The sequence below is a fragment of the Bubalus kerabau genome, chromosome 10 (genome assembly GCF_029407905.1).
Source record: "Bubalus kerabau isolate K-KA32 ecotype Philippines breed swamp buffalo chromosome 10, PCC_UOA_SB_1v2, whole genome shotgun sequence".
Lineage (NCBI taxonomy): Eukaryota > Metazoa > Chordata > Mammalia > Artiodactyla > Bovidae > Bubalus > Bubalus kerabau.
In genome coordinates this window covers 21,202,068-21,344,054 of record NC_073633.1, presented here as the reverse complement: position 1 = coordinate 21,344,054, position 141,987 = coordinate 21,202,068, and the positions used below count along the sequence as shown (strand labels likewise).

Here is a 141,987-nt window from a genome sequence, read left to right as displayed (position 1 = left end):
CATTTCCTGCCTTTCCCGCCTGGGGCTCCCCTGATGGCTCAGTTGTGAAGAATCCACCTGCCAATGTAGGAGACAGAAGGGGGGAGGTTTCAGTCCCTGGATTGGGAAGACCCCCTGGTGCAGGAAATGGCAACCCACTCCAGTATTCTTACCTGGAGAATCCCATGGACAAAGGAGCCTGGAGGGCTACAGTCCATGGGGTTGCAAAGAGTCAGACATGACTGAGGGTGCAGGCATGCATTGCTGTTATCAAGTGACTCCTAATCACATGGAATGCTGAGGGCCTGAGGGACCTTAGAGACCTGCTCTGGTTCAAGCCCCTAATTCCTCATTTCTTACTGACCTTGAGGCAGGTTGGGTTTCCCTGGCAGCTCAGCTGGTAAAGAATCTACCTGCAATGCAGGAGACCTAGGTTCAATCCCTGGGCTGGGAAGATCCCTGGAGAAGGGATAGGCTACCCACTCCAGTATTCTGGCCTGGAGAATTCCATGGGCAGAGAGAGGAGCCTGGCAAGCTACAGTCCACGGGGTTGCAAAGAGGTGGACACGTCTGAGAGACTTTCACTTTCAATCTTTCAATTGAGGCAGGTAACAATTTAACCCCTGCCCCTTTTGCAGATGGGAAAGGCAAAGCCCAGAGAGGGTGTGGAACTTCCTACATGTCGCACAGTGACAAAGAGAGGACAGTGCCTACCTGCACCTACTCCCTGTCTGCCTTTGGCTTTAGACAGAGGCCCCCTCCCTGCCCCCTCCTCCCCCAAGTCTGAGTAGTCCAGGCCATAGTCACAAGGTGGGAGTATCCTCATAGCTCTGTGCACTTGGTCTCACAGGAAACCAGAGACCCTGGGCAGTGTTCCAGCTCAGGAATAGGGGAAGAAACTCCAGCATCAGGAAGGGATGTATGTTTTGGAATGCACAGAACTTAGACATTTCTTCAGGAAGCGAGGTCAATGGAAGGCCCTGCAGGGACTAGGATAGAGAATGTGGTGCAAAAGAACAGGGACTGGCCCCCTGGCGACCAGGCCCTGACCCTCTGAATCCCTATAGGGCCTGGTGCCAGGGGCTGGGGTTCTTGACCGCTCCGGGCCTCCTTCCCATGACCAGGGGGATCCCTTGTGTTTCTTTGTTATTGTTCAGTCATTCAGTCATGTCCAACTCTTTCCAACCCCAAGGACCTCAGTACTCCAGACTTCCCTGTCCTTCACTAACTCCCAGAGTTTTCTCAGATTCATGGGCATTGAGTTGATAATGCCATCCAACCATTTCATCTTCTGTTGTTCCCTTCTCTTCCTGCCTTCGATCTTTCCCAGCATCAGGGTCTTTTCCAGTGAGTTGGCTCTTTGCATCAGTTGGCCAAAGTATTTTGTCCTCACTCTGATCCCTGCCTCTAGGCTTCAGTGGCTTTCTCCTCTCTTGTAAGGATACTAGTCAGTGAATTTAGGGCCCACCCAATTAACCTCTTCATCTCAAAATCCTTTATAACATTTGCAAAGACCTTTTTTTACCATATAAGGAAATCCCCAGTTTCTGGAAATTAGGCTGTAAATATCTCTTTGGGGGCAAGGGGCACCATCCAACCCACTCTAGCAGGATCTTGGCTCCATAATCACTGGCTCTAGGCATCTAAGAGGCTCTGGCAGCTCAGCTCAGCTGGATGTGGAGTCCTAAGTGAGGGGCAACCTGCTTCCTGCCTGCCTGCTTGGCCCACCCTGAGGCAGAAGGCTGAGGGCAGAGATACTCCCAGGAGGGAGGGAGGTTTTTCTGCAAAGGTGGCTCCAGCTCTGGGAGACAGTAGCTCCTGCAAGCCTGTCTTCCAGCTCAGAGACAAATGAGCAGGCTAATACAACTTGGAAACATCAAAGGAGCATTCCACCCAAAGATGGGAACAATAAAGAAGGAAAATGGTAGAGACCTAGTAGATGCTGAAGAGATCAAAAAGAGATGGAAAGAATACATGGAAGAACTGTATAAAAAAGATCTTAATGAACCAGATTACTTCAATAGTGTGGTTAGTCACCCAGAGCCAGACATTCTGGAGTCAAGTGGGCCTTAAGAAGCATTGCTGTTAATAAAGCTAGTGGATGAGATGAAATTCCAGCAGAACTATTCCCTAAATCCCTAAAGGATGATGCCATCAAGGTTTTGCATTCATTATGTCAGCAAATCTGGAAGACCCAGCCATGCCCACAGGATGGGAAAAGGTAACTCCTCATCCCAATTCTCAAGAAGGGTAGTACCAAAGAATGAACTCTCAGACAATTGCACTCATCTCCCATGCTAGTAAGGTCATGCTTAAAATCTTGCATGCTAGGCTTCAGCATTATGTGAATCAAAAACTTCCAGATGTCCAAGTTAGGTTTAGAAAAGGAAGAGGAACTAGAGATCAAATTGCCAACATCTGCTGGAATGTAGAGAAAGCAAGGAAATTTCAGAAAAGCATCTATTTCTGTTTCATCAACTATGCTGAAGCCTTTGCATGGATCATGACAAACCGTGGGGAGCTCTTAGAGAGACGGGAGCACCAGACCCTCTCCCCTGCCTCCTGAGAAGCCTGTATGCAGGGCAAGAAGCAACAGGTAGAACCTTGTATGGAACAACTGACTGGTTCAAGATTGAGAAAGGAGTATGACAAGGCTGTTTATTGTCATCCTGTTTATTTAACTTATATGCAGAGTTCATTATGCAAAATTCCAGACTGGATGAATTACAAGCTGGAATCAAGATTGCTGGGAGAAATACAGCAACCTCAGATATATGGATGATACCACTTTAATGGCAGAAAGTGAAGAGGAACTAAAGAGCCTCTTGATGAGGGTGAAAGAAGAGCTTGAAAAAGCCAGTTTAAAACTCAATATTAAAAAAACTAAGATCATGGCATCCAATCCCATCACTTCATGTCAGATGGAAGAGGAAAAGGTGAAAGTAGTTACAGACTTCCTCTTCTTGGGCTTCAAAATCACTGCAGACTGTGACTGCAGCCAGAAATCAGAAGATAAATGCTTCTTGGCAGTAAAGCAACGACAAACCCAAACAGTGTGCTGAAAAGCAGAGACATTACTCTACCAACAAAGGTCTGTACAGTCAAGGCTATGGTCTTCCCAGTGGCTATGTATAGTTGTGAGAGCTGGACCATAAAGAAGGCAGAATGCCAAGGAACTGATGCCTTCAAACTGTGGTCCTGGAGAAGACTCCTGAAAGTCCCTTGGACAGCAAGGAGATCAAACCAGTCAAGCTTAAGGGAGATCAACCCTGAATATTCACTGGAAGGACTGATGCTAAAGCTGAAGCTCCAGTATTTTGGTCATCTGATGCAAACAGATGACTCATTGGAAAAGTCCCTGATGTTGGGAAAGACTGAGGACAGAAGGAAAAGAGGGAGTCAGAGGATGAAATGGCTGGACAGAATCACCAGTGCAACAAACATGAACTTGGACAAACTCCAGGAGATGGTGAGGAACAGGGAGGCCTGGTGTGCTGCAGACGACTGGGCAACTGAACAACAATACAACTCCATTAGTTGGAATGGCCATGTCTGAAAGGAATTGAGGACAATCAAACCAATTTCTTCTGCACCTAAGGACAGAGAAAGAAGGGCAGAGTGAATCAGGATTCAGAAGCAGCATCAGGAGACATGGCAGAACCTCCCAGTGCAGCTCAAACACAGTCCAGGATCACCATCTTTCCTTCCCAGCCCGAGCACGGGCCCCAGAGTCCAGGTTTGGCAGATCTGCCCCACTTCAGGACATGTTATATCATCAGAGTTCTTGCCAAGCATGCCTTCAGATCTGGGGTCTTGGGAATACCTCAGTGAATACATAAGACCGTTCTCACTCCAGACCATTGGCGGTGAGGCCTTGGCTAGTCAGCTAGTTTACTGAGTGCTTTGGCCTGGCTCTGAAAGGGACGGTGTGGGGAAAGACAGGCCTGGGACATTGCTTCAGTGGTCGGGGGCTATAGACTGAGTAGAAACTGTGAGACGTAGAAAGTTTGGCCTGGAGGGCGGAGATCAGGGGACAATGACGTGGGCAAGAAAGCATTCTGGGGGCATGGGGACAACTGGAAGGAGGTTTATGTAGAGAGACTGGCTTCAGAAGATAAGGCTGGAATCATGTATTCTAGGGTCCCGGGAACCCCCCCAGTCTTGGAACTTGGGGATGACAATATTGGGCTGGATTCCAGGAAGATTAATTTAGGGACCACTTGTAACATAGATTTGGGGGCAAGAGAAAACAGGGCAAAGTGACTAGTTGGGAGGCTGTTGTGCGTACCCTAGAAGGGTAATGAGAGCTTGAACAAGAGTGGTGGTTCTGAGGCTGGAAAGAAAAGGATGTAAGAGGGAGGGGTGGACGGGGAAAAGGACTCTTTGAACATCCATCCTGGGCTGAACACTGGACCTACTAAGTCTCATTCTACATCTCGTCTCATCTTCTCAACTGCCGACACCATGGGACAACCAGCTTCCTAAGAAACATCATGTGGGTCGATAGGAAAGGAGAGATTGCAGGATGAACAAAAGGGACTCACAAAGTCATTTTCTCTGCAGTGATTCCAATAATTACAATGTCCTATAGCCAAACCTGCAGGCTGTGATTGCGAGCCAAAAGTAAGGAACAGCATGTGTCCTGTGTGGGAGGTGCAACTGATAGCAAGTCCAGTAACAAGCATCATGTCCCCTAATGGAAGGGCTGTGCCGCTTCCACCTCAAGCTATTGGAATGTGCCCGTGAAACTGCATCTGTGTTCATCGTCCCCATTTTACAGACTCCCCAACTCCCAGGAAGAGGAGCGGCTAGGATGACTCAATGACTGATACCTGCTGACAGCCCCAGAGGAAGGGCAGGCGCCCGTGGGGCTCCAGCCGGGATGTCAGCCAGCTCCCGGAGGCCCGAGCCTTGTGAACGGGCAGCCAAGAGAAGGCAATCCCTCTCCCGCTCAGCCAGGCTGTCCCTCCCACCCCCAGGAAGTGCTGATTGAGCGTGGCACTTTCAGAGCAGTGAAGGATGAAAATGGGGAAGGAGGAGAAGGAGCAGCCAGGGAAGGAGGGAGCATCGTGCCCAGGGGGAAGACAGCACCCTATTTAGGCCAGACGGAGGGCAGCTCTGCCCAGCTATCGCTGCACTGCCTTTTAGCACTTTAATCAAATGCCTTACGAATGGGTTCACCCGGATGTCAAAAATCCAATCGGATACATTTATTGGCCTGACAACCAATTTTCTGCGATGTATCATCAGGGACTGATGGTCCATTCGCGCAGCAGGGGAGTTGGCGATAATGGAGCCGAGAGAGCCATGCTGTGCTCTCAATATTGTCTCAGGCTGTCATGGGGAAGGAAAGGAGCCTGGGCCCACAGAGGCAGATGGACAGATGGACAGACAAGGCGTGCCTGGAGCCTTGGATTCTACACAGCGAGGGATGTGCCGGATGCAGGAGAGTGATCAGGGCATCTCAGGCAGACCATTCAGAAGCCACACTGCCCGAGGCACTGCCCCTGCCTCACGTGGGGTCCTTGGGGCCTCACCAGCCACTTCGGAAGAATGGGAGAGCGTGAACCTGGCAGGGCTGATGCGAGGCCCACAAGGACTCGTTCTCCTCCACGTGCAGAAAGGGAGCCAACTAAGACATGGCTCTAGGCCTTGGGGAGCCCCAAAAGAGTGGGGGAGGCCAAGTGAAGAGGTCAGAGGGGACCACAGATGCCCTCCCCTCTCATGCCTGCCCTAGAGTCTCCAGGAGCGCCCCTTTGCCCGCGAGTTGCCAAAGTGAGGACCAGGCCTCTGGCTCCCACTCCTTTACAGCTCCACTTATATCTCCTCATGCCTTTTCTTTGTTGTTGGTCTTCTGTATAAGATCACCTTTGAGCAAAAGGCTGCATTCCTTTAAAAAGAAAACTGAAAAGCACAGGTTTAGTCCAATCCTCTCATTCTACTAGCAGGGAAAGTGAAGCCCAGAGTGGTGAAGGGACTCCTAGGCAGGCTCCTTGGAGGAGGTGACATGTGCCCTTGGAGGATGCGCAGAATTTCCCATGTGGACAGGCAACAGGAGCGGGAAGGAATCGCTGCGCTGCCCTGGGCTAGTTCCCACCTCTGGGCCTCTGCTCAGGACCTTGTGACCCTTTGTCCTGCGCCCCACTTGCTCACGTTTCTCCTCCTCTAATAACCAGCTATGCCACTTCCTCCAAGAAGCCTCCTCATCCAGAATGAATGGTCCCAGCACCCTCGTTCCCGTGACAAATTATTTACAGGACATTTTAGCCCTTCCACAATTCTACCTGCCCTGTGTCCAAGGTCAATGGTGCTATCGCTATCCAGCCAAAGATCACGAAGAACACACCTGTATTTGAACAAAAGTGGATGTGTTACCTGTTGCAACAGGCTGAACCATGGGGTATGGCGGGTTATCAATGAGAGGGTACAAGAAATGAGTTCTACAACTGGGGCTGATGATGTACAATTTGGAGGAATTTGAGGAAGCAGAGTCCTGTTCTGGTTTGAATGCCGTCAGGAAGTGAGCAGGGGGGCAGGCAGTAATTCTATGCCTGAGTAACTTAATGAATCTTATCTTGGAGGGAAGGAGAGAGCACAGCAAAGGCTGTAATTGCTTAAAAAGCAGTAGTCCTTGATATTAGCCAGAGTAGGGGAATGCTTAGTGATTTTTGTGGTTTGGAAAATGTTCTTGTTTTTGTCTGTGTTCAGACACGATTATGGAGTGGTCTTGTTTTTGTCTTGCTCATGGCCTTGTCTGATGTTTATATTCTGGGAAATTGTTTATGTTCTGCAGGGGAGAAGGGCAGTCGGGCTGGGGTGCCAGGCAGCTCCGGCTCTCAGGGGCTATCTGCCTCCTCCAGGGAAGGGCCCGTCTCTTGCCCTTTCCTTTCCTGCCTCTCCAGCACCGAGCCCAGTGCCTGGCACCCAGGAATTGTGTCCTGATCCTACGAGAGGTTAGGCGCACAGCAGGGCAGGTTTGAGGACTTAGCATGGCTGAAACCAAGGACAGAGCGGGGAGCATACAGCCGGAGGTCAGGAGCACGCTTTGAATGCCAACTAATCAAATGAGATAACTGAGGTGGCTGCTTTCTGGAAGGTATAAAGTACAGGCGGATGGTGAAGGATTAGTCTTATCTCCTGCTCCTTCCTCCCTGGACATTGGCCTGGAGACTTGCAAGCTGTTCGGCAACCTCGCCAGCCTCCAGAGACAGGAAGGGAGGGAATCACAGCTCAGCAGAAGCCGGAGCAGCCCATCCCGATGGGCGGGCTAGCCGAGAAGGGCTATTTATCCCGAGGATGGCCCTGACCTTTCCCTGCGCAACAGGGACAGACGCACGGAGCCCGGCTGCATCCTTCTCCTTTAAAACAAGGAATGGAAGCATTACTCACCACCCCGGCCATTTATCATGGTCTGGGGACATTAATTTGACAGTGTGTCATTTTCCATTTGGTTTGGGCCTGGTGGAGGCTGCCCTCGAAACACCTTCAATTAAATGCAGCTAATAACACAGAGCTATTTTGAGCGAGCAGAGCCCTCTGCCTACCCCCAGAGCTCTGATGTGAGGAGGGGAGCGGGTGCTGCGGGGAGGCTGCGGTTCACGGTGATCTCAGCGAAGTGATATTGCCCACAAATCTGGGTCCTGCACCATTGCAGGCAAGAGAAGGGCAGACAGGACAGGGAGGATGGGGAGAAGGACTGCCTCCACCCCTGGATGAGAAGATTCCAGCAACCGGCTATGTTGTAGCCCTTTCCTCAGGACATGGGAAGTCATGGCTCTCACCCGACATACAGAAAGCAAAGGTTTTGGAGTCTGGAAGACTTGGAGGTGGATCTTGGCTATTCTTTCTGCTGTGTGACTTTAGGCAAATCCTATAACCCCTCTGAGCCTGTTTTCTTATTTGTAAATGGAAACAAGAGTTCCTCTTTTGTGGAATGAATGATGTTTCATGTTATTTTATTAATTCAAACAAAACATTATACGCATGAAGCTTGTCAATTCATTGAAGATAATTCATAATAGCCTCTTTATTTTCCTAGTTTCCATTTTAGGGAAAGACCATTAAGTGCCCAACACTCAGGACTTCTTCAGTAAGACTTGGAAAGTGGCAAAAGCACATGATCTCCAGTTAAAACTCTCTGGGCTTCAGTGTCACTTTAGCCACCAACTGGCCATGCAATTTATTAACCTCCCTGTGCCTCAGTTTCTCATGTGGAGGGAGATAGCCATGGCAACCCTCCCTAGGACTGCTGAGAGGATTAAATGATATGATGTATGTGCTGCTGCTGCTAAGTCGCTTCAGTCGTGTCCAACTGTGTGTGACCCCATAGACAGCAGCCCACCAGGCTCCCAGTACCTAGTAAATGGTACATGTTAACCCACGTTAGCTCACTTCTTCCTTGCCTAGGCCTTGAGCCTAGAAAAAAAGCACTAGTCTCGATGGTTATTACATTTCAGAGGTGTTACAAGCGTTGCGTATGAATAATCTCATTTTCATCCTCAAAATGTTATGTTAGATACTATTAGCAGATTGAGCCAGATGAAATTTGTTGGTTTCATAGTTCAAACTGGTTGAAGATCAGTAATTTTGTATGTTCAGCCTAACATCTTCCATTCTGTTGATGAGGCAGTCAGGCTCAGGATGCTGATGTGCTCAGATCAGGCACATGGACCAGTGGTGGAGATGAGATAGGCTCCTGGCAGATGACACCAGAGCTGGTCAGCTTAGCCCGGCCTTGGGAATAAAGGACAATAGCCACTTGTCTTGCTTTGATAGCAGGATCCCTAATTCAAGCCTAGTGGCTGTAGAAACACTTGGTCAGACCCAGTTAAAAGTCTGGAAAGACTCAGTATAAGGGTCAAAGCAAGGCTTTGTATGTAGAGAGGGCCCAGTGGGGGCATTCAGGACTCTGCACAGCAGGTTCTGAGGGTTGGTAGGCTCCTTGGGGACCCCAGGACTCAAACTTCACACTCTGATGTTTATCCAGCCCCTCAGATGGCTACCCTCCCCACTGGAAGGCCCTGGACAGCCAAGAGCCACAATTCACCCCAAGTCCAGCCACCCACAGCTCCTGCAAAGAGTGATATTGATTTGGCTGCTACTTCCATGGTTCCTCCAGAGCTGCACTGAAGGGAAGCCCATGGACCACCTTGTGCAACCACGGAGATCCTATTTGTCAGACAAGACACTGACAATCCCAGCCATGATTTAGGCATGCCCAATTCAGAGGAGGGCTTCCCTGGTGGCTCGGAGGTTAAAGCGTCTGCCTGGAATGCAGGAGACCCAGGTTCGATCCCTGGATCGGGAAGATCCCCTGGAGAAGGAAATGGCAACCCACTCCAATACTCTTGCCTGGAGAATCCCATAGAGGGAGGAACCTGGTAGGCTACAGTCCATGGGGTCGCAAAGAGTCGGACACGACTGAGCAACTTCACTAATTCAGAGGAAATGGCTTAGTCTGCATAGCCCTAAGCTCTTTTCCCAGCTTTGCTAGTGGCTTGTTCTGTGCTCATGAACCAGCCCCTTTCCCTCTCTGGGCCCTGTCTCCTCTGTAAAACAGGACCCTGAATTAAGGACCTTGCCAGTTCCTCCATCCCCGAAGGTCCACAGGTCTGTATAAGCAGATTTCAGAAGGTGACTCAACTGGTTTACTCAAACACCTTTGCTCCAGAAGAAATGAGGTGAAGTAGTGAGATTCTCAATTTACAGTTACTAACCATCCTGGCTGATTTCAATTCATGCTATTTTTTAAATAGCTTTTGAAACATGTATTTTTTCTTTTCCTGTACTTTCCCTCCCTTCCTCAGAAGAAAGACTAAGGAAAAAAAATAAAGGAATCTACATTCTTTTCTTCCCTCACCAGCACTGTTTTGGTTTTTCTTTAGTTGGTTGAAACAAGCAAGTGTACATTTCCTAGCAAGAATGAATGCCTTTGTCAGCTTATACAGATTCGCTGGAACTTGGTGTTGGGGAAACCTGTGGAGACCTGAGTTTCAATATGATGCTCACAGCCGTAGAAGACTAGCTGGGCAGTTACAGCAGCCTGCCTCCCTCTCTTGACCACAGGTAAACCAGGAACAAACCAAGAGCCAAAAGAACAGAATTGGAAGGTTTGACAAAATTAATCTGGATTTTTTAAGATGTGTATATTTTAGAATATATCCTAAAGAAATAATCCCAAGTATAGAAAGAACCAAAGGCATATTCATGATGTGAAAAAGCAAATTCAGGACTTTCCTGGTGGTCCAGCGGGTAAGACTCTGCACTCAATGCAGGGGCCCCGGGTTTGATCCCTTGTCAAAGAACTGGATTCCACGTGCCACAGCTAAGACTATTGCAGACAGATAAATAAATAAATATTAGAAAGAAATAAAAAGTAAAGCAAATTAAACACCCAGCAGTAAGGGGTGAGTTAAGTAAACCATCTCACATCTTCTTGATGGGATACAACATACTATACAGCAATTACAAAACAAGTGCATAACACTTAGGGTAACATGGAAAAGTAAGTATGTTCTAACTACGGGGGTGGGGAATCAAGATTTGAATCTGATTGAACATGGTGGATTAAATGCACTTGCTCTTCTCTCACACTCAGCATCTCATTAAACTGACATAGAGGGGGAGGCGTATAAAATCCTAAGCCCAAAGCGGTCTGTGACATCAGGAGATAAGAGATTTCAGCAAATGTCTGGCTCTGGAAAGTCATTCTGGGTGGTAATGACGCTGCAGAGTGGAGAAAGCTAAGACAGAAAGCACTTGCAGAAGGAGACCAACGAGCAGCAGATGGATTTGTCCTGAATTCCTGAGAGGCTCAGCGCTTGCCAGTCCAAGTCTGTGAAAGGCCGCGGTGGTTCTGGAGCCATTGTGCTCCCAGACCCCTCTCCACGCTCCACGGCACCCTCCTGGTATCAGACCTCAGCCGGAACTCGAGAAAGGAAAGGCAATGGAAACACATGTCTGCAGAAAGAAGAGAGGGACACCATTTCTGACACTATTCAATATGTAGCCTGATTATAATTCAAATGTGACGATGAATACATACCCTTCAGACACGCAAAAACTAACCTCCTTTGCACCTTCTCTTAGGAAGTTACTAAGCATGCACTTCAGCCAAACAAGAGAATAAGCCAACAAATAGTAACACATGGGATATAGGAAAGAGGGGATCTCACCCAAGAAACTAGTACAATTTCCAGTAACTACCAAGCACAGGGCCCAGAACCCCCAGAGAGGTCCAGACAGCAGCCAGTCCAAATGAGGGGTAAGAGGGGGAGGAGCATGGAGATTAAATAGTTTCAATTTTTTTTTTTAATAATTTCATTTATTTTGGCTGTGCCAGGCCTTCACTGCTGCTTGGGCTTTTCCCTAGTTGCAAGGAGCAGGGGGTTACTCTCTAGTTTCAGTGGTCAGGCTTCTCATTGCAGCTTCTCTTGTTGTGCAACACAAGATCTGGGGTGAGCAGGCTCAGTACTCATGGTTCCTGGGCTCTAGAGCACTGGTTCAACAGCTGTACCACAAGGGGTTCGCTGCTCCAAGGCATGTGGGATCTTCCTGGACCAGGGATTGAACACATGTCTCCTATATCAGCAGGTGGATTCTTTATCACGGAGCCACCAGGGAAGCCCCATTTCAAATTTTTAGGAAGCAATAGAGATAGACGTTTGATAGCTCCCTTGAAGCACAGAGAACTGAGCCAATGAAAAAACAAAGGCATTAATACCAAGAAAAATAAAACGTTATACAAAAAGGGAAATATGATCATAATGCCTGACTTGAGTCATGGCGAACAGTATTTTGACAGCCATGATAATGTAAGCACAGACCCAAACTGATATAACACAGTGGGGTAAAGAGAGAAGAAGAAAAGGTGGCGGGAAGGTAGGGCTTGTAGAGTAGCTCAATTCTCAACTGCCAGAACAAGAAATTGATAGATAATGGGAAGAAAATGGCAACATAACAAATTATTTAGAAGTACATGGAAATTAATAATAGAAGCATTTCCTCATGGAAGAGGGGGAGGGGTGAGGAACACTTGGGGAAACAGATACTTTTCACATTTAGCCTTTAGTTACTTGGATTTTTAGAGCTATGTCCATATATTACTTTGGGAAAAGTAAAATTAATTTTTCAAAACTGTATCCCCAGGTAGATCACAACTGTTGGCTCTTGAAGCCAAGCTAACCCAGTCCTGTATCATGCCCTCTACAAAACCGTGGGCACTTTCTGGTCATTCCCAAGACTATGGTTACCTGCTTGTTCCCAACCTGATTTTCCCACTTTCGGTCTCTCACCCCAGACCCCCAGCTCCATATAGGATGGCTATTTGCTGGTTTTTTCTTTTTCTTTTTTTGACTATAGGTGGATTTAGAGATGCTCTTGGAGAAGGCAATGGCACCCCACTCCAGTACTCTTGCCTGGAAAATCCCATGGATGGAGGAGCCTGGAACGCTGCAGTCCATGGGGTCGCTGAGGGTTGGGCACGACTGAGCAGCCTGCCTTTCACTTTTCACTTTCATGCATTGGAGAAGGAAATGTCAACCCACTCCAGTGTTCTTGCCTGGAGAATCCCAGGGACGGGGGAGCCTGGTGGGCTGCCGTCTATGGGGTCGCACAGAGTCCGACACGACTGAAATGACTTCGCAGAGATGCTCTTGGTTTGCTGGATTCAGTGCTTCTATTAAGGTTTTTCCTTCCATTTCTTCCCTTGGCTCCCATTGCCTGGGGTGAAGCCCCCAGCGATGCATCTACATCCCTCGAGCCTGCCCACTGGCCGCAGCTGATTGGAGCAAGGGTGACCCCATGACCCGAGCAGAGCCAATCCCATTCTCCCTGGGAAATTTATAATTGAGACAGAGAGCCAGACAGCTGGATGCTCTCCTGAGTAGCAGATGTAAATATAAATGTAGGCGCTGTGGGCTGGAAGGCTTCCAACTCCATGGGCATGAAGGGGAGACAGTCAGTCTGGAGCGGGAAAGACACGCAGGAGGAAGCCAACTCAAGAGAGCATGTATTCTCAAGTAGAAAGACAAGCCAAGAGAGAAGCCAGGTCCTCGAAAGGTCTTCCCTAAGGTCTTAAATTCTTCCTGCTCCTTGGTTTCCTTAGGAGAAAGCTTTCTTTGCTGATTAAGCTAGTTTGAGTTGGTTTCTGTCACTTACAACCAAAAGCATGTTAAGTAAAACCAGCCTATTTTCCTAAATTCTACATGGGGGTGGGGGTTAGTGAGAAGAAGAAATTTGATTTTTTTGACACTCCAGCACCTATTCCCCTCCCTCAGCAGCCCCCAGTTTCCTTTAGGGGGCATTCCTAGCCTCCCTCCCAGCTTACAGAGCACAGCCTCAGTTTACAGGAAACACAGGAGAACTGTGTTTCTCTGGGGTTGGTGGGGAACATGACTCCAGAGGCTCTTTGGCTGGAACCCCTCCCACCGCCTTGGTTCAGCCCGAGGATGGACACTTGACCAGTGAGACTCTCTCCTGGGACTCTGAATCCCCAGCAGAGGCAAGGAATGGGGCCAGGTTGGCATGCCTTCATTCAGCCTGTGCAAGCAGAAACTGGATACCAGGTGCGGACCCCATCAGGCTCCATCGGGTTCCCTCATCTTTGAGGATGGCTGGGGATGACACCTTCGGTTTCAACAATGGGACTCTGGTTTGGGCAGACCACAAAGGCTTTGGAAGCAGAGGAAGAGAATGACTGGCAGGCTGACTCCCAGGCTGAACTCTGCCAGGGGCTGGCATTGGAGGTTTGCCGTGTACTGTGTGACCATGATCCCATTCTTACTGCCAGGCTGGGGCGGCCTGCAAAGCACGGAGTATACAGCAAGGGAGTTGGTTAGAAGAAATCTAGTGAGAAATGTCTTTGTTTTTCTCCTTTTTCTTCTAAGAATTCTCCCAGCCCGTGTGTCTCTATTCCTGCTTTACAAAAAGTTCACCTGTACCATTTTTCTAGATTCCACATATAAGCATTAATACATGATGTTTCTCTCTTTCTGGCTTACTGCACTCTCTATGACACTCTCCACCCACATCTCTATATATGACCTGAGTTTGTTCCTTTTTGTGGCTAAGTAATATTCCTTTGTACATATGTCCCAGGAAACTTCTCCTTTTAGAAGCAGACCAATCTAGGGTTGACTCCTATTTCCTAGCTGAGTTTTGCCAAGTCACTTAACATTTGTGAACTTCAGCTTCCTTATCTAGAAATTGGGGAGAACAAAGCAACTCCATCATAAGATTGTTAAAAGCAAAGTGCTCAGGAAGACATCTGTGCACACTATGTGCCATGGCCTTCTGTTACATAAATGATATCTGCCTCGTGGCATCACTGTGAGATGATGTGAGCCAAGGGGCTTTTCTTGAAACTCTTGCTGAGAATCTACAAATGTGCAGCACAAGCCCTGAGCCAAGTGCCCACTGGGCCCAGCACCCTCCCTGGCTCTCCTGCAGCCCCATGCTCACCGCTGTCCACTGCAGTAGCTTCTGGTTTTGTTTCCTCTCTGCTCTCTAAGGGCCTGGACTGGCTTCACGGGCTTCACTCAGGAAGGCCTGTGCTTGGGGTAACACTCTGCAGTCGCCATCTTGATGTTCTGGAACTCAGGCTCCACATCTGGCGTAGCAGATCCTGCCTAGCACGGCGCCTACATGAAGCAAGCCCTCCATCAATGTGTGTCAAAATGAGGTGAACCAAAAAAGATCTTGCTCTGCCTTCTAAGTGCTTCCCACCTCACTGAGAAGACAGCCTGCAGGGCACTAAAGCCCCATGCGGCACCTGGGGTGGCTTTGACGAGCCCAGCTGGGAGTCCAGCAAACCTGGACCCAGGCCCTGAGTGTGATGCTGGACAAATGACTTCACCTCTGGGAACCTCAGTTTCTTTGCCTGTAAATTGGTGCTAAGACACCCAACTCAGTCAGCTCTGGAAGGCCAGCCCTGAGGTGGACGAATGGGAAGTGTCGCCCTGCCGAGTTGTGGTTGGAAGGTGGGCTTGGGCAACGCAATGGCAGCTCCTGACTCTGGGGTTCAAGAAAGGCCCCGTTCTCCAGGGTCTCTGGGCTCTTCCCATCTGGTCCTGGTGTTCCTCCATCGCCCTTATCAGGGGTACGTGCCTGAGGACTCTGACATGGGGCCCTGCACACTGAAACAGGGGTCTTCCTCAGCAGGGAAATAACCTTTCTCATTGGCCGCAGGGCTTAACCGACATAGGAAGGCCACAGTATACCACACGCCTGGCCCTTGAGGACGACGGGACAGCATCAGCAAACCCAGGGTTCCAGGAAGTCTCCTCAGGCGACACCCAGCCCACTCCTCCCTGCTTGTGTCCCGGCACCTCTCCCAGCCTCCAAGGCCAGCCCTCCCCTATTCCCCATCTACCTCACAGTTCTTCCTCCATCCTGGAGCCGGGCCCTCCCCAGCGTGACTCCGGGGTCATGTGGTACTGGGCCGTGATGGCACAGCACCCACAGCTGCCAATCTGAGTTAAGCCTTGCAGAAAGCAAGGGGTCCCCGAGTGATTTCCAACATTTCCAAACCTCTATTGGGAATCCCACGTTGACCTAAGCTTGACAGCAGGGCTTACTGAACTCCAAGGACTGAACCTTGGCTGAGACCACCTCATTCCTCAGACAACCAAGGATTCGAGACCTGGTCAGATTTTTCTGAGTAGGGGTTTAGAGAGATTTCTCATTGGAAGAAAAAAATAAAAAAGTGGAAAAATGAATTCATTTGGCTGACACAATCTTTCACATCATGTTAAAAATAACAAAATAGTTAAAAATAATAAAAGGAGCTCTTTGCAATAAACAGCTTACAGTAGGTGAGTCTGAACAACTTGGCTAAAAATTAGGATTCAGCCATACTTCTTCCACCTCCCTTCCCACCCCCACCATCATTACCTCCCTTCTTCTCTTCTTAGCACTTTTTCCCCCATGAATCCTGTCCTGGGCTGACCTCCCTTTCCTACCTAGAACCGACCTTCCTAGGCCAGATTGCCCCTGCGGGAGAAGAGAAACATTATGTGAGCTTGGCCCCTAAGTTACCCAGGTTTCACAGGGCCGACCCCTTCCCACCTCCCAGCCCACCCCCACCGTGATTCTTCCCGAAGGGTCGCCCCGAGGACACGCAGCTTGCTAACTCAGGGGAGAGCTGGGAACTCGCAACCCAAGTATCAGTGAAATTTATGAGTCATGGATATCACAGGACCCTGTTTTCATCCGACTTCATTCACCACTTCCTTTCTTCATATTAATTTCTCCCAACAGCCCACTTATCTTTCCTCTTGGAGCCTTGCCCACCATTACATTCTCTGATACGGTGGTATCTCTAACAGGCTACAGCACTCAACGCGGTGATGGGCTTTGGAGCTGGCTCACTCAAGCACTCACAAGTTACTCTCTGTGGCTAATCAAATATCCAAACAACCTCGCCCAGCGATGTGGAGGAGCTTGGTGACAGCAAGACCCAGCCACAGAGCCATCGGAACAGGCCACACTTGTCTGGTGGCAGGCAGTGAGGCCGCTTCTGCTGTGTCACACGCCTAGTGGCCTTCCCCGAGAAGTTGCTCTCTGGTTATTGGAATGGAAATCCTTCTTTTTCTTCTTTTCTTTTGAGATGTTCCACACCAGCGGTCAGTAGGGTGGTGGTTACATTTGTTTTGTTGGCAAAATGAATCACAGTAGCATCAGCAGGGGTTAAAGGGAAAAGACTGTATCTAGGAAACAGGTCTCACTTCTGCCCTGAGGACCCTGGACAAGTCACAGCCACTCTGAACTTCCATTTCCTCTTCTGGAATGTAAGAGAATTGGGTTAAGTGGTCCTTAGGATTCCCAAACCAGAAGGTGACTCAACATTATGTCACACCTTACAGCTTAAACTACACTTCCCTGCTTGTTACTTCATTTGATGTTCACAAGAATCCCATGCGTGAGCCGGGAGAGGGACTATTAGCTCTAGTTTATAGCAGGGAATTGACTTGCCCCCAGTTATGCATCCTGCATGGGACAGAGTTGAGCCTCCTTCATGTCTGGTTTCCTGGCCCAGGCTTGTCCCACCTCCTGATGCAGACAGAGCAGACTCTGTGATGCCAGCCACCCACTCCCTTCATCACCACACAGGAGCTTCCATTCAAGCCAGAACTCAGGGGTCATCCCATCCACTTCATTTTCTGTTGGAAAAACTGAGGGGGGAAGTGAAAGGACCTTCCCAAGAGCACAGTGTGAAGTGCCCCTGTCTCCTGGCACCTCACCCAGGGCCAGCCCACCCCACTCTTCTTCTCATGGGTACCGCGGAAGTGAGAACCCCTGCATCTCAGCCTGGGCTGAGGACAGGTCTGTCAAAAGCTGACACTCGTAACACATTGGGGACATACCATCGTCATCACTGCCCATACCCCCTGCATGGGGCCTGGAGACATTGTCACTAGGGTCCTCTTGGGGGCTGATGTGTTAAGAGAGCTCACGACAGGCTGGTCAGTGCTCTGCCACCCTCAACATCTCCCTGGCCATCCAGGACGGCAGCGGCCCAGCTCATCCTCTGGGCTCCTCCAAGTCCTCCGATTTCTACCGATGCCCAGCCCCACGGAATTCATCCACTTCCAGACCCCCGAAGGAAGCGGTTCATTCCATCTCTCCCCCCACACCCACCCTGCTGGCCAGACGGGCACAGGCCTGCAGTGCCCACCTCTTCCTGTCAGCCTGGCAAGGCCAGCTCTTCTCAGCCCCAATCCCAATTCCACACATGGCCCTGCAGAGGCGAGCGCCTCCCTCCCCACTCCCACGACATGGAATAAACCTCGGGGAGAGCCCCCCCGTGCTCTCACGTGGCCTTGCCCCGTCCACAGAGCTGTCCTTTAAACTGGCAGCTCCATGAGGCTGTATTTCACTCCTCTTGGTATTTTCAGTGCCTGGACCGTGGTGGGGCTCCAGCGACCTTGGAGGGAGGGCAAGCAAACTTCACACACTGCTTGGAGCACAGGTCTGGGCTCCAAACTCCCCCTCACTGCAATCAACGACACAATTCATCAACGTGGGAGCTTCTCCAAGCCTCAGTTTTCTGATCTACAGAATGGGAACAATGACCTCATCAGGATTAGGGGGGCTAACCATGGAACCCACTCCAGTGTTCTTGCCTGGAGAATCCCAGGGACAGGAAGCCTGGTGGGCTACCGTCTATGGGTCACACAGAGTCGGACATGACTGAAGCGACTTAGCAGCATCAGCAGCAGCAAACCATGGAAAGTGCATCACAGTAACTGGGAACTATTATTATTATTAGGGAATTCCCTGGGAGGTTATTCCCTGAGTTCACAAGAAAGCCCCAGGGTCTCCACACTCCTTGCAGGAAGTGCTCAGGAGAGCTGGCAGCCTCCCCTCCCCTCTCTTCTCCTCCAGCCCCAGTCGGAAAACCCCTTTATCAGGTGGCCCCAGACATAGCCAGGCTGTTTTCCTTTCCCTTGTTGACTCGGGGAAGACCTGGCCGCTGAGCTTTGGGCTGGGCCTCCCACTCTTTTAAGTGCAAACACTGAGCTGTGTATTTTGGGCCCCTCTGAAGGGCTGTTTCTGGTGAAATACCAGGTCTTGAAATACTTCACTGCTTGTTTGACTTCGGAAGTCCGTCCATGCTCGGGTCCCCCAAGGCCTGTTTTAGAGAGGCTGGAGGGGCTGTGTGGTCCCACATTCGGGCAGCACAGTGCAGGAGGGCAGCAGGCCCCAGGTCCCAGTGTGGAATGGGGAGCCCTGCCCTCCTGGGGGGGTCCTCGTGCTGCGTGGGGAGAGCAGGCAAAGACACTCAGAGACCAAAGCGTAAATGCAAGGACAGACTAAGGCTAAGGTTCAGAGCAAGACTTGGAGTGAAAAGTGAGCCTCCTGCAGCCCCATCTGCAGAAATACCACTGGTCCGCACCCCCCACCCCACCCATCTAGCTTCCTCCAGCCCCTCCCCCCTTCCATCCCCACATCCCCACCTCTTCACTCACACAAATATATAAACTTCTAGGCTGGCCAAGAGCTAGTTTGAGAGGAATGGACATTTATTTGAGCTGCAAGGCTCTAAGAAGTAGCCATCTCGTCCAGCAGCAGAGGTAGAAGGGGCCAGTGAGAGAGGCAGGGCTGACTTGCTGTGAACGGCATGGGTGGAGCTGGTCCTCTAGGGGGACAGACGAACTACCATATCCTGGGTGGTCACTTGGGCCAAGTGTTTTTACACACCTTGTTTACTTTAAACTGGGTGAGAGGTGGTGTCATCCCCATGTCACAGAAAAGAAGACTGATGCTAAAACAGATTGGGATCCTTGTCTAAGGGCCAGGACCCTGGAAGGGGCTCCGAGGACAGGGCCCGGTGACCTCCCTTACAGGCAGTGGCTCTGGGAAGTGCAGGCTGAAAGGAAGTGGGGGAAAGGCTCACAGAAAAGGGAATGTGGAAGAAGCCCGCCCAAGAAAATCAAGGCAAGATGTTTGGGACGAATTCAGAGGCTGTGAGAAGCCCAGTTTGGCAGGAGAGAAAGGAGACTGGGGAGGCGAGGACAGAACAGAGGCAGGAGTTGACCGAAGAAGGGCCTCCACCTCTCCTGCCAGGGGCCCCTGTCTGAGGAGTAGCTGCTGCTGCTGCTAAGTCGCTTCAGCTGTGTCCGACTCTGTGCGACCCCAGAGACGGCAGCCCACCAGGCTCCCCCGTCCCTGGGATTCTCCAGGCAAGAACACTGGAGTGGGTTGCCATTTCCTTCTCCGATGCATGAAAGTGAAAAGCGAAAGTGAAGTCGCTCAGTTGTATCCGACTCTTAGCGACCCCGTGGACTGCAGCCTACCAGATTCCCCTGTCCATGGGATTTTCCAGGCAAGAGTACTGGAGTGGGTTGCCATTTCCTTCTCCAATGTATGAAAGTGAAAAGTCAAAGTGAAGTCGCTCAGTTGTATTCAACTCTTAGCGACCCCATGGCGTGCAGCCTACCAGGCTCCTCCGTCCATAGGATTTTCCAGGCAAGAGTACTGGAGTGGGGTGCCATTGCCTTCTCCGCTGAGGAGTAGCAAATAGCAGCAAATAATGACTGAGCGCCTTGGGTGTGCCCAGTGCCTGAGTTTCCCCCGATGAGAAAGGCAGAGAAGGGAACTGGTTTATTCATATAGCCATTTCCTGAAAAAGTGAAAGTGTTAGTCGCTCAGCCACGTGCGACTCCTTGTGACCCAATGAACTGAAGCCTGCCAAGCTCCTCTGTCCATGGGGATTCTCCAGGCAAGAATACTGGAGTGGGTTGCCATGCCCTCCTCCAGGGGATCTTCCCAACCCAGGGATCGAACCCAGGTCTCCCGCATCACAGGCGGATTCTTTACTGTCTGAGCCACCAGGGAAGGCTGGATCCCCCACAATGCAGACAATCCAAAGCTGATGTCCTAGGGCTCATATATCTCCCATAGAAAGGGACCTCTTGTCAGGCCTCCACTTGGAGTCAGCTGACCCTGAGTGACCTGGAATCCCATCCCCAGGTGGCCTAGAAATTCTGGTTCAGGTGCGGCAGGGATTAAAGGCAAACATACACACCACGAGAAGGGGCTGCTGAAAACAACCACGAAGAAGCGGCCGGAACCACCAAAGCAAGGTGCACAAACGTGCTCCAGCTGTGAAGCTGGTGAGGGCTGTCTCACAGAGGCCAGCTTTGGCGGAGAGAGAGCTGAGCCTCTGGACTCAGCTGGGAGGGCAGAAAACTTCCTGCTACTCTGAGACTCCGTATCACCATCGAAAAGCAGGCCTAAGGCCACTGACAGGAAGGAAAGGAGGGTATGTGGGTCACCAGCTGAGTGTCTGACACTTGTTTCATGATCACTGTGCTTGATGGCATTTCATTCATTTATTTTGACTGCATGGGTCTCTGTTGCAGCACTCTGACTTTCTCTAGGTGGAGCATGTAGGTTCTCTAGTTGTGGCGCCTGTGCGTAGTTGCCCCAAGGCACGTAGGATCTTAGTTCCCTGACCAGGCATCTAACTAACGTTTTCTATACTGGAAGGTGGATTCTTAACCGCTGGACCACCAGTGAAGTCCTGATGTCATTTTTTTTTTTTTTTAATTATTGGAGGAAACTCAACCCATCCTAGAGCAGTAGTTCTCGAACTTGTCTGCACAGGCTAGAATCATCTGAGGAGCTTTAATAAATACTCATGCCTGGCTTCACCTCCCAGAGACTTGGAATTAAATGGCCTGAGGTTGGACCAAGTGTTAAGCTCTCCAAATGATTCTAATAAAGCTAGGCCTGAGAACCCCTGCTCTGGAGGCAACTGTAACCCAACCCCACCCAGAAATAGGCATTCAGGGTCACATCATCAGAGTTACCAAGTCTGTGAAGTGAAAGTCACTCCATTGTGTCTGACTCTTTGCGACCCCATGGACTCTACAGTCTGTGGAATTCTCCAGGCCAGAATACTGGAGTGGGTAGCCGTTCCCTTCTCCAGAGGGTCTTCCCAACCCAGGGATCGAACCCAGGTCTCTCACATTGCAGGCAGATTCTTTACCAACTGAGTTATCAGGGAAGCCCCAAGAGTTACCAAGAAGGGGCTAAATATCTGGGTACCCAGGGTCTGAAAGCAGAGGGACATATTTTAGAACACTTTCAAAATGGTTAATTTCTTTTAAGCTTTGGCTCTTAAGGGAATAAAGTTCAATTATCTGGAAAACTCACTTATGTGGATCTCCTCACTCCCTAATGACACTGGCTAAATGAGGTGTTACGATTCTATAGATTCTCAAATTAGAGTCTTTATGATTCTTCACCCAGAAAAAAAAAATTAACCAGAGGCTTGGATTTGAAGCACCCCCTAGCTGCCCAGGCTCCTTAGGCAGCAGTTAGGCCCTGCTGAAACCTTGTTTCTATAAGGGAAGGGCTCCCTGGCCTCATGGGAAGATTTTTGCTTCGAGCTCCAGCCAGCCAGAGTGACATGCCCGCCCCCCATTTGTCTCAGCTCCCCGAGGCCTTTTATCCCATTTCCGCATCAAACAGTGAGTATTCTCTTCTCCCACATCCAATGACCACATCCTGATAGGTTGGGAGAATCACTCTTACCACACATCCTGCAGAGCGCATGGCTCCACGTGAATATGTTGAATGGCTTTTTTTATCATGAATAAAAATAAAGGATTTCTTTCATTTGTTCTATTAGCCCATTTTTAACCAGAGGGCAGAGAGGGAAAACAAAAGATGCTTTGATTATTAAAATCTCATTTTTCTCTTAAGGACCCCATGGAAGCAAAACTCAGAGATGGAACATTTATCAGTGAGTTTCCGCGACCTAAATAAGGAGAAGAGCATGAAAAGAAGGATCCCAGGACCCTTTGCACTTTCGTCATTGACTTTTTGTTTATTTAATGCCTGTCTCCCCCACTGGAAAAGAAGTTCAAGGACAGCAAAGTGGGAAGATGAATCCCACTAGGATACACGAGTTACCTACTATATTAGTTGGCTCTGGCTCCTGTAACAAAGTACCACAACCCGATTGGTTTTAAACAACAGAAATGTGTAGTCTCACAAATCTTGAAATCAAGGTGTTAGCAAGGTTGGTTCTTTCTGAGGAAGAATCTGTCCCATATGTAGGGGTCCTCCAAGACAGCCACACCTGGGCTTCATCTGGACAGCTTGGCAGTCACAAAAATAAGCCAAGGCCCCTTCTGAAGGAGCCTGATTGGACTGGGTTGGAGTGGGACTCAGCACTGCTATCTTTTTTGAAACAGTCGTTCTCAAACTTGGCTGCATATCGGAATCACCTGGGCAGCTTCAAAAATTACTGATGGCCAGTGGCACATCTAGACATCCTGATTTAATTCATTGGTTTGGAGAAAGATCTGGGCTTTGGGAGTTTCTGGCACTCCCTAAGGGAGTCTGATTCAGAGTCAGGACTGAGAACCATGGCTTTGTGGGGCAGAGCTGTGACAGGTCCCCGGAGGAGTGCAGGGCAGCTGCGAGAAGGAGCGGGAGACCCTCGCAGCCTCGAGAGCCAGGAAAGGTGTCAGGCACTGCAGGGAGGGTAAGGGGGGTGGTGCTTAGAGGTTGTCAGGCAGTGGTGGGCTGGGGCCAGCTCGGCGGGCTCTGGAGGGCTACTTGTAGGCATCTCTTCCTGACTCTGCTCAGTGCCTCACATTGATTTCAAAATTAGCTGTGGTGAGATGTATACCACAGAAGTGGGCATGCATCAAGATATAAATCAACCCCCACCCCGACCAAAGCCAACCATGCAATGTTTACCAGAATACTGCTGTCTTCTGGTCTGGCTGCCATTTTAGGGCAGAGTTTTCATCCATATGTCTCCTATCCCAGGACAGGCTCTGCTCCAAGGCTCCTTGTGTCCAGGCTGGAGAAGATCTCTGTCCCTTTGCCCTAGACCTTTGTGCTCTCTGTCTATCTGAGTGGCTTTCCTGCCTCCATCACCTGCCACCTATAGCAGCCCGCTCTGGCCAGCCTCTGGTCTCTGGGGCCCTTGAGGGACCACAGGGGCTATAATTCAGGTGTTGGCTCTGGAGGACCCCAGCCCCTGGAGAGAAGCCAGGGGCAGAGAGCTAGGTGACCATGGAAGACAGGGGTGCCCGTGAACAGAAATGAGGGAACCTCAGAGCCCAGGTTGTCCTATGGTGTGCCAGCCACACACACGGGGCTCTGCAGAAGCCAGCGGGTATCAAGCTGCCAGCTGCCAGTCACCCACGGTCATCTCACTAGGGGAGGACTGGGTTCCATATTATGTTATGGCCCTACAGACATTTCTGTGTGGAATTATACTTCTGATCCTCTGGGCCCTTTTTGCATTTCCCTGGAGCCCCAGCCAAATGCCCCTGCTGGGCCTTTGGGGACATTCTTGTGAGAGACCCAGCAGAGAGCCAGCCTCCTCCATGAGCCCTACCAGACACCCCCTCTCTATCTCCCATTCACGTGTAGCTTTGACCAGCAAAGCCTCTTTCCTCACAAATCCCCAGCCAGGCAGCAGTGGATGACCTCCCCAGTCGGCTCTAACCAGCTTCCACTTGGGTCCACTTGCACAGGAGAAAAAAACTAGCCCAATTTTCAGGGGCAGCACGAATAAATTAGAGTAGGTCCAAGAGCAGTGAACCAGCTACACACCAAAGCCAGGCCACAGGATGGAGGGTGAAGGCTTAGGGACTAGGTATCCTTGGGTCTGGTGAGGTTCTGAGCCCAGGAGCATACTCTGGAAGTTGAACAGTCACTACATGGACATGGAATTCATCGTCTATGTGTCAAGGAGAGCAGAACTTAGCCAAACCGAGAGTATCCATGAGGCAGACACAGCTTTGACAAGGTGCCCTGGCTTTTTTAGAGCTGCCCAGGCCATTTGTCCAGGCCTCTGAAGTTGACAAAAACAAGGTCACGCTGGTCAAAGACAGCCATGTTTTTAAATTACCACCACCAACACATGGGCCAGAGCCCCCCATTCCACCCACTACTCTACCCCCACAGGAGCTAAAGGCCCCAGGAAGGAATCAAAAGGTGGCATTTCCTGTGGGTTTATCTCCTCTGATGTTAGAACCCAGCCAAACTTCTTCCTCCTGGCCCTGAGATGCATAGACATCTCTGAAGCATGGTCTCCAAAAAACGCTGGCTGAGATGTAAATAACCAATAACTGTGAGACCCTCTCAGCATCTTAGGCTGGGAAGAGATGTTAATCTAGACTAGTGGCTGAAGCTAAAGAGAAGACTTACAAGATATACTATCAGGCACTGCCAAGGTGGACGTGGGAGCTAGAATTTACAGACCTCAGTGGTGGGTCCTGTGCTGGGGGCTAGACTTCACTAGCTCATTTCATCCTCCTTCTCAGAAGGTCACTAGATATTCCCAATAAACGTACCTGGCATCAGAGAAAGCCTGGGCATGGACGCCAGAGGTGAATATTTGAAAATATACATTTCTGCATTCTCCTCTCCATGGAATAGCATTTTACATTATTCAACAGAAAACCACACCAAAGCAGATCTTCCAGACAGATGAAATAGAGGGTACACTCAGCCTCTTCAAGAGGGATCCCTCAGGTTGCAGGAAGATGGAGGGCCTCTGCAGGTAGCATCCTCTCCAGTGTTTGTTTTCAGATCATTAAATACTTAACAGAGGAGAGACTAAAAGCCGAAGTGTTCCAAGCTACTGCTGATTAAGTATCAATCAGGAATTAAGACAGAGCAAGTCGAAAAATTGTAATGATCCTTTTTAAGGACAGGCCATGTCCACTTGATTTTTTTAACCTGCATGGCAGGAACCTAAGTGGCTAAAGCACGTGATTAAACATGAGACCCCTGGTGCCCTCGCCACTCTGATGGGTATCGCTCTCCTTAGTTTACCAGCAAGGACCTGAAGCTCTCAAAGCCTGTGCCAGTGCCCCGAGGTCACATGGCTACTGAGTATGCATGTCGTGGGGATGGGGGGGCAGGATTTCATCTACATGGTAAACACTGGCCCCACCCCCACTGTCGCATCTCACAAGTGCAGGCAGAGGGATTTAGAGAGACCTGGCCTGTGATCATGCTTGACTTTACTTTCAAATCTCATCCCCTGACATAGATGGCAGAGCCCTGGGCTCTGGGCAAAGCCAAGGCAATTCACACACCCTGAGTGTTTACTGAGTTTACATTGTTCTGATGCATGTAGCTTTCTATTGGCACAACCATCAGTCAAGGAGACACCATGGGATTTCCCTTGTAGTCCAGTGGTTGAGAATATACCTGCCAATGCAGGGGACGTGAGTTTGATCCCTAGTCCAGGAAGATTCCATATGACGTGGGGCAACTAAGCCAGTGCTCCACAACTGCTGAAGCCTGCAAGTTCTAGAGCCTGTGCTCTGCAAAAAGAGAAGCCACTGCAATGAGAAGACCATGCATGACTAGAGAGTAGCCTCCACTCACTGCAGTCAGAGAAAGCCTGAGGGCAGCAACAAAGACCCAGCACAGCCAAAAATAAATTAAAAAATTTTTAAAGTAGATACCATGATGAGATACCATTCTACTGTTGAGAAACTGAGACTGAGGGAGGGCGAGTAATCTGTCCAAGATACCCAGAGGGTGAGCACTGAGCCCCATGTACAGACTCGATCTGTTTGATTTCAGCATCCCCACACTTCACTTCTGTCCCAGGATCCCAGCCTCCCCTCACCTCACACGGGATCCCCATGCATTCTTTGGGTTCCCAGATACCACTCTGAAGATGAGGAGATGACTGGGCTCCAGCCCTAACTGGCTCTGCTGCTGCTGCTGCTGCTAAGTTGCTTTAGTTGTGTCCGACTCTGTGCGAACCCATAGATGGCAGCCCACCAGGCTTTCCCGTCCCTGGGATTCTCCAGGCAAGAACACTGGAGTGGGTTGCCATTTCCTTCTCCAATGCATGAAAATGAAAAGTGACAGTGAAGTCGCTCAGTCGTGTCCAACTCTTAGTGATCCCATGGACTGCAGCCCACCAGGCTCCTCCGTCCATGGAATTTTCCAGGCAAGAGTACTGGACTAAGAGGACTCTATTCCCCTGTGGTTCTGGAGTCAAAGGGTTAACTTTGACCTGACTCCCCTTTCAAAGGAAATGAAACAGAGGCCCTGTGGGAGTGGAGAGGGAGGGGGTATGTCCTATGATTGAGTCACTTTGGCACTTAATTGCTTATTATTTAATTGCCTTATTGGGGAGCACAAAGTGATCGACTGCAAAGTTATTAGCAAACTCCAGTTTTAAGGAAATAATTAGTGAATTCTCCCTCCCTGGGTTGAGTAATTCCTTCCAAGATGCTCAACGACATTAAGCATTTTCACCAGGGCTGCTAGCAGCTCTGTAATATGCAAATAAAGTAACTCTGTAATTACCAATAAAATGCTTACTGAAGTGACAAATTTTTACTCAGCAGTGAGTTGGGGGAAAAAAATGGCGTCATTTGTTTTTTAAGGATCCTTTAACCTTGTTAGTTGGCATGCATTTCTGTGCTGTTTTATGGTCATTTAAAAAGACAGCCGAGCAGACAGGCCTCCCTCAGTGGGGAGAAGGCCCTCCTGGGAGTTCTCTCCTCCACCCCGCCTGGCTCCTTCTGGAGAGGGATGGGTGGTCCACACTGGGTGCTGGAGAAACACAGTCACTCTGCAGACTGGCCCTGGAGGTCTTTTTAAATCAATCAATCAATCAATTAATGAATTTGGCTGCACCAGGTCTTGGTTGCAGCATGTGGATCTTTAGGTGCAGCATGCAAACTCTGAGTTGTGGCATGTGGGATCTAGCTCCCTCACCAGGGATTGAACCCAGGCCCCGCGCACTAGGAGTTCCAAGTTTCAGCCACTGCACCACCAGGGAGGTCCCCGGGGTGTCATGATGGATGCTTGGTGGAGCTGGGTTTTCAATGGGATTCAGGACTGATCTTTCCAGGTGGACAAATAAAGAGTGAGCTCTCAGCCTGGAACAGCTGTCACATGATCCTCTGAAGCCCAAGTATGACGGCTGTGCTTCCTGTTTTCAAACCCTTCCCTCTCACTCCAGAGATAGTAATGTAAAGTCCAGCTGTTTGCCAGGCCCTCTGGGCCTTTCACAGTCAGTCAGTCAGGGCTCTGGGCACAATAAGGGCTCCAGCTACCTCTTCCCCAGGCTCATCCATGCTTCCATATACAAGTTTGATTGCTTCATCTGTGAGACAGTGTCTTAGTCATCATAGGCTAGATTATGCAGCGCTAACAAGCAAGTCCAGTATCTCAATGGCTTAAAACAATCAACATCTACTTTTTGTTCATGCTCCATGCCATCCTGGTTCAGCCAGAGTATCTGCTCTTGTCCTTTCTCAATAAAAAGTAGGCTGATGAAGCCACCACCTTGTTGGCAGGCCCATCACCATGTTGGAAGGAAAATGAAATGTTTTCCAACCTGGAATGAGGGATTCCTTCCTCTCACACGGCATTGGTCAGACTGTTCCCATGGACCCACTCCATCACAAGGGGCTGAGGAAGTGAAATTCTTCTTGGTACTCAGAGGAGAGCCAGAAGTATATAATGACAGGTCTAATGACTACCACGAATATGGATTTGAAACATGGTACAAGAAGACTCTTGAGAGTCCCTTGGACTGCAAGGTGATCAAACAAGTCAATCCTAAAGGAAATCATCCCTGAATATTCATTGAAAGGACTGATGCTGAAGCTGAAGATCCAATCATTTGCCCACCTGATGCAAAGAACCGATTCATTGGCAAAGACCCTGATGCTGGGGAAGATTGAGGGCGAAAGGAGAAGGGAGCAACAGAGGATGAGATAGTTATATAGCATCATGGGCTCAATGGACATGAATCTGAGCAAACTCCAGAAGAGAGTGAAGGGTAGAGGAACCTGGCGTGATAATAGTCCATGGGGTCTCAAAGAGTCGGACATGACTTAGCTACTGACCAATACCAAGAATGATCTCCCTCCTAGTTTGTTGGAAGAGTTAAGTGTGATCCAGCTTGTAGGGAGCTTAGCACAGTGCCTGGCCCGTGGCCAGTGCTCAGCCCATATTAACTACTCAGTAGGTTCTCAGTACATGCTAACTGGAGATTCCAGCAGAACCCTGTGTAGTCACTTACAACTGGATCTCTTTCTGGATCTCTATAAATTGTGGTGACCAGAGAAAGCCTTCAAAGGAAAAACAACAGTCGAACCCAGTTTAGGGGATGCTACAATATCAAGAGATGACACTTGAGAGGAGGAGAGGCATGAACAAAGGAAGTGAGGCTGGGCAGTAAGATGTATATGGAGAAGGCTGAGATGAACTTCATGGGAGTCGAGTTTTGCAGGGAGAGTCCTATATTCAACAGGGGTGTCCCCTCAAAGAATAAGAAAGGGGGCTTCATTCTGAAGCCTGTGTTAACCACAACACTTCGCAAATCAGGAACATTCCTTTGATGTGTCCTGCATCTCATTCTTGGCTTGGAAACTGTCTCGGGGGAATAAGGTTGGGCCTAGATTATCAGAAACCTTGATCTGAAACCCAAATCCCAGCTGAGAACCTAGGCCTCCTAGCTCCTAGTCCAGAGGCCTCTCCACAGCCCCACACAGCGGCTGGCCTGGTTTTTTTTTCTCCTTCTTGTTGCCAAAGGCTCCATTTCTGGGTGATCACATTTGCCCCCAGGGGAAAGTCTTTCTCTTATATTTGCATTGGGAACTGCTCAAAGTCCCACCAAAACCTTGGAACCATGCCACCCACATCCTCTCACACTGGCCCAATTGTTCATGGCAAATGCCTCCCTTTTGAACTCTGGACCTTCTGGAGGAAACCGTTTCAATAGGAATAATTCTGAATTCTCCTAGGCCTTGGCATCTGGGCGTCTGGAATAGAGCTTCCAGGATATATGGCTCTTTTGAAGGAAACAAATTCAATCGGTGATTGTGTTCCCATTAATATGCCTAAGGAGTGATTCTGAACTCTTGCCAGGGCATTTTTTTTTTTTTTTTCATTCGACAAACACGTATTGATCTCCTACTGTGTGTGGGGGCAGAAAGGTGGGGAGAGTGGACACTTTGAAAAATGACTTTGACCCAGTGTCGTAAGGAGCATAAAGGAGAATAATAGAGGAAAGCACAGAAGGCCTTGGGGAACCCTGCAAAGGGGTGGTTAACTGTACCTGCAAGACAGGAAGGCTCAGAAAAGCAAAACCAGGGCTACCAGGCACTGCAGAAAATCGACCTGCAGAAACTTGGGGGGGATCCTACACTTACTCCCCAACATTTCTGGGCAAGTTTGGAATGCACACAATTCAGAAAGATTCCAGTGAACATTTTACCATGGATGGGTTACTTGCCTGGCACAGAGCTAGATGACAGAGGGATCGAGAGAGAAACAAGACAAAGCCCTGCCCCTGGATTGCTGCTGCTCCAACCATGGAGATTCAGTCTTAAAAAAATTGTTTTTAATTAATTGATCTCTTTTTGGCTGAGTCTTCACTGTGGTGGGTAGGCTTTCTCTAGTTGCGGCAAGTGGGATCCGCTCGCTCTCTAGTTGTGGCGCACGGGCTTCCCACTGCGGTGGCCTCTCTTTTGCCGAGCATGGGCCCTAGGGCATATGGGCTTCAGCAGCTGTGGTTCGCAGGACCAGCTGCCTCACAGCATGTGAGATCTTAGTTCCCAGACCAGGGATTGAACCCGTGTCCCCTGTGTTGGCAAGCAGATTCTTAACCACTGGAATGCCAGGGAAGTCCTGGAAATTCAGTTTGGATACAGGTGGCTCTACCACACTACCCAAGGATACAATGCCTTAGAAAACCCTACTACAATCCTTCCAAAGTGGATAGGGCTAATAATCTCAGGGGCTCATAGACACCAGGGCAGGCTTCCTAGAGGAGGTGGCAGGACTGAGGTTTTAGAAAGATGACGTGGTAGGGAAGAAGGAGGAAGGAGGAGAGGCCTGTGGTACAAATAGACAGGGTGACCCCTAAGCCACGTCACAGGCACAAACCACACATGCGTGTCCCAGCTGGAGCAAGGGTCTGCTGACGCAGTGGAGGCAAAGCCAGGGTGAGGTGGGGTGAGGTTTGACATGACCCTGCTGGCCTGACGCCACCAAAGTTATCACCACTGAAGACTTTTTGTTCAGCTTTCTCAAAGGATCCTATCTTTAGGAGGCCTGCCCTGCTGAATACACCCCTGCTATTAAATAGTAACCTACATGTTTTCTCACAGTATAACCAATGTAGGTTCAGTTGAGATTATACAGTGAAAGGAAAAAGAAAAGTTTTCTGAACATCTCACTCTAGAGCTCTAGACTCCTCAATGGCTCCCTATTACTCTCAGGACAAAGTTCAACATGCAAAGTCATTGGCTTCCTGGCCTCTCGCCTCTCTACAGGGTTTTACCAGATGACCCACGGTTCTTCAGACCTGATATTTCCCCCTCAGACTTCTGAGTATGCTGATGCTGTATATGGAAGCCTCTGATTCTTGCCCACTTCCCTATCTTCTGGCTTTTCAAACCTTAATGCTTCCTCCAGGCAGAGTTGTCTGACCCCACATAAAGGTTAGTTGCTGAGTTCCGATCACACTGTGTGGGCATGCTCCGTGGGCTTGTCTGTCTCTCTTGGGAGGCTGTGAACCCCTGGGGGCAGGGATTTCATATCCAAACCCCTTAGTGGCCAGCACCATGGAAGACAGTGGTGCTCATTAGAGGTTGAGTAATGCGCAGGCCATTCAGTGAGTGAATCTGATGTGCCATTTCAGGTTAACCCATAGAGCAACATCGCAGGAAAAAGGACCATTCATACCTATCAAGCTTTTTGAAGGAATGGAAAGTACCTACAGAATACCCACATAACCACCTCCACGACTACAGGGACTCCTGGCGCAGGCCCCGGGGAGCCGGTGGGGATTTCGATCAAGGGAGGGGCGTGCTTTTTCCAGCCACTGTTGTTATCTGTCTGGAAGCCCCTCTGTACTCCCCTGCAACCCCTCCACTATGTCAAGAGGGCTGGGCAGGTGGCAGCAGCATCAGCCAGGTTGTACCAACTTCTCCCATGGGTGTCTTTCTTGGTCCTCTTTCAATATGCTTTCACCCTCTGACCCCAGACAGGAAGCAGGATCAGTGTTTCTGAGTCCTTGTGAAATGATGTCCTTTTGATCCCTCACCTTCCAAACCCCATCTCTTATCATTGTCACCAACAAAGACACTGGGGCCCAGACACACCTCAAATATAGGCCCCACTTTTGTGGGTTTGGAGAGAAGGGAGGAAGGATAAATCCATCATTAAGTAACTTCCATGGGAACCCTTAGTAGGGTGAGCAAGAAGGGGACAGAGGTCCCTGGCACAGAGATGTAGAGGGCACCAGAATGCTAAGAAATGATTTTTCCAGACTGCGCACATCCCTCAGCCCTCCTGTCTCACCCTGTGCACATCCATGGCGAGGATGCAGAGCTGACCAGCTGGCTGGGGCAGCCTCCCTCACTCCCTGTCCCGTTGCGGCCACCACCTGTCGGTGCATTCATGCTTTATACCCCTCGTCCCACACTGTCTATGAGGAGAGAGCTCTGGCCATCACTTACCCTGCACTGAGTTGCTTGGGGCTCACATACAGCCCGTAGAGCCTCACTCAACCGTCCCGAGTGGTAGGGCTGATTTCCCCACTTGAGCTGGAATGATGTGTCCAGCAGAGTGGAGCAGCAGTTTGAGCCCAGGTCTGGGAGACCCTGAAGCCAGGGCTGCGGTACCAGCTGTCTGGTTCGGCCTTCACACTAGCCTGGTTGGGGAGGTCAAGCAGATGGAGGCATCCTCACCTGCTAACTCCTAGGTAGAGCTCTCCATTGCTGTGAATGTCAAAGTCCCCCACTTCTTCTTTGACTAACTTTGTGAGGCCCCATGGGGGTCTTGGCCATAATAGAGCCCTTGGTCATGGGGGTAAGGAAAAGGAGGGGCAAAGGAAGAAAAGGAGCCCCTCCCTCCTATCTAGACCCCCAACTCGGCTCTCTGTACCTCTCATCTTCCCCCACCCCAACCCACCAATAGTCCCATTCATTCATTCATTTACTCTCATAGTGAGCACCACCCTCGCTCAGAGGGATAGCTCACGCAATCCAACAGCTGGCCACAGGCTTTATTATTATCCCCATTTCACAGAGGTGAAAACAAAGGCTTGGAGGCGTTAATGATCCAGGTCTGCTGTTGGTGGGAGCTGGGACTCCAGTTCACCGCTGCCTGGCCCTGAAGCCTCTTGCTCCTGCATTCCTGCGGAGGACTCTGCCCCGGTCCCCACCCTCAGTTACGCTGCTGTCCTAAGAGGGGAGGAGGAGCCCGGGAGCTTGGAATCCAGGAGTAGAAGATTCCAGAAGTCAGGGCTCCTCCTTGTCCTCCTCAGCTGTTTGCTCAGGGAAGTCCCTCAGCCTGCTCTGGGTTTCCCTCCAGGCCCAAGAACACTTCTGTCTGTCACAGGGGCAGGTGGGCAAGAGAGGACTGATTAACAGTCTGCTGGGGGAGAGGGGAGGAGTTGGGGGAAGAGGGGGTGGCTTTGAAGCTGAAAGGTAGCCTTCCAGGAGCAACCTGTTATCCTTAAGCTTCAGAGGTGGCATAAGGAAATTCCAGCTTCCAAATGGAGAGTAAAAATCTTTTAACAAGGTGATAAAGGGAGGCCAGGGTGAGGATGAAGGGCGGGTCCCTCGCACCTCCACTTCGCAGACCCTAGCTGCCTTGAGTTAACAGTGTGTGACCTGGGTCAGCCTCAGGCTGGGAGGCCTTTTTCATCACCGCAGGCAGCTGTCCGTGCCAGCAACCTGAGACGCTGGAGGAAGGGAGAACCAGGCTCCCCCAGGGGCCCCTGGCTTGGGGTAGGGGTGGAGGGCCAGGATCTGCAGATGGTCAGAGTGGCAGGAAGCAGTGCAGGTTTCTGGGCCTTGCTCTGCAGGTCCTGCCCTGAGGTTTGCTTTCTGAATTGACCTGCTCCTGCAGGTCTCCACCCCACCCCACATACCTGGCCCCTGAGGGTGGCTGGCTACGTGAAGCCCGGTTCCCGGCACAGCACAAGTCATCAGTAACTGTTGACTCTAAGGGCCTTTCTGGTGCTGACTTTCTAGGGTTCTCATTTAGGTAGTCTGTGGGTCCCAGGTAACCAGGCTGTGCCCTCCAGTCATTCCCTGACTGGGAAAGCCCTGGGGGCAGCTCTGAAGGAAGCCCCCTCAGAAGCAGGACCTCTCTAGGGGGCTCCCTGAAGGCAGGGGTGGGCCCCACTCTGCTCTGGACCCCCAGTGCCTGCCACAGGGGTGAAGCCACACTCCAACATAAAGTCTTGGTGTTTGCAATCTAGCAACCATGAAATTGAACATGTGGAGTTACTAGATAGAAGAGATTTTGGAGAAGTCTCACCAAAAATTAAAACTTGATCCCATTTCCATATCTGAACCAATCACTTAACCTCTCCTTGCCTCAGTTTCCTCATCTGTAAAACAGGGAAAGTGACAGGATCTACCCCATAAAGTTGTTCTTAAGTGATATGAGTTAATTCCTATAGAGCTGAGAACAGCATCTGACATATAGAAAGTACTTTGTTGTTTATTATGACTTTTATTATTAACTGGCTATTAATTACCATCAGCATTAGTTACACAGTTATTGTTCTCTTCACCTGTTTGCTGCCTCCTAGAATTCCGTTACCTTTCACCACACAAGGCGGGGCAGACTGGGATGGCAGATGAATTTAGACACTGCGACTTAAAAATAAGCCCTGCCAGGGCAACAGCACACTACAGGTGTTCAGAACTCCCCATCAGCTTTACATGTGATCCTTACAACAAAGCTGAAATCCAAAAACACCAGTCCTGTTCCCCGCATTAGCAGATGAGAACACTGAATCACAAAGAACAAGGGAGTTGCCTAGGTGATCCAGCTGGGCAAGGCAGAGCATAGATTTGAACACAGATGAGAAATCATTTGTGCAGTCGAGAAATGTGTGCTGAGCATGGGTGGGCCAGGCCCTAAGGACACGAGAGAGACCTGTTCTTCTAGAGCTAACACCTCTTACACAATGAGCCAGGAAAAGGTGAGTAAATGAATAAAGATCGCAGCTTGTAGTAAAGGCTGTGAAGAAAATAAGCAGGATTCTATGATTAAGAACTAAAGAGGAGGGGGGACTTCCCCGGTGGTCCAATGGCTGACTCTGCACACCCAATGCAGGGGACCTGGGTTTGATCCCTGGGACTAGATCCCATGTGCTACAACTGAGAATTTGTATTCTACAACTAAAGATCCCATAAGTCACAACTAAGACCTGGAGCAGCCAAATAACTAACTAAAAAAAAAAAAAAAAAACCTAAAAACTAAAGAGGAGGTTGCTCTGAGAAGACTTCGCTAAGATCTGGGCTGAGTCCTGAAAGATAGCAGGTGATAGAAAGCCAGTGCCCTTCCATGGCTTCCAGCTGCCTTATGTCTTAATTCTCGCTAAAGTATAATAATTGATTGACTGTGGAACCCAGACTGCAAGCAAGATGTGTAAATAGAAGGGCAGAGGGTATCTGAGGGCAGTGTGGAGGCCCTGGAAGCAGAAAGGAAGAATGATGTAGAGAAGGAGAAGGTTTAGAAAGGCCGAGGGACCTTGCAGAGGTTAGGATGTGAGTTGTAACTTTTAAGGGCTTTGCTAAAACCAGAAAGGCAGGCTTGGGGGCTCTGGGAGAAGCTCTCATTGGTGAGAAGGAAGCCCTCTGAGCCCTTCCAGAGACAGCCGGCAGTTTGAGGCTATCAAGGGAGAAAAATGGAAATGATCTGTCCCTGGGAAGCTGGGTTCAGGAAGAAGACACCATTCCTAAGGAGAGCGGGGTGGTGGGGAGGCGGAGGGGGTGCAGGCTATAATGCAGGTCCTTCCCTTCTCACAGTTGTCCTGACTTGGCTGGTCCCGTGCGCCCCTCCACATCCTTCAAATGTCCCTGCTATGCACCCCACACTCTAGTTGGGAAGCAGAGAGGGCCTCTTCTGGGGAAGTCCCATTTGCACTGAGACCTGAGGTATGAAAGGGGAGGGGAGCTTGTTTCTGGCAAAAGGAGCAGTACGTGTAGTATGTGCTAGAAATTTAATTATTGGCTAATAATAGTAATAGTAATAATAATAACTGGAGGGGGGCTGTTGACTGGCGGTGTTTGCTGATTTTCATGATGTACACATTCTTCTCACAGCAAGATGTGGGTGATCACAAGCAAGGGGGAGCTAGCTGCAGCCCCTGATGGGTGTGTGTGGTCTCAGGCAGGTAGGAAGGTACTTGGCTGGTTGAAAGAAGGGATGCCCAACTGGGGAACCCAAGGAGGATGCTGGCCTCGGAGGGAGGGGGTGTGGGTGTTGGCCAGCAAGTAGTTTGCATACACTGTGACTGCAGGTCTCTGCATCATATTCCTGTCCCCCTCAGAGCTGTGCCTGGGCCCAGAGTCCCTGAAGTTAAAGTAACAAAAAGAGAGGTAATTCATTAGCTCCTCACAGGACCTTTTCATCAGGAAGGAGGGGCCAGCACTCTTTTAGCCATGGGTGGGATGCCCCTGGAAGTGCCTGTCCCCTCCTGTCGCTGACAAGACCCAAATGGTGGGTTCAACATCCCTTCTGCCTGAGGAGGTCCAGCCAGACAGCTATGCTTGAAGGTGGGGGGCACACAAGGTGGAGAGGTGAGATGCCATTTGTGCCTCTCCAAAGGCCTAGTCCCGGGAGCTCTTAGATTACGGAGCATCTCTCCATTCCCATTTTTTTTTCCCAAAAAATATTTATTTATTTGGCTGTGCTGCATTTTAGTTATGCCATGCAAACTCTTACTTGCAGCATGTGGGATCTAGTTCCCTAACTAGGGATCAAACCTGGGCCCCCTGCATTGACAGCACCAAGTCTTAGCCACTGGACCCCCTAGGAAGTCCTTCCACTCCCTTTTTAAAGGCTAGAGCAGGGCAGAGAAGGACCAAGTGATGATGGTAGGTAGAGCGCTGCCGAGGCTTCAGGCACCCAGGGGAATCAACCACTCACAGGAAGGAGGAGGGGGAGGCTTGAAAAGGGCAGGACTAGGTGACGGGGCCTTGAGGTCGGGGGACCTTCACTTCCCACCCAACCCATCACCCCGGACAAGGCGCCTGCACCTAAACCACCTAATTTTCCCAGTTCAAACCTGCCCTAAAAATCATCGGTGCTCCACCTAGTCAAACCACCTCGTCCCTGGCAATCACCGAGCTTTTCACTGTCTCCTTTTTCGCCTTTTCCTAGAATGTCATATAGCTGGAAACATATAGTATGTAGCCTCTTCAGATTGGCCTCTGTTGCTCAGTGATCAGCTGTAAGTTTCCTCTATGTCTTTTCTTGGCTTGACAGCTCATTTCTTTTTAGTGCCGAAAAATATCTCATTGTCTGAATGTATGGGAGTTTCTTTATCCTCTCACTTACTGAAGGCCATCTTGGTTGCTTCCAAGTTTTGGCAATTGTGAATAAGGCTGCTACAAACACCCACATGAAGGTGTTCGTATGGGCATACGTTTTCATCTCGTTTGAGTAAATAACGTAGAGTGCAACTGCTGGGTTGTATGGTAAGAATATGTTTGGTTTTCCAAACTAAATTGTTTTCTACAGTGGCTATGCCATTTTACATTCCCACCAGCAATGAAGGAGAATTCGTGTTCCTCCTTATTCTCACCAGCATTTGGTGTCATCAGCGTTTACAATTTGGCCATTCTTAATAGGTAGACAGTGTTCTTATTGTTGTTTTAATTTGCATTTCCCTATGATGTGGAGTCGAAGAAGACAATGGCACCCCACTCCAGTACTCTTGCCTGGAAAATCCCATGGATGGAGGAGCCTGGTGGGCTGCAGTCCATGGGGTCGCTAGGAGTCAGACACGACTGAGCGATTCACTTTCACTTTTCACTTTCATGCATTGGCGAAGGAAATGGCAACCCACTCCAGTGTTCTTGCCTGGAGAATCCTAGGGACGGGGAGCCTGGTGGGCTGGCATCTATGGGGTTGCACAGAGTCGGACACGACTGAAGCGACTTAGCAGCAGCAGCAGCAGCAGCAGCATGATGTGGAGTATCTATTTATATGCTTACTTGCAATTTGAACATCTTCTTTAGTGAAATGTCTGTTCAGACCTCTTGTCCATTTTTTAATTTGGCTGTTAATTGTCTTATTGTTGACTTTTAAGAATTCTTTGTATATTTTGGATACCATTCCTTTATCAGATATGTCTTTTGTAAATATGTTCTCCCACTCTGTGGCTTGTCTTCTTGTTTTGTTGATGAGTTAATTTTTTCATTATTAAAATAATTACTGTATATGCAGCAAATTGATAATGAAAATCAAGAGAAAAAATATTCTTCATTCCACTCCTCTAAGGATATTATTAATAATGATGATATTGATAAGCGTTCTCATCTTTGGAATACTCCCAGTGTTCCAGGTGCTGACAATCATCTCATGTGATCCCACCCCAGACCTTGCAGAGCCGATATTATTATGCCCATTTTACAGATGCTAAAGAGGAGGCTCAGAGAAATGCAGCGGCTAGATCCACATTGCATACTACTAAGAAGTGGAACCAGTATTCAAACCTAGCGCTGTCTGTGTCAGAGTCCTTGTTCCAAACTGGGCAATTATAGATGGTACTGTTTTCATCTTGAACCTCCCTTAGATGCTTAAGTACAGTTCATGTCTCTCCTACCCCAGATCCTCTTAATTTTTATCACTTATTTTTAACGTTAGGCTCTCCCTGAGAGATAGACATCCTTACTGAAGAACACATTGAAACTGAGAGGTTAAGTGGCTTGCTCCAAGTCACACAGCCAGCCAGTGTGTGCACTTGGACAAGCCACTTTGCGAGGATTCACACCGTGTGCTGTCAGACTCCATAGTCCAACTCTTCCCTCTACTTGGAGTGACCCCAGAAAAATCACCCTGGGGCCGACTTGCTGCTATAACTGTTAGCTTGCTTTCCCCCTACCCCCAGCCATCCTTCTGTGACTTCTAGAGGGATCATCCTGCTTTCTGCCTCTGCAGCCTCGCCCATGACCTTCACACCTGACCTCCCCTGAGCCAGATCACCTGCATCTACTCCTTCTCGAGCCTCCAGGACTTGGTCCACACTACTCTTCTGCCTGGGGCACCTTCCCTCCTCTACCGCCAACTCCACCTGAGCCTGGAAGAGGCAGAGATGACAGTGGAGGGTGTTCTTGGCAGGTGGCACCATCATGATTCCCCAAGGGAGCTGTTCACGGGAAAGATTTGGGGTAGAAGCCCTTTCCCCAGGCCCTGTCTTCAGGGGCAGCTGAGCAAGCAGCCCACAGGAGGTGGGAGATTCCAGGTCTGCCTCTTTCCCAGGTAGGCTGGTGATGCTGGGGCCTCCCCATTAGTGGAAAGCACCCTCATGTCCCCCTCCCCTGGCCTGTATGGGCCCCAGTCCCAGTTCCTCTTGTTGTTACCGTCGGTGGCACAATGATGGTAGCTTCCTACTGCCCGCCCGGAGGCTGACCTCTGGATCACCCAGCCCCAGCATTCCAGTTAAAGAGGAAGGGGGCAGAACGGGAAGTGGGACTTCTGCCCTAGCAACCCCACAGTCTACTGGAAGCAGGCAGGCGTGGGGGTGGGGAGAGACAGCAGAGGAAGGTGTTTCTCTCAGCGTTATTGAAAGCCATTAGATATCTCCAAATGACTCCCTCCTTGATATTTTTGTAAAATCTCTGCCTTGCTGCATTTCATTCAGCATTTAATGAGCTCCTACTATGTGCCTACCCATGGACTAGGTGTCATTAGCATCTAAGATCATAAGTCCAGCCTTTAACGGAAATGGCACTGGCATGCGACCAAGATGATCTGGGTAGCTGAGTCCTGTTCCGTAATTACTAGCCAGCAGTCACAGGCACACCAGGAAAACTTCCAGGCCTCTACTGCATCATCTTTAGAATGGGGACTGTGATATCTAACCAAGGGAGCTGCAAGGGAGCAGGAATGTGAAAATATTGGACATCACTGTACAAAGGTCAGGTGGGATAGAGACCCACATGCTCAGCTAACTGCAAGTCAGGTCATCCTGAGGTGCGGACATCAGACACAACTTAAGGATGCTTTGGAGCCCCAGAGGAATGATTCATTCTGACCAAGGGGGAGGGGGCCTTAAAGAATGATGGAATTCCATGAGCTCAAACACAGAAGAAAGGGCATTTAGGTAGGGGGAACACATGGGCAGAGGCTAGAGGTGTGATCTACACCAGTGGTCCCCAAGCCTTTTGGCACCAGGGGCCGGTTTCATGGAAGATAATTCTTCCACGGATGGAAGTGAGGGGATGGTTTCGGGATGATTCAAGCGCATTGCATTTATTGTGTACTTTATTTCTATTATTATTACATCAGCTCCAACTCAGATCAGCAGATCTTAGATCCCGGAGGTTGGGGACCCCTGATCTACACTGCCTATGGCTATGGGGAGCTATGGGAGGGTTTTGAGCAGGGGAAGGACAGACCAGATTTGTCTTTTAATTTTTATTTGAGGATAATTACAATATTGTGATTTTTTTTTTTTTTTTTGGCCATATATCAGTATGAATCAGCCATAGGCATACTTATGTCCCCTCCATCCAGATACCTCCCCCACCTCCCTCTGTTGTCACAGAGCGCCAGCTTCTGTGCTCTGCATCATATATCAAACTCGCACTGGCTATCTGTCTTAGAGGTCACACCAGCTCCTAGAGAGGGACAGAGTGAAGTCACTGTGGTTCAGTTGAGCGAGTCAGAGGCTTGAGCCAGCCACAATCTCCAGAGGAGAGGGGAAGCCGCCGAGGCTCCCCCGCCAGATGGAAGTGGGAAGCCTGGGCAGGGCTGAGCCAGCTGCCTGGCCCCAGCCCCTCCCCCAAGTCTGCCCCCACCCCCTGGGAGCCTAGAGACCTGTTTGTTTTCCTTGTAAAGAGGGGAGCCCTGCCCTTTGTGAGATTTCTGCTTAGGAAAGAGCAAGCTGTCTACTCGTGCTGCTGCCTGGATTTCCAGCTATTGACACAGACTCTGACAATGAAAGCAAAGGCCAAGAGAGGCAGAGATGGGGTGGCTGATTAAAATGTTCTTCCCGGCTTGTTCAGCTCTGCCCTGGGAAGGCTCGCTGGAAAACCCGGGGAGGAACCATCTCCTCCAGAGCTGCGGACCCAGTGAGAGGTCACCCCAACCCACTCCAGTGGCTCCAACTCCCAAGCCTACTGTTTTTGTGGTTTCACCCTCAGGTAATAACTGGGGTCACATATGTGACTGTAATTCTTTTCAGGCTCAGTTTTGTTTCTAAATTGGGGCAATGGGAGTACCGCTTCACAGGCTTTGTTACAGGTCAGATTCACCCAAGGATGGACTCAGGTGGAGCAGAGTTGTCAGATAAATACAGGATGCTCAGTTAAATTTGATTTTTGGATAAATGAAGGATTTTGTTTAGTGTAAGTATATCCTGTGCAACACTATGGATATACTTAGACTAAAAAGAAATTATTTGTTTAACCAAAATTCAAATTTCAGTGAATATCCTGTGTTTTTACTCACGACCTCCCACAGCTGTAAAGTGGAGAATGTTCGAGGGGTTTACTGAAGGTGATACCTAAGCAAAGGAAGCAAGAAGGGGCAGAGAGAGAAGCCTTAGCACTGGGACAACATCACACAGAGGTCTCAGTTGACCTGCAGGAACGCTTGGGAGCTGGAGCTGCGTGGCCTTCAGAGTTGTCCAAGCTGAGGCTAGGGCACTGGGTTTTATACTCCTATAGCCCACCCACATTGGATTCTGGCTTTCCCTGGCAGGGTGGGGCCCGATGGGGTGTGAGCTTGGGCAAGGGGGTTGTCCTCTGCTGAAGGCAGTTCTGGGAGCTCCCCAAATTCCCCACAGCTAAGGCATGGGGCTTTGGTCCCAGGGGAGTCTGGGCCGCGGCCCACCCTGCAACCATGACCCAGTGGTTACACAGTTTGACGAGATGATTATGAAAACAGCTTAGCATGGACCTGACACCTAGTAGTCAATGATTTTAGCATCTCCCAAATAAAGACCAGGTCACGTGGCCTGGCCGTCAAGGCTATCAATTATCCAGTTGCTAGTTACATGCTCTTCCACTTCCCCTCGGCTCCTTTCTGAGAACCCTTTCCAAAGTCAGTCCTGTTGATTTAGGGAGAGGGAGACTCTATTCACAGTGTCCCCTCTGTGTTGATAACCAGGTCCGCTCTAACCTTCGATTCTGGAGATCTCAACCAATAGCGTAACATTGGTCTCAAGAGTCTGTCTCCTGCTTAGTCTCCTGGTCATAATCATGGGGGCTTCGGTCTTCCTCTGTTTGGCTCTAGCCGCATTCTCATCTTGGTTAGGAGGAGTTATGATGCATGTGCTCAGTCGCTCAGTTATGTCCGATTCTCTGCGGCCCTCTGGAATGTAGCCTGCCAGGCTCCTCTGTCTACGGGGATTCTCCAGGCAACTCCAGGCAAGAATCCTGGAGTGGGTTGCCAGGCTCTCCTCCAAGGGATCTTCCTGACCCAGGGATTGAACCCACTTCTCTTTCATCTCTTGCATTAGCAGGCAGGTTCTTTACCACTAGCACCACCTGGAAAGCCCTAGGAATTATGAGGCTGCCGTTAATTGGGCTGGGATGGTAATACTCCTCATTGGCTAAAGGGGATCCATGAATTGTAATTGTGGGGAACACTTGGCTCTAGTTCCTGGATTTGGTCTTTGTAGGGTAGGAGGCTGCAGGCAGGAGGGCAGGGACTGCATCCATGTCTGGCTCTTGCTAGCTCTGGGTGAGCAAGTCCCCAACCCCATCTCACCCACCCACACGCACACATCCATTACCCACTGAAAACCCACCACCATTGCATTTTCCCTTTGCAAGGACTCCCAGGGCCCTCTGATTAAGACTGCCCTCTAGCATCTGGGCTTCTGAGCCCCCAGCTTCCCCTCTTTCCGGGTCTCCCACTAATGTGAGATATATTTAGGTTCTGGGAGCAGAGAATCTAGATCTAGTAGAAAAGCATCTAAGTTTGGATTTAGATAAAGAGGCTAAGGGGTCTGAACATATTGAGACAAAGCAGTTGACATGCCCTCATTCATTCAGAATCACTAACAGTCACCGAAAGCTTGCTGCCAGCCAACGTTATCCCACTTAATTCTCACAGCCCCCTGTCAGGAAGGTATCATTACTATCCCCGTTCTACAGATGAGGAAGCTGAAGCTTAGCAAAACAAGTCTCTTGCCCAAGGTTCCACAGCAAAAAAGAAAAGCAGCAGCAGAAGAGTCAGAATTCCAACCCACACCTGTCTGCCAATAGCACTTGGGCTCTGAATAGGAGAACGGACCCTCTGATAGGTTGCACAGATTCATCTGTTTCTGTTCAGGCTCGGTGGCCCTGAGTCATTGTTATTTTCAATATCATTATTCTTGTGAACAGGTAAACAGCAAGAAAAGATGAAACAGCCCCAAAGCCCAGGTCAGGCTGTGATTGGCACGTCAGGAGGCTGGCAGAAAGAAGCAGTAGGGTACCCACCAGCAGTCAGGTGCAGGGAACAGAAGCCCCTACAGCACCCAGTGGAAGGAGCTGGTATCTGACACACCACTGAAGGGCTAGAGCGGAGGGCTGGGACTGGCCCTCTGGGAAGCGCACCTCCGCTCCACAGAACGTGTCTGCCAGGTGGCTATCTCTTTCAGCTGTCATAAAAACCACATGAGATTTACCATCTTAATCATTTTTAAGTGTGCAGTTTGAGAGTGTTAACTAAATGCACATGGTTGTGCAATAGATCTCTAGAATTATTTTCATCTTGCAAAACTGAAACTCAGTACCCGCTTCCCCTCCCCCCACCTCCTGGCAACCACCATTCTACTTTCTGTTTCTACGAAATTGACTAGTTTACATACGTCAGTTTAGTGGGATCATACAATATGTGTCTTTACGTGACTGGCTTACTCTGCTTAGCATTAATGTCAAGTTTTATCCATATTGTAGCACATGACAGGATTTCCTTCTTTCTTATAAGTGAGTAATATTCCATTGTGCATATATATCACATTCTGTTTATCCATTCATCCGTAGACAGTCGGGTTGCTTCCACCTCTTGGCTATTGTGAATAATGCTGCAATAAACATAGGTGTGCAAATATCTTTTCAAGATACTGCTTTCAATGGTTTTTAGATATATACCCAGAAGTGGAATTGCTGGATCCTATGGCAATTCTATTTTTAATTTTTTGAAGAGCCTCCACACTATTTCCAATAGTGGCTATACCACTTAACACTCCCAATAGTGTACAAGTGTTCAACTTTTACCACATGATCACTAACATTTGTTGTTGTTGTTGTTTTTAATACAATGGTCATCTTAATGAGGTTGAGATATACCGTTGTGGTTTCGGTTTGCATTTCTCTAAAGACTAATGATGTTGAATATCTTTTCCTGTGCTTGTTGACCTTCTGTATATCTTCTTTGGAGAAATGCCTATTAAGTTCTTTGCCCATTTTTAAATTCAGTTATTTGTTTTGTTGTTGTTGTTTAGTTGTGCAAGTTCCTGGAAAATCTTGATATTATCCCCTCATCAGATAAATGATTTGCAGATATTTTCTGTCACTCCATAGGCTGCCTTTTCACTATGTTGGTTGTTTCCTTTGACACACAGAAGTTTTAAGTTTTATATAGTTCCATTTGTCTATTTTTGTGTTTATTGCCTGTTCTTTTGGTGTCATCTCCAATAAATCATTGCTAAATCCAATGTTATGAAGGTTTTACCCCCATGCTTTCCTCTAGAAGTCTTGTGGGGAGAGCTGCTTGGCACAGTCAGGAGGATGGGGAAATAGACATCCACCTCTAGTATCTTTGACTTGGTGAATACCTGCTGTTACCAAGAGTCAGAGCTCAGAAATCTGTACCCCCACCCCCACCCCACCAACTTACTCTTGACATTTATGAAGCTAGTGATTAGACACTGGAACATGAGTGCAGAAAAAACCACCATCTCCACAAACACATCCCCAGTCAGAGATGACTGGGGTAGCCAGCGATGGGACTCTGCCTTACTGCTGCTTTCCAGTCTTGCTCAAGAGCGTCTAATTGTGGAACTGTATTTTTGTTCACGGCCCTTGCAGTGAAGGAGTCTAGAAGTGTGATGTTTAGCTGTCAGTCTCTGCAGTATAGAAAGGTGGCCAGTAAGGAAGTTGGAATGAATGATGAGCACTGGGCAGGGTGGGGTGGGGTGGGGGGACCAAGGTAATACAGTAGATGATATATTAGTTCAGACCCCAGCTTAGCCAACAGTGGAGCATTAGTTCACTGTGACTGTCCAAGAACAAAAGAATGGTGGGTTGATGAAGCAGGGTGGTCCTGGGTGGAGGAGTTCAGTGTTCATGGACGCTAACTCTGCAGCTGGACAGGGCTGGTGTGCAACCCCAGGTCTTCCATGACTGAGCTGAGTGACTTAAGCAGATCACGGGTCTCTCTGGGTTACCCTTCCATTCTTTGGAAAAGGGCAGATGTGGGTGGTGGGGAAGGAGGTGGCCCAGAATTTCAGCCTCAGAATTTGAGCCATTCAATCTGCTCTGAGGGTGTGAGTGTGGCCCTTAGCCTCCCAGAGTCTCCATGTCCTCTTAGGCCATTTTCCAAGCGCAAATGGGAGGCCAAATTAGCACTAAGGGCTCTCTAGGTGCCTTCTGCTGTGAGGCATTAGCAATGCCCCTCCCAGGCTTCCAGAGCCCTTCCCACTAAGCTGGAAAAAATTCTGTAGTCACAGCTGAGAATGTCTGGAAAGATATCATGTAGTTTAGTGATTCTAAAACTTATTTTTTAGCCTCAGAACCTCTTCTTTATTTCCTCAAAGTATTTTGTAGAACCTAATGTATTAAACAGATAAAAACTGGAGCTCTTCCAATGGAAGTAGGGAAGGGGATCCGTGTCACCACCCTCTCCACTTCCCCATCTTCTTCCCACCTTGGGACTTGCACATATCCCAGGACCACCCTAGAGCACAGTTAAAAACCCTGACTGGTTTATTCCAATGCCAGAAGGCCTAATTCTGAGCAAACTCACATTTATCAACTTGTATGGTAGCAGGCAAGCCACTTTCTCTCTTTGAGCCTCAGTTTTCTCATCTGTCAAATGGGGCTATTTCCCTGCTCTACAAGTTGTGTGTTGCCTACAAGTCCATATATATGACAGTACTGTAAGCTGAAAACACAGCTTTGGTTTTGTTTGTACCTTGCCTCTTCCTACAGATGTTTTGTAGGGGATCAGGAGTCAAACAATGTTGGTCCTCCAGACTTTCAAAATGAGTTTTTTTTACAGTTCTACTCCAACCTCAAAATCTGAAATGGTCTTTCTGCCTTATTTCCTTCTTTCTTACCTCAGGAGCCCCCTCCCTTTTCTCCTGCCCCCATCTCCATGTTTCCAGAATTCTGGGTCTACCAGCAGTCTGGACCTTCAGAGTCTCCAGGTCTCTTTCCTCTGTACCCTTAGTTTTGCCCCAGCCCACCCTTTTTAAGTTGCTCCAGGCTCCCTCCTGCAGGACCTTAATTCCGTGAAGAGAACCTCCAAAGCCAAAGAATACATACATACATCATTACTGGCCCACCCCTCCCTCATTGAACTCCACACAATCTCATCCTATTTAGCCTTTCACTTGGGTTTCTTTCAGAGCTGAGCCATCTACTTTCCTGACTACTTCCCAGTGTAACACAGTTGGCCAGAGGGGCCAGGCTTAATGCCCCCACTTGGAGGAGCTACCAGGAAATCCCAGGACCTTGTTGAGAGCCAGCCCTTCATAGAGAGACTTTATTAGAACTACTACATGATTACTGATTTGTAGGGCAACCTTTAAAATGGCTTAAACTCTACACAAGGGAGGATGCCAGAGCCAGTTGGTTCTAATTACTTTCTGGTAGAGACAGCACTTAGAGAAAAGAGTAGAAAGGGGGTCTAAAGACCTTGATCCAGTGTTTGAAGATAGAGGGTCTGAGTTCAACAACTGCTTCTTCATGTCCTACACACGTGATACCTTTGTGTATCTCTGTTTGCTCATCTGCCAAAGAGGAGCAGAGAGCGCTCCCTTGCTTGTTAAAGTTAGATGAGACAGGTTTGCAGGGCTCCTCGACCTCAGTGTGATGGGCATCTGGGACTCGGTCATTCTTTGCTGTGGGGGCTGTTCTGTACACTGCAGGATGTTTAGAGTCATCCTTGGCCTGTACTCAGTAGATGTCGGTAGCATGACTACTCTCAATTTTGACGACCAAAAGTGTCCCCAGATATTGCCAACATCCTCTTAGGAGCAAAATCCCTCCTGGTTGAGGACCACTGATATACATGAATACACTGTATAAACAAACTCTTCACTGTTATGGCCTGTATGTGACAAGCCCACTTTTATCAATTCATTTACTAAAAGGATAGAAAGTTGAGACCAGATTTGGAAGTGAACATCAAAGCTCTGAGGCAAATACAGACCTCCTCACATCTGCACCCACCATCACAGACCAGGTGGCGACAGTCCCCTCCCTCAATCCTTCAGCCTGACCCAGAGCACTCCCCACTGCTGGCTTTGCTGGCCCATATAATTCTTGCGGCATGAGCCTCACCCTGGTGAAGTTGGATGCATAATACCAGCAAAATATTTCTTAATCTCCTAAGCCTCCACTTTGAATCCTTAAAAAGGAAAGAAAGAAATGGCACAAATCTCTTAATTAGGACGCCCAATCACTTCGATAAATATTTACCCAGTTCCGGCATGAGGCACAGAAACCCTGCCCCCTTAGTCAATGGAGGTCAGCGAAGTGCGCCTTGGGAACAGCAGGATGCGGGGGAACTCGGCTTTGGATGGAATGCTGGGAGAATGTTTCCAGTCTTACACTTCTCCTAAAGAGAGGTAAACAAACACATTCCATGCCTCCTCTGTACAGAGTCCCAGGTGGACACCAGGGGCTCATTAAATTATTGCCTGGCTTCCTTAGGTTTCTGGAGAGATGCGGTGGCCTCCTCTGCCAGTTGCACCATCAAGCAAAGCAAACCATCCCCAGCATTCTCTAGAATGTCTTGGCTGACCACCTTTGTCCCTGTCTGGAACTCTTCCCCTTCCTCTGCACTTAGCCACACTAAGCACCACCCTCTACAGGCAGCTTCCCTGATTTTACTTCTATCCATCCCTTCTACCCAAAACTGCTCCCCTGCATAGACCCTATTTAGTTCTTAGGGCCTACATACAGCCTGGAATTAGAGGCTGTCTGTGCTTGTGTATGTTCCAAAGGTTTCCCTTAGACTTTGGTACCTCCAAAAAGGTCTTAGAGTAGACTTTCTGTAAACTCCTGCCAGGTAAGCAATTAAGGGTCACTATTCCCATTCTACAGATCTGGAAACTGAGACCCTAGTTTCCGGGTCTTCCCCAGAATCTGGCAGCTCCTCAGGCCTCTTGATTCAGGCTGGGGCTGTCATGCAGTACTGAGTGGATTCCTCTCTTCTGACCTTAGGAGACTTTAGAGACATTTCACTGGAGCCCGAACTACAAGTGGGGATGATGGCAGGGGCCTTAGGGAAGGGAGCCAAAGGCCTCTTTCAGGTGGCAAAACACAGAAAGGATTCAGGGAAGCAGAAAGCACCCAGGCGCAGGCTAAGGGGGACGGGACCCTGTCAGCAGCATTTGCTCATCCTGGTCCCCTTTACCCGCTGGAACTTCTGTCCATCCTTCTGGGCTAAGCTCAAGCTCCACCCTCCCAGGCAGCCCTCCCAGGAGCCCCTTTCACAACTCCTGTTCTCCCTCAGAGCCGGACTACTTTATCCTCACATACTTCATTGTTGTGGCTGGTCTTCTCAGAAATGCTACGGACTCCACTGCTGTTTATCAAATTTCTCTGCCTCCAGAATTCCCCACCCACCAACCCCCCAAAGCTTAGCTTTGAATTGCCTTTGGCCCTCCCCCTCCCACACATATCTCAAGGGTCCTTGGGCAGTAGGGATATCCAAGGACATCATAGGACCATGATAAAGAATGGGAATTCCAGAGAGTGAGGGGAAGGCCTGATGACCTCTGTGGGGGATGAGGCGTGGGGCCAGGGTGGGGTGGGGGCGGGTGAGCTTCAGTGAGCTCAATGTTCCCACCTGGGCTTGGCTACTGCCTGAATTATTCCCCTCAAGGGTTGGGGCATTAGACCTCCCTCATCTCTGCAGGCACTCAGGAAATGTGTAAGGAGTTGAAGAATGTGTAAGGATGGTTCTGCATCATCATCATGGCCAACATGGCTATTATTGATCACTTAATGAGCCAGGCTCTGCACTAAGTACATTGCATGCATTATCTCCATCCATCCTTGGAACAACTCTCTGAGGTGGACAGGACTGTTATCTCCACTTTACAGATGAGGAAATGGAGGCTTAGCAAGATTAAATACATCCCTCCAGGTCACATAGCTGGGACCAGCCAGAGAATTGGAAGAGGGGATAAGGAGACCCTGGGAAGTTCCCCGCCCTCCTAGAGCTCAGTTCCCATCCCTGAAATAAGGTGGTTGCAGAATGAGCTCTACAAGGGCTCTGCCTGGGACTTCCTAGGGGCCTTCCTGTTTCCTGTGGTCTGTCCTGTGTCCCTGATCTGCATTCCCAGGAAAGTCAAGCTTTTGGAGACAGTGGAGTGTGGGGGTGAAGACTCTGGAGCCATACTGCCTGGGTTCAAGTCCATCAGCCACTGAAGTGACTTTGGGCAAGTCATTGTACATAGCATGTCAATTGCCCCCCACCCCCAACCCTCTGTATAACAGGGGTGATACTGATAGTACCCACTTCATTCACTGTGAGAGGATTAAGTGTGTTAATATTTGTCAAGTGCTTAGAACAGTGTCTGGGACAGAGTTAAGCACTATGTAAGAGTTTGTTAGATAAATAAAAATTCCCTTTCCTTTTACTTTGTGGTGAGGTGCTCACTTGTGGAGGAAGGCTGGGGATGACTGGTGCATAGGGGTGGTGATGGTGAGGGGACAGAACTGCCCTAGCAATGGAGTCCAGGGCCAACCATCAGAGGAGACTTACAGAAGCAACCAAATGGGAGAGGACAGAGAAAGATTTCTCTTCCCTTTGTGCAGTCCCAATGACAGACCTTGAGAAAATCAAAGCCAGTGGAGGCTGTGGGGGAAGGGATAACACGGAGTGATCTGAAACCCACCCAAGGTACTGAAAGCACAAGTGTAGTCCCTCAGTGGTGTCTGACTCTTTGCGACCCCACGGACTGTAGCCCGCCAGGCTCCTCTGTCTATACGATTTCCCAGCGAGAACACTGGAGTGGGTTACCATTTCCTTCTCCAGAAGATCTTCCTGACTCAGGGATGGATCCCTAGTCTCCTGAATTGCAGGCAGATTCTTTACCATCTAAGCTGCAAGGTACTGAGTTCTTCCTCAAATTGGAGGCCACAGCCCTGTGGCTGACCTGAGTCAAGCCCTTTGATTCCTGGGAAAAGGAGAAACCATTTATTAACACTCCATCTAAAGTGCTTGACAGTTAATTTTTAAAAGCCAGAAAAGCAGCTCTTGGAGCTGGTGAACAACTGCCCACCAACCACCTCTCACCCCCCAGTGAAGGGCTGGGGAACCTCCGCTCTGCAAATCCAGGCCAGGCTTTCTGTCTCACCGGGTGACTTTTGTATGTGTGTGTGTGTGTGTGTGTGTGTGTGTGTGCCAGGAATTCCTCTCCCACGTGGGGTGGACTCTGAGGTACTCAATTAAGCAGCCAATGAAAAGTCAGCTCTCCAGTAGCAAATGACCCTGACACTTCTTGTAACATAAACAGTTGAAACGTTTCCAATTAGAACTGGAGACAGAGACGTTTGAACTCTCTCTCCACTCCCCTCCTTCTTGAAAAATAATTGTCAAGCACTTTGGGCGGGGTGTCCTATACATGTTTTTTTTTCTTTTCTACCTCGAGCATAAAAAATTATTTTTCTCCCTGTTTTTCCTACTTTGTGGTGTGGCAAGGTGGGGGTAAAGCAGTGGCCATCTGAAAGGAGAGCTGGGCTAGTTGCTTTTACCTCTCTGCTCCTCTACATGCTGGAGGCCAGACACCCAGCAGACCTGGGAATGATGCTCTGTGAGGAGCCAGTGGAAGCCCAGCGCTGGGGAGCTGGGCCTGTGACCTCATCGCCAGACCCTCAGTATGAATGAATGAATGAAGATGAATGAGTGAATGCCTTTCCTTTAGCACATATTCGCAGGGGTCCAGCTCCTGCTATCAAAGACGACGCTGAAGTTGGCTGTTGAACCGGTTGCCCTGGACTCGAATCCTGACACCTATGCCCAGCCTGGGGCAAATTACTGGACTTTCTAGGTCTTCTCTTTTACTCTATAAAACAAGGCTACCAGTCAGGCCGCTTCCTTCGGGAGTGCCTGGGTAGCAGTGTCCTGCCTTGTACATAGAAAGGGCTTTGGTGCCGCTATTATTTCAGACTAGGTGGTGGGGTCCTCCAGTGGAATCCTGCCGAGAAGGCGACTCTCTGCAAAACCAGGTCGATCACACGAGGGCTCCAAGGTTCCAGGGCTGGCGCTGAGGCTCACAGGTGAACTCGACGTGAGTCTACCAGGCAGGAGGGCACTGGCTCAACGACCAGGAGAGAGGTCGTCCGGCTAGGAGCGACACCAAACCCCAGACCGCTCTTCTGGCCCCGATCCAAGTGGACCCGACCTAGGGGCTAGGTTTGTCGGCCAACTGCGGGCGGACGCCAATGGAGCCAATCTTAAGAGAGAACGGAGAGAGGGAAGGCCGGACCAGGCGCCGCATCCCGGGCATCTTGAAGGCATTGTGTTTAATAAATCCGGGCGAGACGCACACCCACTCTCTCCCCCCACCCCTCACTCCCTCTCAGCTCCCAAATCGAGACCTGCTGCGGGATCCCAAGTTTATGGGGTTTTAAAACCCCCCTCCACTTTGATTAGCAGCTTCAAAGAGCTCCCTTTAAAGTTTGCCCCCTTCCTCGCCCCCACCTCCCCTTTTACGGGCCACCCCTCCCCCATCACTCCTCCTAGACCTCTGGACGACAACAGAACACACAATGCAAGTTTGAAAGAGGTGGGGATGGGTGTACTCTTTAGGCTTCCTCCTGAACGTGGGCCGTAGAAATTACCTGTTTAAGGCTTGCACAGGAGTCGGAGAACCGTGGAGTTTGGTTTTTCCCCTTCTTTCTTTCTCCCCAGCCCCCCTTCTTTTTTCCTTTTTTTGGTTTGTGTGTGTGTTTTTACCTTTTATTATTTAAATTGATACGTTTCATTACTAGGGAGAAAAATAAAATATTCCTTTGATACACAAAATCAAATTGATATTTAGCCTCTGCTTACTTTTTTATGCATGGCTCCTTTATACCACATGGTAGTGACAGATTGTTTGAGCTGGAAGGAAAAGCCATTCAAAGCTAATTAAGCAGCCATTCCAAGCACTATTTGCAAGCGGGAGGCTCAGAAGCCTCGGCATTTGTCAGCGCTCCCCCACCCCGCGTGGTTTTGACTGACAGCCTTGGTCGCCGACTGACAGGGCTCGGCAATTTAGCCAATCAGTAACTGAGACTCTCATCAACCGTCTCTGATTGGCCTTCTGAGCCTCGCTAGGGGGCGGGGTCTGCGGCCCCCACGTGGGGGCAGGGGCGAGAAAGGGGCGGGGCGGGTGGGAAGCGGGTGCGCCCACCCGTGACGTAAGGGGGAGGGCAGAGAAGGGGGACGGTGGGCGGGGGGGTGGAAGGAAGCTCCGAAGAGGAGCCATTTTGTGTCTAATGAATGCTGCGGCCAGATGCTCGCATCTGTCGAGCCGGGCTTCTCCCCACCCCCCTCTTCAGTGCGTGGCGCACACGATTTATGTTTTTATTTAGGAAAATAAATAAATGAAGAGAGGAGCGCGGTTCGGGACTGGCGGCCGGAGGGGACGCGGGGAGGCTCAACTCCGAGGCGGGCGCTCACGTGTAACTCCCAGCGCACCGGCCTCCGAGCGCCCGCTCGCTCTCAGCTCCTCATTAAAATGCAAAAGCGAACTCCAGCTCCTAATGAGGGGAAAATATAGATCCCGGGCCCGCCGCCGGCCCCCGGGTGCGTGCGGGTTCGCGGAGATGTTGGGGAGGGGGGCCCAAGTGGGCCCCCCGCCCGGCGGTGCCCCTGCAACCCAGGGCGCGGCCCCCCCCTCAGCCCCCCGACGCTCGAGGGCCGTGTCCCCCCGGCCCGTCTGCCCTGACGTAACCCCGAGCGCAGTAGATGGAGGCTATGGGTTTGCGGGCAAACTGGCCCCCGGAGTCGAGTGGCCTGTGCTACCGCGCGGGGAGTCCCGGAGGCGCGGAGGTGGGGGTGGGAGAGGAGCGAACGGGGGCGGGTGAGCGTCTGCGCCTCCCGGGGCGTCGAGGCTGGCGGCCGAGACGCCCACAGGCTCGCACGCGCGCCCCTCTGCAGGCTTCCGCCGACGCCGTGACACTGCCGGGGGCAGGCTGAGAAAACCGGGTCGGAACTCGAAGCTCCCGGGCTGGTGGGGTAAGGCCGCCACCACATTCCCGACTCCGCTTCCCTGGCCCCGGCGCTTACTGGGCAGCTGCGGCGAAGGCGTAGCGGTCTACACCGGGAAAGAGTCCCCGAGTGGGGACAGCGCGGACTGTGCAGGGTGTCCGCGGACAGACGGGCCCTTCTATCTGCGCAGCCCGCCAAGCAAGAGTTCCTCCGACATGTCCTCGCGGGCAGCCGCCGCACATCAAAGACGCTGTTTATTTGGCTTTCCGTAAAGGACAAATGAACAAAGAAGAAAAGCTGGGGGCCGCGGGGGCGGGGGTGGGGGTGGGTGAGCAGAAGGGGCAAAGAAGGGGACACTCTCAGTTCCCAGCAAAATTAAGGTGGGAGGCAACTTTGGGAGCCATCATTTTATCGGTCCTAAATCTTGTGAAGTGAAAACATTAAAGTGACAAAGTGATTCTGTTTGTTTTATAGTATCTAATTGGGCTGCTTTGCAGACCTAATGAGATTAGAGGGAGGAATCGTTCGCCGCCACTGCAGAATCAACTGATACATTGCTACCAGCCACAGGTTTTGAGGACTGTACAGCTTGTCTCTTTTTCTTTTGTTGTTATTCTGTCTTTCCTCTTTTCCCCTCCCGCCAAATGATTATTTGCTAGTATATCGTGGGAAAAAAAAAAGAGAGGAGGGGGGGAAAAACCCCCAGCAGCCCTGGACTATAATATATATCTATTTATTATATGTCTTTCGGTTAATTCCTGATCTGAGGAGCGCTGTTTTTCACTCCCATGCGAAAGTCACCAGCGGGTAGGGCCTGATTGCTACTTTTCATGCATAGTTTTAGACACAAGAGGGCATTGTGACGTCGCGCCCGGCGGCGCCCAGTCGCAGGCCGAGTCCGGCTGCCCCACGTGGGGGCCCCGAGCTCCCATTGGCCAGCGCTGGGCGAAGCTGCCACATTATTTTGTTACTTTTCAGTCCCTATTTGGAACTGCTCTCGCGGCAGTTCAGACCTCGTGCTCGTCCCACTCGCCTGTCTGTGTGTGGTATCCGCAGGTTCGGGGCACTTTTTTGGTGTGTGTGTGTGTGTGTGTGTGTGTGTGTGTGCGCGCGCGCGTGCGCGCGCTGGGTGTGTGTTGGGGGTGGGGGGGAGTGTTGGGGCGCGGAGAGGAGAGCCGGGCCGAGGCGAAGGAAGGAAGCCGCAGAGCTCCCGGGTCTCGAGCTGCGTCTCCCCTCCAGCGCTCTTCTGCCTGCGCGCTCCGAGTCGGCGGTGGCGGCACAGAGCGCTCCTCGCTGGGGACTCGGCGCTCGAACTGGGAGCAGCGAGGACACCCTTGCGGCGGCTTCTAGTGCCTACTGGAGTTAGGATGCCAGGGCGGTTGATTCCCACCCACTGAACCCGGAGTTTCCTCCTCGGCCCTGGGAAGGGCTTGCAGTGGCGGCGGCGGCGGCGGCAGTAGCAGACGGAACAGCAGGCTTTCCTCTCCGAGGGGGGGCGTCGAAGCGCCAGCGCCGGGCTCCCGCCCTCACCCTCCGGCGCTCCTGCGGCCCCAAGCCGCCACCTCGGTGCCTGCCTCCTTCCTCTTCTCGCCGAGAGCCGCCCCTGGGATCGGACCCGTGCGCCCCGGATGCTGGGGCTGCCCTGGCGCGCCCCCACTCCCGGCGCGACGCGCTGAGTGAACCGGAGGGCGCCCGCGCTTGCCCCAAGAGGGGCCCCCAGACTCGGGACCCCGCGCCGGACCCGCCGGGGAGACGACGATGTCCGCGCAGTCCCCGGCTCTGACGCGCTCCACGCAGCGGGGGGAAGGCGGCCGGCCGCAGCTCGCGGAGCCCTAGGTGCACAAAGCCCGCGCCCGCCGACGACTTTGCCGCCTGCTCCTCGGCTCTTTGTCTCCGCTTGGTGCGGGCGCCGGACTCTGGGATTTCGGTGCGAGATCGGGCTGGGGGGGCCGGGGGCGAGCTCTCGGTTTCCCGGCCGCCCCCCGCTCGGGTTTGGCTCCCCCCTCCCCCGCACCTCCCCGGCCCGGGCTCTCTGCGCTTCCACTCGCTCGGAATCACGACCCCTCCCTGCCATGTATCCGCAAGGCAGACATCCGGTGAGTAATTGCAACTCGGTTTATTTAAGCATCTATCATGGCAGGGTAAACGAGGCAGTTTATCTGGCACCTCCATTTTGCTTGTTGCTACCTTTATGGTATGTGTGCGTGTGTGTGTGTGTGTGTGTGCGCGCGCGCGCGCGCGCGCGCTCACACAAAGGATGGGGATGGGGGGGCGCCGTAGAGAGAGGAGGTTAATTCCGCCCTAATGGCGTGAGGGGCTCCCAGTGTTCCTGGGGAACTGTTTGTTTTCATGCTGTCTCCCGCCCCCTCACCTAAGTCTCCCAACTCATTCGTTGTGTCTCCTCTGTCCCCGTCTTACTTGGGAATAGGAGCCCCTTCGTAAAAGGGATAGGAGCCCCGCAGCCGAGAGGGAGAGATTAGGGCGCCCCCCTCCCCGTCGGGGACCGGAGAAACTTGTTGGGAAGGTTCTGGGCTTTGTGGGAGGCCCCTTTGGCAGAGGTGGGGGCGGGGGGAGACCGGGGAAAGCCGCTGAGGGGCCTGGGCAGCTTGGAGCCGGGTCTGACGCCCCCGCCCCTCCCCTGTCTTGTCCTGGCCGGCTTCAGGCTCCCCATCAACCAGGGCAGCCAGGATTTAAATTCACGGTGGCTGAGTCTTGTGACAGGATCAAAGACGAATTCCAGTTCCTTCAAGCTCAATATCACAGGTAAGGCCTGTGGGGGCCGCCCCGGGGCTGGCAGGGCGGGGGCGTCCCCGCCGCGGCTCCTGCCACCACCCCTCGGGGACTGAGCGGGCTCTCGACCCCGGGGCGGCGGGGCAGCCCGGGCCTCCTCCTTTTGTTTCCCCTTTCCGAGCGCGGCGCCTTAACCCTTTGCTGCCGGCAGCCTCCCGGCTCCCCGTGACGCTCCCGGGGTGAGGGAAGTTGAGGGATCGGGGCGCGAGCCGGCTCGCTCCGGGTTCTGGGGGTTGCGAGGGGTCGCGAGCCAACGTCAGGGTCCCGGCCCCCACCCCACCCCACCCCGCGCCCGGGATAAGTTCATTCGCTCGGCCGCGGGAAGTTTCAAGTTGTTACACTCCTCCTCCCTGTGTCGGGGACCCATGTCCCCCTCCTCCCGAGGCTGCGGGATGAGGGGAGTACCCCCGGGGGTGGGTGTCAGGAAAGTGGCCAAGTGGCTCTGAGACGCCCTAGGGGTTGGGGTCCCAGAGGAGGCTGTGCAGGCCCCAGGCCTGAGCCGGCTCCTCCTGCCCTCGTAGCCTCAAAGTGGAGTACGACAAGCTGGCGAACGAGAAGACGGAGATGCAGCGCCATTATGTGATGGTGAGAGGCGGCTGGGACTCGGCCAGGGTGGCGTGGGCCTGGGGAGCCCTGCCCAGCCTCCGCGGGGCGGCCCCCGCAGCGGGTGTAGTCCCAGTGTGCCATCCGACCCTTTTTCACCAGCCTCTGTCAGCCCGGGCCACTTGGAGGAGGGTGGGTGAGAGGAGGGGCAGAAAGAGAAACCCAACCCCTCTCCTTGTACACTACCTTTGTGCGCCTTTGATTTGTGTTCTGAAGGTTTCCCTGAGGGCTGGTTGTCCTGTCTCGGGGTTGGATAAAAGTCGTTCTTAGAGACCTCCTGGGAGTGTGTAGAAACTTCTCTGCTCTGCAGCCCTGGGATTTAGCCAGAGTGGGACATAAGACCTCTCCCCTTCCCTCTCTCTCCCCAGGGGTTCCTGAGAGTGGAGGAGCCTTTTGCCTCCATGCTCACTCAGGGATCACCCCACTGAGAATCTCATGGACCCTGGGGCAGTGTGTAGATGTGTCCTCCCTTTTCCCAGTGTCTCTTCCAGCAAGTTTTAATCTTCTGATGGTGAGGAGGGCACTGGAGGTCCTTATGTGGGACTCCCTGCACTGCTGTCCACATAAGAGACCTTGGACACATTGCTAAAGAACTCTGATAGGGCAAGCGGCCCCAGTGTTCACACGATTGATTCCCTGTTGAACCCGAGCGTTGTATAAACAGGATATATGGCACAGGCAGGGCTGGCGGGAGGGAGAGCCCAACTCTTCTTACACATAGGGTATTATTGCACATAGGGCATTCTGTGAGATGAGAACAACAGTCCTGAGTCCTTCATCTCTTCAGCCCCTTTGTAGCTGGCTTTGGGGTTTGACTTAAACTTCTTTAGCAAATGTATCCTAAAAGTACCATTTGGCCAAAGCCGATTCTGGAACACAGATTTTGGTGTTGTGAGTTAACGGCAGTTCTTTTTACTTTTAGTACTACGAGATGTCCTACGGTTTGAACATTGAGATGCACAAGCAGGTAAGTGCTTTAGGATATGTATCTAATTACAGATCCAGCTCTTGACAGGCGGGGTCTGAGGCTTGATTGAGTTCTCAGACATGTTGAGCTTTTAGCAATCCGAACTTGTGAAGTTTGTCCTGGTCTTGGATCTTGGTGGAGGGGTAAGGAGCAAAAGGAAAATTGTCCGTTCAGGATCCGCTTTACAAACTCCTGTAACCCAGAGGTGGCTGGCTGCTTTAATCTGTTTTAATGTAAAATTTACAAAAGGAAAGGCAGGAGGGTGTGTGTGTGTGTGTATGTGCATGCGTGTGTGTGTGCGCATGTGCAAAAATGTGATGTTCTACCTTGATAAGATTAAACTTCAAGAGTCTTAAAAGTCAGGCTGAGCTGTCAAAATTTAAGGGAACAGGCTACCTACCGCTTAAAAATATAAATCCAGGATGAGTTACAGCCCAGTACCTTATGTATATGAGGCAACTTTCTCATCTCCATCGTAATGTAAAGGCTGCCTTGGTCATTCCCATTTTCCAGGGGGAAGCTGAGGGGTGACAAGCCCAGGGGCAGCCTAGCCAGGACTTCTGAGATGGCTGGGTGTTGAGCTCAGCTTTGAAATCCTGAAGTCAAACCAGTTTAGCTGGTGTGTGATGGATATGTAAACTACCCTGTATTGTCACTCCTCTAATAACAGTATACCTCAAACCGGGCAAATACAAACACCTTTATCTCAGGGCATATCAGTAACTCTGTCCTGGGCACTGGGCAGGGCTGTGGGAGAGGCCTGTTTGTATATTTGTATTCCGAGGAGAGGCCGCCTATAGTTTGGCTTGGCCAGCGATTAGCGTTGACTTGGCATGGAGAAATGGCGCGGGCCGGTGGTTCTTTTTAACAATTGGTGTTCTTGAAATCTCAGAAGGCTGTTGACTCATTCTAGCCTTTGGTGACCGTGACTTGAATGGATTTTCTGCTCTAAATGAACAGTGGTTTACAAGGTTTAAATTTTGCTCTTTAAGGGGGCAGGACCCAGGGCAGGTGAGAAGGGCAGGTGACCTCTGGAATGCTTGTAGATTCCTGCCTGCCCGCTCCAGTGGTTTCACAGAGAGCCTTTGGAATCCAGGTTCCTTCCCCCTCCTGGAGGGAACCCCAGTGTTGGGTGAAGGGCAGCCAGAAAGGGGCCTGATTTTGTTGAGGAATGTGGGGAGGCAGTCAGGGATTAGCTTTTTAGGGAGACACGGGAAAAGGCTACCAGGCTTTTACTCCTTGACCCACAAGAATCATAAACAGACACCAGTTTGTAAGTAAAGATGTTTGCCCCCGGGAGTATGGGCTAGAGACTGCCTAACTTGAAGTGGAACTGGCTGGATCCGACTGGTCATTAAGAATGTGTGAAGTGAAATGGGGGTCCCAGGTGTTCGAGGACTTTGGGCTGTTATGCAAGATGCCACCTCCTCCCATTCTCCACCCCTCTTTTTTTGTCCTCAGTGCTTGGTATCTTGGGTGTGTTTAAAGAGGGTAATTGCACCCAGGTTTAAAATTTATAGCAGCCGTTCTTCTAAGAGCTTCGTAATTAAGGTGTAATATGTCGTTGCATGTTGAGGTCTGCATGGGTGGTGTTCCCTGTGTCTGTAAGTGGATGGTTCTTTGGCACAAAGAATCCACCTTGGCTATTGGAGCGAAGCTGCTCCTGGAGTCCTGGGCCACTCTGAACCCAGGAAGAGTTATTCACCTTCCTAGTGCATTCAGTGGTGGGGTTTACATAAGAAGCAGCTGTGTGCATCTGGGGCTTCTGGCCCGTTCCCAGACCCTGGGTTCTTAGGAGGAGAATGCCTGAGGTTTGGCGACATGATCTCATTTAATCCTCTGAGCTGCCAGAGGGAGATAGATGTCTTCTTTGCCCCCTTTTTATAGGCGAGGAAACCGAGGCTTTAGGGAAGCCAGGAGGGCAGAGGTGGGACTTAAACGTGGGCCTCTGGCTTCCAGACCGAGCACTTTACCCTATTTGCCACTCACCTTTGCCTTGGAGCCTCAGCTCCCACTTGCTTCCCAGCAGGACTGTCTGTGCTCTGAGCACAGTGCCTTTGCTGGGTTTACAGCAACCTCTGAGTTGGGTGAAATCGCCCTGTGGCTGTGTAGAAACAAAGAGGCAAGGAGGTGAAGAAACCCTGCACTAAGAAATGCAGTCCTGACCTCCTGGGGCTGGCCACCTCCCTAGGCTTGCGAGGGTTCTGCAGAAGAAAACAGGCCACTAATTGTAGTGTGGGTCTTGGGTGCATTTGGCGGATGGTGGTTAGGCCTGAGCAAACAAGTTTATCAGCTGACCTGTTTAGCGGTTGACTGGTGTTTTATCTGCACACACAATCAAGTGACTGGAGTGCTTGAATTATTCATGCAGTGTCCTGCCCTCTAGACTTGACTGTTCGTGTGATTACATCTGCCTGGAACAAACAGGCTGGATTCTTCATCTTGAAGCTCAGGGGTGGGGGTGGGGACTGTCTGTACTTTTATATAATAGATGATCTCCAGAGCTAGCACCTTGGGAAGGGTGGCAGCCCTCAGCCAGCTCACACACACATGCACACATACACACATGCGTGCACACACGCACCCCTCTTACCAACACCACCACATATTTTTTTCAAAAGCCCTTTGCTGGCTCAATGGGAAATGCCTGTTAGTTCGGAACCTCAGGTTCTGCCAGATGGGCCTGAGTATTGACAGAGGCAGCTGATGCGGTGCGTGCAGCCAGTCTTTATTTTACTGAGAGGTTACGCTTACTGTGGCTGGCTCCTCTCCTGGCCGTCACCCTCTGTGTTCTTTCTCCAAGCTGTCGAATGAATCCCAGAGAACACAGTCCATGGTTTCTCCTCCCCTTCTCGGTTTCCCTCCCTAATTGTGGCAAAGCAGAGATTACAGAATCATGGGCCTGGCCTGAGATTTCAAGAGGTCACCCACCTCCTCCAAGCCTCTGCTTCTAGGCAGGATGTCAAGGGTGATTCAGCAAGGCCAGGGAGGCGATGATGGCTGGCCAGCTCATCAGTTCCCATCTTGTTCCCACAGAGGCTGACACTCTCCAGTGTCAGCCACAAATCACAAAGCCAGTGTAGAAACAGGCGTTCCAGAGCGATTGTTAGTGCATAGGGTTTGAGGCACTGATGCTCTGAAAAGCTGTGTCAGGCTGCCTTTTCACCCCTTGCTGGTGATCACTGAGGTTTTGGAAGAGCACTGGAGGCCTATTGATTTGGGGAATGTGTCATGCCCCCACTTTCCCATCACCAAGCAGCCCTTCCTCTGACCTTCTGTTCTAACTGGGAGAGCCCTTTGGCTTCTGCTGCAAACCTTTCAAGGTCCAGATGAAGGAACTAAGGCCCAGGCAGGGGGAGCTGAGGTTTCCAGATCCATCCAGTCCAGTAAGTTACCAGAGAAGCTGCTGTTGCCACTTTTCCTCCCGACCCAGCTCTCTTAGCAAAACTCAAGAAATGGAGAGTGCTCGTGTATTAACTAATAGCACTCTGTGTCTTTAATTACCATTGCTGCTTTCTGCATTATTATCTCAGGAGGTTAAGGCTACAGACCTGGCGACACCAAAGTCCAAAGTCCCCCATTTCGGGTTGTATAACCGTATCAGCTGAATCGTCTCTGCCTGCCCAGGGTCCTCTTCTGAACTGCCAGCTATTTGCACAACTAATGATTCATTGCGCCTGGAAATAAACACAATGCATAACTAGCAATCCCGGAGATAAGGTTCACAGGTAGGGTAAGGTGATAGAACCTGTGAATCTTTCACCTGAGGATGGGTATGGCCATGGGGGTGGCCATGGACATGGCTGAAAAGGAAGATGGAACATTTTCATTTATTACTTCCCCTCTCTGGGCCCTCACACCCACATAAAAAGGGGCTTGGGCTGGAAGACCTTCAGACATACCATCTTGAAGTTCTGTGGCCACTGTAAAGGTGTGAGGAGCGAGAGGGGACTAGCAAGTGATGAAGTTACCAAAACCCTGCCCAGGAGTCGAGTCAGTCTGGGTAGGGAGAAGCTGGGACACTCAAATTGAAGGGGACGTATTTCTTCGTACTAGGGCAGCCCTGTTTGTGTGGCATCTGAATTGGGCTAAGAAAAAATACCTTTGAGTATCATTTATTTTGGTCAGAATACCGGGATCCAGGAACCCCTCTAAAGCCCCAGTTTCCTTCTGATGTTTTTGGCTTGTTGCTCTTCTCCAGAGCTGTCTCTCCTCTCATTCTCTTCAGCAGTGGAGTAGGGTATCGGCCTCGCTCCACTTTGGGGTCCACCAAGTTGAAAGCTCCCTTCACCTTGTCCTGACCACCTAGGAAGAATCTGCCCCCTGGACCCTCAAGGCTGCCGTCCATTCCAGCCTTCTCTGGACCCTATTGCTTCTTGTTTATGGAGCTGTCAGAGTGAGGGTCTGTGTGCTTTCTGGCTCTTTTCCTTCTTATCCACACTATTATTGAAATGATCTGAGAGATGGGCACGTGGTCCCTACCGATCATGGGAACTGGTCCTGGGTGGGGACCTTATTGAAGACTCTTCATGAATCCTGCCGGACCAGGAGCTCCTGGTGGGGCACAGAGCTCCTCTTTCTGTCTGTGGCTTCCTCCTTCCCCTCGTACAGGAAGGGCCAGTCTGTGTCAGATATCCTTTTTTTCCTTTTTGTTGTTGAAGTCAGTCAAGGGATGGATTCCCTTTTTCTTCCTGTGTGGGGAAGATGTTTTTCATCTCGTTGGTACAAAATCCTGGGATACCAGGGAAAGGTGGCCCAGGCCAGACCTCAGTGCAGTGTCCCACTGATCCACATGCAGAAAGTCTCAGTGTCTGTGGGGAGCCCCTCTTTTGAGGTCTCCTGTGTGTGCTTTGCACATAATAGGTGCTCAGTAAACATTGCGTTTTCTTTGCTCAGGATTACTATCAGAGGGTGTCAGAGGGTGGAATTCCCATTCCCCCAGCCTTGTGAGTAGGAGAGGGGGAGTTGCTCTTGCGGGGCTTCCTCCTACTTCCTCCTCTGGCTCAGCATCCAGTTTCTTCATCAGTCAAATGAGGGGGTTGGACTGATTCCCAAAACGGGTATTAGGGGCCTGGGATGTGCTGGGTGTGGGCTGGGGCTGGTTTCACAGACACCCGTCCCTCCTCGGGGGGAGTCGGGCATCTAAATAAGTCATTGCAATGCAGTGAGGTAAGTGCTAACAGGGCCAGTGTCACGGGAGGAGCACCCGGGGACAGAGCTGCTCATTCTTCCTGGGAAAGGGGAGTCAGGTCAGAGAAGACTACACCGGCGAAGACTACACCGAAGGGCTGTCACCTGAGCCGAGTCTTAAAGCGAGGGCTGTGTTCGTTAGGCAGGCGTCCCTGGAGGCTCCTCTGGGGGTGGCAGCAGCCCTTGGAAACAGCGCTGTGTGTCCCGGAAGCCACAAGTCCACAAGTCTTGGGAACCGGCCGGGGGGAGGGGAGGAGGGACTCCACTTGGGGTGGGAGGCGAGGTGGTGACATGTTGCAGCGAAGTGATCTCCAAGGCCTCTCGGCGCTCACACTCGCTGCTCTGTGGCTCCTCCGTCCCCAGATGGCTCTCCAAGGCTGGCCCGCGTCCATCTGCTGGGCTGGGGGGTGGGGTGGGGGCCGCTCCCTGCAGTCTGTCTCCCTCCCCTGCTGGCTACCCCACCATCATCTGCTGGTTTGAACTTTATCCCCCAAAGTGGCATTGTCTTCTCACTCATATTGGTAATTCTGTAATGACTGGTTATGACCCGCCCCCTCCCCCATATTTAATTCTCATCAGCCCAGCTCTCCACTTTGCTATTAATGATAGCAAGCCAGCAAAATAGCTTTCAACATGCCATTGACAGTCTGGTTTAAGAGAGCACTTGAAGTAGTGCTAGACAGCTGAAAGCACCCATAATTGTGTACCAGAGTGAGAACTGCGCGCTCAAGGGCCTTGTTTTTATATGCTTAAAGGGACAATATCTTGTTTTCAACAAATGCTCTCTGAGACTCACAGCCAAGATGCGCTCTCTCCCCTTCTCTCTTTGCTTTTTTCCCTTGGCTTTTGTTTTTTTCCTCTTGCCTTTCAAAAGAAATGTTCCCTCTCAAGTTGAGGCTAAGGAGAAACTTAGGGAAGGGGGGATTTCCTGTCGCCACAGAAGTAAGGTCTGGGTACCATCCACTGCAGGCAGCCTGTGGGGTATGCGGTGGTGCGGTGGGGGGAGGGGTGCCTCCCCTGAGGGTCTTCTGGAGGAGGTAACCGGGGGAGTTGCTGTTCTCCCCGGCAGTGATGTAGAGTTCTTCGGTGGGTAAGGATGTTGCCTGGTGAGCATGGGGGTAGAGAGGGGCAGGCTTCCAAAATGTCACCTTGTCACCGTGGATGAGCAGGCAGAGACCACCTGAGGGAGAAAGGGGTCAGCCTTTGAGGAGTCAGATTAGAACCCTCTAAGCCCTTAAAAGCAGATTTTAGGAGGCCCTTCTGTACAGAGGTCCCTCTGGAAATCATGAGGATGAGTAGGGCAGGGACCTGCCTTCTGCAGGGGACGTTCATCCCAGCTTCGGGGATTAACAGGGGGACCCATTGACTCAGCTCCAAAGATTCTGCCCAAGAACAAATACCTCCCTCCACTTCACCCCACGACATCATGACTTTTATGGTGCAATATCCTTTTGAGAAGGGGTTCCCTTCACTGCTGTAGCCAAAACCTTCCCTGACCCATTACAGGGTGAAGGAAGAACAAAGTTCCTAGCAGTGGGGCTGAGATGACCGGGGAGCCCTGTTGGGGTTGAGTCTGGCTGTGGCTGTGGCCTTGTCTCCTTAGAGGGGCCCCATTTTGTTCACCTGCCGTGCGAGGGACACAGGTGGGATCCTGGGGCAGCTGCCGCCACCTCTAGACACTGCCAAGAGAAAGCCTTTATCGAAGACGGAGTGAAAATTCTGATCTATAGTTAGAGACTATAATAATACAGGCTTTCACATTTGTGGAGCACTTGTTTGCAAAGCAGATAAGACATTTTTGTCTTAGAAACCTAAACTCACAGCCATTGTGGGTCCAGGACAAACACACCAGGAGGAAAGCGTCAGAGCATGTCAGGAAAGGCCTGAGGTGTGAAGATGACCTGTATGCTCAGGGTGCCATCGGGCTGTGTTCCTAAACTGGGGCTGGGGTGGGAGGGGAGCGTGTGGAGCAGCAGTGAGCTGTGAGCGCTTCAAGGGACAAGACAACTTTGTATTCACAGAGGCTTCTGAGCCCATCGTGGGTGCACAGTGTGTATTTTGTGGGGGACTCGGACTGTTGGGAGGTGGAAGGTGGCTCAGGCCAGGAAAAGAATCTGCCTTCAATGCAGGAGACCCTGTTTCGATCCCTGGGTTAGAAAGGTCCCCTGGAGGAGGAAATGGCAACCCACTCCAGTATTCTTGCCTGGGAAATCCTGTGGCTAGAGAATGGGCCTGGCGGGCTATAGGGCTTTCCTGGTAGCTCAGTTGGTAAAGAATCCGCCTGCAATACAGGAGACCCTGGTTCGATTCCTGGGTATGGAGTATCCCCTGGAGAAGGGAATGGCTACCCACTCTCATATTCTGGTCTGGGGAATTCCATCGACTGTGTAGTCCATGGGGTCGCAAATAGATGGACACGACAGCAACTTTCACTTGACGGGCTACAGTCCATGGGGTCGCAAAGGGTCAGGCATGACTTAGCGACTGAACACGCACAAGCATGCACAGACCAGGACTGTTACATTCCAATTTTTTTTTGGAGGGGCTCGCTGACCCCGTGTAACATCACAGACCTTCTGGGAACATTGCAGGCTTTCTCAGGTTACTGAGAGAGGCCTGTGGCTGTGAAAGTCGTGATTGTAGAAAGAAATATGTCATAAACCTGTGTTTTAACGTGTCTTTAATAGGCTTAAGTGCTTCCCCTCCTCCTTTCACATGACAGGACAGTGTGAGAGGGGAAGAAAGGAGAGGGGTGAAGAACCAGATACTTGGGAAAGATGATAAAGCAGAGGTATGAGGGGATAAGGAATGGGGAAGAGCCAGGAAAGCATGCTGGATTTAGATTATAGGAGGACCTGAGCAGCAGGAAGCAAGAGTTAATGGCTTGGAGGTAACTTAGTCAATGATGCTTGTCATGCCTTAGCTATCTATATGGGCCTGGAGTTCCAAGTGCCGAGGCCTTATCTCATTGCCCTTTTAAATCCTTGATAACCATTGTTCACAGCTCTTCGACTTTTTTTTTTCTTTTAATTCCGAATGAGAGCTTCTTAGTTTGCACTGGAAGGCTGCGTCTTCCCTCAAACTCAAAAAGAGTTCTTTCCAACTCTTTGCAACAAGGGGCAGGGGAGGTGATTCTTCCTGCCTGGTCAGCTGGGGAGGCTTTCTTTGGTTTTAAACGCCTTCACCACCCACCCAGGTGAGGACGGTGTGACGAAGGGTTGGAGGAGGGGCCCCTATCCAGTCTCCCAGGGCTTCTTAAAGGAGAGCAGTTAACAGATCTGTTCTTCTCCTGGTTTGAAACTAAACATCCTGGCAGATGCTTTGGGAATCAGTGGTGATATCTGCTGGGGAGGAGCAAGGCAGTTTAGCGTAGACTGGGGAACCAGGACAGGAGTCCGTCCTCCAGCTGAGGTGGGGCAGAGTACAGGCTCTGTCAGACTTCCTGCCCAGGAAAACGTCGGGCAGACTCACGGGCCTGGGAGAAGCTGTGTGCGTGTGTTAAAGTCACTTCAGTCATGTCCAACTCTGTGTGGCCCTGTGGAGAAGCTGCAGGTGATACCAAATGGTCTAGAGTGAGGGGCTGAATGGTCTGGTGGGAAGACATACAGATGAGATGGGGCAGATGGAGGCGGTGAGCTGGCCAGGGCCTGATCGGTCAGTGGGTGCTTTAGCATCTCCTTAAACCCTTCCTCTGAGAAGAGACAGGGACTCTTCCTCAGAGCTCCATCACCCGTGGAGAGTCTTGCTTGGCCTAAGAGCAGGAGTCCTAGGGCATGACTCTGGAGGGACTGAGGTCCAGGGACCCTGTCTCCCGGGGCCTCACACTTCATCCCAGGGAAACAGCTCTCTACGAAGCCAGCCAGAAATGAGGAGCATTAGAGCCCCAGAAAGGCACCTGCCCTTGCCAGGGTCCTCCCCCTGTTGGCTTGCCTCTGGCCGTGTCACCTGGGAAGTGTGTGTGGAGCTCAGTCTGCAGGAATTCCTTAAGGTAGTGGCGTGTGTGTGTGTGTGATCATCTCTCTTAACCTTTTTTTTTTTTTTTAATTTATTTATTTGTGCTGGGACTTAGTTGTGGCCTGTGGGATCTAGGTCCCTCACCAGAGATGGAACTGAGGCTCCCTGCATTGGAGCTTGGAGTCTTAGCCATTTTTTGGTTTCTCATCTCTTACCTGATTCCTACCCACCCTTCTCAAAGGACCACCTTTCCCTGGCTCTCCCTCTCTGTCCCTCTGACCACATCCCTTTCTCAGTCCTCTGGTTCTGCAGGAATATTGGGCATTTCCCAGGCCTCCAGGTGATGCATCATTGATAAACCCTTTTTCACAAAGGTGCCAGTGGAATCAGAATTTCTTTATTAGAAGTCAGTTGGTTCTCAAAGGGGGGATCCTGGGAAGTTAGGGGCAGAGGACCAGGATCTGGGAGCTGGCCTGACGTGGTGGCTAAGAGACAGGCTTTGGAGTGAGACAAACTTAGGTTTGAGTCCTCAATCAGGGTCTACTGGCTGTGCGACTTGGCGGCCCATTTGTCCTCTGTGAACTTGAATTTGTAACGGAGGTGATGAGGATGCCTGCCTACCTTTAGAGCAGTGTTGCCTGATAGAACTTTCTGCAGTCATGGAAATGTCTGTCTTATTATTCAGTATGGTGGCCACCAGCCCCATGGGGCTCTTGAGCCTTGGAATGTGTCTGCTGTGATCGAGGAACTGAGTTTCAAGTTGAACTTTAGTGAACATTCGCTAGCCATGTGTGGCTGGCGGCATCATATATGGGCCTGTGCATTTATAGTGTTTTGAGGATGATGTGAGATGATGTATATTGACTCCTTTGTGTGTGGGGAGATCTCACAAGGGCTTCTCAAAACAGGACAGTCCCCAAAGCTGCCAAGGCCTCAGAGAGCGAGGACCAGCTCCTTGGTGTTGCTGATGTTGTAAGACTTCCCAGAGCCCTTTCTCATTTGTGACTGGTTGGCTCCATCATGCCAGCCCTACTGTGTAGACACCTTAAGCCCCACCTCACAGTAGGAACACGGATGTTTCAAGAGTTTAAGTGGCTGGATTGCGGTCTCACGGTCGACCAAGGGCGGGTTCAGAAGTGAGAACTAGGCTTGTTTCATTTGGACCAATGATCTTTATCCAGAGGCCACATCAAGGTGTGGTCTTTTGTGGTCTGCCCACTGGCCCACCTCCAGACCCACCTGTGCGTCAGGGCTTCAGTTCCAGTGCTGGGAAGTCCTCAGAGATTTGAAGAATTCAGTGAAATGTAAGTGTCAGTGATGCGTAGACCAGGGTTTCTCACCCTGGCCATGCTGGCATTTGGGGGCCGGATAATTCTTTGTGGTGGGGTTGCCCTGGGGTGTTGAGCAGCATTGCTCTACCTCCTAATCAGTGGCACCACTTCAGTTGTGACACCCCAAAATGTCCCCGGGGGAGCCAAAGCTGCTCTGCTTGAGAACCCGTGAGGGAGGAGGAGGAAGTCTGGCTCTAGGGCCACTGCCTTGCTGTGTGACCTTGGGCAGCCAGGCCCTCTCTGGGCTTTGTTTTCTTCATCTGTGAAATGAGACGGTGAATGTGCTGGTGGTTTGGGAGGAGGCCAGCCTGAGAGCGAGCGGATGATATAAACAAGTTCTTAAATACCTGATCTTGATTTTTAAGGCCTATGAAATGCCACCATTCCTGCCATCTTTGTCTGGGGAAGCGAGGCCCCTCTGACACTTTTAAACTAGGAAAAGGACGTGCTTTTGGGTTGTGAACTTGGTGGTGAGGGTAAAATGAGGCTGTTTCTGCCCACGGTCAGTCTGTTAAGGAATACTCTGACATCCTGCTTTCCCCTTCCTGCCCCCCAGGTTTCCCAGAGAGCCCCATCCTTAAAATTCCTAGCCAATAGCCAATGCTTCATTTGTAGCATGACCTTACAGGGAGACCCCCAAAATTTAACGAGCTGCCTCTGCAAGGGTAATGGGACTTTTACAGCCTGTTGAGGGGCAAAGGGAGATTTGCATAATGTTCCAAGGGGGATTAGGTGGCTGGGGGTTGCCATGGCAACCCCACAGGGATGAATTGAGAATTTTTCCTCCTGGCAGGAGTTGGCCAATGGAGTCTGGGAAGGTGGGGGAAGGAGGGGGAAGGAGGCTGGGGGTTATCTGAGGGGAGGGAGGGAGAGATGGGGAGGGGAGGGAGAGATGGGGAGGGGGGTTGGTGGGTTGGTCGTGCCTGGGATGAATGGACAGTGTTGGGAGAAGCTGTAATTTGAAAAGACTTTCCCTGTTCATCTACACAAGCAGGCTCTTTGAGGACCATTCCCTGGAGTGGGGGTGGGAGGCAGGCAGAGTTTAATGTGTTTTAGAAACCAAGAAATTAAAGTGAACAAATATTTAAAGATTATTGGATCTTGTTAACAGGAAGCCTGGTGGATGGAAACTGAGAGTCTGAAAAATGAAAGCCTTAGAGGCAGAGAGGGACTTGGCTGTCAGATTTCCAGGTCCCTCCCATGGAGTGGTGTCCACCCCCGTGTGTCTGTAGGTTTGGAGTTGAATGCTCTCCAGGACAGGGTATTCACTTGCATACAGCACTGAATTTGGTTTTGAGAGCACTGACTATTATCCTGAACCGAAATCTGCCTCATTTATGCAACGGATGATGAGGTCCTAGCGCAGGACACACCTGGGGCAGGCATGCAGGTCTCTGGACGTCGCATCGCCAGCTCTTTCCAGGGTTAGTGGCCTAGACACTAACTCTGTCCCTCCCACCCCCGCCACCCACCACCCCGCACCACTCCCTCACTTCCTCACTTAGCATCACCATTCCCAATTCCCTTCCTCCCTGGACTCTTGGCAGAAAATGTCTAAGGTTTCTGGTGAGCACAGAAAAGGAAGGTGAGACTCCTTTCAGCAGAGCACGTGGCAGGGTCACCTCACGCCAAGGCCCCCAGACTCCCTCGCCTTTCATCTGCCCTTGCCAGATGAGGACTGCCATCCTTTCTCTGTGTGAAGGGCATGGGGGCCAGTGTCAGAGGCCAGCCCCCGGCAGCGTCCCTGCCCTCCCCCAGGAGACAGATCCTCAGGGTCATGCCAGGGCTGGGCCTTTTCTTGTTCCAAGCCCTCCCGGCATAAAGAATTCAGCAGGCTTCCTCGGAAACATAAATATTTAATGGCATTGTAGTTATATATAATTTGATCAATATGTCAGTGCTAAAAGGGCCTTTAAGGAGGCTCACCTATCATTGAGTGATCTGTGATGTAAACCTCCCCGGCCCCTCCAGGAGCAGGGGTCATTATCTCCCTGGCTGCTAAGTGGGTCATTTATTCACCCCCTTCTTAAAGATACCGTGGAACTGTTTTTTCGTTGAGCCTGTACATGGTAGGGATGGAGCGGGGCCTGGGAGCCCTGCCCTGGCTCTTGCTGGAGGCCTCATCCCTCCCTGGACTTCCTTCTCTCTGGTGATAAAACACCCACTTATTTTATTTCCGTGCTTTCTGAGTTTGGTCCGAGGAGAAACTGCCTGGCAAGGAATTTCATCTTGTAGTCCAATAATCGAGGGCCTATCAATTTAGAATTGCCTAGGAAATGCAATGGGATATTTTAAGGTAAAATTGCTCGGATGCATTGTTCTGGAATCTTCTAATATTTGATTGCTGGGTGACTGTGGCACCTGGCCGCTGGCGCTTCCGCCTTCTGTGCAGCCTCCAACCTCTCCCTCTGCCCTTGTGATGTTACTTCAAGGTGAGATAGACTAACTTTTAACACTCCGGGACATATGTCAGAGAGCTAGGTAAAACCCGATTCAAATTCAAGAACCTCAGAGCAGACTGAAGTGGCCACCTCAGACGTACATGCTTCAAGAGGCCCAGCCACCAGGGTGTGACTTTTCAGAGGTCACATGGCTAGTCAAACAAGGAGCTGGTGAGAAAGCCAGCATTCCACATGGCTTGGAATATAACTCAGGGTCTCACGTAGGTTATCTTTTCCTCAGCTCATCTTTCTCACACGCATCCACAAATGCATCTCCAGAATCACACAGCTCTTTCCAAGAGCCTGCATGGTTGTCCGGTGAAGAAGTCTGTGTTTTAGAAGCGAAAGCAGGGACCTAGGAGCGGCCCCTTGGCTGCCTCACAGGGAAGCAGTGGTTTCCTGCTGAATGAAACACCTTGAGCCCTTTCCTGGCTGGCTGCAGCTCCTTGTGAATCATGGAAAGAACCCAGACAGGAGCAGCTGGACACTCACAGATAGGATAGGACATCCCTGCTTTTGCACGCTCTGTGACTGTTGTGGGCAGTTTGGCTGATGGACACACTCGAATGGTTCGCATGCCATGAAGACTGGTCTGAGGACCAAGCCCCAGCCAGCCCCAGTCTCGCCCACACCACTCAGCATCCATCCACATTTCAAGGTCCATCCACATTTCAAGGTGGCTTGCATCTTTGCTCGTCCTTTAAACTCATGCTCGGCTCTACTTTTCTGAGCTTTCTGGAGGAATCCCTGTGTCACAGAGCAACTTGGGAGCATTTAGTATTCTCAAACTCTAAACGATGGCTCTTGGATCTTATTATCGTCCCCCTCTTTTGCAGACAATAAAATTGAAGCCCAGTTGAGGGAAGGGATTTGCCCAAAGCCATGCAGGTCATTTCTGTGTGGCTCAGGGTTCAGAACTCTAAAGCAGTCAGGTTCCTCTCTCTCTCCTTGTTTGTATTTGGCTGAGGTTAGAATGAAGTCTGCATTTTCTAGACCTGATCAGTACCTGGCAGTTTAAATACCAGAGAGAGAGTCTCAGGGAAGTGGCTGTCAGCTGTTTCTTGAGCAGGCATTTAAATTAAAAGAAAAGCCAAAGACTGGCTAAAGGCTGCAGGCCAGGAGCAAGAGGCTGCTGAGGGTGTGGGACAAGGGCAGGTTCCATCTCCCTTAAGTGTCCTGGGTCAAAGGTCAGAAGGATGGGAACTACAGCAAATGTGAGTGGCCGGCTGTGACTGGAGCAGTGTACTTTGAGAAAGCCCTCTGTTTATAGCAGGATGCTCCGAGATCCTGCTACAGTGAGGAGATGATTGCGTGAATGGGAGTTCCTAAGGCACACTGAGCAGGCAGCTCTTGGGGAAATTACACTCGCCCCCTACTATCCTGTGTTCCGACATTTATTTGCTTAACAGTCTCGATGGAGACGTGGGGCAGATGTTCCTCCCGCAGCCAGAGCCAGTTGGGAGCGCAGACTCCGGATTTCGCAGGATCTCTGTGCACGCCTCTCTGTGTTGAGTAGATTAGTTCCTTCTGAGGAATGATGTTTTTCCACCAGCAAAGCTGCCTTCTTTGAACCACACTTAAAAAGAAACTTTCAAAGGCAGCACCAGGCTCCCCAAACACCTTTTTCCAAAGGAAGCCATCCTCCGGCTGCCTGGCACTCGCCTCCTCCCAGGTTCCCCTCCAAGGCTCTGACTCGAAGGCAGAGGCTTTGCTGAGGCCGCGATGGAGGGAAGGGTGGAGGTCCACCCCGCGAGCCCCAGCTGCCATGTTGATAACGGGATGCCCGGCATTGGCAGAAGGACTTTTCCAACGTAGGCTCTAGTTCCAGTTTGTGATTTGTGACCTGTCCTGACTGTTAAAGCCACACGTCTTGATTCTTTTTTTCTTCCCTTTCTTGGAACTGAATGTTTAGAGCTTGTTTGAATTGGATCAAATGCTGTTTTAACAGCTGTTCTAATCGGAAATGCTGTCAATTATTAACCCTGACAGTAGTTTTTCTTTCAAAAATGCTTCTCTGAGCTCTCTCAAAATGTCGAAATTTGGCTTCTTGGTAGGAAGTCGTTTAGTGAAGTTGCTTAATTGCCAGGCGTCAGTTTCTCCATCTGAAAACTGGAGATTTATAGGAAGTGCCTTTCCTATAGGGTTCCTGTGAGCTCACACGTGTAAAATGCTCAGAACAGCTGGATCTGTGGATGTTAGCCATTATTATTATTGTTAAGAGTGGTTCTGTCAGGCCAACTTTCTATTTGCAGAGCTTCCCGTCCTCAGTTACCACCCTCAAAAAAATAAACATTAAAGAATTAAAGTCATTTAGGGAACAATTTTCCTGTTCATTCTCTGGCCCTCTGCTGTATGCTGAACTCAGGTTTGGATTGGTCTGTGTGGTTAGTTGCCCCGTCGTGTCTGACTCTTTGCAACCCCGTGGATTGTAGCTGCCAGGCTCCTCTGTCCATGGGATTTCCCAGGCAAGAAGACTGCAGTGGGTTGCCATTTCCTTCTCCTGGGGATCTTCCCAACCAAGGAATGGAACCCACTTCTCCCTTGTCTCCTGCATTGCAGGAGGATTCTTTACCACCGAGCCACGGGTTTAGAGATGACCAAGGCTCAATTCCTGCTTCCATGTGGTGGGGAGACCAGGAGGGCAGTGCTGCCCATGGCAGGGGACAGTCCCAGCTGGGAGGGATGGGGTTTGCATACTTTCTCCACCCCCACTTCCCCCCAGAAAGAAATCCCCAGACCCAAGAACAGGGACCAAGGGTGACACCACCTCCCTCCCCTACCCCTCAACCCTATGTAGTCCTGACCCATGATGGACCAGAGTCCTTACTGCCTCTCAGAGAAGCTGGTCTTCATTGAGTCTGGGCCCCAGGAGAGAGCCTGAAGGTTGATATCCCAAGCCTCTGGAATATTCTGTATCTTGTTCTGCTGACTCTTGGTTGACTTGTGGGGTTGGGAGGCAAGAACTGTTCCCCGTGGTGGAAAGGAGAGATGAGAGGGGACTTGCTCTGAGCGACCCAGCCGTGGTCATCTTGTAGCCTGGATGCCAAGCCTGGAACCAGTTGGAGCTCCATGAATCCCAGCAGGTTGTTCCTCATAACCAGAGGATGCTGGGCTTTGGACCAGGCCCTGCAGGGGAAGATTCCACCTGGAGGCAGCCTATGGCCACACGTTTGCTAAAAGATGCGGGGAAGGGGAAGGCTGGTTGGCTACTTCTTATTTTGTCCCTTCACCTAACAAAATCTTGACACTTGACCTGTTTGCTAGAGGAAGTAAGCAAAAGCTAGGACTCCTTTATGGGCTTCCGAGGTGGCGATAGTGTAAAGCACCTGCCTGCTGATGCAGGAGATGGAGGAGACCTAGGTTCAGTCCCTGGGTTGGGGAAGATCCCCTGGGGGGAAGGCATGGCAACCCACTCCAGTATTCTTGCCTGGAGAATCCAATGGACAGAGAGGAGCCTGGTGGGCTTCAATCCAAAGTGTCACAAAGAGCCAGGCACGACTAAAGTGACTTAGCATGCACACACAGGACTCCTTGATAACCACCCGCCTTAAAGATGGTAAGACCTATAGTTACTGAGTGGGCCAAAGTGACAGGGAAGGTTCAGAGCCTGCCGCCTGCCTTCCTGGCTGAGAAGCGGGCAACAGCTAGGGACCCGCTGGGTGCCTTGTGACTGGTCTGGCTTGACCGCTGCTTGAGCTGCTGCCCGCTCCATCTCCCGGTTGTAGGTCAGCACTTTGTCCACCACTGTCCCTCTCCCTAATGCTGCCCACACTGAGGCAGGCCCACATCCCCAGCCAGGGGAGTGTAATATGAAGTCTTGAAACACATATGCAGGGAAACCAGTGAGATTCTTTTGTCTCTAGATTTTACTGGGCATCTAGCATGTACCAGTCTCTGCTATGCCAGTCATTTGAGGTAAGAGACATTGGACCAGTGAGCTCCCTAAGCTCATTGGTAAGGATGATTTATTTTGTTTATTTCTCTTTGCTTTGTGTTTTAAATAAAACTTTCTAGTCTTATTTGGCGCATAAACATGTGACAGGTGAGTGATTATGTTGTTCTCTACAGGTTTGGACTGAGCTGATTGTTTCTAGAATTCCTGATGTATACAATTCTGACTGTTATATTTCATCTCCCTTTCCCACTATCAATCAATGTGGGAGAAGAAAAAGTGAAAAGAAATGAGAAGGGGCCCTATTTTGGACTAGAACTCTTTCCACTTACCTAGATTAATAATTTATATAATAGTTAGTAATCGTCCCAGGAGCCTTATAAGTATGAATGATGGGCATCTAGTGGGCAGAGGCCAGGGCTGCTGCTAAAAACTCTACAGTGCCCAGAACAGCCCCACCCAACAGAGTTTTCTCTGGCCCCAAATGTGCGTAGCGTGGCGTCTCAGGTGGCTCAGTGGTGAAGAATCCACCTGCAATGCAGGAGACTCAGGCTTGATCCCTGGGTCGGGAAGATCCCCTGGAGGAGGAAATGGCAACCCACTCCAGTATTCTTGCCTGGGAAATCCTGTGAACAAGAGGAGCCTGGCAGGCTGTCGTCCATGGGGTCACAAAGAGCCAGACACGACTGAGCACATATGTGGCTAGCACGGATGCTGTGGCAAACCCTCCTGTACAGTGTCCTTGCTGAAGTAAACCCCAAAAGTACAGATATGGCTGTGGTCCCTCCCTTGGAACTCAGCCAAGGATGCGTTTGGAAATGGGACCATTATTGGCACTGGTTGGTCCAGGATATGAGGGACAGTCTTTCGCACCAAAGACTTGCTTTATCCCCAGTGCCCAGTCTAGAGTGTTCCGGGAGAGAGCTGTGATCTGCGATCCCCACCCAGGAGCCCCTGCTGCTCTGGACAAGGGGGGTCTGTGTTGGAACCTGCACTGCAGCCAGCAGCCCCGGGATGTGGGGCCACAAAAGCCCACAGATTCCTAGCCTGAGACCCGTCTCTTCACCAACCAGAGGCATCTTCATCAGTGGCTGGGGACGGGTTGTGGTGGGGGGTGGGGGTAGTAGGAGCGCTGGCCCCACCAATTCTCCTTAGGGCCCGGGTCTGCTTGTAAGCCTTCAGACAGCTTTGCTTTTCCTTTAAATGCACAAGCATTTCTCATCCGGAGTCATTTGACATGCAGATGATCACAGATTTTTAAAGGCTGTTGTCATGGTTTTGTCTCTCAAAGATTGCTATGTGCTGATGAGAGCTCTGAAGCCAGCTCTGGGACCTCAGTCCCGGCAGCCTTGGGATTCAGAATGGGATAAGAGAGGCGATTCTGAGACTTGTCTGTCAGTGGTCCTCAGCCTTCCTGTCTGGACTGTTAACCATTTAGCCCCACTCTTTTTTCTTTTTTTTAAACCATTCTTCATTTGAGATGGCTCACATAGATGGATGGCAAAAACAGTTGATTTTTTCTTTCTTCTTTTTAATTTTTTTAATACTTATTTATTTGGCTGTGATTTATTTGGATGTTAATTGCAACATGCAGGATCCTCAGTCTTCATTGCAGCATGTGGGGTCTAGTTCCCTGACCAGAGGCTGAACTCGGGCCCCTTGTATTTTGAGCGCAGTCTTAGCCACTGGACCACCAGGGAAGCCCCCAGTTGATGTTTTTCGGAATGTGATCTTTTCTGGAGCGTTAGGGGTGGGGCAGAGAATTGATCTGCCTTTCTGTGATCAGCTTAGATGAAGGGCTAGGGTTCCGATAGTTACGTCCTGAGCAGCATCTTAGAGAAGGCAAGGCTTGATCTCTCCAGAAGGAAGCATCGATGGTGGGATTTCCGGCTGGACAGCACTAGAAGGGCGAGGGATTGGTCTGTGGGGGGAGAGGCAGCAGTGGGAAGTGGGAGTGAGGGAAACCCTCTCAGCTGCACATCACTGGGCATGAGGCTAGCCCCAGGGAGCACTTGGCACATGCATCCGGGGGTCTTCCACCACCTCCTGATGTGTCTGGGCGTCTGAGAGTCTGAATTGCAGTTGCCCGTGGGGCCACTGGGCAAAGCAGTTCCTTCTCACCGCGCTGCGTTCGCTCTTATGAAAGGTTTCGCCGCAGTGGGTGGTATGGGGGTTGTTCTTGTTTAGCTTTGCATTGTTTTGGTTAGGGCTTCCATTCCAGAGGAGGTGAACTGTATACTCTGAACCAAACACGGAGACCACCTCTGATAGGAAATTGGAGCTCCTGGAAATTGGGTTGGTTGGAGGGAGTGGGAAGGAATTGCTTCATGCTGTGGAGTCAGCGAGGCCTCCTGGCAGGAGGTCCATAGAGGGTGGAAGGATGGAGCCTGTCGAGGGCCTGTGGTTTGGCGGGGGGTTGCCCTTCCACAGTCTGACATTTTGGCGACTTGATTTATTTGCCTGAGCCTCACGCAGTCTCTTTCCCTTTGCAGACAGAGATTGCGAAGAGGCTGAACACGATTTTAGCACAGATCATGCCTTTCCTGTCACAAGAGGTAAGACCTTCTTTTGCTTTGTCTTCTGTGCCTTGCCAGAGTGGCCCCTGTCCATCCATTCACGTGGACAGAAGTTGACAGCCTGGGGCTTTACAACCTTCTCTTGCATATCAGAGGGGCCGTTTGCTCCTTCTTCAGGTGGAAGCTGTTCCCTGCTTCTCCTGAGCCCCAAGAGGAGGGTCCCGGCCTGTGACGGAGCCACAATGGGCAGTGGGTACCTCTGCCTCTTCCTGTTCCCACCCTTCAGCCCGTCCAAGCCAGCATTCCCAGCCTCAGCTTCCCCATGCCCCAGCATGCACGCCTGGAGACATCTAAGAGCAAGGAAGCCTGTCCAGTCAGTGCCAGGAGCCAGACCCTCTGGGGGGAACCACTTACCCAAAGGTTCTGACTCATCAGGGACAACCGAGTCAGTCATGTCATCTTTAAGCATTCTTTACAGGAGACTCCCCCCCGGCCCCCACCTGAGACAGGGCTGGACTGGAGGGCGGTAGGAGAAAACCCTCTCCAAGGAGGCCCCTTGGTGCAGGGCAGATGGGTGGGCTGCCCGAGAGGGGCCCGTAGAGCTTACTGCAGCTCGGACAGGGCTGCCCTCCAGGCCCCCTCCACCTGCACTCCCTCCTGGGTGCTAGGTGTCTTGAGTGAGAGTACTGACCCTTACCTGATTGAATTCCTGTAAAAGCAGGATGTAAGTGATGCCCTCGGGTCTCACAGCCCACTAGGGGAGACAACTGCCTTATGAAGCCAGTCAACCCCAAGGCTGAAGGGAATGAATGCTCTAAAAAAGATTAAAAAAAAAAAAAAGACTTAATTTTTTATAGTGCTTTGAGGTTCATAGCAAAGCTGAGTGGACGGTACAGAGCTGTCCCCTAGCCTCCCCACCATCAGCACCCCACCCTGGAGTAACCGATGACCCTGCCTCACACGCCATCAGCATCCCAGCATCTCAGCGTCATCACCTGAGTCCATAGCTTAGATCAGGGTTCATCGTGCCATGTTTGCTCCCTATTTAGACACGTGCTTTTTTGGTTTGTTTTCTGTTTAGATAGATACAGGTTGAGTATAGATACATGTACTTTTCTTCTGAACCCTTCGAATGTAGTTGCAAACATCCTGACCACTCACAGCATTCTCCGTTCTCAGGCTGCCTCTCCTAAAAACAGGACACCTTCCTGTTGTATGGACAACAACACTGTCGCTGCATTTAGAAGGGGAATAACCATGCAGCAGCATCGTCTGATGTCCAGCTCTTTCTCAGAGGCCTCAAATAAAGATTTTTTTTCCTGTGGTAGAGGGCGATAGTTGACAAATAGCCATCTTTTGGCTCGTTTATATTAACTTAAAATTATGGGACGTTTTCATTACAGAAGTAATACATGCTCATTGAAAAGGGTTTAAAGGGTTCCCCGTCCCCCAAGTCCTGTTTTGGTTCGTGGCCCTGGCCTGCCTCCTGTTAGGACTGTGACCCTGCCCGTCGCGTGTGGTCCCCGCACCCCCTGCCTCCTCGGGCAGGGAAGCCGCCACCTCTAACCCAGACCTTGTTCCTCCAGCACCAGCAGCAGGTGGCGCAGGCGGTGGAGCGAGCCAAGCAGGTCACCATGACAGAGCTGAACGCCATCATTGGGGTACGTGGACTCCCCAGTCTGCCTCTCACCGTGTGTATAGCCCTTTTATTCCTCCCATTTACCATAACCAGAGACAGACCCTGACCTCAGCTGGCCCCAAAGAGTGGCGGCCCCAGGGCTCCAGTGCCCCCAGTGTCTCACGGGCTTGGACCCACCTAGCTATCTTCCGCAGTGGCTCCCCAGTTGCCTCCCAGTCCCCAGATTAAAGGGGTATCTGACCCAGCCCTAATCCACCTCTAAATTCATCAGCCCCATCCTACCCTGGCTTTTGGCATCTCCAACAGAGAAGGGGTGGGCTCTGGGATCACCTTGGAGGCCAGCCTGATTTCTCCCACCTCCCTGGGGGCCTGACCCTTCCCTGGCAAAGATCCGCCCTTCTTTGGCCTCCTGAGGTCAGAACTGTCTCTGCTGTTCTGTGCTGTGAAGCGCGCTGTGGCACTCGGGTCTGGGCCTTGCTGTCCCGTGCGCTGAGCTGCCTGGCTGAGCACCTATCATGGACCTGTGTGAAGTCCAGCCAGGACCCCTGGCCAGGTCTTCCTGACTGAGTGTGGATCCCCAAAGGAACTTCTGAACAATATACATTCCAGGGCACCCCCCTCAGAATTCTTTTCCATCAGTCTGGGGTGGGACTGGGAATCTGTGTTTTTCCAGATCATTCTGAAACATAGTCTGGCTTGGGAAGCAGTAGACAGGTTGGCTAGTGTCTCTCTAGCCCTTTGATTGGTCTTCACTCCTCTTCTTGTCCTTAAGTACAGTCATTATTTCAAGGTGGAATTAAAGGTGCAGAATGTTCTGGCTTGGTGGGATGAATAATGTCACTGGGCTCTTGATTCTGGGGAGAAACCTGGGGCCCTCTGTTCTAGTTCCACTTTTTTCCCATGTGACCTCAGGCAGATCCCGTCTTTTCCTCGCACCCTAGTTTCTGCATCTGTTACAGGAGAGGGGTGGACCAGCTCATCTCTTTGGGCCAGGACTGCTGGGAGGGCAGGGTTGGAGTGACAGAGTGATGCTGGTGGATCCTCACCCTTCATCATGTCAGTGGCACCCATGATGGTTATGGGCTTCCATCCTTCTGGTCTGAGTTGCCTGCGGATGGCTGGGCAGGGGAGCGTTAGCCTGGTCTGAATCCTGGGAGTGGTGGGGGAGGGGCAGACCCTCACCTGCTGTGCAGGAGGAGCAGAGAGGAGGCCGGGAAGGAGAACATGAGTGGGTGGTTACTGCTTCTAGTTGGTGATCTGGGAGGCAGAGCCCCCCGCAGGGAAACCATATTGTACAGTTTGAGATCTCCTCGGAGACCACCCAGCCCAGGGTCCTGCAGCCTCTAGGCTCATGAACTTTGGGGCCAGGTGCTTTGTACGGGAGGGTGTTCAGCAGCAGCCCTGGTCCCCACCCACTGGGTGCCGGTGACCTCCACACACAGTTGTGACACCCCACAATGTCTCCAGACATTGCAAAATGTCCTGGTGAGGGGCCGGGGGCAGTGCATGAAAGCGCCCGAGGTGGAGAGTGACTGATTCAACTGATGCCCTTGCTTTATAGAGGCTGGGAGTGACAGCCAGTCACACAGGGTTCAGGAGCAAAGTCAGGCCAGACGCCCCAGGCTGGCTGTCAGCTCGGGACTCCTCCCCTGCCACCTCCTGCCCAGTCCGGCCCTGTGTGGGGGCAGTGTCCTCCTCCTCAGTGGCAGTTCACAGCTGGATGGCCGTGCTGAGAGTGCTGGGCAAGGGCTCAGGGTGGGAAGTGCCTTCTCTGAAGTTTCTCCTCTCCCAGCCCCTCGCCCCCATCCATACTGTAGGCCCAGCCCTCCCACCCCTGCCACAGTGGGGTCACCTCTTCCCCCGACCGCCTCCCCCTTTGGAATTAAAATCCTCTTATGAAAATAGTTTTTGAAAAAAAAGTTCTAAGAAAAAGTGGAATTGGGGAGAAGAAGCACTGCTTGGATTAGCTCTGCTTCCTTCAAGGAGTATTTAGGAAGCTACGCGTTAGGTCAAGGCAGCTCGAGGCAGATATTGGAATTCAGTTAAAGCCAACGAGTGGGGCCTGTGACCCCCATTTTCGAGGTAATTGCTTCTCCGGCTCTGAGTGAACGCAGCCGTCGCCCTGTCATTAAGCAGGCAGCCGTCTAATCGCTGAGCCTGCCAGAGCCTCACAAGGCAGGAATTACGGACAGGCTCTTGAGCCAGGGCATCCTGCAAAGGAGGGAGAGGGAGAGTGGGCTTGTGGCCGGCTGACTCAGGAGAGTGATGGGAAGAAGGTGGTGAGGGGCCTGGAATCCTGCCCCAGCAGTAAAAGGCAGGGAAGGGAGGGCCCCGACAGCAGCTGGTACCTGCCCCATGGCACAGCTGGATTTGCCCCTCTGCGGGGAGGAGTGGCCCGGCCTCCTGGTCTGGAGCTGAGGGGCCTTGGGCAAGTCACCTAGTTCCTCCAGGCCTGTTTCTTCATCTGTGGAAAGGTGAAGGGCTGGGCAAGTGTCGAATGATGTGCCCGCTTCAGTCAGTCATCTGGGGCTCTCTTGGGCATGGGCTGGAAGGATTCTGCCTTCGTGCCTTGGCTTATGTCAGAGAGAGGTGAGAGATCGGGTATCTGACAAGCCTGGTCACTGGCGTGCCTGCAGTGAGGGGCATGTTTATCACACAAGTTAGAGGATTTCTAGTGTCTCCCCTCCAGGTGAAAGGGGATGGAGGGACTGACGGAGGCCCAGGCTTGCTGGTCTGTGGGGCCACTGGGAACTCATGTCCATCTGGGGAAGGCAGGCCTGAAGGTGTGTGTGTGCTCGTGGAGGGCCTACAAAACCCGGTTACTGCAGACCTGATCCACATCCTCTCTTCTTGGATCCAGGTTATTAAGGGAACCTTAGACAGTCAAAAGATTCCTGAGCATGGGGGCGGGGGGCAGAGTATTGTCCCTTGGTCAGCAACTTGCAAAAGGTTTCCCTAGGCAGATTAGACACAGTGAGCTGAAGGTACCCACCACTTCCAGAGCTCACGTTTCAGTTTGCTCCACGCTGGCTCCAGGTCACTGAACCTGGCAGGTGGAGGGGTTCTCACCCCACTTGCTGCTGCTGTTCAGTTGCTCAGTCACGTCCGACTCTTTGAGAACCCAAGGATTGCAGCACACCAGGCTTCCCTGTGCTTCACTATCTCCTGGTGTTTGCTCAGACTCATGTCCATTGAGTCAGTGATGTTATCTAAATATCTCATCCTCTGCCACCCCCTTATCTTGCCCTCAATCTTTCTCAGCATCAGGGTCTTTTCCAATGAGTCGGCTCTTCGCATCAAGTGACCAACTCACCCCACTTGTCCACTGACAAATTTGGGCTGTGTTCCCTTGAAAATTGTTAGCGGAAGAGGATATTATAAAGTGTTGGTAGCTTTTTTTCTGGAGTATAGTTGTACTGGAGTATAGTTGATCAGTGTTGTGTTAGTTTCGAGTGTATAGCAGTGATTCGATTATACATACACGTGTATCTCTTCTTGTTGAAATTCTTTTCCCGTTTAGGTTATTGTAGGATATTGAGCAGTGATCCCTGTGCTACACAGTGGGTCCTTGATGGTGGTTACTTATTTTTTTTCAGGTGAGGTAGGGGTGGGGTGAGGGTGAGGAAGAGAAAGGGAGGTTGTAGCTTGTCACAAATTGCACAGGATGTGCTGAAGCCAGTCCTGAGGTTCTTGCATTCCCTCCACAGTGCTGATGAGCTGGGTTCGGTTGACAGGGGGACGGATGGTGCAGAAAGGGAGCCTTAGAATGAACGCATCCTTTTCTCTCAGCCGGGGGCCATGGTAGAGAAAATTCACGCTGGGCTTGCATTCTGGCTCTGGTCTCTTTGGCTTAGCAGGGTCATTTCACCGCCCCTGAGCCTGTCCCTGTCTCTGAAATGGAGTAACAGCATTGTTGTGAGCCCTCCAAGCTGTAGTAGAGTACAGATGCACAATTTCACCTGGAGCTGGGGGGCCACTTCTGTGGGCAAGAAGTAGAAGGACCAGGCAGAGGTCGGGGCTGCTCTCCCCTCCCCTGGGAGGCGAGGAGTCTCCATCTCATACAGCTGGGACGTCCTCAGTGGGTCTCAGCCCTGGAAAGGCTTAGACCACTTCACTAGGTTTAACCCAAATCATGAACCTGAGAAGCGAAGCATTAAATCAGGTAGCAGAGGCATGAAGCATGATGCGCATAATCCAGTTACACAGACTTGGCCAGCAAGGGCCTCCCGTCAGTGTCCCCTGTGAATGAGTGGCCCTATGTTCTGAGCCCAGGACCTGGCACTTTGCCCCCATGAGGGAGGCAGGGACACACGCCTGCCCCCAGGATGTCTTCTCTGACAGGCTGCTGTTCTGGCATGAAGTGTGAAAGGCAAGAGGAGGGGGCGCTCGCGAGGGGCCTTGCCCCCTGGCTGGGGGTTTGAGGGGGTTTGTTGACTTCCTTTCACTTCATGGACAGACAGATCCTGGTCTTAGAGGGGACAGTGGAAGCTGGAGACTGGCTGCTGCAGAATTGAGCCCAGCGCCTCCTCGGATGGGGGGCTTGATCCCATTTCTCCCCAGTTGAAAACCCCGTCACCCTCCCACTCGGATGTCTCTGTGTTTCCTCCCCTCGTCCTCTGAAGTCAGAGATGTGTCATGGGGACAGGAAAGCAGCCTGAGGATGGCTGTGCCCTGCCTGCAACACTGGGATGGAGAGACAGGTGGAACACTGCCAGCCGCCCCGCTGCGGAGATTTTTTTCTCACTCTGTCACAACCAGGATGCTTGTCAGCAGACCCTTGACCTGACGAGCCCTGGCATCTGTCCTCGCCCTGAGACAGAAGCCTTGGAGGTCGGCTGTCTGTCCTTGCCTCCTGGAGCCTGCTGGACTGCTCCTGACCCTGCCTTCCATCCATCCAGAGCAGACCTCGGGGGAATTTCTGGCTGTGCAGGGGGTCCTGCTCTTTTGTGCTTGAAGATGAGAAGTACACGGAAGCTGCCTTTCCTCTGTAGCAAAGAAGACATACCTGCTTCATGGGCCACTCCAGAAAACCACCGTCTCCCTCTTGGACGCTAAACAGCTTTGAAAGCCCGTGTCTTCCATACAGACACTGCAGCTGCAGTTATAGACTCTGTTGCAAGACTCGGGGGCTGGCTCACTGGCTCACCTTTCAGGAAGCAGGACGCCCCACTGACGCTCCTCGTCCCAACTAACCGTTCGAGCTGCATCTCCATGGGCCTTGCCTCTGGGGGGTGGATGGCTTTAGGATAGACACCTCCACTTTGTGTCTGCTCTGGCGTCTCAGGGCAGACAACCCGGACCAGTGGCCACCAGCAGCTTCCATAAACTTCCCGCCAAGAGACGTCCCAGGTCTTGAGCGATGGCTGTAATCCCAGCCTTTTCCCCCTCTGCTGAAAAATGAGCCCTGCAGGGCTAGGAGTGTAGTACCTCAGTTTCCTCATGTGCAAAGTGGGGATCATGAATTTGGGGGTGCACGAGGTTGGCAGTTTGTGGTTTAGTTGAGAAAGAGCAGGTCTCTTAATGTGTGCTCTGTGCTCAGACACTCAGTCGTGTCCAACTCTCTGCGATCCCGTGAGCTCTAGCCCACCAGGCTTCTCTGTCCAGGGGGCTCTCCTGGTGAGAATACTGGAGCGGGGTGCCATTTCCTCCACCAGGGGATCTTCCTAACCCAGGGACTAAACCTAAGTCTCCTGCATCTCCTGCATTGCAGGCAGTTTCTTTACTTGGTAAGCCGTTTGGGAAGCTTTTAATCCCTGATCTCAGATACACTTACTGCCTCTTGGAGCCGCATGTGCATCCAGAGCTGTGGGCCTTCTCTGTATTTTGTCGTCTGTCAGCAGTGGCCAGAGAGCCACGGTTCACATTGACAGGTGAGCTTGTCAGGCTTCGGCTCTCTGTCACCCCCATAAACTCTTCTTGCTCTGGGGCAGGGGGTCTCCTTCGGAACATTCTTTGGATGATGTTGGTAGTTGACCCTATTCCAGCCCCTGAGTACCAGTTTGCCGTCTTTAAAGTGGGCACAACCCTTCTGCCAGGTAGCTGAAAGGGTCAGCGATAAGCTTTGGAAAGGGCCCAGGCATTCATTCAGGCATTCGGTAAATTTCCATTCCCTCCCCTCGTGCTTGTTGAAAGGAAAGACGTATGTATAACCCGAGGCCCCAGTCATTCCCAAGAAATGTTTCAATCTCTATGAAATATTTGGTCATGGTGTAGTCAGCGGCACAGTGCCCATGGTTCTTGACACGATCTTAAGATTGATAAAGGGTGTTTTGTCTCGGCTCCTGGGGAAGAACAAGGGGACGAGGGGAAGAGAAGACCCTGAGACCAGTGCTAGGTTGAGGTGTTCGGGACATCCATGGAGCAGAATCCTTGACTAGGAGGGATTGTTGCCCTTGCTGTTGATGGTCGTCATCGTCGTCATGCGTGCTCAGTCCTGTCCGACTCTGGGACCCCGTGGACTGTAGCCCTCCAGGCTCCTCAGTCCATGGGATTTTCCAGGCAAGAATACTGGCGTGGGTTGCCATTTCCTTCTCCATCTATTGATGATAATAATTTGGGGATAATAGATTTGGGGAAAGTAGGGGAGAAGGGGGGCCATGGAAAGCCCTCTGGTAAATGTTAGCTATTGTTAAGAGATCACTTTGTGACCCACCTGAGGTCACCCAGCTAGTAAGTGCCAGGGCTGGGATTTGGATCCAAATCTGTCTTAATTCCAAAGCCCCCCTCTTCACCCTGTTCTCCGCTCTCCTGTTCAGTGACGTTGGTTCTCATTCCTCTGGCCTCAAACTCTTCTTGATCCCAGGACTCTTCTGCTGTGTGCTGCTCTTGCTCTGTAAGACAGGCGTGGAGTTCTTCAGAATTAGGGAGTCTTCCCCAGGGTTGGGGTTAAGGGTGGGAGACGCTGGCTGCTGACGTTGGCAGGCATGTAAGCATGAGCAAAACTGTGACCGCTGGGAGCTTAAAAGTGGATCACCCTCCACAGAGAGGGAGCCCTGATGACTGTGGTTTTTAAATGCATGCTTTATTTATCTTGGGCTGGGAATCATACATTGAGAAATTCTGTCCTGGATGGGGAGGAGGTGGTGTTTGCCATCATAAATCTTGTGTCTAAATTGCAGTCCATTAACAGACTTCCTCCAGCATGACAGCATGTGGCCTGAGCTGGGGATGAAGCTTTGGGGGGGGTGCGCGTTCCCCTGCTGCCTCCTGGAGGAGCGAGAGGGCGGCCCAGGCCTCTGCCGCCCTGCTGGCTCGGCCGTGCTCAGCACCCACTTCATTGCAGCAACAGCAGCTCCAGGCGCAGCACCTCTCCCACGCCACACACGGCCCCCCGGTCCAGCTGCCACCCCACCCGTCAGGCCTCCAGCCTCCAGGGATCCCCCCAGTGACGGGGAGCAGCTCGGGGCTGCTGGCACTTGGTGCACTGGGCAGCCAGGCCCACCTGTCAGTGAAGGACGAGAAGAACCACCATGAGCTGGACCACAGAGGTGCGACCCGGGGCCGGGGCAGGGGCAAGGGCGGGGGTGGGGTGCAGGCAGAGACTCGAGAGGCCCTGCTGTGAGTGGACACAGCGAATGCTGTCACCTGAGGACCAGGAGTTAGCAAGCCTTGGAGCCATCCATCAGTGAAGTTCCTGGTGCATGGAGACCAGAGCCCCATCCCCCAGGCCCACCCCCCAGGCCCTGAGGTGTACCCACTCTGCTCTGCCCTGGAAGACATCTGGTCCTTTCATCCTAGAGTACCCTCTCGTCTTCCTAGCTACACCCTGCCCACTCTCCAAGGGTCAGCCCCAGTCCCGTTCCTTCAGGCGGCCCTCCTGGCCAAGCTGAGGGTTTTTCCAAATTCCCAGAGGAGTTCAAGAGTCGGGGTCCCAAGACCTCTGTTGCCGTCATCTTCTATCCTTCCCTGGAAAACGTTTTATCCTCACGGAGATCATTAGCCCTCTGAGGACAGAGGCCAAGTTCCCAGGTGTTTAACCCATAGAGGGTCCTTGGAAAAGGTTCCCAGTTGACGCTCAAGTAAAGATTGTTAGGGGGCTGTACACTACATGGAGACAGTGCTGATGCTGCTGCAGGGAGAGGACTGGGAAGATGGGGAACGAGAACGCCCCCCACCCTTTACTCAGCCCTTCCCGCAAGGAAGCTGTAGGGCATCAGGAGGGCTTAGTTTTATCAGGATGGGAAAGGGCCTGGCTTCCTAGCAGACCCTTTGCAAACAGGACCACTTTGTGTGGTCTGCCCTCAGATGTTTTTTTCTAGCTTTGATACGTAATTGACACATAACATCACATTCAAGGTGTACCATGTGATGGTTTGATTTATGCTTAGATTTCACTGGGGCACATGCCAATGCCTCATGGGCATGAGGGCCTTGGAGTGTCACATCCTGCCCAGGCCGGGGCTGGGGAGTGGTAGCAGGTCCTGGGAACTGAGACTAAGATTTTTGTCTCTGCCTTAGGACGATCCTCCTGGCAGAGGAAGAGGGCCTGTCCGCAGCAGACAGGAAGACCAGGGAGCTAGTGCTTGACTGGGCAGATAATCAGAGGCCTCTGCTTCCAGGGGCTTCTTGGCAAAGAAACAGAGAAGGGTGATACAAACGCCACCATACTAAAAAACCACTCCTATAATTAATTAAAAAAAAAATAACAGTAATGTTCTCAACTCTCAGATCCTATGGATATTTTACATAGCACGATCCTTCCCAGGCTCGTGGCTTTAAAAACTGCTGACCAGTAATCTTGGCACCCTTCTCAGCATGGCAGGGAGAGCTAGGCCACAGAGCCCCCTGCAGCCCCACCCAGGCCTGGTGGCCCGGCGAAGCGATGGAATTGGGGCGGTTAATTTCCAAACTGAGAGACGTCACCTAATGGCTCTGCCTTGGCTGACCCGGGGTGACTCAGGGAGCCAGGCCACTGCCCATTTTAAAACCCGTGAACTAGCAAAGCATAAAAGCCAGCTGGACGAGACTGACCTTGCTTTTTGTTTTTCTGTGTTGTGGGACCTGACCCTCCTCCTTTCCTGGCCTTCTGTCCCTGAAGAGAGAGACTCCAGTGCGGTAAGTGCTGGCACTCTGGGGCCTGTGGGCGCGTTTGGGGTGCAGGGTGCTTGGGGTACCCTGTGTGGGCTCCTGGGCGTGGCCGGGTGTTGTCATGAAATAAGAGCTGTCGTCACCTGTTGATTGGCCTTCATTTGGGCAAGCTTTTACCTCTCCAGGCTTTAGGGCCATCGTTTGTCAAATGAAGATTTGGGCTAAGTGAGCTGTAACTAACCCCCTTTTTATATAAGAGGTGATTACTGGAGAGGTCAGCCGGCCAGCCCTGGGTCGTACAAGGGGGGTTGTGGAGTCACGGGGCTGACCCCAGAGCTCGGGACCCTGGTGTCCCTCCCTCATTTGGGGCCGGAGTCCCTCCCTGTCCCCTAGGTTGGCTGTCTCCTGTATGATCCTGTATCGTCTTTATTTCCTCCCAACACCTGAGGTTTCTCCCTGTTGCAGGCTTTAACTTGGTTTAAGAAGTGCTCACAAGCGAGCATTAAGGCCAGGCTGCCTGCGTGTCTGCCAGCTCTGAGATTTGCCGTAAATCTTTCTGATCACACTGAGGCTCAGAGGTTCTGTTTCAAGTGAATAAGCCTTCTGAATAAGCGCAGTGGAGTCTGGATAAAAAAATCCTCCAGCGATTAGCAAAGCTATTTTATTCCTCATCGCTGTCCTTGTATCTGGGGCCATCTAATCTGTTAGGATGGCTTTGGTTATTACCTCGTGTTAAGTAGGACTTGGAAGGTCAGGCAGTTAACTAACCATCTAAACAGCAGCTTCCTCGGGTGGCTTCTCCATCTCGACCCATGTCCCCTCCCCAGCCCTCCACTGGGCTGATTCTGAACCTCCCATCAGCAGCAGTGCTCACGTCCGTCCCCGAGGCTCTCGCCTGTGTGCTCAGAAATCCAGGTCATTTGGGCCCAGGAATGGCTAGGTGCATAAGAAAGGAACAGCTGAAGCTGCAAATCCATTTTGATTGCTTTCGTGTTGATCCCAGGAGGTGGCATTTTTGGAGAGGTAGTTTACCTAGACAGGAAGAGGGCTGGGCTAGACACCTCAAGGCTCAGCCTGGTCCCGGCTTCATGGGGCATTGGGTAGCCCTCTCGGCCTCTCCCAGCCTCAGTTTCTCCATCTGTAATATGGGAATATTCCTGCTCAGCCAGCCTCTCTCCTTAGTTAGGAAGACCCCACTTAGCACAGGACCCAGGACCCAGCTTACCTGCTTACCACGGACTTGCCACAGAGAGCAGTGGCTGCTCAATCCCTTCACTGCCTTCACACGTCGTCATCCTCATCTCTCTTGGCCTTGGCTTTGCGCCCTCTCTATGAATGCTTTCTGCTAAAGAATCCCACGAGGAGCCCCCAAGATCGGGGCTCTTCACAGTGCTCGCCGATGTTGAGACAGGGCAGAGGGGCCCCTGGAGAGTTCAATGGAAATGAATAGGGTCACCGTCCTTGCTCCGGAGGGCTGTGGGCCGGCCCTGGGGGTAGGCGGTAGGGGCTCACACGTGTGCGCGCAGCCATGGTGTCGGGGGAAGTGGAAACGAACGTAATCAGCCCTTTGGAAACCAGGTTGTCAACAGATGAGGCCCCGGCAGGAAAGACAGGGCCGTGTCGGAGTGGGAGGGGGGCCGACTGGCCGGGCTGGAAGCTGTCCCGGAGGGGTTAGTCTGGAGTCCAATTAGAGGTAGCTTCATTCATATTTCCTTGCCTAGCCGAAGCAATAAAAAATACTTAGTTTTTTGGCCGCCTGCCAGCCAGAGGCGGGCTGGATCGATGCCGCTAAACGCCTGACATGACTCTCCTCCGGTAGCAGCGAGGCTTTGCAGCTGACTGCAGAAGAAAGAGCCCGCTGTTCTCGGAGCCGCGGCCTGGGTCGCGGGGAGAAACACGAGCGGCCGCACGCCCCCCTCTCCTTGCTACCCGCGCAAGAGCAGAGGGGCTGGGAGCGTTTCTGCTTAGCACGGGGTGGCCGCCGTTGGAGGAAATGAAATGACAGTGATTTTTCTGCCGGCGCTCGCCGCGGCTAATTGAATTGCGGCTGTGCGCGCATCGCTGCCGCGCCTGCCCAGCTGCAGGGAAGGTTGAAGCTGCACTTCCATTATAACCTCCATATTTTCTTCAAGGCTTGATAACTCTGCCATTTTAATTTGCTTCGGGCAGAAGCTTGGCAGGGAAGGGCTGCCCAGAAACCGGCTTAGGGGAGGAAATGAAGTTCTGTGGCTCCTTCCCGCACCGCTCCCCGCAGAACGCCAGACCCTGCCTCTGGGGGAAGTGGGGAGACTTTCCATCTGCCTCTGGAAGGCTTCCGCCTTTGAGGAGACATCTCTGCAGGTCCCCATGTAGGCTTGTCACACACCCCTGGGCACGGGGACGAGGATGGACTGGACTTTGCTCCCCGCCCTGCCCCAGCTGGGCGGTCAGCTGCTGGAGGGCAGGGACTGCATCTTGTTCGTTCATCCACACCTGCATCCAGCCTCAGGCCTGATCCAGGGCAGGTGCACAGCAGAAGGTGCCGAGTGAGGCAGGGGAAGGTGCAGTGCAGTCTCTTGTTGTGTTACTGTTTGGTCGTTCAGTCGTGTCCCACTCTTCTGCGACCCCACGGACTGTAGCTGCCTGGCTCCTTCCCTTCATGGGATTCTACAGGCAAGAATCCTGGACTAGGTTGCCATGCCCTTCTCCAGGGGATCTCTCTGACCCGGCGGATGAGCCTGTGTCTCCTGCGTTGGCAGGTGGATTCTTACCACTGAGACACCAGTGTAGTGTCTTAGTAAGGAACAAACCTCAGTGTCCCCTAGAGGGGGTTCTGGTGTCTTTCCCTTGGCACAGAGGTTTGCTGGCAGGTACCCCTGCCCATCGCACCTCCCTGCCTGCTTCCAGCCTGCTGTTGGAGGCCACGTGACGCCTGTCGTTCCTACTCACCCATCGCACCACCAGCTGGAGTCCTTCTCTGAGAGAAGCTCTCAACTTCCAAGACTGCTCCATCCTCAGACCCACTGGCATTGTTTCTCCTGCCTCACCTTGTTAGCCCACCTTCCCTCTTCCCAGGCCTTAAATTCCAAACTCTTCTCATCCTCACTTGCTTTGTAGTTGAAGGGAGAACTCATTAGTTCTTTCCAGGCATAAAAACCTCGGGTTTTCTTCAAGTTGCCTCCTCCTGGGGGACCTTGGGCACGTTTTCCATCGTCTCAGGACCTGGACTTGGCCGTCATCACAGAGGGGAGGGGAATTCTACCTGCCCTCTATGCCTTTTCCCATCTTCAGAGGGAGAGGCTTCATGACATTGTGTTTTCTGCTTCATTGCAACCCTGGTGTTTCTCTCTAAAATTGCGGGAGGCCAAGCCATCAGGGAAGGGCATTCACACAAAATGCCCCGTTGCGTACTTACACTGGGGAGACCTCTTGGCACCTGGCAGTTCCCCTGCCTGTCGGTCCCCTCTTCCTGTCAGGTTTAGCAGATGAGGTATTGTGCATAGCCCCAGTTTGTCGGCTCAGATCCGTCTTCAAGACTCTGCACAAATTCAGCTTATCCATTCTTTGAGCACAGAGGGGTAGAAAAGGAGATAGGTGCAACCCCCGCCTTCATGAAGCGCACAGGCTAATAGGCCAGAGGCCAGTGGCTCTTGCAAGGTTAATTATCTAACAGCAGCAGCATTGCTACAAAAGAGAATTGTCATGCTCTCAGGGCCTCTCCCAGAGGAACCAAATCTGGGGAGTTGGGAGGGCGTCCCTCCCTGGTGAGGCTCTGATGGAGCCAAGACCTACAGGGCACACACGACACCTCAACTGACCTTCCGGGTCACCCCACTGAGCTATATCGATGCGCGAATGAAATGTTCACACTGAGTCTCCTCCTTGCTTCCAGAATAACTCAGTGTCGCCCTCGGAAAGCCTGCGAGCTAGTGAGAAGCACCGGGGATCTGCAGACTACAGCATGGAAGCCAAGAAGCGGAAAGCAGAAGAGAAGGACAGTTTGAGCCGATACGTACGTCTGGGGGCTCTGCTGGGGTTTGTGTTGGGTCAGCTGGGCTGAAGGAGGAGCCCTCCCCCGCCCCAGGGCCTGGTCGTGGAAGACTCAGGTACAGGTTGGGGAGGAGATGTGGCCCGCTGAGGAGGGCAGGTGGCCTGGGCATGGGAAGCCTGCATAGATCAGTGCGCTGTGAGCATATGGGCCACAGCCAGGAGGGAGTGAGCAGAGAGGTCCCCCTGGGCCCTGTGGAGTCTGGGGAGAGTTAGGGGCCCCTCCCTAGATGGACCCGCAACCCCGTGCTACCATCATGGCCCCCTCAGAATCTGCTCCAGGTGCCATCCCTGGTGCCCTCATACTTTGACCCTGCAGGTGGTCATGGTTTCTGTTCTGTGCCAGGCTGGGCAGGGTTGAGAGCTGGGGCAGAGGGCAGGGGGCAATGCGGTGTGGGAGCCAGTGCCCTTGGGCCCAGCTCTCCCTGTCCAGCCACTTGGCTGCTCTGGGGCTTTGGGCATATTGCGCGGCCAAAGCCTTAGCTGCGTTTCTGGGAGATGAGGCTAATCACCCCTCCCACACCATGATGGAAATGATGGAACGAGACCAGTACACGTACAAGTGATGGCGGATGTCAGGCCAGCTGGAGAGAGGTGTCTGGCTCCAGAGGGACAAGTTAAAGGAAGCTTAGAAATATAATGGGGCAGGTGTGGGTGAGGCTGCCGGTGGCTGTGGGAGCCGGAAGACCCCGGGTCCGGGAGGCTGCACTAGTAAGCAGCAAAGAGGAGGCCGCCGCTGGTGGGGCTGAGTGGGGACAGTGTGCGCTTTGGGGTTTGGCTGAGGTTCAGCTCCTGGCTGGTGGAAATGGGATGGTTTGGGCTCAGCCTGGGGTGGGCGTGGCCTCTCATTGGCTTCTCTCTCCATGCAGGATAGTGACGGGGACAAGAGTGATGATCTAGTGGTGGACGTTTCCAATGAGGTGAGGGCAGTTCCCAGTCTCAGGGTGGCTTTCTGCGTGGGGAGTTGGAGATGGTTCCTGTCCTGGGTGGGAGCTGTTGTGTCTCTGCTGTTGCGCCCTTCCCGCCAGCTCCAGCTGGGTTTGAGGCCTTTGGGTTGGGGGCATCAGGCTGGTCAGGAGGAGGAAGACAGGGCTTGGCTGCTTGGTGGCTGGGGAGTCATTTACCATGCTGGCTTCCTAGGATGGGTCTCCAGAGAGAGAGACCCCTGAAGATCCCAGTGGAGGGCCGGCTCCCCTGGTCCTCTAGGTCAGCTCTATTCTCCCCACCATCCCTGGGGTTTTGGGGTGGTGAGCCCCGTGGGTCAGCCTCAGCTGGGAATGAGGAGCTGGAAGGGATCTACACGAAGTCAAGAGGGCCAGCTGCTCAGCATGGAGGCCTGAATTCATGTTTGATCTTGAGCAGATCCCGTCCACCCACCCGCTCTGTCCTCAGTCTCCCTGTCTCTGGGATGAAGAGGGGTCAGACTAGGTTGTTAAGAGCTGGTGGCCTCCCCTTGGGACCAGAGAAGACTCGGGCTCATCGTAGCTCTTAGCACATCTCTGCCTCACTTGTGTCCTTAGGACCCTGCGACACCCCGGGTCAGCCCGGCACACTCCCCTCCTGAAAATGGGCTGGACAAGGCCCGTGGCCTGAAGAAGGATGCCCCCACCAGCCCCGCCTCGGTGGCCTCCTCCAGCAGCACGCCCTCCTCCAAGACCAAAGACCTTGGTCATGTATGTGGGGTCTGCCCCTGGCACCGCAGAGACTAGGAGAGGGCTGGAGAGGGTTGGGGCAGAGGGAAAAAGTTTCTGGAAAAGGGGCTGCACCTGGAGTGCTGCTGATTAGAAGGTGGAGGGGTAGAGCAGAAAGCACATGGATTGGGGCTTGGCCTGGGTTCACATCCTGGCTTTACCACGTACAGGCTGAACCCTGTGCTTAGTTACTCTTTCTGAGCCTCAGTTGCTGCATCTGTAAAATGGGAACAATGAACACAGTCCCTGCCAAACAAGACTGGGCAAGAATGAAGGGGCTGTGTGGCAGAAGATTGAGAACTAGGCCTCATGTGGTGTCTAGCTCTTGGAGAAAGGAATCTTCATAGCCTCCCTTGGTGTCTGTGTTTCCCCCTTGCAGAATGACAAATCCTCCACCCCTGGACTCAAGTCCAACACGCCAACCCCGCGGAATGACGCCCCAACTCCTGGCACCAGCACGACCCCGGGGCTCCGGTCGATGCCAGGCAAACCTCCAGGCATGGACCCGATAGGTATAATGGGTAGGCACAATGGGGCTGAGCTGACTTTGCTTGAGGGGAGGGTGTGCCCCGGGCCAGAGCACCAGGCAGGGAGTCAGAGTGAGGCTGTCCCAGGGCCTGTCTCTGCGGGACTTGGTCAGGTTTGACACCGAGGTGAACGCCTGCTGCTTCAGCACTCGTGTCAGGGCTTACTGGGGCCACTGTTGAGCTCAGCGTGTGGATGGAGCTTCAGACAGCTCGGGACACCATCAGTGTCTGTCTGCCTTTGTTGTTAGTTCTGTGAGATTCTGAAAAATGCTCTTCTCAGGGCCTCTGAATCTTGTTCTATAAAAAAAAAGGTGGGCACATCTCTCACCTCAAACCTTCTTGGGCTGTGAATGTGGGGATCTCTGGTAGGTGAGCTCAGCCCAGGAGGACTGCCTGGAGTGGATAGCTTGAGAAGACAGGAAAGATTGCTTCTGAGCCAGAGGCAACCTGGTGGCCTGCGCTTTTCCTGGATGGAGGGGGTGGGACCCTCTCCCCTTGGCGGTACGTCCAGGCTTACGTCCGCCTCCTTGCAGCTTCGGCCCTGCGCACACCCATCTCCATCACCAGCTCCTACGCCGCGCCCTTTGCCATGATGAGCCACCACGAGATGAATGGCTCCCTCACCAGCCCCAGCGCTTACGCAGGCCTCCACAACATCCCGCCCCAGATGAGCGCGGCTGCAGCCGCCGCCGCCGCCGCCTACGGCCGATCGCCAATGGTGAGCTTTGGAGCTGTACGTAGACCTTTTGGCTCCTTTTTGGGGGGCTGGGCAAGGAGTGAGAGGGGAATGGAGGCGGGTAGAGAGACCCGTCCTGCATGCAGGGGGTGCCCTCTGGGTCCAGTGACAGGCAGCTCCTTGGGGGAGAGTGTTCATGAGGAACCAGAAGGGAACACTCTTGGGGTCACAGACCTGGTTCCCACCCCCTGCCCTTTTGTCACCACGTGACCTCAACCAACAGCCGCCCTGGGCTGCCCCTTTCCATCTGGGAAGCGGGGCTGGCACCTGTCTCTCTGGGCGCTCTGGGGTGGGACTCCCATGGTGAGTCAGGAGATTTCACGAGGCAGGGCCTTGGCCCATGGGGCTGCACACGTGTTATACCAAGGTGCGTCTGCTGTTACTGAGGGGGCCTGGGCCTGTGTTGTCGCTGGAACAAGGGCTCTGCTCTGCTCAGCCATCTTGGGCTCTGAAGAGGCAGCGTGGTGCTGGTGGGACAGGACGTGGTGGAGGAGGAAGCTGGGGTTGGGGCGTTGTATAGTAGGGGGACAGAGGGCGGCACCCCTCACTAAGGGCTGGCCTTGTCTTGCCTTACAGGTTGGCTTTGACCCTCACCCCCCCATGCGGGCCACAGGCCTGCCCTCAAGCCTCGCCTCCATTCCTGGTGGAAAACCGTAAGCCATGACTACTTATTTTCTGCTTGTTGGGGAGGGCAGAGAGCACACCACCCACCCACCCATCCCCTGCCCCTATGGGCCTCTCCTGGGGAAAGGTGTCTGCCTCTCTAGAGGTGCCCCTGGGGCAATCCCATTGATGGCTGCCTGGTTGCACTCCTGATCGCCCCCAGGCTCCCTCTGAGAGGGGAAGGAGAAGGTTTGGGGTTGAGGTGGTGATCCCTGGGCTCTGAGAGGGGAGGAACATTTCACATGTTGGGCTTCCCAACCAGATGCCATGGATCTTCCCTGCCCTGGGGGTTCCTGTGGGTTCTAGCCGCAGCTGGCACGCCTATGACCTGAACCAGCAGGCAGACTCCACTGGCTCACCCCCGGCTCTGATGTGTGCTCTGTGATTCATTCAGGGACGGGGAGCAAGCAGATTTTCTTCCCTAATACTGCTGGCTCCTAGAGGAGGGGTGGCATTCAAGCTGGGCCCTTTCTGGGGTCAGAGTGCTAGGGATTGTATAGATGGCGGGAAAGGGTGTTCAAGGCAATGAGGGGTCCGTGACGTGGTTTGGAGCGAGGATCTATAAGCAGGGGCAGAAGTCAAGGCAGAACTATGAAGCTGTCTCTGCCCTGGTGGAACCAGGTCAAGGAGGTTGGGGTTACCAGGTTTCCTAAGATGAGGGCGGGGACACCTGGAGGCAGGCAGGCCAGGCAGGGGTTAGGGCCAGGTAGGAGAAACTGTTAGAGGACTGGAGATGGCAGAAGCATGGTTCTCCCCCTTTCAGAGCCTACTCTTTCCATGTGAGCGCTGATGGGCAGATGCAGCCCGTGCCCTTCCCCCACGACGCCCTGGCAGGCCCTGGCATCCCCAGGCACGCCCGGCAGATCAACACTCTCAGCCACGGGGAGGTGGTGTGTGCGGTGACCATCAGCAACCCCACGCGCCACGTCTACACAGGAGGCAAGGGCTGCGTGAAGATCTGGGACATCAGCCAGCCAGGGAGCAAGAGCCCCATCTCCCAGCTGGACTGCCTGGTGAGGATCCCAGGGCTGCGGGCATCCCTTCTAGCTGTTATAGGAGAGCTGGGGCCTGGGGCAGCACCCCACTGACCTGGCCAGGCACAGCCCTGTATCGACTGAGCGACTTTGGGCAACCTGGCAAACCTCTCTGAGCCCTGCTTTCGTTGTCTGTAAGGGGAGATGATGCTGGTCTTCAGGGGTCTGTGAAGAAATGAAAGTTTAAAAAGTCACAAGTGAGCAGTGGGGTTGGCCTGGCAGCCGCGATTAAGGGCAGGAAGTGAGCAGATGCGGCGAGGGTGCTCGGTGTTGCTGGATGTGACTCTCCTGGTCCCCTGGAGGAGAGGTGGGTGGCGCTGAGCACTGCCCCCTCCCCCTTCAGAACAGGGACAACTACATCCGCTCCTGCAAGCTGCTCCCCGACGGGCGCACGCTCATCGTGGGCGGCGAGGCCAGCACGCTCACCATCTGGGACCTGGCCTCGCCCACGCCCCGCATCAAGGCTGAGCTGACGTCCTCGGCCCCAGCCTGCTACGCCCTGGCCATCAGCCCTGATGCCAAAGTCTGCTTCTCCTGCTGCAGTGATGGGAACATTGCCGTGTGGGACCTGCACAACCAGACGCTGGTCAGGTGAGGCACGGGAGGGAGCAGGGGTGTCCTCGCCCCGGGGAGGCCGTGCTGGCGTTGTGGCTGCGACCAGCTGGTCTAAGGTGCTGTGGGGTGGCCAGGGTGGCACAGGCGAGGGCACCCAGGTGAAAGGACGGCTTGTACTAGGTGCCCAGCAGAGGCGGGAGGGCTCTGTGGACCAGGAGCTTGCACCAGGCTCCGGAGAGAGGGGGCCTGGAGCAGACCTGGCAGGGCAGAACTCAGATAAGTTGAGACACGCAGAGATGTGGGGAGAAGAGGCGGCGTTGAGACTGGTTTGGAGGAGCTTAAGTGTGGGGCCTCGGGAGCAAAGCTGCTGGGTCTGAGTCCTGCCTCCCTGTGACCTCATGCAAGTACTGACCCTGGCCAAGACGCTCGAGTGGGAGAGGAGCCCTGAGGGACCATGGCCCTCGAGTTTCCCGTTCTGCTGGGGCAGAGTTGGCGTCTCCCTGGGACAGCTGTCAACATAGCAGTCAGTGCTTCCCTAGGGCTTACCTTCATCCCTGCCTGGCCTTCCTAGGCAGTTCCAGGGCCACACGGACGGGGCCAGCTGCATAGACATCTCCCATGACGGCACCAAGCTGTGGACGGGAGGCCTGGACAACACCGTGCGCTCCTGGGACCTGCGGGAGGGCCGGCAGCTGCAGCAGCACGACTTCACCTCCCAGGTGTGCGCCTGAGACCCCCTCACCGTCCACTGGAGCAGCGTGGGGCCTTCCCTCCCTGGGTCTCAGTAGCTGGTTCAGGGGACCAAGGGGTCCTCACACGTAGTCATTACAAATGGACCTGAGACCAAGCTGAGTCATCTAGGAAGGCTTCCTGGAGGAAGTGGCCATGAAGCAGAATCCACAAGGCTTTGAAGTTGGTTGCACTTGCCCCTTGATTCCCAGGTCCTCTGCCATTGAGCATTTGGCCTCAGTTTTCTCATTCATGGGATGGGAATAGTCATAGCTACTTCATGGGTCTGGTGTGAGTACCTGCAATGGTCCCTCTGAAAGCCTTGGCTGTAAGCCTGGCTATAGAAAGCATTCCATAAATGCTAAGTATTATTACTTTTTGTTATTGTATTATTTGTGTTAATATTTTAATCTTGCACGTTTAATACATTATTGTTTTATTTACTCATATTTTTCTTAAGGAAAGGTAAAAGTCACTGAGAGAATAACTTTGAAAGTGAAATGTCTGTGTCACCTCTGAGTTTGAATCCTGGCTCTGCCGCTTTACTTTTTAGAGTCAGCAACCTCTCTGAGCCTCAGCTTCCTCACCTGGGAAGTTGATTGGGGATAAAACATGAGATCCTATTCCCTTGAGGGGGAGAGAGGGGGACTTTGCATTGCACATGGCAGGTGGGGAGGTGCTGGGGGAGGGAGTCGGTAAGACTCTGAGCCCACAGGGTTCCTGAGCAGGGCCGTGGAGGAGTGCCCCTCTTCTCCCTCCTCCTGTCCTCCCCGCACCGCCCCCGGCACCCCGCCGCCATGGTTTTGGAGGATGCTGATCTCTGTCCTCCCCTCCCCTGCAGATCTTCTCACTGGGTTACTGCCCCACTGGGGAGTGGCTGGCCGTGGGCATGGAGAGCAGCAACGTGGAGGTGCTGCACCACACCAAGCCCGACAAGTACCAGCTGCACCTGCACGAGAGCTGCGTGCTATCCCTCAAGTTCGCCTACTGCGGTGAGCCTGGGGGAGTGGGAGCCTGGCCAGCCCTCTGTGCAGGGATGCAGCTCAGAGCTTAGAGAAGGGCCAGAGCCCCCCTAAGTGAGCATGGTCTCAGAACCAGCCTCCTGACCCAGACCAATACCCCCATCCCGCCCCGCATCTGAGGATGCAGGTACTGCCACAGGGTACCAAGCACCTGTGACACCAGGCCAGAGCCAGACCTTGCTGGCCTGGGGCAGGAGCAGAGCACCTGCCTACAGGTGGTTTGGACCATGGGCTTTGGTGGCCACAGCTCTGGACTGGAGTATGTGCCGGCCCACTGACTAGCCGTGCAGCTTAGGACAGTCCCAGCCTCTCTGAGCCCCAACAGGTCTTTATGGACCAGGAATAGCAGGCACCCCCCAGGGCTTTGGGAACCCTGGAGCTTTAACGCAGGCAAAGCTCTGGTGGCGTGCCTGCAGAGACCCACCACCTTTGGCTGGATCTCTAGCTGCTTGGAGCTTCGCCATCCCCAGTACTTCCTGCCATCTTTCAGTAGTAGAATCGAGATGGGTCAGTTGAGCTTAGTGGCTTTAAAAAGAATCTTCTGGCGAAGTGTAATCCCTGTGATTAACTGCAGATCCTGCCTTTCTCTGTCCCAGCCTGTCCACCCCTCCCCTTGATTGCAGAGAAAGGCAGTATCTGAGTGTCCATGTGTGTCCATGTGTGTGTGGTATGTCTTGATTACAAAACGCTTCTCACAAGGGAAGAGTCAGCCCAGCACTAGTTAGCGGGTCACACCGCGTTTCCATGGTAGCTGGCCATGTGGGGCGGGTCTTGCTTTAGAAGGCAGCAGCCCACAACCTGATGTTTCCTTTGCCTGCAGGCAAGTGGTTTGTGAGCACTGGGAAAGATAACCTTCTCAACGCCTGGAGGACTCCGTATGGAGCCAGCATATTCCAGGTACTACCTGCCCTCCAAGTGCCCCTCTTGATTCTGCTGAGAGTCCGGGCCTGGCCACGGTGACGGGGCAGGGATGGGGGAGGCAGAGCAGGACTTGCCCTGACCCCTACCTGCTGGGGGTCCAAGACGGCTTCTCCAGCAGCGAGGGTTTGGACTTGGGCACATCAGTGGGACCCATACTCTGCTGCTAGTGGCATCTGACCGATTGGAATGAGGGCTTTTAGCAGGGGCTCTTGTAGGATTTCTAGAGCAAGGAGGAATAAAAACATGCTCTTGGCTCTGGCCTGCACACTGAGTCCTCACAGGAGGTGCACCGGGCATTTGAGCAAACTGGGCAGCTTTTTTTTTCTAAGCAGTGTTGTCTGGTATTAAAGTAAGTTCATTTTCCATCTCAACACTTCAATATAAGGAGAGAGGTATGGGGCCAGAGAAGGATCCAGAAGGAGGTGTGAGAGAGGGAAGAGGCTTTTTGTGTGTGTGGGTTTTCAAAGCCTGGGGCCTGACACTGCACTCTCCCTCGCTCACTCATATACACTCACACACAGAGAGAGACACACACACACAGTCTTGCACACGTACACAGTCACACACAGTCTCTTTCAGAGCCAGTAAGACACTCTCTTGATGCAGTTTGGAATTCTGGCATCTGGTGCATCACGCATGTAACTTTCAAGAGTCTCTAGTTACACTGGATATTCAAAACTTAGGCGCGAGTCCTTTTTTTTAGCTTACCAGACTGAGGGTCTGGCCCACTGGCACCTGCTCTCAGCTCAGAAACGCTTCTTCCTATTTGTAAACTCAGGATGCAAAGCTCACACTCAAGTGTTGTGTTTTGCTGCTCGGAGCTGACTGTAAAGATCACATCTGGCCCAGTTAATGAGCTTTTCCTTATGGGGAAGCAGGCAGAAGGGGCCCCACTAATGGGAAGGGGTGTGTTTGAAGGCCTCACAGCGTGCTCTCCAGGGTGGGCAGAGGGCGGGTGAATTCCACGAGTACCAAGAGAGCGCTGAGTACCCCCAAAGAGTGAATTTCTGTCCTTTCTCTCCTCCTCCAGTCTAAGGAATCCTCGTCAGTCTTGAGCTGTGACATTTCGGCGGATGATAAATATATCGTAACGGGCTCTGGTGACAAGAAGGCCACGGTTTATGAGGTCATCTACTAAGCAAGGACTGTGACGGGGCTGTCAAGCTCTGGGAGACACAGACTCGGCTGTGCCAGGGAGACCCCGCAGACACGGAGGACGGGCAGCGAGCGGCCCAGCACCACGCTCTGGCGGGCTGAGAGGGCGCGCCCGTCACGGCCGGGACTCCTGGGCACGGACTCCTGTGTCTCACGGACTCCGATGGATTTCTCCCCTCCTCCTCCTCCCATAACGATGCTGGCAGAGGCTGCACGTAGATTTGGAGGCTCGTGGCTCCGGCTCTCCACATACACCCTCATGAATCTTTTCCCTTCCCCTTTCTTTTGATGTGTCCTCCTGCCCCGGCCCGGGGACACTGGAGTGTGGACCACACGTTTGTACCAGGGAGTGGGGGAGGGTTTCACGTTCCCCAATTGTGCAGCGCACAAGGTTTGTGAAAAGTGTAAATAACAGACTCCTATCTCGGACTGGTCAGTGGGGGAGGAGGCCCCTTCCCACCGGCAATGCCAGCCGTGTATTTCGCCTGCTGTATTCGTAATCCACTCGTGGTGGTGGCTTTTTTTTTTTTTTAAACAGAAGTTCCCATCTGGGAAGGGGAGGCAGGGAGGGGGGCAGAATGGAGAGGGGAGTGGGAGAGGGAGAAGACTCCTGGGTGGAGGAGCGGCAGTACGGCTGGCGGCCAGGTCAGCCATCAGGTACCCCCTGGGTGAGTATGTCTCCATGTGGACCTGGGAATCGTCTTAAGGCATGTCAGGACCCAGCTCCAGACAGACTGACGGACAGGCAGAGCTTGAGACGGGTGCCCGCCCAGGCTGACGGCAGCAGAAACATGGTGAATTTTTCTGTGGCCTCCTGAGTTCCACCTGCCTCTTAGCCCTTTGGCTCCCCTCTCGAGTGTCTGAAGCTGCCTGTCTGTCTCCCCCACCCCACCCCCGCCTCCATCTCTCTTTGGTGCACACTTGGTTGTCGTGATGAGAAATGGAAGTTCAAAGGCACTCTGTCTCCAGCCCTACTTAATCTTCGGACACAACCTGAAAAGGACACAAAGTTAGAAGAACGCATAGCAACTCAGCTCAGGGAGCTACCAGAGAAAAAATAGCAACTGATGTGGGTGCTTTTTTTTTTTTTAATTTGAATAAAAAGAATTAGAAGTGATGTCCTTTCATAAAATGCCTTCTCCCCACTTTCCTGCCTCTGACCCCTTACTCTCTCCTTAGAGGGAAAATGTGTATTTAGCCTGCAGGACGGAGTCTAAGGTTGATCTCCCTGCCCCCCAACCCCAGGCAGGGCAGCGGGGAGAGGGGACTTGGGGTTGGGCTGGGGGTGCACCGTGCTGACTTCTCCTGGCTTCCTGTCTCTCTTAGGAGCCCAAACAGCTTACAGGTAGAATATCAGCTCCTGTGGGTGCCACTTTTTGGTACCAAAATGTTCTGAGGTATTAGGATTTTGTTTTTTGTTTTGTTTTTCCTTTGGTCTTTTTTTTTTTTTTCTTAAGGAAAAGCTAAAGGCCGTTATGAGTCCTGGTGGTGGGCTCTCCATGGATGTAGCATATGGAAGATAATTTTTATACTGCATTTTTATGGGTTATTTTCTAATGTGTGATCCTGTCTGGTGAAAAGGAAGGGGGGTTCCCAGTGAACCCCTCTCCAATGCTCTTGCTCCCAGGTGAGCCCCTCCCCCTACCTGGCTCTGGAGGCTGAAGAGAAGGGCATGGTGGGTGCCCTAACCTGTCTGAGGTTGGGGAAGGGTGTCCAGAGTCTGTCTGTCTCTCTCTTCCTCTCTCTCAGTTTCTCTCTCTCTCTGGGTCTCGGATGCTTAGCCACCACCTGTTGTTAAGGCTCTTGCCACAAGGGAAGGCGAGGGTAGAAGACAAATTGATTCCTGAAGAAAAAAAGAAAATGAAAAGTCATTGTAATGACCTGTTTTTATATTTTTAAAAGTTACTATTTAAAGGTTTGATTGTTGCGTTTTAATTCTTCCTCCTCCCCCTGCCCCACCCCAGTAGTTTATCTCCATTCTCCCCCCCCCCCACACCCCCAAGAAGAGGGGTGGGGTGCTGTCTACCCCACGTCCTGGGTGATTTCCTTTGTTATCCATAAATGTGAGTGCTTCTTTTTTTAAAGTGTTCCCATGCTGCCCCCACACCCCTAGAAAGTGATCATGCAGGACAGTTAAAAAGGGAGTGTTTCCATGACTGCAGCCCTGTGCTGTCTCCCCAGTTTAAGGCGGGGTGGGGTGGGGGGGGTCTCCTCAGGGCAGTTCCCAGAGGCGAAGTCCACAGTTAACACCGATGTCCTGTGTAGCTGCCACTGCCCAACTCTTTGCAGAAAAAGATGAAAAGGGGTGAACTTGCGGAGAAATTGCAAAGTGTCTATGACCATCAGGACCCTGAAAACCTCTACCCTCTTTTTTAAGCTTAACTTCAGATGCTGTGGGGCAACCCCACTTAGGCGGGGTTTACAGAGAGGAAATGGGGGCAGTGCCCTTGGGGGTGCAGGACTGGCCTGGGGTGGTGGTTCCCAGGTTCCTGGGCATCACGCAGCCATGAGCTAAATCTCCAGAATGTGGGGCTAATGTGGTTTCCAACTCCTGCTAAAGTCACTGCAAATGAGCACACAAAAACAATTGCCTGCTGTTATTTCATTCAAGAAAGGGGATTGAACATTTGAAAAAAGGAGTGACCATCCAGATAGAGCAGCCTTTATTCTAAGCCTCGAAAGGACAGCTGGACTGCACGTACCAGGGTCACTTAGCTGGAGCTGGGCTTCCTGTCAGGCTTGCAGAAGAGAAGCTTCCAGCATGTAGGAAGAAGGCCCTTCTGCAGCTATGTTTGGCTGACGTCTCTGTCTTGTACTGGTGGCACAAACGAGTAAAGGAACACCCCTTTGAACCACGCTTTCCTTGCTTGTCAAAGTCTGATCATCACAGCAGAGGGCTAGCGGGGCCAAATGGGGGAGTCTTTGGCCAGAACATTCTCTCTGTACCTGAGGGTCACAGGTCCCAGTGGGTAGAAGGGAAGAATGTCTCAGAATGCTCCCCTCCACTCTTGGCTCCTGGGAGTGAAGGCCAATGTGAGGCCCATTGCTGAGAAGGGGAGACCATCTCAGAAAGGCTCTTCTACCAAGAGGTTCTGGGCACAATTGAGCATGGGGAGACGACCAAGACTCACTTCGGGTCCGGAAGCTCCCAGTGGAGGCCAGGGAGAGACACCTGACCTGTGAAAGTGCAGTTGGGAACACATCCTTCGGCTCTGAGTGCTGGTGCCTCCACCCTGCCTGTCCCCGCTGCGGCTGTCCTGACACAAAGACGCTCACAAGCCTCTCCACCCCGAGCCTCTCACTGTGCATGCTTGTCTTTGCCTCGCTACTGCCTCCCACCCCACCACCGCTCCCCTCTTGCACTTTCCACTTTACGGAACCTCAGCCCCGACTCAGCCCTACTAAAGCCATATCCACTGCCATATCCACCTCTCGCGACTCTGCAGATGATTCCTCTGCACTTGAAGGTTTGGGAGGCCTCTTCGAATCTTTGGGGAGGAACCCAAATACTGTACACACTCCAATTTCTGTCTCTAATCCCCCAAGATTGCCCCTACCTCCTCATCAACAAAGTAGCAGAAAACCTCAATACCATTTTCCTGTGGTGGTTTAGTTGCTAAGTTGTGTCTGACAGTTGCAACCCCATGGACTGTAGCCTGCCAGGTTCCTCTGTCCATGGGATTTCACAGGCACAAATACTGGAGTGAGGTTGCCATTTCCTTCTCCAGGGGACCTTCCCAACTCAAGAATCGAACCCAGGACTCCTGCATTGCAGGGGGACTCCTGCACTGCAGGCCGATTCTTTCCCAACTGAGCCACGAGGGAGGTCCCATTTCCCAAGCCGTTTTCAAAGTCACCCCTTAACCATTCCTGCAAAAATCCAGGCTCATACTGATCATAGCATTTGCAACTCTTCAGTGCTCCTGTTTGCTTGTCCGCACAGCTAGACTGGTTTCGCTGACTGAAGACAGTGCCCAGGACATCATTGACCCAGGGCAGCACCAGTGAATAAAGGCTGAGCTTTCCCTGGCTTGAGGTTATCCTGATTCTCAGGGCAAGTGTGCTGTCCTGAGGCTTGTCCCTGAAGCCCAGAGAAAGGGTTGGCTTTTGAAGGTCTTCCAGCTTGGTCACCCTGCCTTTGCTCAAAGCAAGATCTTTGAAACAAACAGAGAGGGCATGGTCATCAGAAGCCAGAGTTTCTGGCCAGAAACCAAGTTTGTGGTTTCAGGTCACATCAGATGATGTGCAAATGTCCAGGCCATTTGTAACAATGGCAGAGCCATTCACTCTCAGGCCTCTCTGAGTCACTGCCCATCCCTATTCCCCACCCCTAGGCAGCCCCGACCCCAGCAGAGGCAGTGACTGTCCTAAATCATAGGGTCTGCACCAAGGAACACATACAGAGAGCTGGAGGTGGAAGCGTGATCGGTAAGACTTAAATATTAAAAACTGGCCATGGACTCTCCCATGGAGATGGGGTGTACATTTTTATTTTTCAAGAACACAGTGTTGGAGAATGAACTATTTTTAATATAAAGGATAACAAACAAACATGAGGAGCCTTATTTTATTTGCACAGTTAGGCATCATTTGATGTTTTTGTGACAACAGTAAGAAATGTACTCTATAAAATGTACCATACTCGTGAAGTGTTTTTAAATATTACACCAAAACTGGAACTCTTGTATTTGAAGAGACGTCTATCCTTGGCCCCTCGTTTGATAGATGGGACAGTGAAGGCCCATAAAGGCCACATAACTCACCATGAGTCACAGGGCCTGAGCCGACATTGCGACTCACACCTCCCCTTCCCCAAACCCATACCACAGCCTCCGTGAAGGAGCCGCTTAGTGGGCAGGACTGAACGGTACTGTCTCAAGGATTACTATCTAGGGGATGAGGATTCCTGCCTCTTCTTTAAGAGGACTGGTGAGGAAATTCCTCATGGAAGGGCCATGGCCGACAACAGTCATGGAAACAAGTACCCTGCCTTAAGAACATTCTAGAACACACCCACCCATCTTACCCATATTTCCATCCATTCACCAGCCACCCATTCATCCATCCATCCATTCACCCACCCACTCATCTCTCCAGCCATCCTTCCATCTACCAATCCATCCCATCAACATTTCTATGGAGAGACCCCAACATATGCCAGGCATGGTTCTAGGTGTAGGATGCAAAGGTCGGTAAGACACGATGCCTGCCCTCTCCACAGTGTGCTCAGCCAGCCGGGAGACAGTCACATAAACTGACAACTGCCACTTCGTTGGGTGTGTGTGTGTGTGTGTGTGTGAGCCACTCAGTCCTGTCCAACTCTGTAACCCCACGGACTGTAGTCCATCAGGCTCCTCTTCAGGCAAAAATACTGGAATGGGTTGTCAGTTCCATCTAGAGGGGATCTTCCCAACCCAGGATCAAACCCAGCTCTCCCACATTGCTGCTGCTGCTGCTGCTAAGTCACATCAGTCGTGTCCGACTCTGTGCGACCCCATAGACGGCAGCTCACCAGGCTCCCCCGTCCCTGGGATTCTCCAGGCAAGAACACTGGAGTGGGTTGCCATTTCCTTCTCCAATGCATGAAAGTGAAAAGTGAAAGTGAAGTCGCTCAGTCCTGTCTGACTCTTAGCGACCCCATGGACTATAGCCCACCAGGCTCCTCCATCCATGGGATTTTCCAGGCAAGAGTACTGGAGTGGGGTGCCATTTCCTTCTCCGTCCCACATTGCAGGCAGATTCTTTTACCATCTGAGCCACCAGGGAAGCCCAAAAGGAAGGCATATACCAGCAGATTAATGCTAATGCCCATAACTTGGATGAGATGTGTGAAGGCACAAACCAGAAGATGCCACAGCACACAGTAGAGTGGAGTCAGAGCAAGGCTTCTTGGAAGGAGTGAGCCAAACCAAGGCCCGAAGAACAAAGAGGTGCCGTGCCCAAGGGAGGTGGGGAGCAGAGTGTTCCAGGTAGAAGGAACAGCATGTGCCAAGGCCCAGAGTAAGAGGCACATCCTCCTTCATCTCCCTCCCCCAACCCGTCTAGTTCTCCCTTTTGCCCTGATCTAGCTACACTCCAGCTTGTTGAAGTCCCCATTCCTGCAGCCTCTCGTTGGCCAGTCCCCTCCTGTGCAGAAACCAGGCTCAGATTCAGGCCAAGCAGGCTGGTGAAACTCAGGAGGAGGGACCTGCAGAGGCCAGGGTTCTGACCTGAGCCAGGAGGAGGAAATATTAGGGGGTGAGCTGCAGTCCAGAGGGTTGAGACTGCCTGTGTTGAGCCCCAGGCTCTAGGTCCTCACCTCAACTGACATGCAGAGACCGGGGTTCTGTGCACTGGAGCAATGGACATGACCTGGGTCGCTTATCTGGTGCATACAGTTGTGTAGGATGTTAAGCTGCACATCTGTCCCTACCAGTCCTCTGCTTGGAGCCCCTCGATGGCCCTGTGCCCAGCACTGTGTCTGAACTCCTTAACTGGTTCCCAGCTGCAGCCCTGTACCTCTGGAGTCACCTTTCACACCAGTCACACATGCCTCCAATGCCCTGAGAGGCCACTCTCTGATTTTAGGTTACTTATGTGTTTCTCTTCCAGCCAGGAATGCCCTGCATCTTTCTTTGAACCCCTGTTCACTCGACTTTAGTTTCACTTCAAGGGAGCCCTTCCCTAGCCCCCAACTCCTTTAGTCTAAACTGGCTGTGTCTCCTTTGTGCTGCTTGGAGTGTCTTCTGCCAGCTCTCTGGGGAACGTACTATGCATGGTGCATCATGGCTGTTAATTTAATGGTATCATCCTCTCCTGATGTCCACCTGGAAGTGAGCGGGGATTGCATCTCATATCTCTGGTACTCAGTATGTAGTACATGCTCAGGAAATGTTAGTTGACTGAATCAGTGAGTGTGGGATGAAGATAATAGCTATTCTTAATAGAGGACTTAGTATGTGTCTGCCACTTCTTTTTAAGCATTGTGTAATTCCAAACTCATAACTGTCCTAAGAGGTCAAAGCTCTTACTATATTCATTTTATAGATGATGTCACTGAAGTTCCAAGATCACACAGCTTGTAGTATTTGTACAATACTGATGCTGCCTGGACAGATGAACGAGTAGATGGATGAATGGGTGGGTGGGTGGTGGGCCATTAGGATTGATTCAGAAACTTGGAAAGAACTGACCCCACAGGTAGAGCAGGGGATGAGTGATCTCGAGATGAAGAACATAGGAAGGAGAGACAGAAGACAGAAATGTCCCCTGCCTGGCTTAGGCCTTCCTCACATCCATTAGGGCATGTCTGTCAATGCCCAGAAAGCTCCACAGCATGCTCACTCTGACCCTGACTCCGAACTCCCTTCCCAAGCAGATCAGCCAGCGCAGGGCTGATGGCTCAGAAGCGGGCCCTGGAGGTCTCCTGCATTACTGAGGCCAGGAGCAAGAGTGAGATGGGGCTGTGGTCTTGTCTCTCCTGGATATCACAGAGGGAAGCTACCCATGCAAGTGTTTGCTGGCAATAGCTGACAAGACTCGGAAAAAGCAAGTCTGGAATGTCCAATACTGGCAAATGAAACAGCAAGCTAATTAGGATTCCCTTTAACCATGTGGACAGACAGCCATGTTGGATAAAATCAAAGTAAAACGGGCATTCCCTGGAGCTCCAGTGGTTAGGAATCAGCACTTTCACAGCCAGGGCCCGGGTTCAATACTCTCTGCTCAGGGAACTAAGCAAGCTGCATGGTGCAGCCAAAAATAAAAAGCAAACAAAACAATTTTGATAGCCTATCATGAAAAAAAGGGGACTCATTTAATGTCATAGATAAAAGACTTTAAAGGTAGAGTGGAAGCTCCCAAGTTCAGAACACTACATAAATTCTAAAAAGTGGACAGAATTTTATAAAGAGGAATGGGAGGTTTTAACAAACCACTAAGAGAAATTGGTAGATCAAGCTGAGAGAGAAATTAATATGAATATGGAAGAGTTGAACAACATAATTGAATCACAGAACCCTACAACCAACTATTGAAGAACACAGCTAGAAGATCTAGTTTCATCAGTCAAAAGAAATAGATAAAGACATTTCACAAAATTCAACATTCATGATTTTCCTTAACGTACCAAACAAGGAATAAAAGAAAATGTCTTTAATGCTATGATGGACAGCTAAACCAGATGAGCAGCAACCCAATAATAGATAAAAATTAAGTTTTAGAACCATGATTTCAAAGTCAGCAACATAACAAGAATCCTCTTATTACTGTTTCTATTCAACATTGGGCTGGAGGCTCTACCAGCCTCCAGCTGGACAAAATAAAACAATAAAAAAAAAATGAATGCAATGATTGAAATGAAAGAAACAACTATGATTATTTATGGATAGTATGACTATATATGTAGAAAATATACAATTAAAACAAATAAGAGAGTTTAACCACATTGCTAGATCTGAAATCAATATTCATTAATCAATAGCATTCCTATTCATAAGCAATAACCAATTTCAAAGCATAAAGAAATAAAAATGCTTTTACAGATAGCAACAAATATGACCTATGAGTAAAATTAAGTAAAACTACACAAGACCTTTTTGAAGAAAAACATTAAATGTTACAGAAAAATGTTGCAGGTCTTTTTTAAAAGACCTGTGCAGATCATAAGCTATACCATATTCATTGATAAGAAAATTCAGTATCATCTTTAAAGCTCTGTTTCCCAGCAATCAGTTTATAATACCATATCAAACAAAACCCAAAGAGAATGATTTCTATGTAATTTGAAAAGCTAATACTAATATTTATCTGAAGAATAAAGGACTCAAAATAGCAACTATAATTGTGAAGAGGAAAAAGAAAGGAGAGCTTGTCCTCCAGATAGCAAGACTTATTAGGGACGTAAGGCTACAGTCGGCAGGCAAATATGCTCTTGGTGCGCATATAGACAAATGGACCAATGGAACAAAACAGAGTCTATAAATAAGTCTCCATAGAGATGGAAAGTGTCTGTGACCTAGGTGCCAGTATGTATCACTGAAGAAAAGAGCTTTTAGCAAACAGTTCTGGGACAGTGGACCACAGTAGACTATCTTTATGGGGAGAAATGGACCTCTGCCTTACTCAGCGTACAAAAAGAAATTCCAGTGGGATTAAAATCCTTAAACGTTTAGAAATCCGAGTAGGGAAAGGATCATTGAACAAGATACAGAAATTGAGAACTATAATGAAAAAATTAGAGGTCAATTTGACTGTGTTAAAATTTAAAACACCTGTACCACTAAAGATGCCATCAAGTTACAAAGCATGAAAAAATACAAATGTGACACCTATTACTGATACAGAAATAGTAACTGGAATAGGTAAACGATTCTTCCAAATTGGCACATAGAAGTAAACAACCCAGAAAAACGGGAAGAAATAGGTGATTCACAGGAGAAGCACAAATGGCCAGGAAGCAGGTGAAAATGCCCCATCCTCATACATCCTCAGGGAAGTGCAAATCCAAAAGCCAAAGCAAAAGAGAACAACTCGTTCCCGTTGGATTGGCAAGTTTTGAGTTTAGGAACATGCAGCTTCCATGAGGATGTGGAATGACTAGTATCGTCAGACACTGTTTGTGGGAGCATAACTGGGTCACCCACTTCACAGAGCATTTGGCAACAGCAAAGTAGAAGCAACACAACTCTATGACCTGATAATTCTGCTTCCAAGTACACACGCTGGAGAAACTCTTACACAAAGAGATACATGCAAAGATTTTTCATTGCCCCATTGTTTGAAGCAGCAAAAATAACTGTAAATAACCAGTAATGCAATAACGCATTATTGGAGGAATGAATAAAGAAAAATCTATACATTTTTGTATAAAGAAATTGTATGGAGGCTTTAAAATGTATGAGCTAGATCTGCATGCATCAACTTGGATAAATTTCAAAAACACAATGTTGTGTGAAAAGAGCAAGTTGCAAAAGGAAATATATGATATGATACTATTTATGCCAAATATAAATCCACACAAAACAATTCTAAATTTGAGTATACACATCAAACTATAAAAACGCAAGTGGAAAGAACACAGCCTGCCACCAGGATGTTGGTATCTGTGAGGAGGGAAGGAAGGGAGAGGAAGGTGGGAGTTTGGCTCTATCCATCATCACATTCTGTTACCTTTAAAAAAAGATCCGAAGAAAATCTCAAAATATTCACATTTAAAAAATCTATGTGGTTGGACTTCTCTGGCGGTGCAGTAGATAAGAATCCACCTACCAATGCAGGAGCCATGGACTTGATCCCTGGTCCAGGAAGATCCCACAAGCAGCTAAGCCCATGCACCACAACTGCTGAGCCTGTGCTGTAGAGACCCGGATCTGTAGCTACTGAAGCCACGTGTCCTAGATCCTGTGCTTCACAACAAGAGAAGCCACCGCACTGAGAAGACCTTGCACCACAGCAAAAAGTGTCCCCTGCTCACCACAACTGGGACATAGCCATTTTTAAAAATCTATGTGGTAGTTTTAGTAGTATCAATTAGAAAAGACCCTGATGCTGGGAGGGATTGGGGGCAGGAGGAGAAGGGGACAACAGAGGATGAGATGGCTGGATGGCATCACCGACTCGATGCACATGAGTTTGGGTGAACTCCGGGAGTTGGTGATGAACAGGGAGGCCTGGCGTGCTGTGATTCATGGGGTCACAAAGAGTCGGACACGACTGAGCGACTGAACTGAACTGAATATCTTCTATATGTTTGAAATATTTCATAATTGAAGACTAAAGAAAGAAAGCCAGAAAAATCAGGACTTGATAAGGTTCACCATCGTTTCTGGTGACTAAGAGGGGAAATATGGGTGTGGGGTGGGGGGGATAGGTGCACGTGCCCAGAGGCAGAGGAGCACAGCCCCAAGCTCACCATGTCACCTTGGCTATGTCACCAGACCTCTCCAGATCTTGGTCTTATCTATGGAGTCATGCTTGAAGGCTGGGTGAGCAATCCCTGGATCTTCTCCGGCCTAGATTTTTTGTGATTCTAATGATTCTATAGATTGCATGGGCAACTATCTCATGCAGAGACATCATGGATTGAATCCATTTGGCTTTTTATTAGGAAACATGCCAAACATACAAAAGTAGAGAAAACAGTATCATGAATCTCCATATACTTATCATCCAGCATCAACAGTTATCAGCTCAGGGTTAACCTTGTTTTATCCCTAGACCCCTTCTATTTATACATGACCACCGGAATATTATGCAGCAAATCCCAGACATTTCATCATTTAACTAGTAAACATTTCAATATCTCCAAAAAGTAAAATCTATTTTAAAAATATATCTGTGATATTTATACCACTAAGCCACCCCAAAACTTAACAGTAATATTCAATGTCATCAAATGCCCACTCTGTATTTGAATTTCCTCAATTGCCTCATGATTTTTTTTTTAAACATTGTATATATGAATTAGGATCCCAAATAAAGTCCATACAAAGTGATTATAATTGATATGTCTTATAGTTTCCTTCTTCATATTTCCGTGTCTCTCTCTCTCTCTCTCTCTGACATACCTGCACATACATACACACATTAATGTATTGAAGAAACAAAATTATTTGTCCCCAAAGCTTCTCATATTCTGAATTGTGCTGATCACTAAATTGTAGTTAGATCTTGGAGCCTGATTAGATCCAGATTTCATTGGGAGTTGCGGGGGGGCCGAGGAACAGCAAGAGTATCTCATTGACCCATTAGGAGGCAGGTACTATCTAGATGTTTCTCTTTCTGTCTGATAGCAGTCATGGATGATCATTGTCTAGATGCATGAATTCATTAGGGGGTACAAAATGTGGTATTTTATTACTCCTTCATCTATTTGCTTGGATACTGCTATAAAAAGAAACCACCCCTCATGAACCATTTGGTTATCTTGAGGTAGAGTTTAAATGCAAGATAAATACCTACTTATTTTACTTTATTTTTCAGTTTTCAAAGTAATAAGCTAGTTTCCTAGTATTCTCAAAGATTTTCTTCTTTTAAAATATCACTTTTAACTTGTGGATTTGTAAATATTTGATACATTTCAGTCAAATGGAGTTATCCTTGAAAGTGAAAGTTGCTCAGTCATGTCTGACTCTTTGCAACCCCATATAACCCTATATAGTCCATGGAATTCTTCAGGCCAGAATACTGGAGTGGGTAGCCTTTCCCTTCTCCAGGGGATCTTCCCTACCCAGGGATCAAAACGGGGTCTCCTGCATTGCAGGTGGATTCATTATCAACTGAGCTATCCTTATTGCTTCTCAAATCATCCTATTTTAGACAACTTCTTGAAGACACCTTCTGAGTCTTTTTGATATGCCTGTGGTGGTCTTTCGGAGAAGGCAATGGCACCCCACTCCAGTACTCTTGCCTGGAAAATCCCACGGATGGAGGAGCCTGGTAGGCTGCAGTCCATGGGGTCGCTAAGAATCGGAAACAACTGAGCGACTTCACTTTCACTTTTCACTTTCATGCATTGGAGAAGGAAATGGCAACCCACCCTAGTGTTCTTGCCTGGAGAATCCCAGGGACGAGGGAGCCTGGTGGGCTGCCGTCTATGGGGTCACACAGAGTTGGACACGACTGAAGTGACTTAGCAGCAGCAGCAGCAGTGGTAGTCTTTGATAGCTTCATTGCTTACTAGTACAACATTCTCATCTTGTACATTTTCTGTCTGAAATCTGGAGTCAGCCATTTCTCCAAGAAGCCCTAGTTCCTTTTAGTGGGAAGTAGTATTTAGAAGCCATACTGGGAGTTAGCTTGATGCTAATGGATTGGTCACTGTATTTAGCTCCTTCCAGTAGCAGAGATAGGATATGTGTGTGTTTGTATATTTGTTAAAGATAAAATACATCATGAAATCTACTGATAGCTTTTCAAGTATAGTTAATTTACAATGTTGTACCATTCAAGTGTATAGCAAAATGACTCAGCTATATACATATATTATATATATATATATCACCTCCAATAGCTTTGTTCATAGTGATACTTCCTAAGGCCCACTTGACTTCGCATTCCAGGATATCTGGCTCTAGGTGAGTAATCACACCATCGTGATTATCTGGGTCCTGAAGATCTTTTTTGTACAGTTCTTCTGTATATTCTTGCCATCTCTTCTTAATATCTTCTGCTTCTGTTAGGTCCATACCATTTCTGTCCTTTATCGAGCGCATCTTTGCATGAAATGTTCCCTTGGTATCTCTAATTTTCTTGAAGAGATCTCTAGTCTTTCCCATTCTATTGTTTTCCTCTATTTCTTTGCACTGATCACTGAGGAAGACTTTCTTATCTCTCCTTGCTATTCTTTGGAACTCCGCCTTCAAATGGGTATATCTTTCCTTTTCTCCTTTGCTCTCACATCTCTTCTTTTCACAGCTATTTGTAAGGCCTCCTCAGACAGCCAGTTTGCTTTTTTTGCGTTTCTTTTTCTTGGGGATGGTCTTGACCCCTGTCTCCTATACAATGTCATGAAATTCCGTCCATAGTTCATCAGACAATCTATCAGATCTAGTCCCTTAGATCTACTTCTCACTTCCACTGTATAATCATAAGGGATTTGATTTAGGTCATACCTGAACGGTCTAGTGGTTTTCCCTACTTTCTTCAATTTAAGTCTGAATTTGGCAATAAGGAGTTCATGATCTGAGCCACAGTCAGCTCCTGGTCTTGTGTTTGCTGACTGTATAGAGCTTCTCCACTTTTGGCTGCAAAGAATATAATCAATCTGATTTCAGTGTTGACCATCTGGTGATGTCCATGTGTAGAGTCTTCTCTTGTGTTGTTGGAAGAGGGTGTTGCTATAACCAGTGCGTTCTCTTGGCAAAACTCTATCACCCTTTCCCTGCTTCATTCTGTACTCCAAGGCAAAATTTTCTAGTTACTCCAGCTGTTTCTTGACTTCCTACATTTGCATTCCAGTCCCCTATAATGAAAAGAACATCTTTTTTGGGTGTTAGTTCTAGAAGGTCTTGTAGGTCTTCATAGAACCATTCAACTTCAGCTTCTTCAGCATTACTGTTTGGGACATAAACTTGGATTACTGTGATATTGAATAGTTTGCCTTGGAAACGAACACCTGACCTGCCTCTTGAGAAATCCGTATGCGGTCAGGAAGCAACAGTTAGAACTGGACATGGAACAACAGACTGGTTCCAAATAGGAAAAGGAGTATGTCAAGGTTATATATTGTCACACTGCTTATTTAACTCATATGCAGAGTACATCATGAGAAACGCTGGGTTGGACGAAGCACAAGCTGGAATTAAGATTGCTAGGAGAAATATCAATAACCTCAGATATGCAGATGACACCATCCTTATTACAGAAAGCAAAGAAGAACTAAAGAGCCTCTTGTTGAAAGTGAAAGCAGAGAGTGAAAAAGTTGGCTTAAAGCTTAACATTCAGAAAGCTAAGATCATGGCATCTGATCCCATCACTTCATGGTAAGTAGATGGGGAAACAGTGGAAACAGTGGCTGACTTTTTTTTGTGGGGAGGGGGTGTGGGGGGTGGGTCCAAAATCACTGCAGATGGTGATTGCAGCCATGAAATTAAAAGAGGCTTGCTCCTTGAAAGAAAAGTTATGACCAACCTAGACAGCATATTAAAAAGCAGAGACATTACTTTGCCAACAAAGGTACGTCTAGTCAAGGCTATGGTTTTTCAGTAGTTATGTATGGATGTGAAAGCTGGACTATAAAGAAAGCTGAGCACCAAAGAACTGATGCTTTTGAACTATGGTTTTGGAGAAGACTCTTGAGAGTCCCTTGGACTGCAAGGAGATCCAACCAGTCCATCCTACAGGAGATCAGTCCTGGGTGTTCATTGGAAGGACTGATGTTGAAGCTGAAACTCCAATACTTTGGCCACCTGATGCAAAGAACTGACTCATTTGAAAAGACCGTGATGCTGGGAAAGATTGAAGGCGGGAGAAGAAGGGGGCAACAGAGGATGAGACGATTGGATGGCATCACTGACTCTATGGACATGAGTTTAAGTAAATTCCAGGAGTTGGTGATGGACAGGGAGGCCTGGCGTGCTGCAGTCCATGGGGTCACAAAGAGTCAGACATGACTGAGTGAACTGAACTGAACCGATATAGATATATAATATGTATTCTATATTTTTTCTCAGATTCTTTTCCAATACAAGTTATTACAAGATATTGATATGGTTCCCTATCTACTGATACTTCAAATTCAGAGTTGTAGGTTTTTACTTAACCTCATTGATCTTCTACCTGAATTTCCTTTCAAAGTAGATTAAATTTTAAGTGGTTTACATCTAAGTAATTATGATGTTGAAATCCTTCTCTTGTTCTCCATGTGTCGCTTGCCTCATTCTCCAACCTGACTGTGAACTTCCTGAGGGCACAGATCAAATCTGGTTTGCTCTATACTCCTGGCTCCTAACAGAGTACCTGTCCCATGATATGTGCTTAGTAAATAGTTACCGAATGCCTGAAGGAACCATGCTTTCAACATAAAGTTCCCTCTCCTTAAATAGAGAAGTAGAGTGAATGGAAACTGAAAACTAGCTCAGAACTTTAAGCCAAGCCAATCCAGCCACCCACTGATTGAATAGATACACAGACAGAGCATAGCCAGTGTCAGAGGCTAGGGACTGACATGGAGTACAAAGAGAATTGTTCATGCTTCAAGCAGTGTACTCATCAGTGGGGAAACCAAACTTGAACAATTAGAGCAGTTATAAAACTGTGTTGTTAATAAGTAGTATGGACAGCATATTATGGGGGTGAGGAGGATCAGGCAGCTCTAAGAGGGTCAGAACAGGATATCCATAAAGGAGATCACATTTGTCCCAAGTATTTAAGGATGAACAGGAGTTGTGGGTTGAGAGAAAGAAAGGCATTTTAGACACACTGGCCCTTGAGTGGCCTGCCCCTCTGTAGTGATGAGCTAGTTTGCTCCTGGATGGCTAAAGGTTTTACAGATCCCTTATGCTGGGGCTGGAGGCTACTCTTTGGAGCAATAGTCCCCAACCTTTTTGGCACCAGTTTTCCCCACCCTGGGGTGGGGGTGGTTTCGGGATGATCCAAGCACATACATTTATTGTGCACCTTATTTCTATTACATCAGCTCCATCTCAGATGATCCGGCATCAGGTCCCAGAGGTTGGTGACCCCTGCCTGGAGGACCCTCAGGATCTCCCATGAGGGCAGGCACAAAGTATGAGGGAGGAAGGAGGAAGAGAGGGAGCCCACAGGCCTGAGTCACTTTGGAGAGCACAGCAGAGAGGCGGCCCTCTCTGCAGAGCACTATTTGGAAACCAGTGCCAAGTGCTGTGCATGCATGATGTAGATCAGCGTGTCAATGAAAGTTATTTGCATTTAAGCTTGTTTGGGGACATACTCCCTAGTCCCTGGGAAGCCCCAAGGACCGATGTTACCAGTTGACTCACTTTTATCAGGGTGTAATACCTGCCTCTGACCCTGCTGGCCCGGTTCCAGGACCTACAGCTGTCAGGCCTCTGAGCCCTGCCCCCAACAAGGGCAGAGCTACCCTGCTGACACAGCACCCTCTGAACCCAAGGATCAAGGAATTGCAGTCATTTGTAAATTATCATCTGGTGATTGGTGCCCTGGTTTACTAAAACTCACCAGGCAGGGAGTTACTTCGTAGTTATTCTTTAAATAAATTCACTTTTAAAGCTTAAATATAAGCATTTAAGAGAGAAGCTTTATATCATTCTCCTAAATGGGACAGAGGAGCCTGGTGGGCTGCAGTCCATGGGGTCGCGAAGAGTCAGACACGACTGAGTGACTTCCCTTTCACTTTTCACTTTCATGCATTGGAGGAGGAAAAGACAACCCACTCCAATGTTCTTGCCTGGAGAATCCCAGGGACGGCAGAGCCTGGTGGGCTGCTGTCTATAAGGTCGCACAGAGCTGGACACGACTGAAGTGACTTAGCAGCAGCAGCAAATGGGTATCACTCATCTTTTAAAAAAGGTCTCCATACTACTAAATGTAATGTCAACAAATCTAACCACACCTCTTTTCTAGTCCTCCTGACTCCCTCTTTGTTACTTGAAAGGGAAATGGGGCGGTGTTTGAGAGGTGCTAAGGACTCATCAGCATCCTCGAGAATTAGAAAGAAAAACTTTCTTGCTCTGTGGGCAATGATTTTCTTTTTCTTTTGATTGAAGTATAGCTGACTTACAATGTGCTAATTTCTGCTATACAGCAAAGTGACTCAATTATACACATATATACATTCCTTCTTTATATTCTTTTTCATTATGGTTTATGCCAGGAGATTGCCTATCATTGGCAATGATTTTCAATGCGTCTTCACCTTGCTTAAAAAGAATTCTCCCCCAACCAGATCAAGTCCATGACTCCCATGACAGATGGAGAAACTGAGGCCCCAAGAGCACAAGTGATTTGGAATGGAAGTTCCACAGAACACTGGACTCTCTGTGTCCCTCACGCAGCCCCAGTCAAGACTGAAACTAAAACCTAGGTTTCTTGACTCTGCGTGTCTTTTGCATCGCAGGCTCCCCGACCACGTCCCCCACCTCCAACACCTCTCCTCATCTTCCTCTTTTGGTTCTACTTGGGGAATTCCAGGGACTGCTTTCCGGGGAAGGGTGATGTGGTCCCGCCTGGACCTCGCTCTTGTACCATGTCGCCAAGGTTCCCCGGTGGCTGACTGCTTGGGGTCGAGGTGGCCTGACACGGGATGTGGAGAGGGAAGGCGGCAGCCCCATCTTCTCTGTCTCTGGCCTCAGCAGTCAGCAGCTCCGAGCCTCACCCTGGGCCATCAGCCCTGCCCTGTCTGACCTGCCTGGGAGCCAGAGAGGCAGCACAGAGCGGGCTTGTCAGCCATGGACTGAGTGGCCCTCATGGCTGCAGGAGAGGTCTGGACTGGCAGAAGCAGGGTTGCTACCCCTTCAGCTCCCCTCCCTCCCTCTTCACTCTCACAGTGACCTCTGTCCCAGCCTGCGGGCTTGGTTGTGTGCTCTCCTGAGCCAGTCTTTGTGAGGCAGCCACTGTGTCAGCTCCTGTTTGGGCCCCTCATCCACATTCAAGCTTCTATCCAGTCAGCCCTGAGACTCCAGAAATGCACAGGACCTGGCCATTGCTCACCCGTTGCTACCGGGATTGCAGGTGGGAAACAGACCTGTCCCCAGGTGACCCCAACATTCTGTGGTCAGCGCTCCAAGGGGACTAGCATGGGGCTGGGGGAGGGATGAGAATCCAGAGGAGGGGCACCCAGATGGCTCCAAAGTCAGGATGGCTTCCCGGAGGTTGGGAGGCCTATGCTGGGCTCTGAGGGACCAGTGGGATGAGGAAGGCCAAAGGAAGGGGGCAGAGCTGTGGAACAGCATGTACAAAGGCCCTGGGGCAATGGAGAAAGATGAGGCTCAAGGGAGAACACTTGCGGGGTGTCAGATGTATCCTGGAGGAAGCAAGGAACCACTGTGTATGTGCCTGCTCAGTCAGTCATGTCTGACTCTTTGCAACCCCATGGACTATAGCCCACCAGGCTCCTTTGTCCATGGAATATTCCAGGCAAGAATACTGACATGGGTTGCCATGCCCTCTTCCAGGGGATCTTCCCGACCCAGGGATCAAACCTGCTGCCTCCTGTGTCCCCTGCATGGCAGGCAGGTTCCTTACCACTGAGACATCTGGGAAGCCCCCAAGGAGCTGCTGACAGTTTAGCAAATGAGACTTGTCGTGGGATTTGGGCATGAGCTCTAGCTGTGGTATTGTGCTACCCATGGTGACTATGGCCTTAGAGCTTGGCATAGCTGGAAAGCATGCTGAACAAGTAACAGAGTAACCGGGACATGAGAGCCCTGAGCTCTCTTTCCCCCACCCCACCTCTACTCCACAGGGGCTCAGAATGGAGACTTTTCCAGATAAGGGACTCACTCATCTGCAGGTCCAATAGACAGGTTCCTGTTTCCTGGTGCTGACAGACCTGGAGGCCTGGTGTCCTGGGATGACACTTCTGCCCCTAAAAAGGCAGCCCTGTCCTGTCCCCCCTCTGCCTCATGGTGATACACGCCCAGGCCATGGCCTGTCTCATCCTCCTAGTCCCTCTGAGTCACCCTGCCCAGAGCCCACCACTGTCTGATCCGCTGCCTGCTGACTGATGGCCATTTCACTGCCCCACCTCATGCCCCTAGCGTCCTTGCCCTGTGGCTGGTGTCCCCTGCATTGCCCCTGGGGCCCCTCCTGTCACCACCTTTGACCGTTTCAGGTCTCAAGCCTAAGTCTGGCCTCGCCCCTTCCCCGGAGTCCAGAGGGCTAGGGGCCCAACTTTCCAGCTTTCCTCTCTGCACAGTTCTAGGAGAGCGAAACAGATGAGGTTTGCCTTCCTGTGTGTCATCTCTCATGGATCTGGGCCTCAGTTTACCCATCAGGAGCACGGGAGCAAAACTGAGATGTTCCAGTATCACCCTCCGCCATGGGCGGGCACAAACCCAGAAGAGCCGGTACCGTCGCCTCCCCACATCCCCCATTCCAGATGTTGGCTTTCTGGGCCGCGTTGTCAGCGCGGAGGGCAGCTTCCTCAGCGATCGCGGTGCGGTCGCGGCCCCAGCCCGGGGGCAGCCCGAGTCAGCAGTTCTCCGCCGCCCCGCCGCGTGGTCCACCGGCAGCACCTCGCCCCTCGGGCGGCCCCCGCGCCGAGCAGATGGCAGGGGAGGCGAGCGGCCGCGTCAGCTGCTGTTATCTCTCGCTGATGACACGGAGTGTAAATTCTGTTGGCAACACTCCCTCCTGCCTCTGCATGCCACCAGCTTTAATCACTGTAATTGAGTTATAATGAATGATTGTGTGTTCGCATTGTCTGAGCCAGGCGCAACCCAAGCGAGCAGGAGCGTGGGGCCGTCCCGCCGGGGTAGGGGGGTTCCTCCCTGACAGGGGGGGGGGGACCTCGCCCCTCCGCTGCCGGGGGCTCCCTCCCCACACCGCACTCCCACCCCCATCCCTAGCATGGAGGCGGCCACGCATCACAGCGGGGAGCAGGTTGATTTTTCACTCTATTATTTTCGAATGACAATGAATTCAGGAAACACTGTGGAATATTTGGAAAACTCGGATAAGCCAGAAGAAAAGTAAAGAAAGAAAAGGAGTTGCTGAAATCCTGCCCCCTCAGTGATAACCTCCCCTGCAGCACCCAGTCCATTCCCCCTTCCACCTCCCCACTCCTGCTGCTGCTGCTGCTGCTGCTGCTAAGTTTGTCTGACTCTGTGAGACCCCATAGACGGCAGCCCACGAGGCTCCCCCGTCCCTGGGATTCTCCAGGCAAGAACACTGGAGTGGGGTGCCATTGCCTTCTCCTCCCCACCCCTACCTCCACTTAAATTTTGGTGAAGATTCTTTCAGGCTTTTACAGGCAAGTAGTTACAGCTGTTGGAGAAGGCAATGGCACCCCACTCCAGTACTCCTGCCTGGAAAAATCCCATGGATGGAGGAGCCTGCTAGGCTGCAGTCCATGGGGTGGCTGAGTTGGACGCGACTCAGCGACTTCCCTTTCACTTTTCACTTTCATCCACTGGAGAAGGAAATGGCAACCCACTCCAGCGTTCTTGCCTGGAGAATCCCAAGGACGGGGGAGCCTGGTGGGCTGCCGTCTGTGGGGTCACACAGAGTCGGACACGACTGAAGCGACTTAGCAGCAGCAGCAGCAGTTACAGCTGTGGCCTGCTTCCCCATCACAGTGCTATTGACGTCTGTGCTGAGTGATTCCTTATGAGTCTGGCCTCACTCACCTCTACCAGCAGCTCCCAGAGGCAGTGCCTTATTACCCCACTTCACAGAGGCGGCAGCTGAGGCTCAGACAACTCAAAGAACCTCCCAAGCGCAAGGAGCTAGTAAGTGGGCTGCCTTGTTTCAAACCCTGGTGCCTCTGATTCTGTTGGCACCCTGCTAAATATGCAAATAAAATGAAGTCACTCAGTTGTGTCCCACTCTTTGTGACTCCATGGGCTGTACAGTCCATGGCATCCTCCTGGCCAGGATACTGGAGTGAGTAGCCTATCCCTTCTCCAGCAAATCTTCCCGACCCAGGGATTGAACCAAGGTCTCCTGCATTGCAGGCAGATTCTTTACCAGCTGAGCTACCAGGGAATCCCTGGCAAATTAAATGAATGGATTTTAAACATCCCTCTCTCTACACTTTCCCTAACCCCTGGGGCCCAAGAGAGAAGCAAAACTGGCTCTGGAACTTTAAAGCTCTTTCTTATTCCCACATGACGGCGTTCAGCAGGGGAGAGTGAGTGCTGGAACCAGACCTCTTCTGGAAAAACAGCCACCACGCCCCTCGATGGGTGGGTGGGGGTCACTTGGGACCTGTGACCTCCCAGATTCACAGGGCCCTGTGCACAGCTCTCTCTTCCAAGTTGGAGGCCAAGGCCATAGGTAAGTCATGGCCCCCATGTGTAAGTGAGCAGGGAAGGGAGAATTCCCAGGGGTGTTCTGCTGGTTCTGGCAAGTGGTCTCAGGGTCCCTCTCTGCAGGATGGGTGGTGGGCAGCTGATGCGACCCTGGGGTCTCCTGGCTCCCAGCGCTCTCAGGTCTCCTACTCTGAGCCAGGATAGGCACTGGTGAGACTGCTAGTGGTCACCAGCTCAGAGACAGCATAGGTCAGAGTATGGGGGTAGTGGTCCTTCTGAGCTCCCCCCCAACCCCAGAGGGCTCTGTCCCCACAGTGGGGGTGGGCAGGGCTGGAGTGTGACGGACAAGGCCCTGGAAGTCAGGAAGTAGGAGCTTATTCTAGACCTGTCCTTGAATTTCTGCATAGCTTTGGCAGGTCTGGCTGTGCCAAAGCTCCCCTCCAAGCGCCTCCCAAGTGATGAATTTGGGTGTCACCTGATTGCTTCTCCCACTCTTCCAGGTAGCATCTTTCATTTTTTTTACTGCATGATAATATTATTATTAAAATAAATATATTACTTACATCTATGCATTGACACATATGGGCTTTCCTGGTGGCTCAGCGGTAAAAAATCTGCCTGCCAATGCCGGAGACCTTTGTTCAGTCCTGGGTAGGGAAGATTCCCTGGAGGAGGGCATGGCAACCCACTCTAGTACTCTTGCCTAGAGAATCCCAGGGATGGAGGAGCCTGTCTAGCTGCAGTTCACGAGGTCGCACAAACGCAAGTGAAGCAACCAAGCAGCAGCAGGAGCATCGACACACGAATAATATTTGTCATACATAAATCGTGATCAAATGCCTAAAGCTGCCATTATGGAGACTTGGCGTGCGCTAAGCACTGTGCTTTGGGCTTAGTTTGTTTTGTGTGTGTGTGTGACTGAGTATGGCACATTTCTACACGGACAAAATACAATTCATTCACAAACAGATGCCTTGGTGTCTCAAACCCTGTGCTTTAAAGCCAAGCTCTGGGAAAGGAGCCGGCCTCATCCTTGGCCTTGCACTCACCTTCACCTCTGGATCTGGATGAATGAGGTTTGTGAGTCTCCTTGTCTGAAGCAGCCCTCCAAGTGAGTCGCAGGGATTGTTCTTGGAGTATTTCTTGGTAAGGTATTTCAAGGGCCCTTTAGAAAACGGCTTCTCAGAGAAAACAATGATGACTTTCGTGAAGTGTGCTCTGTAAACAACATTCCCCAGGCTTCACCTTTTCCACTCCTTTCACCTTCTCTTTGGAGGGTGGTTCCAGTTTCTAGGATCAGAAGTTCCTTCTCCCAACAGCTGGTGAACCAGGAGGAGCTCAGATGCTCTGGGCTTGGGGGGCACAAAGGATGCCAGCACAGGGAGCGTGCCAGGCCCTTTCACTGTCATGCTAAGTCCTTCCCGCAGCCTGGTACCAGCTCCATCTTACAGAAGAGGCATCTGAAGCACAGAGAGATTAAGCATCTTGCCTAGGGCTGCATAGCTGGGTGATGGTGCTCTGTGACAGACACGGGGCAGGGTGAGCGAGACACACACAGTTTCTGCCTTTCAGGAACAGCCGCAGGCCCGGACACTTGACATACCTCAGGGCTCCCATGGACAGCTGGACTCTCTCCACTCATCTCTCCCGCAGACACTTCCCCCTTGCATGTTCACTTCACACATGGGTGAACACACCCTCCACCCGGCAGCATAGCAGCCCCATCTCCAAGCCCACTGCCTGGTGATGGGCTTGCTCACCTGGACCTCACTGGCGAGGCCTCTGAGCTGAAGTGGAGCGATTCTCCTGTCTCATTAGGAAGACCTTGGTCCTGCATCTTGGTCCCTGGATGGGTCCCTGAGCTGTGGGGCTCAAGACATCCCCAAAACACGGGTGACCCATAGGAGCCACTGATGCTCAGCCAGCAGCTGCTGATGCTGCTCCTTCCTGGAGCCTGCACAGACCTCCCCCTGCAGTTAAAGGGCTTGACGGGCCCCCTGCCATCCCAGTCTGGGGCCTGCCCACCAGCAGGCCTGCTTGCTCTGCCCTGCCCTGCCCACCTGCTTGCTCCAGGGCTAAGGGTGAGTTCTGCTCTCTGGGTGCCTAGCCTGCCCTCCCTTTGTCCTGACCCACAGGGGACTTTGCTCCTTCACTTTGGGTACCAAAGACTTCTCCCAGGGATCAGGGCTTTTACCTGGACCTGTTAGAATCCTAACTACTGTGATTTTGCCAGATAGTTGCTGGCCTAGGCTTTGAACCCCCTGAAGTTTTCCCCATAGGGGGATGCAATGGCACTGGTGGGGTTGGGCTGCTCACCATGGCTTGTTCCTGGTGCTTCAGGTGGTGGTGGAACGGGCAGAGCACTAGGCTTGGAGCCAGAGCTGGGTCGACCCTAGATCTGCCGCTGATACGCTGGTGACATTGGAAAAGTCCATATCTCTGGTCCTCGGTTTCCTCATCTGTGCCATGGGTCTAAATAGACCTACCTTTCTAGGTTGACAGGTTTGAGAAGAGTACCTAAAAATGTGCTTTGTGAACAGCCAGGAATTGCCTCTGTAAGGATGACAAATCCTTCCTAGGTTCCAACGTGTGTAGCCACCCCAAGCTCACCTGCCGATGCCTATGGTAGTTGGTAAGGTTTTTCTTCTGAACTTGGTTCCTTTTTGCGTCTCATCTTAGCTTTCAGGTCTGTGCCTTCTTCCCATCCAGGGACCAAGATGCTGTGGGGCTGTCTTTTGTAAGAGAAGATGCTCAACTGGAAACTTTTTCTTTTAAAAAGAGATGCTTATACACCCTGAGAAAACTGTAATTGAAAAAGACAGATGTAACCCAGAGTTCACTGCAGCATGATTTACAACAGGCAGGACATGGAAGCAACCTAAACAGCCATCGACAGAAGAATAGATAAAGAAGATGTGGTAGATATACACAATGAAATATTACTCAGCCATTGATTACACAATGAAATCAAATTCAGTTCTAGTGAGGTGGATGAACCTAGAGCCTGTTCTACAGGGTGAAGTAAGTCAGAAAGAGAAAAACAAAAGTCATATAGTAACACAAATATATGGAATCTAGAAAAATGGTGCTGATGAACCTATTTGCAGGGCCAGAATAGAGATGCAGAGAAAAGACTTGCAGACAGTTGGGGAAGGAGAGGGTGGAACAAACTGAGAGAGTGGCATTGAAACGTGTATTGTTATATGTACAGTGGATAGCTAATGGGAAGTCGCTGTATAACACATGGAGTTCAACCCTGTACTTCGTGACAACCTCTGATGGGGTGAGGGGTGGAAGGGGGGCTCAGGAAGGAGGGGATATATGTATACTTAAGGCTGATGCTCGTTGTTGTATGGTGGAAACCAACACAACATTGTAAAGCCTCCTATTAAAAATTAAAAGCCTCCATTATCCTCCAATAAAAAATAAATTAAAAAAATAAAAAGAGATGCTTAAAGAGGGCAGCACTTAAGTCCCAGGGGTGCTCTGTGGTGGTGGCATTTCCAGCACCCTGGCTCCTGCACAGGGCAGGGGGCTTGGGGATGGAGTCCGAGAGTCCTCTTTAAGAAAGCCTCGTGACTCATGCTGAGTGACCACTAGAAATCTGTGGATTTTTCAGGAGATGTGCTGCAGCCTGACTCCCTGCCTGGTTTTCACAGAATCATCCGCTGCTGGAGCTGAAAAGGAACCTCTGAGATTCCCTCACCCCCGCTAAGTGTCAGGGCTTCATCCGCATGGCTGCCCTGGAGGTGTCTGCTGCGCTCCCGTTTGAGGCTGGCAGATTTACCAGGTAACCCAGGTCATAGAGCAGGGTCCGAGCAAGACTCCACGTGAGTGCTTTGCCTGGTCCCTCCTTTGTGCTGCTTCTGAAGGATTCTGGGAAGCTTGTCTCTCCTGGCCCCGGCAGGTGCCCTTGGCCGGCAGGGCTCAGCTCAGCCGCTGTGCTGTTCTGGGTCCACCTGGCCTGGGCCCAGCACTGCAGCTGTGACGGCCATCCTCCCACACAGCCGTCCAGGCCGGCCGGGTGTCACAGGCAGCTTCACTCGCTGGGAGGCCAGGCCGCCATGATGGTGACCCTCTAGGAGAAACTGGTGGGTCAAGGAAAGTGGGCGTGGGTCTGGAGAAAGGTAGTCCAGAAGCAAAGGAGAATTGGGCCTGGAAGACAAGAGCTCTTTTCTCAGGAAGGCAAGAGTGCAAAAGCAGCCCAAGAAAGAACCCCAGTTCCACCTTGAGCACCCATGCAAAGGGTCCAGGGTGTCCTCACAATGAAAAGCAGATGGCTCCTTGGCCAGAGATAGGACTACTCAGGGGTCTAATAGGGGCTGACATCTGACCAGAAGGCTTGGGGGGCAGGTGAACACCAGGGTCGGCCAAGCCCAGGTGAGTGAGGCAGGTGGAGAGCCTTGGAGAACAAGGGGCTTCCTCCCAGACTTCTTAAAAAGTAACTGATGAATGCAGAGAGGAGATGGACCAAAGCTGAAATCAGGGTGTGGGGTGGAGTCAGGCTTTGGCGCATTTGGGGAGAACCCTGGTGGGTCCTGTCAGCAGATCCTCCCATCTCTGAATCCTGGTCACGGGAGGGGCCTGGGCTCCTGGGGTGGGTTTGTTCTTCAGACTGCAGCTTTCTTTCTGGAGAGAGCAAGAAGGACCCCCCGATCAGAAATCCTGGGTGAGAAATCTGCATGTGAGCTGGGCCTCAAGGTCTAGGTGAAGCCTCTCCATTTTTCAGGATGAGAGACTCTGGAAGTGGCCCGGCCAGAGGGTGGGGAGAATGGAAAGGTCGACAGGGAGGAGGGCCCAAGCCCCTCCCAGCAAAGCCTTCTTCTTCCTTTCCATGGCTGTCACCATCCTGTCCCCACCCTGTTCCCACACAGGCAAGAAATAATTTTAAGTAAAAACTTCCATGTGTGCGGAATTCTTACATTTTACAGTGTCTTTTGAGTACTGTTGCTTACTTGATCTGCACAGCTCTGGGGTGGAACGTCTCTCTATTTGACAATGGAGGAACCTGGGACTCAGAGAGGGCAAGTGATTTCCTCGAGGCCACACAGCTGGCCAGGGGACGCCAGCAGACTTCACTCTAGGTCTTGCTCTTCTTATTTCCCTACGCAGCTAGGTCCTGGGGCCAGATGCCTGTCCATGTCCTCAGGCCTGGCTGGCATCCAGCAGTGTAGCAAGAATTTTTACATTTTTTATTAATTTATTTTTGGCTGCGCTGAGCTTTTGTTGTTGAGTGAGATTTTCTCTAGTTGCAGCGAGTGGGGGCTACTCTTTAGTTTCGGTGCCAGAGCTTCTCATTGAGGGGCTTCTTTTGGTGAGGAGCTCGGGCCCTAGGGTGCCAGCTTTAGTAGGTGTGCCGCATGGGTTCAGTAGTCGCAGCCCCCAGGCTCTACAGCACAGGCTGAATAGTTGTGGTGCATGGGCTTAGTTGCTCCGAGGCGTGTGGGATCTTCCTGGACCAGGGATCAAACTCATATCTCCTGCCTTGGCAGGCAGATTCTTGACCACTGAGCTACTAGGGAAGCCCCAGTGTAGCAAGAATTTCCCAGCAGCTTCTGCAAACCCCTTCTCTAATGGGGACCGAGAAGGAGAACTTAATCTCTAAGCCAAACGGAACCCAAAGTTCTGGCTACAGAGACTCTAGGTTGAAGAGCACCAGCAGCTGCAGAGGAGGCCAGATTCCCCGCGAGATGCTGTCAGCCGCCTTCCGGGTGGCGCCTGGTGCCTACAGATGAAGGCTGATCTCAAGAGCCCTGACCGTGCCCCACACTGCCCTATGAAGCCTGCCTCTGGCCGCTTCTCCAGCCTCATTTCCCCCACTCTTCTCTTTGCTCGATCAGCTCTGCCTCACTGGCCTCCATAGAGTGCAGTGAGCAAGTTTGCTCCTGCCTCAGTGGTACTATCTGCTCTGATCCCAGGGCTGGAATTGCTCTTCCCAGACAGCTTCTGGGCTCAGCCCCCCCATCTCTCCCCTTGGTCCCACCCTCCCCTCAGCACTCATCACCCCTTCTGGCTCTCGCTGCTTCTTTGTTACCTCCTTCCTTGCTGGACGTTACTGTTTTGTCCATGGTTGTCTGTCTCCCCTGCAAGCGCTGGATGGCAGAAGCTGTTCTGTTCTCTGCTGCAGTCCTGGTGCCTGGAACAGGATGGGCAGCTGATAAAAATTTATGGAATGAATGCATGGCCTGAAGGCCACTTTCCGCTTAAGATGTCAGCTGTGTCATTTCTCCACGGAGAGGATTTGACGGGGAGGGTGGAGAGGAGGCTCGGGCAGGCAGGGGAGAGTGACAGAGCGGCATTATCAGGGGCTCTGTTGGCCATGGCAGCTGCTCCTGTCTGGGCGCCCTTTGTGTCTAATCCGTGTGGACACAGCTCCTCCAACTTACTAACTGAATGCCACCCTCCCTGCCCCTCCTACCCGCCTTGCTGCCACTGTGTCGCTAGGTCAGGCTCTCAGACCAGGTCACCCCGAAGCCCAGTGAATCTTCCCCTATAGTCTGCCACCCACACAGTGGCCAGCGCTTGCCATCTGGGGCCCTGACCATGCCATCTTGTTTCCAGGGCAGCAGGTCCTAAAGGCCTATCCCCAAACTGGCTTTGGAGTCAGCCCTGAGCTCAAATTCTGCTTGTTCAGTACCAGCTGGGTGGCCTTGGGCAAGTCTCTGAACCTCTCTGAGCTTCACGGTTCATCCATCCAGTGCAGGAGCGAGACAGCAGTTATCTTCGAGCCCACACTGAGCCCCGTCCTCATTACCCTGATTCTGCAAAATGGGGATAAATGTGCCAACCTTGTAGGATTGTTGGAGGAGTAAATGAAGCTCAACTGTTCTAAATGCCAGGCATGGGGCCTGGCACATGGGGGTGTTCAGATAATAGTAACTTTGCCTGTCTCCCAGAACTGTTTGTCTGTAAACCCAATCAGTGTAGAGAGGAGAGGGGAGGAAGGGGCTGTATCATTTAATAACCATCCTAAGGTCAGCCAAGGTAAAATGGTCCATTTGCAGAGGGTCTTCCAGAATCACCTTCCCACCCACCTGTTCTTGTCCCCTTCCCTCTTCCCTGCTCAGACTGCACATTCACCTCTCCCATTACTCTCAGGAGTTTGCTTTCCTGACAATTTGAGCAGATTCCCACCTAACGGTGGGCAGCTGACCTCACAGGCCTCCACGTCCTCTGCTAACAGACTTCAATGGGAGCAGGGGAGAGGTGGGTGGGAGAGCTGCCCCAGGGAGCTGGCTTGACCTGGGTTCTCGGTTCAAGAGAGCCATTTTTCTCTGGTGCAGGACTTCATGTCCTCCAGAAGGAGGAGGGCCTTGACCCTCGGGCCCAGGATAACCATCGCCGTGTGGAGGTGGCGCCTACGGTTCCCTCCCTGATGCAGGTCATCTCTGGGCCCAGCCTGCCTGCTGACCCCTGCCCGCGTGTAGAGAGGATGGCTCCAGAGTCCCCCATCTGGGCCCACCGAGTGGGGTCTGTGCGTCTCTCTGCATCTCTGTCTTCCTGTGTGCCCCTAGCCAGCTTGCTTGTCTGCAGTGTCTGTGCCTGGTGTGTCTGTACATTTGTGAGTGTGCCCAGCATGTAACATCTCTGGGTGGAGGCTTGGACCTGGCATATCTGAGTGTGTGTGTGTGTGTGTGTGTGTGTGTGTGTGTACACGCATTCATGCCTGGATTACACCCATGAGTGTCTGTCTCTGTGCCCAGGTAGGGGTGGGATGGTGGTGTGGGGGATGCGTTTTCTTTCTTGTCCGTGACTTTAAAATCAACACCACCCAACCCACACTCCTGGCCTCCTTTCCCTGCCCTGGTGCCTAGCACATGAACTTGGTAACGTGTTCGCAGGAGCTTCTGGAAAGCAAAGGCAGGTCTTTCCTCTTTAAAGGTAAATTCCAGGGGGAAGAACACTACAGAGGAATTGTCCCGGAGATAGCTGGCTGGTGGCCAATTCGTCTTGTAAAAAAGATCCCCTGTGCCTATGGAGCCAAGATGAAACAATTCCTTGGAATTAACCAAGCTAATTTTGACGAGCAAACATTTTGCTACAATGAAAGTTTTTATTGTAGCACATAAAAGTCAAAACAACACCCAGTCCCCTTGGGGGAGACAGGCGGGCGGGAAGAAGAAAAACAGCACTCACACAAGCTCTAACTAATCATTGTGAAATCAAAAGTGCTCAGTGCTGCCAAATTAAATGTGACTAAAAATACCCATGGAGAGGGGCCGCTTCAGGGCAGCCCCCAGAAGCTCTTGATTCTCAGCTGACTTAAGAAATCCAACCCCCTCCACCCCAACCCCCCTGCCCACCAACCCATCCCACCCCTGCAAAGCTCTTCAAGCACAAGCCATTATGTTCCAGGGAATAGTGAGGCCAGAGGGAACAGACATTGTCAGCTTCTAGAACATTCCTCAGGCCTGGATCAACAAGGTGGTGTCACCCGGCAGGAGTAGAGAAGAAAGCTGCCATTTCTACGTGCCTGGCAGCTCTCTGGACCCACCCCGATGGTCCCTTATGCTCTCTTTATGGGGTCACTTCTGCACCTTTGTTCATGCAGGGCTCCCTTCAAGGAATGCCCTTGCCCACCCTTCCAGGCAAGGTCAAGTCCCTGTCCCTCCAGGCAGACTTTTTTGGACTGTTTGATGTTGTGGGGTCCTGCTGAGGGTCACATGACCATCACACTCCTTGGCGTGCCCCACAGTGAATACCCCAGATTTTGGTGAAAGAAGCTCCCTTTGGTGGACAAAGACTTAGCTGAGCATGGAGTGGGTTTGCAACCATGTGGGAAACTGACCTGGGGGGCTGTCCTTACAGAGCATGTAGTCGGCACTAAATGAAGTCATGTCAATCCAGCAAGCCTTTTCTCAACACCTCCTGGGCACTCCAGACTGTGTTAGGCACAGGGTGGTCACCTGTGTGTAAGATGCAGTCTTGCCCCCTCAAGTGCTCATACTCAGTTGGCAGGAAGGGTATGTGTATACATAATTAGCTTTGGAAACTGCTCGTGACAAGAAGTGGGCAAACAAGGCCAAAGAAGAAGAAGGTGGCAGAGGATGAGATGGTTAGATAGTATCACCAACTCAATGGACATGAATTTGGGCAAACTCTGGGAGATAGTGAGGGACAGGGGAGCCTAGCATGCTACAGTCTATGTAGGGTCACAAAGAGTCGGACACGACACAGTGACTGAACAACAACAGGAAGCCTTCCCTGTCCCTCACTGTCTCGCAGGTCTGCTCAGGACAGTCAGAGCAGGCTTCCTGGATGAAGGGGCACTTGAACTGGCCTTGAAGGACCCCAACTGGAAGAAGCAGAAGATGTGTTCTTTTTCATGGGATGGGATGACCATCCCAGATCTTTAAAGACAACACAAGTCTTTGAAGGGCCTGCTTGGTTTCATTCTACAGACACCCAATTCCATTGTCTCTATTCTTTCCAGCTCTGAAGCACGTCGTTGGTCTGACAGGCCACATTTCAACATGAGTGCTCACTGAATCCTTGGAAATGGGGCTACTTAGAGACAGCTCTAGGATAGGAGTAGATATCACCTTTTTCTCTGACGTCCTTCCTGTGGAACCCAGTTCTTTCTGAGGTAGGATTGTGAGGTGATTTGGTGCATGGGTGTAGGCGTCAGATGAACCTGGGTCTGAATCCTGTTTCTTCTACTTGCCAGTAGTGGTGGTTATATACAGTGGGAAAACTCAGTGTTTTCTCTAAACTTCAGCTTCCTTCCCTATAAAACAGATCTCAGAGTGTCCACATCACAAACTGGATCCTATTGTTACCGTTATCATCATCATCAGTTAGGATGCATCTCTGTCTTCCTGTATGCCCCTGGCCAGCTTGCTTGTCTGCAGTTAGGATGATCCTGGTTGCAAGGAACAAGGTATCAGGTAATGGCGTCATCAGTACATCTGGGTTCTCTTTATCCACCTGCGCTACCACCTTCAGCAGATGCTGCCTCATAGTCACAAAAGAGTTACCATGGTTCCAGGCATCATATATTCACCCAAGAGCATTGTCAGCGGAAAGGGAGGTGGAGCTGAGACAGGGAGAGCAGAAGGGCTCTTTGCTTACATTCCCTCCTTATTTAGGGAGGGAAATTTCCCAGTAGATTTTCCCTTCCTTTGTATTGGTTGGAAGTGGGTCATTTGCCACTGCCCAGCCCATCACTGGCAGAAGAAAAGGATTACCATAACTGATTTGTCACTTGGGGATGGGGATGCCTGTATCTGAGCACAAATCTGAATGAGTATTGAGCGGGCAATCAACAGTGTGTGCTATACCCCTGTGCTATCTTGGCTGTGTGTAGCACTGGGATGGACACAGCAGGAATGCTGCCATTACTATGCAGAGCCCCACATCGGGCCAGCTCTTGAAAGAGGAGGGCAAAGTCCTGCCCACATCTCATCAGAACATAGACCACAAAGTGTCAAAGGTCATACCTGCATGCTTTTAGAAAGGCAGAGAGTTCTCAGAAACACTAACCACCCCTCACCCAGCATCAAAAGCCCCAAAGACCACCAAGAACACACGGCATAAGGCATTGCAGCCAGAGCCTGCAGAAGGTGCTAGACTCCTGGCTTGGCCTCACACGTGCTATGTGCCCTGGGCGGGTCACTTGGATTCTCTGGGTTTCAATGCCCTCTAAAGGGAACCATAACTTGCTTTGTAGATGCCATAAGGTTGATTAGGACCTGTCAGATACAGGGACTCATCAGTGATGTTATGATGCACGTCAAGGTGAAGGGGCAATTCCTAGGCAATAAACATGTGGTTGGGCCGTGTGTGCTTTAAGGCTTCTTCCAGCTCGAATGTGCTTAGACCCTGTGCCTGGTAAAGTAGGGAAGTAGCGGCTGCCTGGGTTCAAGTTCAAGCTCCTTCATTTGCAAGTTGGGTGACCTTGGCCATGTTGCTTAGTCACACTGAGCCTGTTTTTTTCACCCATAGATGCAGAGATAATTATAAGATTGTAGCAAGGGTCCATTGAACTAATGTCTGGCACATCTGTAAGTGCTGGACAGGTGGGTACTATTGTTGATATATTGTTTTATGTCATTCTCAACAACAACTTAATGAATTAGTGACTATTGTCCCATTCCTTACCTTCATTTTACAAGTGAGGCTCTGAGTGGCCAGAGGACTTGTTCAAGGTCCTTTAGCCAGCAAGCATAAGGGCAGAATTTGAATCCAGATCTTCTGACCACCAACCCCACATCCCGTCTGCCGCACTGCATTCCAATCTGGAGGAGATAACACAGCAAGGATGCAATGAATACCCCAATATGGGGGAGAATATATAGTCTGCCTGTGCGAAGGCCCCAACAAGACTGTGCGTGCGTGCTAAGTTGCTTCGGTCGTGTCCAACTGTTTGCAACCGTATGGACTGTAGCCAACCAGGCTCCTCTGTTCATGAGATTCTCCAGGCAAGAATACAGGAGTGGATTGCCATTCCCTTCTACAGGGGATTTTCCTGACCCAGGGATAGAACTTACGCCTCCTGCATGGGCAGGCAGATTCATTTACCACTGAGCAACGTGGGAAGAATTTTAATCCTTAAATGATTGCAAAATCGAATTGTTCTTTATCTCCCTTTTACTGATGACAACATGATGTTCAGAGAGGTTAAAAAATGTGTGCTGATCTGTCAGGCTCCAGATCCTGGGTTATTTCCACTGAGACAGCTGCCATAGGTCAAGCAAGCCCTGGACTCGCAGGGTCCCCCAAAAAGGAATCTGATCCCTCAAGATTCCTTTCCCCACCAGTCACTCCCAGGTGCCCAGGGCATTCAAGCCAGCACCCCACCCCTGCTGTCCAGAAAGCCTCCGGGAGACCAGCCGCCCCTTCCTTGGCCTTTGCTTCCGAGGCCTCCAGGTCACTGTGCCTGCAGGAGCCGCTGCCTCCTAGGCGTCACTTCCGGCTGCAGCACCAACAGCCAGTCGCACGGGTGTGGAGGATGGACCGTGGGTGTGTCACTGCCCCTGCCCCTCCAAGCAGAAACCTTCTGAATACCCCTCACACAGGAGGTAGGACCCAGTGGTGGCAACAACAGTATCAGCGGCGAGTGTGGAAGACATCTGGGGGCGGGAGGGGTTGAACCCACCTCCCATGGTGCCCGAATCATCTGGCCTGGGTGCCAATGCTGTCGACTGCTGAGTACTTTCACCTGCATTTCTGTCTGTGCTCCAGCCAACCTGCTCCCCGAGGCGTGGCAGGTCCTGCCGGCCCATTTGCCAGATGAGGAAAGCAGGGCTCACCTGTGCCCCGTTGGCACAGCTGGCAAAAGGCAGTGCCTCCAGGCCCTGACCCAGAGCACTCTCAGCTCCCAGGGTCTCTCCAGGTAACCATGGGGTGAGCTCTGGATCTCAACCCTCAGCGCCAAGATGTTGGGGAGGTCACCTGGAATGTGGGGGGCTATGCTTGCTCCTCACACTTGAATCCTGCACATGACGAAATACCCAGAGGGGAGGAGGAGGCCCTAGCTGGCCTGGGAGTCTTGCTGGGTGAGGGCGGTGGGAAGCAGTCGCTGGTGGCGAAGCAGCTGCAGAGTTCTGAGAAAGGCTGGTCCAGCCCTCCCAGGTCAGCCAAACAGGCTCAGTTAGGTTGGGCCTAGCGATTTGCAGCAGGTAAAGAAGCAACACAAAGGTTCGCTTGAGCCAAGACCTGGAGCCACAGACCAGCTTGAATTTTCCTCGTCTTTCAGTCTGGGGGTGTGGATATGGTGGTGTGGAGGCCTGGGCCTATGACCTGAAATAGTCATTTATTCTCACTGGATCCTGTCTGTAACGTGAGGAAACATATCCCAGGGATCCTTCCTCACTTCTACAGCCCTTCCCGTTCCCCCACGAGCTGCCCACTTGACACACAGAGACTTAGACACACACACACAAGACACACGTCGACACAGACATGCACACAGATGCAGGTACATAGACACGCACACGTGGGTTTACAAACACATAAACAGGGACACAGGCTTTCCAGGTGGCCCCATGGTAAAGAACCTGCCGGAGACCTAAGAGACACAGGTTCAGATCTGTGGGTCAGGAAGATCTCCTGGAGGAGGGCAGGGCAGCCCACTCCAGTAATCTTGCCTGGAGGATCCCATGGGCAGAGGAGCCAGTCCATAGGGTCGCAAAGAGTCGAACACGGCTGAACGACTTAGCGTGCATGCACGCACAGAAACATGGACACACCCCGGCCCACGCACAGACTCACATTCACAAACATAGACTCACCCACATGCAAACAATACTTCTTGCATCACACCTGCTCTCCCCTCAGTTCCAGGCTCTGACCTCATAGAGCTGACCCCCGTGGCCTGCTTCTCAAACTTAGCTGCACATTAGAATCCTCTGGGGAGCTTTTAACAAATGCCGAGAGCCACGGCCACACCCTAGAAGAATCACATCGCCTTCTCTGCAGGCTGGCTCCAGGCGTAATTTTTTTTTTTTCCCCTCCAATTTTTTGGCTGCACTGTGCCACACATGAGATCTTAGCTCCCTGACCAGGGATCAAACCCACATCCTTTGCAGAGGAATTGTGGAGTCTTAACCACTGGACTTAACCACTTAACCACTGGAATGTGAATGTCAGAAGTCCTTGTAGGCATCATATTTTTAACAGTCCCCAGATTACTTCAGTGTACACTCAGGATTGACAACTAGTGGCTCTCAGTTCATTTCATCACCACGCAAGGAAGCCCCAGAGAGAATTACAGGGGGCACCCCAGCATCAGATACACAGCCCATGTTTCCAGGCCCACCTGGTCTCCCTCCAGCTTGTCTAATAAGCCCTTGACCCCAAATTGCCCCCAGTAAGTGGCAGGGTGAGTAACTGTTAGCCAAGCTTCTGCCTCTTTGGGAAGACAGCTGAGCGAGGGTTACTACCTTCCGTGCAGATGTTGGGGAAGGGTGTTCTCAGACTGGGGGAGCCCACCTGTGTCGTAGCACCCCGGGGCTTACTGATATTCAGAGTCCCAGGCGCCAACCCCCAAGCTGAGTCCCAGTCTCTGAGGGTTGTGCTTGGGGTCTCCTGGTATACCCACCGGGGGCTGGTCCATGCTTCAACAGACCAGGGTTCAGACCCAGCTCTGGTCCTGACCTGCTAGGTCACCTGAGTCGGTCTGGCCACTCATCTGGGACCTTCTCACCTTGAGGGTCTCATGGGAAGTGAGCACAGGGATGTCCAGGAGAGGCTCCAAGGCTCTCCATGAGGTAGAGGTGGTGGTTATTATGGTGGTTGTTGCTTTTATACTTGTCCTTTACTTCTGCTGGTGCCTCTGGTTAATAAACCTGCAGATGTGAGAGCCCTGGAGCAGCTGGGAGAACAGTCTTGAGGTTCCCATGCATAGGGCAGGGGTGTGGGGATGAGCCTGCTAACATTACCGTCCTTGTGCCCAGTCGGCTCATCTCTTCAGTGGGGCAGTGAGTGAGTCCTTGTCTTTGTGGCCGGGGTGTCATGTGGCAGCCATGAGCCTGGTCCTGCATGAAGGTCTGCTTAGGGAGGGCAAGATAGAAGCCAAGCACAGCACTTGCTATGCACCAAGTAACCCACTGGGTACACGTATCTCACACATATTGCTATGCAGAATTCTCATACTCAGTGTTATCCCCAAGAGAGGGGAGTGATGAAAACTCCAGAAGAAAGCACAGAAACCCGGAGTTATGATCTGTCCAAAGGCACTCAGGAAGGGATGGCAGAGCTCAGGGAGGTCTGTCTTCTGATGCCACAGTGCTCCTCTGCCCCCCTCTGTGCCCCTTGTACCCCCCGGCTCCCCAGATCATGCAAACCCCTCTGTCCCATGCTGTCGCCCTCTCTCATCTTGTCCCCAGCGTAGCACTCCATCCACCTCTACCAACCACACAGTCTTCCAGGACCCCAGGGCTGCAGGCTTCCTGAACCACCTCTCATTCAATCTGGTGGAGGCATCCAGCTGCAACACAAGCTCTGAAAGGATTCTCCCTTGTGATTTCAGGGGAATGACCCAGTCAGATCCCCTCCCTCAGTGTCTCCTCGGCGGCTACCCGGAAAGGACGAGGACATCTGAAGTCAAGAGGTTTCTAACACAACATAGGGTTTCAAAGAAAGATAAAGATCAAAAGCAAAGGAGGTAAAAGAAGCCAAAGTCAGATCAGCCCTGGATTAAAGCAAGAGGAGCCAGCTCCCTGCAGGCGGGAGTCTGCAGGAGGCCTGCCCAACCTCGGCAAAGCTCTGTAGCTGGGAATCCCAGTGTCTTTCAGGTAGAGAGCTGTGGGACAGAGAGTGAATCAGAGACAGACAGATGGACAGAGACATGTGGAGCAGGGCAGGGGAGCCTGAAAGAGGTAAAGAGAAGGGCTGACAGTGAAGAGAGGGGCAGAGGGAGCAAGATCCAGAGAGGCAGGCAGGGCAGAGACAGAGAGAGAGAGGAGATAGAGAGAGACAGAGAGAGAGAAACAGATAAAAACAACAGAAAGCAAAACAAAGACAGAGCCCTAGGAGGTAGGGAGGCACTGAGGCGTGCAAAGAGAGTGTCGACAGGGAACAGACACCGAAACAGAGAATAAGGGGGGCCCAGGGAGAGCCTGGAGTAGCAGGACCACCACTAAGGGTCTGGCACTGGGGCAGGACCCCCTGTGGAGCTGGCACGGCCCCTTGACCTGGCCTCCTTCCCTCCATGTGGACGCTGACCCGCTTTCTAGATGAAGTGCCCAGCCTGCTGGCCCTTCTGTTCTCTCTTCCTCAGCTGTGGTCTTTGGAGGAAAAGGCCTCTTCCTGTAGAGGTTGAGAACCAAGCCCCCACTGAGGCTGGAGGGGGCTCCCCAGGCTGGGAGGCCTGCAGGGTCCTGGTTCCTCAGGCCTCAGAGAGGGCAAATTCAGCCTGCAGAGGCCACGGTCCCCATGTGCGGAGGCTCCTCCTGCACCCCACCCCCACTTTCCTTTCTCTGCTCCTCCTGTGCTCACCATGGCTTCAAAGCCCAAGCCAGGCTCCTCTTCCTCCAAGAAGCCCACAGGAGTCAACAGCCCAGGGAATTCTCTGGACTTGTTTGGCCTGTCCTGCATGTAAATTCTCTATTCCCATCCCTCCTTCTGGATGTGAAAGTCCTCTTCTCCATCATCTCCTCCCCTCTCCCCACCCAGGCGTGTGCACAGAGAGATGCCCCAGAGGTTCTGAAATGTACTATTATACTTGGCTTCCTACTGCGCTGGCTATTTTCCTATGGATGCTGGCACTTGGTCCTCAGTGTGGAGCGCCGGAATCAGAGGACAGCATGACTGTGGGCAGAGGGGAGTGGAGACTCAGGCTGACAGTGTGCCAAGCTCCCAGAGCTGGCACGCAGTGACCGCATCCAGTCCTAGCACGCGTTTACACCACAGGCTCTCCCCTGCCCCCAGCTCCTCTTCCTGAGCCTTGCTCCTGACAAGTGCTGAGGGTCCTCATTGCGGGGGGTGGGGGATGGGAAGGGGTACCGGGGCATGGCCCCTCCTGGCCCGGCCCAGACCCAAAAGTGCATCCCAGGGCCTGCAACTTGGCCCTGACCTGCTCTCACTTCCCTTTCTCAGTGGGTCAGCACCTGCGGCACACCCCACACCCTCGCTCCCACCCTTGCCAGCCACACCCTCTTCCTTTCCCCAGAGACCTCCTTCTGGGCTGGTCCTGCTTGGCCGAAGCAAGACACATGGCCATTTGACTTCAGAGAGTGGGGCAATGCAAGCCGGCCACCAGCCCGAAGCAGCAAGGGCTGGACATCTCTGAGCAGCCCCAGTGACTGCCACGTTTAGAGCCTCGATCTCCCCCTGCCAGGCTGAAGGATCTTCAGGGCTGGGGCCATGCCTATTTATCTCCCTGAAATGCTGGCACAGTGGATGCAGGGGTACTTGTTGAGCAGGTGGCATGGACCCAGACAAAAGGCAGAAACCCTGACAGCTTGGAGGTGCTCTGCCCTCCCCTCATCATGAGGGTGATGATGACAAAGAAGATGATAAATGCCAGCATCGCTGAGCAAAGCACATACATTCTCCCAGCTGGTCTTGATAACAACCCAGACAGGTGCCTGGGGCACTGGGGCTCAGTGACTTGTTCGAGGTTACCCCGCTAGCGAGTGGAGGGGGCTTCCGTTGGACTCAGGTGGACTATAACCAGGGTCCCAGCTCTTGAGCAGGCTCCTGGGCCCCTGAGTTGGAAGCCAGAGAAGTGGCCGGTGACCTCTCTATGTGACCTTGGGTGAGTCCCATCTCCCCCTGAGGTGTGGGCTCCTGGTCTGTATAATGAGGGTTTGAACACTTTGGGTTCTGTGTTCCCTTTCACGGCTGACGTGTCCTGATTCTAAGGGAATTAGGTCACACCCCTCTCTCCCCTCCCGCTGAGGACCTCCCAAGGAATCAGAATCTAGTGACACTTAGAAGCCAGTCTCCTGCCTTCAAAGACCTTACAGTCCAGTGTGGGTGAGAAGCAGCCACGTAAACTTCCAGGCCAATTTGGGTTCCAGTTAGTGGTCAGATAGTCGAGCGATGGAAGCTCTGCGGTGGGGTGTTGGAGAAGACCCCTGTAGGAGAGAGAGGGATGGGGCGGGCCTGAAGGGAGGGAGGATTTGGCCCTGTAGACGGGTTAGGAGCAGGATGGAGCATAGGGAGGGATGAAGAGACTGCAGGATATGACAGCCTGTGAGGACCCGGCCAGCTGGCATGGAGAAAGCAATGACCTTTTAGCAATTTCCCTCTCCAAGCCCCCGTCTTGTGAGTGAATGTCTTTAATTTATTAGGGGACTGATTTTAAATCATCCTCCCCCTCTCCCTGCCCACCCTTCCTCCTCCACTGCCTATATTTCCCCTGACAATAAATTTTGTTTTAATGACAGTTTAGAAAATGAGCAAATCTTTGGTGACACTTTTATCACCTCCAGAATACTTTTAATAAGAGGTTTCGGTAGATTGCATTCTGGGAGTGGGGGAGGAGACAGGCGAGACAGTGGTTCCATCTCCCCAGGCGGAACCGTGTCCCGTTTTCTCAGCCCTGCAGTCCGAATGCCATGTCTCTCTGCCCCATTCCCTCTTTTGGGGGCAAGGTCCCTGCATAGGACCCCAGGGGTTTCAGCCCCATTCTGACAACCCACTCACCTTGTGACCTCAAGCACAGTCCTTCGCGCCTCTTTCGCGCTCAGTCTCATCTGTAAAATCTTGCCTAGATGCAGGGGATAATTAGTGCAGACCCATTAATAATGGTTAAAAGTAATTAGCTGCTGACATTTGGTACCACACCTAGTTACTCACACTGGCAACTCAGGTCCCAGAATATTTCTCAAACTAGAAACAGAGCCAGCTGAACTGAATCTGGAAGCCTGGACTCCATCGCTCCGTGGATCACCAGGAGTGTGCTCACCCTGTGCTAGTTGCCGGAGCTGGAAGGTCCACGTGGCGCCTAAAACACAGTGGCACCTCCAAGAGTTTTCAGCAGGCTGGGGAAAGCAAGAAGAACTACCCAGAATGAGATTGCGCAGAAAACAGACCTTAGAGGGCTAAGGATGGGGTGGAGCAGGCTGAAGAGCCACCCATGGTTTCTGTGGAGGGAACTGATCCCCAGAAACAGGAGACTGATTATGTGGGGTCAGTTGGGAAGGGGAAGCCCTGGAGGGACTTGTCACAGTTCAAGATGAGGGGAAGCCTGGACAAGACCTGGGAAGGAGGGACATTTAAAGAGAAATCAATAGGCCTTGGAAGCTGGCTGGATACTGGATCTGTGGGCAGCAACATTTAGGAGAAAGGAAGTCCCCCAAAGAAGTGCCCTTCCTTCTCCAGGAAGTCCCCCTGGGAGATCATTGGGTGAGTCAGTCGTTGGGCGACTTGTAAAATGATTCTATCCATTAAAAAATATGTCCCCCCAAATGTAAAGTTTTGTTTTAAGAAACACATTGTTGAAGGCAATCAAAATGTAATTCGCTTTTTAAAAAATGACCTATTTTTAAGGAAGAATTTCTTTAATCATATCCTTGAAATTCATAATACTCAATTCCTGAACAGAAGTCACTGTAGATAAAGATGCATCCGAAGGGTAAATTCAAGAAACAAGCTGTAAAGAAAAATAGCTGGACGCACATAGCAAATGTGATCTAAATCTCACCAGCTAAATAGTCTCAAAGCTGTGCAGAGCAAAAAGACCTTGTTGAAGTTCCAGGAGAAGGATTCGGTGATAATGGAAGACTGTGATTCAAACATTGAGTAATTTGCTTCTTTTTAAAAAATATTTGATTGAAGTACAGTTGATTTACAGTGTTGTGTTAATTTCTGGTACACAGCAGGGTGATTCAGTTATACATGTATATAATCGTTTGCATCTGCTAATCCCAAACTCCCACTCCATCTCTCCCCGACAACCTCAAGTCCACTTGGCAACCACAAGTCTGCTCCCTGTGTGTGTGCATTTGTCTCTGATTCATGGATAAGTTTATTTGTGGTGCATTTCAGACTCCACATATGAGTAATACCATATGGTATTTGTCTTTCTCTTTTTGACTTCACTTAGTGTCATAATCTCTAAGTCCATCCATGTTGCTGCATATGGCATTGCTCCATTCTTTTTTATGGCTGAGTAATACTCCACTGTACATATGCACCACATCTTCTTATCCATTCATCTGTGGATGGTTGCTTCCATCCACAGATGCACCACATATGTGCACCACATATATGGACCACAGCTTCTTATCCATTCATCTCTGGATGGTCATTTAGGTTGCTTCCACAGTACTACTATGAACATAGAGGTACATGCATCTTTTAGAACTATGGTTTTATCTGGACATATGGCCAGAAGTGGGATTGCTGGATCCTATGGCAATTCTGCTTTTAGTTTTTTGAGGAACCTCCATACTGTTTTCCAAGGTGGTTGCACCAATTTACATTCCCACCAATGGTGCAGGAGGGTTCTTTTTTTCTCCGCACCCTCTCTGGCATTTTTTATTCATAGATTTTTTAAAATGATGGCCCTTCTGACTGGTGTGAGGTGGCGTCTCTTTGTAGTTTTGATTTGTATTTCTCTAATAACTAGAGGGAGAAGGCAATGGCACCCCCACTCCAGTACTCTTGCCTGGAAAATCCCATGGATGGAGGAGCCTGGTAGGCTGTAGTCCATGGGGTTGCTAAGAGTCGGACACGACTGAGCGACTTCACTTTCACTTTTCACTTTCATGCATTGGAGAAGGAAATGGCAACCCACTCCAGTGTTCTTGCCTGGAGAATCCCAGGGACGGGTGAGCCTGGTGGGCTTCCGTCTATGGGGTTGCACAGAGTCCGACACGACTGAAGCGACTTAGCAGTAGCAGCAGCAATAACTAGAGACATTGAGAATCTTTTCATGTGCCTCTTG

General features: G+C 51.3%; 1 protein-coding gene across 8 annotated transcripts; it reads left to right on the top strand.

The window, feature by feature from the left end:
- Positions 1–53,982: 53,982 nt before the first annotated feature.
- Positions 53,983–102,175, top strand: TLE3 (TLE family member 3, transcriptional corepressor). Of its 8 annotated transcripts, none has more exons than XM_055536855.1 (20): positions 53,983–54,944; positions 55,511–55,611; positions 56,160–56,223; positions 57,164–57,208; positions 76,509–76,571; positions 78,119–78,193; positions 85,454–85,658; positions 87,209–87,225; positions 91,070–91,189; positions 92,094–92,144; positions 92,745–92,897; positions 93,295–93,427; positions 93,976–94,160; positions 94,755–94,831; positions 95,605–95,854; positions 96,219–96,466; positions 97,002–97,149; positions 98,001–98,151; positions 99,002–99,078; positions 100,133–102,175. In XM_055536855.1, exons 1-20 carry the CDS (start codon positions 54,921–54,923, stop codon positions 100,238–100,240), a joined length of 2,295 nt encoding a protein of 764 aa, XP_055392830.1. In that variant the 5' UTR covers positions 53,983–54,920; the 3' UTR covers positions 100,241–102,175. The 8 variants fall into 8 exon arrangements, with proteins under 8 accessions (XP_055392830.1, XP_055392828.1, XP_055392829.1 ...); XM_055536853.1 differs by having other exon boundaries at positions 93,976–94,175; XM_055536854.1 differs by having other exon boundaries at positions 93,295–93,436.
- Positions 102,176–141,987: the final 39,812 nt, after the last annotated feature.

Excerpts from the sequence above, each read along its gene's own strand:
- TLE3 (XM_055536847.1), top strand. The coding sequence starts at position 54,921 with ATGTATCCGCAAGGCAGACATCCG. Across the intron at positions 56,224-57,163 it reads TGCAGCGCCATTATGTGATG|TACTACGAGATGTCCTACGG; the intron begins GTGAGAGGCGGC and ends TTTTACTTTTAG. Across the intron at positions 94,832-95,604 it reads TCCATTCCTGGTGGAAAACC|AGCCTACTCTTTCCATGTGA; the intron begins GTAAGCCATGAC and ends TCCCCCTTTCAG.